The 123,968-nt window shown below is 43.5% G+C and overlaps 2 protein-coding genes across 7 annotated transcripts; both read left to right on the top strand.

Moving 5' to 3' along the window:
- Window positions 1-35,462: 35,462 nt before the first annotated feature.
- On the top strand, window positions 35,463-81,436 carry LOC120022833 (rho guanine nucleotide exchange factor 2-like). Its single transcript, XM_038966853.1, has 23 exons — window positions 35,463-35,768; window positions 40,282-40,444; window positions 42,269-42,336; window positions 47,381-47,444; window positions 47,743-47,875; window positions 51,042-51,151; window positions 51,487-51,630; window positions 51,986-52,236; window positions 54,287-54,412; window positions 55,332-55,449; window positions 55,731-55,807; window positions 56,103-56,274; window positions 58,099-58,175; window positions 58,385-58,557; window positions 58,637-58,704; window positions 59,842-60,036; window positions 63,893-63,991; window positions 64,095-64,144; window positions 68,978-69,019; window positions 70,448-70,498; window positions 71,490-71,825; window positions 74,310-74,481; window positions 81,243-81,436. The coding sequence occupies exons 1-23, from the start codon at window positions 35,706-35,708 to the stop codon at window positions 81,365-81,367; spliced, it is 2,877 nt and encodes a 958-aa protein (XP_038822781.1). The 5' UTR covers window positions 35,463-35,705; the 3' UTR covers window positions 81,368-81,436.
- Window positions 81,437-87,756: 6,320 nt separating this feature from the next.
- On the top strand, window positions 87,757-121,634 carry LOC120022823 (tropomyosin alpha-3 chain-like). Of its 6 annotated transcripts, none has more exons than XM_038966828.1 (9): window positions 87,757-87,994; window positions 89,555-89,680; window positions 100,813-100,946; window positions 102,228-102,345; window positions 102,773-102,843; window positions 104,306-104,381; window positions 108,682-108,744; window positions 109,535-109,604; window positions 110,357-111,243. In XM_038966828.1, exons 1-9 carry the CDS (start codon window positions 87,881-87,883, stop codon window positions 110,818-110,820), a joined length of 1,236 nt encoding a protein of 411 aa, XP_038822756.1. In that variant the 5' UTR covers window positions 87,757-87,880; the 3' UTR covers window positions 110,821-111,243. The 6 variants fall into 6 exon arrangements, with proteins under 6 accessions (XP_038822756.1, XP_038822760.1, XP_038822758.1 ...); XM_038966832.1 differs by lacking the exon at window positions 110,357-111,243 and adding an exon at window positions 109,809-109,891; XM_038966830.1 differs by lacking the exon at window positions 110,357-111,243 and adding an exon at window positions 120,192-121,634 and having other exon boundaries at window positions 87,760-87,994.
- The last annotated feature ends 2,334 nt before the right edge of the window (window positions 121,635-123,968 follow it).

Genomic DNA, 123,968 nt, shown 5'->3' with positions numbered 1-123,968 from the left:
TGTACCTGTCCCGCAGGTGTGATGTTCGGATGTACCGATCCTGTGCAGATGTTGTTACACGTGGTCTGCACTGCGAGGACGATCAGCTGTCCGTCCTGTCTCCCTGTAGCGCTGTCTTAGGCGTCTCACAGTACAGACATTGCAATTTATTGCCCTGGCCACATCTGCAGTCCTCATGCCTCCTTGCAGCATGCCTAAGGCACGTTCACGCAGATGAGCAGGGACCCTGGGCATCTTTCTTTTGGTGTTTTTCAGAGTCAGTAGAAAGGCCTCTTTAGTGTCCTAAGTTTTAATAACTGTGACCTTAATTGCCTACCGTCTGTAAGCTGTTAGTGTCGTAATAACTGTTCCACAGATGCATGTTCATTAACCTCTCTGGGATATGTGGGATGCGTCCCACCTGACCAAAATCCAGTGAAAATGCATAGCGCCAAATTCAAATAAATTACTATAAAAATTGAACTTTCATGAAATCACACATGCAAGACACCAAATTAAAGCTATACTTGTTGTGAATCCAACCAACATGTCAGATTTCAAAAAGGCTTTTCGGCGAAAGCAAACGATGCTATTATCTGAGGATAGCACCTCAGTAAACAAACAAAGACAATCCTATTTCGACCCTCCAGGCGCGACACAAAACGCAGAAAAAAAGATATAATTCATGCCTTACCTTTGACAAGCTTTTTCTGTTGGCACTCCAATATGCCCCATAAACATCACAAATGGTCCTTTTTGTTCGATTAATTCCGTTGATATATATCCAAAATGTCAATTTATTTGGCGCGTTTGATCCAGAAAAATACCGGTTCCAACTCGCACAACATGACTACAAAAGTTACCGGTAAGCTTTGTCCAAACATTTCAAACTACTTTTGTAGTACAACTTTAGGTATTTTTTTACGTAAATAATCGATAAAATTGAAGACGGGATGATCTGTGTTCAATACCGGAGGAAAACAAAGTGTAGCTAGCTTTCAGGTCACGCGCCTCTAACAAAGAGTACACTTCCCTCGAGCATCATTCTGAACAGTGCTACTTCTTCATTTCTCAAAGGAAAAACCTCAACCAATTTCTAAAGACTGTTGACATCCAGTGGAAGCGATAGGAACTGCAAGAAGGTCCCGTAGAAATCTGGATTCCCAATGAAAATTAATTGAAAAGAGTGACCTCAACAACAACAAAAAATCTGAATGGTTTGTCCTCGGAGTTTCACCTGCCAAATACATTCTGTTATACTCAGACATAATTCAAACAGTTTTAGAAACTTCAGAGTGTTTTCTATCCAGATATACTAATAATATGCATATATTAGCTTCTGGGCCTGAGTAGCAGGCAGTTTACTTTGGATACGCTTTTCATCCGGACGTGAAAATACTTCCACCTATCCCAGAGAAGTTTTAATTGTTTATGCTTGAACAAGCATGGGAAACAGTGTTTAAACCCTTTACAATGAAGATCTGTGAAGTTATTTTGATTTTTGTGAATTATCTTTGAAATCAAGGTCCTGAAAAAGGGAGGTTTCTTTTTTTGCTGAGTTTACTTGTCCTCTTGCTCAGTTGTGCACCGGGGCCTCCCACTCCTCTTTCTATTCTGGTTAGAGCCAGTTTGCGCTGTTCTGTGAAGGGAGTAGTACACAGCGTTGTACGATATCTTCAGTTTCTTAGCAATTTCTCGCATGGAATAGTCTTAATTTCTCAGAACAAGAATAGACTGACGAATGTCAGAAGAAAGTTCTTTGTTTCTGGCCATTTTGAGCCTGTAATCGAACCCACAAATGCTGATGCTCTAGATACTCAACTAGTCTAAAGAAGGCCAGTTTTATTGCTTCTTTATTCAGAACAACAGTTTTCAGCTGCGCTAACATAATTGCAAAAGTGTTTTCTAATGATCAATTAGCCTTTTTAAAATTATAAACTTGGATTAGCTAACACAACGTGCCATTGGAACACAGGAGTGATGGTTGCTGATAATGGGCCTCTGTACGCCTATGTAGATATTCCATAGAAAATAGGCTGTTTCCAGCTACAATGGTCATTTACAACATTAACAATGTCTACACTGTATTTCTGATCAATTTGCTGTCATTTTAATGGACATAATGTGATTTTCTTTCAAAACAAGAACAAAAGTGATCCCATACTTTTGAACGGTAGTGTATATGATGCAATTAGGATTGAGTACTGTAAAAAAAAATAAGCAAATACTCGAACAGTCAAAATATTTCAAATGCCCATCCCTAGTGTGGACCATGATAATTCCTCTGTTGTGGACACCTGAGGAATCTCTCGACCCGCTCCAATTATAGCCCCGTCGATGTGGATGGGGCATGCTCGGCCCTCTGTTTACTGTAGCACACGATCAGCTCCTTTGTCTTGCTGACGTTGAGGGAGAGGTTGTTGTCCTGGTACCACACTGATAGGGTCACTGACCTCCCTATAGGCTGTCACATCGGTGATCAGGCCAACTACCATGTCGTCATCAAACTTAATGATGCTGTTGGAGTTGTGTGCGACCACGCAGTCCTGGGTGAACAGGGAGGGGACTAAGCACACATCCCTGAGGGGCCCCATGTTGAGGGTTAGCGTGGGGGATGAGTTGTTGCCTACCCTCACCACCTGGGGGCAGCCCGTCAGGAAGTCCAGGATCCAGTTGCAGGTGGAGGTGTTCAGTCCCAGGGTCCTGAGCTTAGTGATGAGCTTGGAGGGCACTATGGTGTTGAACGCTGAACAGCTTTCTTACGTAGGTGTTCCTCTTGTCCAGGTGGGAGAGGGCAGTGTGGAGTGCAATAGAGATTTGCGTCATCTGGGTATCTGTTGGGGCGGTATGTGAATTGGAGTGAGTCCAGAGTGTCTGGGATGATGGTGTTGATGTGAGCCATGATCAGCCTTTCAAATCATTTCATGGCTACAGATGTGAGTGTTGCGGGTCGGTAGTCCGGATTAGTGTCCTGCTCCTTGAAAGCGGCAGCTCTAGCCTTAAACTCAGTGCTGATGTTGCCTGTAATCCAGGGCTTCGGGTTATGATATGTACGTACAGACACTGTGGGGACGATGTTGTCAATGCACTTATTAATGAAGCGGGTGATTCATCAATGTTATCGGATGAATCACGGAACATGTTCCAGTCTGTGCCTGCGAAAAAGTCCTGTAGTTTAGCATCCACTTAATCAGACCACTTCCGTATTGAGCTGGTACTTGCTTCCTTTTATGTTTTTCCTTGTAACCAGGAATTGGGAGGATAGTTTGTTTTATGGTCAGATTTGCCTAATGGAAGTTGGAAGGTGAGGGAAAGCTTTGTATGTGCATAATGCCCCAACAGGTTTGCTTCTGACATGTTAACAGCCAATCACTGCTAAGCATTACCTTTTATCCTCTGTAGTGGTTATCTGTATAATATTAGTCACTCATATCCACTTTTTTGTATTTTTATTGTCCTAGGGCCAGTCAAGGTGGAAGTTTGAATTGATCATGACATCCTTTGACCTGTGGGGGAGCAGTGAACGATTCTCCTCTGGAGTATGGACCCTGAGAAACCTGATCCACAGGGTACAACTGTCTGTCTTTTTCTGTGTCTGAAAATGATGTAGTGCACAGAGGGTTGGGCGACATTACTATAGCATGGTCTATTGATGATGATGATTGATAACCATCGTCGATGGTGACAGACGGTAGTTTAGCCTATTTGAACTTGACTAGTGCCCGCAGTTAAGAAGAAATGAGTCTCATCGCATTGCAGGGCAGCACACAGGTGATATTCAGAGTAATTTGCCTATTTGCTATAGTCTATTTCAATAGACTGAGTGGAGAATTCCACCAAAGCAACGCTAAATGTCCAGTCAGAAAATCTTGTTTCTCTCTGTCCGATGCATGGGGTTTAGGCTTGTTTAACGTAAACATTTTTTTTTGCCTATATTCCATTCACTCTCCGTTCATCATTTTATGCATGGCTTTCTTTCGATCAAACAATGAATGGAAGTTGTATCTGTTATTTCAATAGGCCCAAAATTTAAGGTAGCCAGGGGACTAATAATGAGAGAGAACAAACAATATCAATAGCCTATAGAAAATGACAATTTCTTTCTTAATAAGCTTATGTTAAAAACCACATGGCCAATAACATGTCCACATTCCTCCTATGGAGATTGACATCGCCCAACCCTAGTGAACAGTATGAGTTCTCACTGTATCCCCCTCTTACTTTAACCCCTCATCTAGATGCCGACCACCTCTCCCTCCTCCCTCCACGCCCACCCACCAGCTTTCCCGCCCTTTTCCTCTACCACACCACCCGCCCCCCCCTGTTCCCCGTACCCCTCCCCACCATGCTCTCCAGGCCCTGGGGTGAAGGGGATTGGAGGGTCCGGAGGGGTGACCCTGCGTTCTCCAGCCACTCGTCACCTCACCCACCTGGACCCCTGGAGGAGGCATAGCTGGGAGCCCGGGGCTGTGGTGACAGTGCAGCAGCAGGGGACGGAGCCCAGCGACAACCACAGGTAGGGGGTGCCCTAAACATACAATATATGGGAATCCTTATGTTTACATTTTAGCCATTTACAGTACAATCTTTCTTTACAATCTATTATACAGAAGAAATGGAAATGTTTTACTGTCACAGTACCCAGTCCTACCACATAACTACATTATAGTAAGTTAAAAGACACTCTTATCCACACCCACTTAAATCACATGTTGACACCCAAATCTACAGTCAAATCTATCAACATCCACTACAGACCCGGGTTCGATCCCATGTTGTGTCACAGCCGGCCATGATCGGGGGACTCATTTGGCGTACAATTGGCCCAGCGTCGTCCGGGTTAGGGGAGGGTTTGGTCGGCCGGGATTTCCTTGTCCCATCGCGCTTTAGCGACTCCTTGTGGCAGGCCGGGTGCCTGTAATCTGACTTTGGTTGCCAGCTGGACGGTGTTTCCTCCGACACATTGATGCGGCTGGCTTCCAAGTGAAGCAAGCAGTGTGTCAAGAAGCAGTGCGGCTAGGCAGGGTCTTTTCGGAGGATGCATGGCTCTCGACCTTCGCCTCTCCTGAGTCCGTAGGGGAGTTTCAGCGATGAGACAAGACTGTAACCACCAATTAGATATCACGAAAAAGGGGTTGGAAAAAAAATATATATCTATAATTCTATCAACATCATGATTTATTTGAAAGCCGTATTCACGTGAATTTCAAGCAGTCCCTCCAGTGATTGTTTTTGTGACATTTGAAGGTAGAAATGCTTGATTTTGCTGTATCAATTTGGACTTTTTCCATGGCAATATGCAATGATTGTATCAAAGGGGTTGGGAAAATGCATTGACGAGGGGGGAAATTTGTTGACGTGTGGCGATTCACTGGCTTGATTGAACCATATTATGCGGTGCAGTGATTGGTGGAAATTGCGAGCCCTCTTTTTGTACGATTGCGGAATCCTGGAGGGACTGCTCAATGCTCACTGATAGTTAACCCCCTACTCACTGTCTTTATTTCACGCTCTTTTATTCTCTCTTTCGCGAAAATCAAAAATGCTTTAATAACCTCTTTTTCACCTCATTTACCATGTGATTGACCTGACAATAGCACATTTCTGTGGGCGGTAGGTACAAGGTCAATCATTATGTGGCACAAACCTTGATGAAAGCTTGTTGATATGACTGGTAAAAACCGAAGGGTTGGTTAAACAGTGGTTTATCCAATAACGGCCCTGTCTTGGGAAGAGAATGAGCAGTGTTCAGTGTGTCCACAGTGTCCAGATTCACACACATATAAGCACATGCATTCAAACTCAAACTGGTACGGGCACCCTCCCTCTCTCTGACACACACACACTACCCTGAGAGTGGCCATTGTACTGGCACTGTCATCCTTGGACATCTCTCCCCCTCCTCTCAAACACACACACAGAACGACATGTCCAGTCAGACAGTGTTACAACCACAACACACACAGCTGTGTGGGACAGTCAGTCAGCCCTCATTGCCTTGATACGTACCAGGAGTTATGGAAACAACCTCTCATCTGCAACTATAGTGAGTGGTAACTAGTGAATGGGAGTGTGTATGTGTGTGGATACTTTCTTTACAGAAGAGGTAGAAGTGTAGGGGTCAAAGTTGGTTAGAAAAATGTTCCCTTTCTCTCTGATCCCTCTTCTCTCTACTTCTATTCTACTAATATTGATGCAGGGGATGTATTTTATTGGGAAGTGTTTGTATGTATTTATGGAGGATTGTGATATTTATATTTGTAAACTGACAATGCCTATCTAAGGGACAAATAAAGTTAAATTGAACTGATTCTTCCCTTAGTGTGAGTCTGGAGAACCTGGACCCGGAGGAGATGGAGAAGGTTCTGGGAGCGGCACTGGGCGTCCGGCGAGCGGGGAGGAACGCCATCACTCAGGAGGGCTCCTTGTCTTCCCTCAAGGAGGAGGAGGCAGGGTCCAACCCGCAGCACTACTCCGTATTGGAGGTGAGCCTGTGAATCAGCGAGCCCGGGTTGTGGGATTGGACTAGCAGGCTTTCATTCAGTCTGAATGAAGATGCATGTATTGAGAAAACCATAGAGACGTTCAATGCTATGAAAGTTGTGGAATGAGCTATGTTCCGGGTAGCCTCAGAGAATAATATTGACGTATACGCTGATTCGGTGAGAGAGTTTATAAGGAAGAGTATAGGATATGTTTTACCCACTGTGACTATATTAAAACCTACACTAACCAGAAACCATGGATAGATGGCAGCATTCGCGCAAAACTGAAAGCATGAACCACCGCATTTAACCATGGAAAGGTGACTGGGGATATGCCCAAATACAAACAGTGTAGTTATTCCCTCCAAGGCAATCAAACAAGCAAAATGTCAGTGTAGAGACAAAGTGGAATCGCAATTCAACGGCTCAGACATGACGTATCTGGCAGGGTCTACAGACAATCACGGACTACAAAAGGAAAACCAGCCATGTCACGGACACCGTCTTGCTTCCAGACAAACTAAACACCTTTGCCTGCTTTGAGGATAATACAGTGCCACCGACGCGGCCTGCTACCAAGGACGGTGGGCTCTCCTTCTCCGTGGCCAACGCGAGTAAGTCATTTAAACGTGTTAACCCTTGCAAGGCTGCTGGCCCAGACGGTATCCCTTGCCTTGTCTGCAGAGCATGCGCAGACCAGCTGACTGGTGTGTTTACGGACATATTCAGTCTCTCCCTATCCCAGTCTGCTGTCCCCACATGCTTCAAGATGGCCACCATTGTTCCTGTACCCAAGAATGCAAAGGTAACTGAACTTAATGACTATCGCCCCGTAGCACTCACTGTCATCATGAAGTGCTTTGAGAGACTAGTCAAGGATCATATCACCTTCACCGTACCTGTCACCCTAAACCCACTTCAATTTGCTTACCGCCCCAATAGGTCCACAGACAATGCAATCGCCATCACACTGCCCTATCCCACCTGGACAAGAGGAATACCTATGTAAGAATGCTGTTCATTGACACTAGCTCAGCATTCAACACCATAGTACCCTCCAAGCTCATCATTAAGCTTGAGGCCCTGGGTCTCAACTCCGCCCTGTGCAATTGGGTCCTGGACTTCCAGACAGGCTGCCTCCAGGTGGTGAAGGTAGGAAAAATCTCCACTTTGCTGATCCTCAACACTGGGGCCCCACAAGGGTGCGTGCTCAGCCCCCTCCTGTACTCCCTGTTCACCCATGACTGTGTGGCCATGCACGCCTCCAACTCAATCATCAAGTTTGCAGATGATACTACAGTAGTAGGCTTGATTACAAATAACAACGAAACAGCCTACAGGGAGGAGGTGAGGGCTCTGTGTGGTGACAGGAAAATAACCTCACTCAAAGATGACTGTCTACTTCAGGAAACAGCAGAGGGAGCACCCTCCTATCCACATCGACGGGACAGCGATGGAGAAGGTGGAAAGTTTTAGGTTTCTCAGCGTACACATCAACCTCGGGAAGCTGAAGAAATGTGGCTTGTCACCTAAAACCCTCACAAACCTTTAGATGCACAATTGAGAGCATCCTGTCGGGCTGTATCACCTCCTGGTATGGCAACTGCCCTGCCCACAACCGCAGGGCTCTCCAGAGGGTGGTGCGGTCTGCACAACTCCTCCCCGGGGGAAAACTACCTGCCCTCCAGGACACCTACAGCACCCGATGTCACAGGAAGGCCAAAAAGATAATCAAGGACAACCACCCGAGCCACTGCCTGTTCACCCCGCTACCATCCAGAAGGTGAGGTCAGTACAGGTGCATCAAAGCTGGGACCGAGAGACTGAAAAACAGCTTCTATCTCAAGGACATCAGACTGTTAAACAGCCATCACTAGCACAGAGAGGCTGCTGTCTACACACAGACTTGATATCATTGGCCACTTTAATAAATGGAACACTAGTCACTTTATTAATGCCACTTTAATTATGTTCACATATCTTGCATACTCATCTCATCTATACTGTATTCTATACTCTCTATTGCATCTTAGCCTATGCCGCTCTGTCATTGCTCATCCATATATTTAGATATTCTTATTCCATTCCATTCCTTTACTTAGATTTGTGTGTGTTAGGTATTTGTTGTGGAATTGTTAGATATTGCTGCACTGACGGAACTAGAAGCACAAGCATTTCGCTACACTCGCAATAACATCTGCTAACCATGTGTACGTGACCAATAAAATTTGATTTGATGTAGTGTAGTTAAGGTTCGTCAATGGTGAACATTGAGATGAATAGTAAGTAACGTCAATGCCGTCAATGTTAATTTAGCGTGATAAATAGTGCGTAAACACTATTTACTTAATAAAAAGGTGAGTAAATGCTGTTTACGTGCATTCAGCCTCCACTAAAACCCGAGTATAACTTCTTGTTGGGTCACAGGAGCAGTTCAATGCTAATCGCTAATTTTGTGTAATATGTACTTAATTAAAATAGGAACAGTCCAACCAGCTGCAGGGCTGCAGTGCGTCGGCCCCAACCCTCAGTGTGGTGCGTCGCCGCAACCCTCCCAGCACGGCCCCCCGACCACGCTCCAACTGCTACGGTAAGCCTACGCTACATGCCTGGATCGTGTTCATTTCGCACCAAACGAAGAAAATGTACTGAAACGGGGAGCGACTACCTGGAACTGTCCAATAAGAAACACCGATTTTTGTTTCCTGTTCCAAAATGTTTTCTGTTGTGTGCCTTAATGAACACAACCCGGGGTCAGACAAGTTCAAATGGTTGAAGGTGTCACATAGGCTGCCTGTGATCCTATTCTGTATCCCTACACCCTAAAGTGTACCCTCGTTTCTCCCAGATTTCGTACACCCGTCCATTCCTTTTAAATTCAGCACATGAAGAGGAGAGTTAGTGGAGAAGGGTAGAGAACTGGACTGCAGCCAAGGAATGTTACTTGAAGTTCTAAAGTAGATGGTTTAACTGTTTGCTGTGCAGAATGTATCCTTGTAGCCATCTCTAGATGTTAGTAAGTTGATAAACTCCTTATTCTTCCCAAACACTGCTCTGACTACAAAGCATCTTTCTTGCCTTTTTTATGCAGTCTGTATAGTATCTAGACACACGCACACTTTGTCAGTCTTTGTTTTGCTCTGAATCGGGCTCAAGTTGAACAGTACGTCAGTGTCAGTCAATAGCTGTGTGTGCGTGCATGCGTTTGTTAGATGGAGTGAAAGTACATGTGTTTGTGTGTAGATGCCCAGTCTCATTGTGCCTTCTTGTTTTGTTTACAATGGTTGGATCATTTTTGTACATTTCTATGTGGGTGTATTTAATTATCATAATTGGGTATTGTAATTTGCACTAAATGCATGCTTGTTTTTGTTTGTCAATGATTGTCAGTTTCTGCATTTATGTTTGTCAGGTTTTTACTCAGTATCTGAGTGTCTGTCTTTCACTGTTTGTGTACAGTATGTTTCTCAGTTGGTGTGTCTTTTTGTTTTTCAGTGCATGTGTATGCTTCAGTCTTTATTTCTTAAGGGTTTGTGTTTGTCAATGTGTGTCAGTGTTTCTCTGAGGGTTTTTGTGTGTGTGTGCCTCCATCTCTGTGTGTGTGTGCAGCAATGCGGAAGCGCTCTTCCTGTGTTTGTTCTGTCTGGGCTCTGGTCCTGTTATCCCCAGTACCAGCTTCATAGCAGAGCCTCCATTTCTACTGCTACCTCTCCCATCTCTCCTCTCTCGCTCTCTACTAGCCTCCTCCACTTCAATTCCTCCATTTTAACACACTGCTTGGATGACCAACTGCTTTACTGTCATTTCTTCTGTCATTCTCTCCCTATCTCGTCTAATCTGTGTTATCAAACTCAGTAGCCTATAGGCTACTATCTGTGTCTCTTTCACTCTCATAATAACTTACTATTTGTGCTTGGCTAGTTTATTCTTGGTTATAAATAGCAGTGAAGCCCTTGAATGAGCATCAGGTGAATTGGACATTTAAAAAATATATATATATTTTTATTTCTGCCTTATTCTTGTCATAGCTGTTATTGAGTTGTAAGCTGTGGAGAGTGTTTAGGAAGGTGTGAGTGTCTTCTGATCTGTGTGTTCCAGAGACTTTACCCTACGGTCAACTTGGAGGATCCACGCAGAGGTGAGTTGCCTTTCTCCCCGTTTTCCCTTTCATGCAAAGGAGGTTGCCATTTTGGATCTGTTTCCTTTAGCAAACAGCCATAACCATGCTAGACCTGTTTGTCTCTGGTACCGCAGTCTCAATTCTGGCTGTGTTTCCTGTTATCATGGAAGTCATGGTGCATTTTATAGTTGCATGTCCCATGTTGTTATTAAATGACCGTTCACAGTCAAAGCTAAAAGCGGCCTGCAGTGATAATATGCAATCTGGCACTCCTTTCTTTCTCTACCTCTCCATTTTTCTCACTTCCTCTCTCTTCTCTTTTATCATTCCCTTTACTGTCCTGCTCCTTCCTCTAATCATCTATCTAAATCTTTCATGTCTTCTGTTCCTCTTTCCTCTCTGTAATTCTTCCCTTTCTTGTCATCCTCGCGTCCTCTCTTACAAACTGTCATGTCGTCTCTCTCTTTTCTTTGTCAAACTTTCCTGTCCTTTTCCCTCTTCTCTTTAATGTTCTCCTCTCCCTCAGTGTGGATAGGAACCTGGGTCTTCTGCTCTGGGGGAGAGAGGGAAGCTGGACGAAGGTCACGAGAGACGAGGCCCAGGAGGAGGTGACAGGCGGCCCTTTTGTGCGCACCTTCAGTTTCCTACGCAAGATGGCCGGCAACCGCAAGGTAGGAGAGGCCTGCTTTCTGCAGTAGAGTAAATCATATTTTATTGACAGCGACGGGTATGAATGAAGGGCAGACTGATAGAGGAGAAACGGTGTAGAAGATTAGGATTTCATCCCTCGAAGACATGGGATTGCATGTGCCATATGCGGTGGCCTTAACCGACCGACCAACCCACAGAACACGAGATCTAAGACTCATTATATATCTAAGGTCTCTTCTCAATAGGGTAATATCATTATGACAACGACACTGTGTGGTGTTGCTGATCATATTGAATGGCGGCCAGAAAGATTTTACCTTTTGAACAAGGTGTGTTGACTCATGACTAAAATGGAATGGAGAGTAATAAACATGTCAAAGGTCTGCATATATTTTAGTTTTTTGCCTTTAGTCAATAGCTAGTGATAACGGAATCATTTTGTCTCCTAACTAGCCATAAGTTGTCATAACTCTCCTTTGACGATCTGAAGGATCAGGTTACAGTGGGTCTGCTCTACAGCGTGCTGGTTCTCGTAGAGGCGGAGAGCGGGAAGTCGGCTGTTTTATGGCGGTCATAAAACACGCTGCCTCTATGCTCGGTAGTGTTTGAGTTTGGAATGCAAACTGTGGAACACAGAGAGACCCTTGAACATCAAAAGTTTTGAATAATTAAACAATATTTATATTTTTGAGAATGTGGGAGTGGTCTGTGGACACTTAAGGGACAGTCATGACGAGTGTGTTTCATTTGATGATCTCATGAAGGACAGGAAACAGTCATTACTGTGTCTTTGGTTGTGTACACTTAATTATGGAGTTTACATCTAAATATTGTGAAACGTATATGATTAAACGTAGAACTATTTGAAAAGAGGTAATGTGATGTTAACCATCTAAATTATAAAATATGGGTTTTCATATAAAGTTAACCAAGTCAGTGGCCACGACCAAGTAAGCATAGATATTACGTCGGCGTCATGGACTGCACTTTTCTCAGTGAGTATAAAACCCACTCCTTGCGAAATTTACATTAGACTAGAAAACATGGAGCTGACGCTACATGTTGAAATGGTTAAGAACTACAACTCTATTGGCCCAGGAGACCAGACAGCGTGTAGTGTTGGCTACACGGCTGGAAATGGTTAAACTCTAAGACTATCGATCACTACAGAATAAGAACAAATCCTAGACGTAGAATTACTAGTCTGCAGCTGGAAATTACGTACATCTAGTACGAGAATACCGACAACCGCAGAAGCAACTATTCTATGCAACAACCATCTGTACGCCTGACATATCCATTACAACAGACACTATCCAGAGCCGCTGAGAAAGCCATAACCACGAAAGACATTGTGACTTCTGGGGAAGTTAACCAGAGACTCTCTGATGAACTGACTCTCCAGCAGACGGACCGGCGATTCCAACAGAAGACAACAACGACACAAGGGCGTAAATAAATACATTGCAATTCTTTTTGAATAAGCGGACATTCATGTGCAAAGAATTAGCATTTCAATTAATATAATTGTCAACTGTGTGTAGTGAATCCATTTTGTCTTTCCCGCTCTTTATCCGTCCCCACTCCTTTCCATTGTCTACCAAGCCGTCATAGCAGTTTAGCCCACTAGGGACTTATCGATGCATTGTGTTAGTAACCAATACCTGTATTGTTTTATGTATTTCAGTTAGTTAGTAAATAAATAATTTAGCCAATTTGTATATCGCTGATTCATTTTGGAGACCAGGGTTCGTGCAGATATCCAAGGGTTTGTGACATTCAGATGAGAATGACTAATCGATAAAATATGAAAATATCTGAAGAGTCAATTCGGGAAATAGAGACTATAAACATTTTCCCGTGGTGCCCCAACTTCCTAGTTAAAGTTTACATGATTAGTTTAATCACATAATAAGTACAGAGAATTGATTTGATAATACAACAGTCTTCACATGAATGAATAGTCAGACACAGCATTGTGATAACTGCATAATTTTGCCCATTATAGTAAACCTAAAGGCTTAGAGGCCTAGAGGGTTGTGTACAGTGCATTTGGAAAGTATTCAGACCCTGTGACTTTTTCCACATTTTATGTCACAGCTTTATTATAAAATGCATTAAATAGTTTTTTTTTACCCCATCAGTCTACACACACTACCCCAAAATGACAAAATGAAAATGGGGTTTTAGATTTCTTTGCAAATGTATTACAAATAAAAAGTTATTTACATAACTATTCAGACCCTTTGCTATGATACCCGAAATTGAGCTCAGGTGCATCCTGTTTCCATTGATCATCCTTGATGTTTCTACAACTTGATTGGAGTCCACCTGTTGTAAATTCAATTGATTGGACATGATTTGGAAAGACGCACACCTGTCTATGTAAGGTCCCGCAGTTGACAGTGCATGTCAGCCAAAAACCAAGCCATGAGGTTGAAGGAATTGTCCCCTAGAGCTCTGAGTCAGGATTGTGTCAAGGCACAAATCTGGGGAAGGGTACCACAAAATGCATTGAACACAGTGGCCTCCATCATTCTTAATGGAAGAAGTTTGGAACCACCAAGACTCTTCCTAGAGCTGGCCGCCTGGCCAAACTGAGCAATTGGAGAAGGGCCTTGGTCAGGGAGGTGACCAAGAACCCTATGGTTCCTCTGACAGAGCTCCAGAGTTCTTCTGTGGAGATGGGAGAACCTTCCAGAAGGACAACCATCTCTGCCACACTCCACCAATCAGGCCTTTATGGTAGAGTGGCCAGACGGAAGCCACTCCTCAGTAAAAGGCACATGACAGCCCACTTGGAGTTTGCCAAAAGACACCTAAAGGTCTCTTGCCAAAAGACACTCTCAGACCATAGGAAACAAGATTATCTGGTCTGATGAAACCAAGATTGAACTCTTTGGTCTGAATGCCACGCATTACGTCTGGAGGAAACCTGGCATCATCCCTACGGCGAAGCATGGTGGTGGATGTTTTTCAATGGCAGGCACTGGGACTAGGCAGGATCGAGGGAAAGATGACCGGAGCAAAGAACAGAGAGATCCTTGATGAAAACCTGCTGCAGAGAGCTCAGGACGTCAAACTGGGGCGAGAGTTCACCTTCCAACAGGACAACGACCTGCCAGAGCCTGGACTTGAACCCGATCTAACATCTCTGGAGAGACCTGAAAATTGCTGTGCTGCAACGCTCCCCATCCAACTGTTTAGAGGATCTGCAGAGAAGAATGGGAGAAACTCCCCAAATACAGGTGTGCCAAGCTTGTAGCTAAATACCCAAGAAGACTTGAGGCTGTAATCACTGGCAAAGGCACTTCAACAAAGTATTTATTTATTTTATTTAACCTTTATTTAACTAGGCAAGTCAGTTAAGAACAAATTCTTATTTACAAGACCTACCGGAGAACAGTGGGTTAGCTGCCTTGTTCAGGGGCAGAAAGACATTTTTTTTTTGTTATCTTGTCTGCTCAGGGATTCAATTCAGAAACCTTTCTGTTACTCTCCCAATGCTCTAACCACTAGGCTACCTGCTGCCCCCCAAAAAGTACTGAGTAAAAGGTCTGAATACTTATGTAAATGTGATATTTCAGTTTAATAAATTTGTAACAATTTCTAAAATACTGTTTTTGCTTATTATGGGGTATTGTGTGTAGATTTGAGGAAAAAAAAAAAAACTTTTTAAGGCTGTAACAAAATGTGGAAAAAGTCAAGGGGTCTGAATACTTTCCGACTGCGCTGTACTTATCACACAGGGTGGATACTTCTTGATTATTGCCTTCTGTTGGTTACAGTGGACTTTGTCCATGGTCTTTATATCTATGTAGTATACTGTGAAATGGACTGGTCATTCACTTGCAATGACTGACCGCTTACATCGAGTAATAACAAGACCAGCAAAACATTACAATGGAAAAAAATATATTTTTATGGATTGGCAAATCATTTCAAAGGTCTTGTTTATTACATATGTTAAATTTCCTGAAATATTACTTGTACTTGACTATGTACTATTGGGAGAGTGTTTGTAAGAGTTATGTCCAGCAGAGGGCAGAGTAAATAACTTTATTGCCTTGTGAGCTCAGTAAAGCTTAGTCAGCTTTTCTCTCCCTTCCTCACTGTCAACCTTCCTGCCACTACAACGCAACATGCATTGTCAGAATCTGGTTGAATTCTGTAACAACACAGAATAAAACGATTGATAAATGTCCCATGATGGTAGTTGACTGCCCGTTACTGTGTATCAACCATCATTTATTCACATTACTTCAGGCCTACTTTAATCAAATATTTCAGTTGATGTGTATATTACTTTTGTTTTACTTTGACTTTATTGCCTCATCTCAGAGCTGCTGTCTGACCAAATCACTATTTTTGTAGTTCTTCAAAGTAAATAAGACATACTTTTATGACTGCTGAATACCAACTATCAATCACTTAGATCAAGTATTTTCAGGTACAGATACCTCGAAGCAATAACTTTCTATCCCTCTAGATCAGTGGTTCCCTAACTTTTTATAGTCCCGTACCCCTTCGAACATTCAACCTCCAGCTAGCACCATGGTCAGCGCAATCTCAAATGTTCTTCTTTGCCATCATTGTAAGCCTGCCACACACACTATACGATACATTTATTACACATAAGAATGAGTGAGTTTTTGTCACAACCCGGTTCATGGGAAGTGACAAAGAGCTCTTAAAGGACCAGGGCACAAATAATAATCAATCATTTTTCTCTTTATTGAGCCATCTTACAAATAAATTTGTTAATAGAAAATTGTGAATAACTCACCACAGGTTAATGAGAAGGGTGTGCTTGAAAGGATGCACATAACTCTGCAATGTTGGGTTGTATTGGAAAGAGTCTTAAATCATTTTCCATGCTAGTGGGGCCGAGAATCCACTCTCACATAGGTACGTGGTTGCGAAGGGCATCAGTATCTTTTTAACAGCGCGATTTTCCAAGGCAGGATACTCTGAGCGTAGCCCAATCCAGAACTCTGGCAGTGGCTTCTGATTTGTATTTAATTTTCACAGTACCGCTTATTGCAATTTTGATGAGGCTCTTTTGTTCAGATATCGGTAAGTGGACTGGAGGCAGGGCATGAAAGGGATAACGACTCCAGCTGTTTCGGGAAAGTACCTGCGTAATTGCGCACCCAACTCACTCAGGTGCTTCGCTATATCACATTTTACATTGTCCGTAAGCTTGCGTTCATTGGCACACAAAAAATCATACAATGATGGAAAGGCCTGTATTGTCCTTGTTAATGCAGACCGAGAAGAGCTCCAACTTCTTAATCATCACATCAATTTTGTCCCGCACATTAAATATAGTTGCGGAGAGTCCCTGTAATCCTAGATTCAGATCATTCAGACGAGGAAAAAACATCACCCGGATAGGCCAGTCGTGTGAGAAACTTGTCATCATGCAAGCGGTCAGACAAGTGAAAATTATGGTCAGTAAAAACTTTAAGCTCGTCTCTCAATTAAAAAATATGTGTCAATACTTTGCCCCTTGATTACCAGCACACTTCTTTATGTTGTCAAAGCATTACATGGTCGCTACCCATATCATTGCATAGTGTAGAAAATACACGAGTATCAGGGGCCCTGCTTTAACAAAGTTTTAACCATTTTCACTGTAGTGTCAAACGTCTTTCAAGATGTCAGGCATTCCCTTGGCAGCTAGAGCCTCTCAGTGGATGCTGCAGTGTACCCAAGTGGCATCAGGAGCAACTTCTTGCACGTGCGTTACCACTCCACTATGTCTCCCTGTCATGGCTTTTGCGCCATCAGTACAGATACCAACACATCTCCACCACCAAAGTCCATTTGACGTCACAAAGCTGTCCAGTACTTTTAAAAATATCCTCTGCTGTTGTCCTGGTTTGCAGAAGAGGTTGTCTTCCTTAATTGACCCCCCCCCCCCCCCCCCCCCCGTCTGACTCATCCAGCTGTAACGCATAGAATTCACTGGCTTGTATGCAAAGCAGTAATTGTTTCAAAACATGTCCTGCCATGTCACTGTGTCGTGAAACAGTGTTGTTTGATAAAGGTATTGTCTGTATAGTTTTTTGGGGCCTTTTCCCCCCCTACGTTGTCCCAGCCATATCCGCAGCAGCAGGAAGAAATAAGCATGGGGCTTGCCTGTCCTAGCCACTCGGTAGCTCACCATATAAGACGCTTCTAGCCCCTTCTTATTAATGGTATCTGTTGCTGTTATGTCTTACTACTCGAAAGTCATCTTAATTCTTGCTCAAACTCATGTGGCTTATTTTTCAATTTGGCATGTTTGGTTTCTAAATGTCTGCGCAAGAGTGAAGGTTTCATCAAGTTGTAAGAGAGTACTTTTGCACATATTTTTTTTCGCCTTTATTTAACCAGGTAGGCCAGTGGAGAACAAGTTCTCATTTACAACTGCGACCTGGCCAAGATAAAGCATAGCAGTGCGACACAAACAACAACACAGAGTTACACATGGAATAAACAAACTACAGTCAATAACACAATAGAAAAAATCTATATACAGTGTGTGCAAATGAGGTAAGATTAGGGAGGTGAGGCAATAAATAGCCCGTAGTGGCAAAGTAATTACAATTTAAATGCTAAACACTGGAGCGATAGATGTGCAGAAGTTGAACGTGCAAGTAGAGATACTGGGGTGCAATGGAGCAACAAAAAAAATAACAATATGGGGATGAGGTAGTTGGATGGGCTATGTACAGGTGCAATGATCTGTGAGCTGCTCTGACAGCTGATGCTTTTGTGATGCGTTTGTGATGGAGATATGAGTCTCCAGCTTCAGTGATTTTTGCAGTTCGTTCCTGTCATTGGCAGCAGAGAACTGGAAGGAAAGACGGCCAAACAAGGAATTGGCTTTAGGGGTGACCAGTGAAATATACCTGCTGGAGCACGTGCTACGGGTGGGTGCTGATATGGTGACTAGTGAGCTGAGATAAGGCGGAGCTTTACCTAGCAAAGACTTATAGAAGACCTGGAGCCAGTGGGTTTGGCGACGAGTATGAAGCGAGGGCCAGCCAACGAGAGCGTACAGGTCGCAGTGGTGGGTAGTATATGGGGCTTTGGTGACAAAACGGATGGCACTGTGATAGACTGCATCCAATTTGCTGAGTAGAGTGTTGGAGGCTATTTTGTAAATGACATGGCCGAAGTCAAGGATCGGTAGGATAGTCAGTTTTACAAGGGTATGTTTGGCAGCATGAGTGAAAGATGCTTTGTTGCGAAATAGGAAGCCGATTCTAGATTTGATTTTGGATTGGATATGCTTAATATGAGTCTGGAAGGAGAGTTTACAGTCTAACCAGACACCTAGGTATTTAGAATATGTGGACAATTACAAGTCAGAACCTTCCAGAGTAGTGATGCTGGATGGGCGGGCAGGTGCGGGCAGCGATCGGTTGAATAGCATGCATTTAGTTTTACTTGCATTTAAGAGCTGTTGGAGGCCACGGAAAGAGAGTTGTATGGCATTGAAGCTCGTCTGGAGGTTAGTTAACAGTGTCCAAAGAAGGGCCAGAAGGGCCATATAACACACTGTGGCTGAGGAAAGGTACTATTCCCAATATAAGTGAACCCCAAATCAATGTAGTTCTCATCATATTTGCACCTCTTCGATGGTCCAACGTTCCTGTCTGTTCGGTGCTTTCCCGGGTAAGGGGGCAGTAGCTCTTCGGCTGCATCAGATTCACAACTGTCAGTGCCCATGCTAGTTGGGCTAACAACAAATGTAGAACTACTGATGCTAGCTTTGGATGTGCTCGTGGAAGCAGAACAACTTGTGTCGTCGACAGGTGTAGTACTGCTGGTAGTAGCAGTACTACCAGTAGAGCTGGTATGAGTCTCTATGGACTCGGTCCTTACTTTTTTTAACCATTGATCCATTTTTGAGCAAACGGAATGAGCAGCAGCTACGTTTGGCTACATACGGACCATTAGTGGAATTCTCGCGAGAGCATAACGGTTAATGTGATTGGATGTTAATTATTTGACCAGGTTACCTGTATTTGACGTTGTGTTGTTATTTCACTGAACACTAGATGGTTTAATTTTATTTTTGGCAGTGAAACGAGGCTACTCAGGCGAGGGGGGGAACCTCACCCAAATGTATAGCCCCATTGGAAAATATAAATGGACTGTTTGGAAATGTGAAGAATAAGAGAGAGAGAGAGAGAGAGAGAGAGAAAAAAATAAAAGTGAATCTCGGATAATGCTCTAGATAATGACAATGATCCAGCATAAACTGACTAGAAGCCATGAGAACATACCATGGCAACGCACCGTAACACATGTTCCATTGGAGTCTGGGTAAAAAAATCGAACTATGTCTCGACCCCGGAGAATGTTGTATGCACCATATTCTTTTTAAACAAAGTAGTCTATGAATACTATCCATGTCGGGGTCTAGATAAATAGGACTACTATATTGATATGGAGCCTAGCCAATGAACATTGTCTTCGGAGTTGTGATGGCTCTTTTTAATGGCTGGTTTCTGTCTGACATGCCTGGTTATCATGTTTGCTTACCCAGTCTGCATGTCTACAGGCTACAGCAGATGAGCCCTTTCTTCCAGGCTGATTCTGTATAACATTGTGATTATGTTAAAGACCGGTTCAAACCAGTCAAACAAACTGCCTGTATGTTTAAAAGACTGGTTCTTTCTTACAGATACATTTAGGTCAGGAATCAGGGGCCTGATCAGCTGAGCACTGAGACATGACATCACCACAAGCTTGTGATAGAAAACTGACAAGCCTGGAGGGACTTTTTTTAAATGGGGCCGACTGATTTTGACAGTATTATGAAGGAATAGGAACAGAAGTTCATAATGTGCAAGTGTGACTAAGTACATTTAATGTGTTCACATCGTAAATGAATGTGTGTACAGTATGTTTCTACTGCTTCAACTCTCATGACTTCCTGATTTCTATTAATATGGGCTTTGAAGATAACCTTAATGTTTTACTCCATCTGTCTGCTCCCTTAGTAGGGTAAGCTACAAACCAGACTAAAACTGAAATGAAACCTGCTGCCGCACAGATTTTCATTAAATATTCTAAAACTACAGAGGAGTCCTGTAAGCATGCTCTAATTAGCCGGCCTAGATAATTTCAAGTTAAAGCTAAGTTAGCCTAGAAAAAGCAGGTGAAACTAGTGACTTCATTATGACATCTTTCGTGACATGCTAGGCAGGTTGTGTAGAATGTTATCACTAAAAGTCACAATAGAGTGAATGTTCATTGCCATTTTTCTGGTTGTTGATGAAGTCCTGAAAAGGACTTTTCCCCGCTGGAAAATACGTTATTTTCTGGTAGTAAACTGGGTTTCCTGGTGAAGAAGTAGAAGTATACGTCATGTAGTCAGAAGGGCAGGACTTTCAGTCTGTCTGAAGCCTCTCTCATTGCCAAGGGGGTTTCCATTCCATCCATTCAATGGCAATGCCTCCTACAGCGGACAATCCCCTGTGGCCCATGTCGATTCCGGAAGCCTTCCACACTAAGCTTTGTCACCTCTGACCTCCACTTCAGTTGATCCTGAAGTGGCAGTAACGCCTAACAGTGCTTGAGACCTAGAGGTCCCACGAAAGTAAACTAATAAAGGCTTTATAGAGCATTCATGAAGTCTTTATAAGCATTACATAGCTATTGTTTGAAGACATTAAGATACTCATGGATCAGTCAAGCCACGCTTACCCTAGTTGCCGTTCCCTCAGTTGCAGTACAGTAGTTGAGTCTTTGTTTTCAATGTAAAATGTTTTGTAATGGAAAACCAAAATGTGTGTTTCTTATTGGACAAGTCCATGTAATCCCTCCTCGGTTTGATGCCTAATAAACACAACACTGTCTTTCCTGGAGGCCCCTAGCACTTCATCACACCCACTTTAGTACAGAAGTAGCCCCTAATGAAAAGCATTGGTAGCACGGGGGAGGGGGAGGACAGATGGTGTGTGTGTTTTTTCATAAGAGGCAGCCATCATCTGGGACATGCTAATCAAATCTGCTGATTACTTAAATTGAGTGTCTACTAATTAAGCCTCATTTGGAGTCAAATTGTGACCCATCAAATCAAATTGTATTTGTCACATACACATGGTTAGCAGATGTTAATGCGAGTGTAGCGAAATGCTTGTGCTTCTAGTTCCGACAATACAGTAATATCCAACGAGTAATCTAACCTAACAATTTCACAACAATTACCTTATACACACAAGTGTAAAGGAATGAATAAGAATATGTACACAAAAAAATATATGAATGAGTGATGGTATAGAACGGTATAGGCAAGATGCAGTATATGGTATAGAGTACAATATATACATATGAGATGAGTAATGTAGGGTATATAAACATATAAAAGTGGCATTGTTTAAAGTGGCTAGTGATACATTACATCAAGATGCAGTAGATGGTATGGAGTACAGTATATACATATGAGATGAGTAATGTATGGTATGTAAACATATAAAAGTGGCATTGTTTAAAGTGGCTAGTGATGCATTACATCAAGATGGTATAGAGTACAGTATATACATATGAGATGAGTAATGTAGGGTATGTAAACATGATATAAAGTGGCATTGGTTAAAGTGGCTAGTGATACATTTATTACATCAATTTGTCCATTATTAAAGTGGCTGTAGTTGAGTCAGTATGTTGGCAGCAGCCACTCAATGTTAGTGATGGCTGTTTAACAGTCTGATGGCCTTGAGATAGAAGCTGCTTTTCAGTCTCTCGGTCCCTGCTTTGAAGCACCTGTACTGACCTCGCCTTCTGGATGATAGCGGGGTGAACAGGCAGTGGCTCGGGTGGTTGTTGTCCTTGATGATCTTTTTGGCCTTCCTGTGACATCGGGTGCTGTAGGTGTCCTGGAGGGCAGGTAGTTTGCCCCCGGTGATGCGTTGTGCAGACCTCACTACCCTCTGGAGAGCCTTACGGTTATGGGCGGTGATACAGCCCAGGCGGTGATACAGCCCGACAGGATGCTCTCGATTGTGCATCTGTAAAAGTTTGAGTGTTTTTGGTGACAAGCCGAATTTCTTCAGCCACCTGAGGTTGAAGAGGCGCTGCTGTGCCTTCTTCACCACGCTGTCTGTGTGGGCGGACCATTTCAGTTTGTCCGTGATGTGTACGCCGTGGAACTTAACTTTCTACCATCTCCACTACTGTCCCGTCGATGTGGATAGGGGGGTGCTCCCTCTGCTGTTTCCTGAAGTCCACGATCATCTCCTTTGTTTTGTTGACGTTGAGTGTGAGGTTATTTTCCTGACACCACACTCCGAGGGCCCACACCTCCTCCCTGTAGTCTCGTTGTTGTTGGTAATCAAGCCTACCACTATAGTGTTGTCTGCAAACTTGATGATTGAGTTGGAGGCGTGCATGGCCACGCAGTCATGGGTGAACAGGGAGTACAGGAGAGGGCTGAGAACGCACCCTTGTGGGGCCCCAGTGTTGAGGATCAGCGGGTGGAGATGTTGTTACCTACCCTCACCACCTGGGGAACCTGGGGGGACTTGATGAGCAGGAACTGAATGGTCTCGCTGTGATTCCCTGACACACATAGGTTGATGGGAGAGAACCCTTTATCCAGGGTTACAGCACCCTGGCCTCCCCCCTGTCTGCCCTCACCTCTACCATAGGGTCTGTTCACGTGGTCCGACCTCTACCAAGGTTCTGTTCACATGGTCCACGGCCGCTGACCGGGCGTTCCGGGACCTTAAACACCGCTTCACCACGGCTCTGATCCTGGTTCATCCGTCATCCGGACCTTTCCCATCAGTTCGTGGTGGAGGCCGATGCTTCGGATGTCTGAGTGGGAGCTGTCCTGTCCTGTCCCAACGTTCTGCCCTTGACCTTAAGTTGCATCCCTGCACCGTCTTCTCCCACCGCCTCAATACCACGGAGAGGAATTACGATGTGGGAAATCGGGAGCTTCTCTCGGTGAAGATGGCATTGGAGGAATGGAGGCAGTGGCTCGAAGGGGCGGAATATCCATTCATTGTGTGTACCGACCACAAAAACCTGGAGTATCTCTGCACCACCAAGCACCTCAACTCCAGGCAGGCGAGATGGGCCCTGCTCTTTACCCGGTTCCACTTTTCCTCCTCCTACCGGCTGGGGTCCAAGAACGTGAAGTCGGGTGCCCTGTCTCACCGCTATAACCCCACGGTTACCACCTCGGAGCACGAGACCATCCTTCCCACCTCGTGCCTGGCGATGGCACTCAGCTGGGGTATCGGGCTCCCGGCAGACCCTGGCCTTAGTGCGACAACGCTTTTGTTGGCCTACCATGGTCCGGACGTCGTCACCTTTGTCGCCGCCTGCACGGTCTGTGCACGTAACAAGATCCCTCAAAGCTCCGGCTGGCTTCCTCCAACCTCTGCCTGTCCTTCATCGCCCCTGGTCTCTCATCTCCTTGGATTTTGTCACTGGTCTCCCCCCATCTGATGGCAACACCGCCATCCTGACCGTGGTGGATCGCTTTTCCAAGGCCTCCCACTTCATTCCTCTCAGCAAGTTACCCTCTGCCAAGGAGACGGCCCAGCTCATGCTGCAGCACGTCTTCCGGATCCATGGACTGCCCGAGGACATGGTCTCCGGCCGTGGCCCTCTGTTCTCGTCCCGGGTTCTGGAAGGCGTTCTGCACCCTCATTGGGTTGTCGGCCAGCCTGTCCTCCGGGTTCCACCCCCAGTCTAACGGCCAGTCGGAGCGAGCCAACCAGGACCTCAAGACCACTCTGCGCTGCCTGGTCTCTGCCAACCCCACCACCTGGAGCCAGCAGCTGGAGTGGGTGAAATACGCCTGCAACACCCTTCTCTGCTCTGCCACGGGCCTATCACCGTTTGAGTGTTCCCTGGGATATCAGCCCCCATTCTTTCCTGAGCAGGAAGAGGTCAGCATATCTTCTGCCCAGATGTTTGTCTGCCACTGTTATCGTACCTGGAGGAGAGCCCGGTCGGCCCTCCTCAAGACCACCTCCAGGTATTGATGACAAGCGGATCGCCATCGGACCCCGGCTCCCAGGTATCATCTCGGGCAGTAGGTATCGCTATTCAACCGGGATCTGCCACTCCGGGTGGAATCCTGCAAACTCTCCCCCCGGTTGATCTCCAAGATCATTTGCCCCTCTACTGTTCGTCTTCCGTTGCCCCGTACCCTTCGTGTACATCCCACCTTTCATGTGTCCAGTGTCAAACCCATTTCTCATAGCCCTTTGTCTCCTGTTTCCAGGCCGACCCCTCTCCCTCGGCTCATCGACTGCCAATCGGCGTATACGGTGAGGCGTCTCCTGAAGGTTCGGCCTCGGGGCAGTGGGTTCCAGTACCTGGTTGACTGGGAGGGTTATGGCCCAGAGGAGAGGTGTTGGGTCCCCGCCAGGGACATCCTGGACCCAGGCCTCATCACGGATTTCCAACGCCGACACCCCGGTCAGCCAGGTAGGACGCCAAGTGGCGCCCCTGGGGGGGGGGGGGGGGGGGGGGGTACTGTCACATCCTGAATTGTTTCACCGGTCTTTGTGATTGTCTACACCCCCCCTCCAGGTTTCGCCCATCTTCCCCATTATCCCCTGTGTATTTATACCTGTGTTCTCTGTCTGTCTGTTGCCAGTTTGTCTTGTTTGTCAAGTCCACCAGCGTTTTGTTTCTCAGCTCCTGCTTTTTCCCAGTCACTCTTTTCTTGGCCCTCCTGTTTTTGACCCTTGCCTGTCCTGACTCCGAACCCGCCTGCCTGACCACTCTGCCTGCCCCTGAGCCTGCCTACCGACCTGTACCTTTGCCCCACGCTGGATTTTTGACCTCTGCTTACACTGAGCCTGCCTGCTGTCCGGTATCGTTGCCTCACCTCTGGTTACTGACCCCTGCCTGCCTTGACCAGTCTGTTGCCTGCCCCTATTGTATCATTAAACTATTGTTTATTCAACGTTGTTTGCATCTGGGTCTTACCTTCATACCTGATAGCCTGCCCATACCATAACCCCACTGCCACCATGGGGCACTCTGTTCACGATGGGTATATCAGCAAACTACCATACATGTGAACTGAGGTTGTGAGGCCGGTTAGACGTACTGCCAAATTCTCTAAATCCACGTTGGAGGTGGTTTATGGTAGAGAAATTAACATTCAAATCTCTGGTGGATGTTCCTGCAGTCAGCATGCCAATTGCACACTCCCTCATGTTGGATTCTAGCTTGAAATATACTTATTCCTGTTACCAGACTAGAACTTACTGATTACTGTACATGTATATGGAATATATATGTTGGGGTCAATGGAGTGTGGGTAACAACTAGGTGTATGGAAAGTTACTGACTGAGATGAGGGAGTGCTGAAAGTTTACATTCTGTCAAACATGTTATTGTTAAATACCATGGCTCCTAAGGAGGGAGGCAAAAGGCAACAGTCTGGTTTCAGTCACGGATAAGGTAGGACAGGCATGGATTAGGGAGGAGTGAGGAATTCGGCCAGAAGTCAGGTCAGATGAAGTGAGAAGGAGCAGTCCTATTACACACACACACATACTTCCATGCCCACAAAGGTTCTACCATGAGGCAGGGCCATGACTACACCAGTGAGAGTAACCAATTAAGTTCCTGACTAGCAACAGAGATGTATTGGCTGTCTAGATGTACAAGGAAATGACTCCACCTAGAAGGAGGGTGTAAATATATGTGCTTGTGTAATCATGTCTTTGACTTTGCAGCTGTTTTACCCAGTGGGTGAATATACTTGGTTTGAACTTTTACAAGTTGTCCGTGAGTTTTTACTGTTTGTTCAGAACCTGACACCCAACTTGAGACATTTGTGGCATTGTGTTGTGGACAATACTGCACATTTTAGAGTGCCCTTTTATTGTCCCCAGCACAAGGTGCACTTGTGTAATGATCATGCTGTTTAATCAGCTTCTTGATATGCTACACCTGGCAGGTGGATGGATTATCTTGGCAAAGGAGAAATGCTCACTAACAGGGATGTAAACAAATTTGTGCACCAAATTTGAGAGAAATAATATTTTTGTGCCTATGGAACACTTTTATTTCAGCTCATGAAAAATGGGACCAACACTTTGCATGTTGCGTTTAGATTTTGGTTCAGTGTTGTATAGTTTTATCCCAAAATGTTTTTCTTTAAACTGTTTTACAACTTTTATGCAATTCACTGGTCCTCCCCTTCCTCCTCTGAGGCGCCTCCACTGGTGCATGTGTGTGTTTATGCATCCATGTGTTGTGTCCATAAGCCTGTGTTTGAGAGAGGGGAAAGTATTGTGTATGAATTCACTGTGTGGGTGTGGGGTGGGGGGGGGGGGTTACAATGTGGGTGTCATAGAATGAGTCAGTGCACCATCTACTCATGTTTTGTAGGTACAGTCGTCCACCCCTCTGCCCCCTCTCTCCTGTAGCCTCCCTCTCCTATGTTCTGTCATATTTCTGGATTGCAACGGAAAACAACTGAAGTCTAATTCAAACAAGCTACTCACAATATGAGTGCTCTCTCTACTGTTGCTACATAATCACACTATGAAATACAGTCTCTCTGTGCTGGGCTGAATGACAGGGTTTGTGGGTGAAGGCTCTCAGCACCTGGTCATTATCTCACCGGCGCAGGAGCATATCTGTGCATGGAGACACCTACGCGCTGCTGACTCAAAATACACGCACACACACATAAAATACACATGTACGTGCATTGGTTCTCACACACAGCCACCGACACTGACGCACACAGACATTTCTCCACAAAGCGGTGCGGCTCTGCAGTGGAGCGGTAACCCACGGCAACGCTCTGGTCTCAGGACGACCAAAATTCACCAGAGCTGTGGAGGGAGAGGACTGATAGAGGCAGCATAGTCAAACATGTCACTTTGTCTCTCTGTGTCTGCCACCGCCCATTAACAGGCCCTTCAAAATCAAGAGGACCCTTTCACTCCCACGCAGACTCCCTAAGATACAACCTTTTAAACGGCGACAGTACAGAGCCCGTGGGTGAGTGGTAACCCTCCCGTCTCTTGACACATGTATGGGTATGACCCCGGATACTGGGGATCAATCCATGCGTCCTCCAAGGGGCTGTTATATACAGTAGGACTTGTGAAACCAACAAGGGGCCCCTAGTAGAGACTGCTGTAGCCAATTGAAATGTCCTCAAGTCTAGAGGACTCTTCACTCCCTAAGATAAAGATGTAGCAGGGATACCCTGTTTTTCATCTACTTTCACCTACAGGCGATGTGAGTTTCTTGGAGCAGGGGCTTGGGGGAACTCCTTTAAAAAATAAAATCTGACCATAACAACCAAAGTATGACGTCTTCCTCTCATCATGAAAAAGACGTCTGTACTTGTTTGTAACAGAAACGAGTTGGTCTTCTCAATCACCAAACCAGTTTCCAAACAGAACGTTTTGTCATTAAGATGTCATGTGCGGCAGCGTAGATGGCAGCGTAGCCTAGTGGTTAGTGCGTTGGATTAGTAACCGAAAGGTTGCAAGATCGAATCCCCGAGCTGACAAGGTACAAATCTGTCGTTCTGCCCCTGAACAAGGCAGTTAACCCACTGTTCCTAGGCCGTCATTGAAAATAAAAATGTGTTCTTAACTGACTTGCCTAGTTAAATAAAGGTTATATAAAAATGTGCCAAATTTTGCACACCGAGATGGAAGTCATACGCATAGAGGGCAAGAGAAAGGTAGGGAGAGACTGAGAGAGGGAGTCAAATACACCAAGATGTTTCCGCCAACTTTTTGACTATTTTTCTTTATATCTGAAAGTTGTTGTCGGCAACAAAGCCTGTACTTTTATTTCCGCCAACCGACCTAGTCTTGATTGTGGTAAAGTTCAGCTTATGGCTTAGTATGAACGTAGCCATAATCCTGAGGCAGCATTGGCACGCTCTTTGCTCTTGATGGTTGCTACACTCTTAGAAAAAAAGGGTTTCAAAGGGGTTATTTGACTGTACCCATCGAAGAAGCCTTTTTGGTTCCATGTAGAACCCACTGTGGAAAGTGTTCAAGATAGAACCCACAAGGTTTCTACCTGGAACCAAAAAGTTTCTCGTGTGGATAGCCGAAGAACCCTTTTAGGTTCTAGATAGCGCCTTTTTTCTAAGAGTGTAGGCAGGGCCCTTTACTAGGCTGTTATCATCCTCTTGGCAGTTATAAACTTTGAGAGGCATGTCACTTTGTCCATCTCTTCGCATAGCCCTCCACTAAGCATGCACTTATTAACCACAACTGGATGGATCCATAAAGAATTACTATGGAAATGAATGTCACTGAATTATGAAAATATTGGAATAAAGTAGGCTAATGCAATTGAAGGCATGGATCATATTGTTTAATACTGAAACTTCCAAAGTCATCTAATCATTTATAATAGATTTTGAGTAATAGTTTACCCGTGTGTGGTCAACCAGATGATATTTTCAGCACTGTTTTGATTGGATGCAATGCATTTACAACTCATATAACAGGTCCATATGAATTGACAAGGCATTGATTATAGCATAGCCTATGTCTTCAGTTGTCTTGGCCTCATTAGAAGTAGTCCCTCTGTATAAATTGGTCATACATTTCTCCTCTTTTGCAAAGCTCTTCAGTTACTGTATTACATGTGAAATTTCTGTCATCTTATTTCATCACATTTGTGACTAAAAAGAATGGTGCTGGAGGAGATCCGCCTCTACCATCACTCCTATTGGCCAACGTGCAATCATTGGACAATAAAATGGATGAGCTCCTATCAAGACTATCGTACCAACGGGACATTAAAAACGGTAATATCTTATGTTTCACCGAGTCGTGGCTGAACGACGACATGGAAACATACAGCTGGCTGGGTTTTCGGTCCATCGGCAAGATGGAACCGCTGCCTCCGGTAAGACAAGGGTTAGCGGTCTGTGTCTATCTGTAAATAACAGCTGGTGCACGAAATCTAATATTAAGGAAGTCTTGAGGTTTTGCTAGCCTGAGGTAGAGTATCACATGACAAGCTGTAAGCCGCATTATGTACCAAGTTTTCATCTATATTTTTTGTAGCTGTCCATTTACCACCACAAACCAATGCTGACAAGTAAAATGCTAATCCAGAGGCAGCGCTCCTGGTGGCCGGGGACTTTAATGCGGGGAAACTTAAATCCATTTTACCTCATTTCTACCAGCATGTTACATGTGCACCAGAGGAAAAAAACTCTAGACCACCTTTACTCCACACACAGAGATGCGTACAAAACTCTCCCTCACCCTCCATTTGGAAAATCTGACCATGACTCTATCCTCCGGATTCCTGCGTACAAGCAAAAACTAAAGCAGGAAGCATCAGTGACTCGCTCTATAAGGAAGTGGTCAGAGGACGCAGATGCTAAGCTACAGGATTGTTTTGCTAGCACAGACTGGAATATGTTCTGGGATTCTTCCGATGGCATTGAGGAACACACCACATAAGTCACTGGCTTCATCAATAAGTGCATCGATGACGTCGTCACCACAGTGACCGTACGTACATACCCTAACCAGAAGCCACGGATTACAGGCAACATCCGCACTGAGCTAAAGGGTAGAGCTGACGCTTTCAAGGAGCGGGACTCTAACCCGGACACCTATAAGAAATCCCGCTATGCCCTCTGACAAGCCATCCAAACAGGCAAAGTGTCAATAAAGGAATACGATTGAATTATGCTACACCATCTCTGACGCTCGGCGGATGTTGCAGGGCTTACAAACTATTACGGACTACAAAGGGAAGTATAGCCGTGAGCTGCCCAGTGACACGAGCCTACCAGACGAGCTAAATCACTTCTAGGCTCGCTTCGAGGCAAGCAACACTGAAGCATGCATGAGAGCATCAGCTGTTCCGGATGACTGTGTGAGCACGCTCTCTGTAGCCGATGTGGGTAAGACCTTTAATCAGGTCAACATTCACAAGGCCGCAGGGCCAGACGGATTACCAGGACGTGTACTCCGAGCATGCGCTGACAGACTGTCAAGTGTCTTCAGTGACATTTTTCAACCTGTCCAAGATTTGGCATGGGTCCTCAGATCCTCAAAAAGTTCTACAGCTGCACCATCGAGAGCATCCTGACTGGTTACATCACCGCCTGGTATGACAACTGCTCGGCCTCCGACTGCAAGGCACTACAAAGGGAACGGCCCAGTACATCACTGGGGCCAAACTTACTGCCATCCAGGACCTCTATACCAGGCGGTGTCAGAGGAAGGCCCTAAAAATTGCCAAAGACTCCAGCCACCCTAGTCATAGACTTCTCTCTCTTCTACCGCACAGCAAGCGGTACCGGAGCGCCAAGTCTAGGTCCAAAAGGCTTCTTAACAGCTTCTAGCCATAAGACTCCTGTAACGGCAGTGTAAGTCGTCCTCCTCATCGGACGAGGAGAGGCGAGAAGGATCGGAGGACCAATGTACAGCGTGGTAAGTTTCCATGATTTAATAACACGAAAACTAGACAAGATACAAAACAACAAACATACTAACCGTCACAGTCCCGTGTGGCACAAACACTGACACAGGAAACAACCACCCACAAAATCCCAACACAAAACAAGCCACCTATATATGATTCTCAATCAGGGACAACGATTGACAGCTGCCTCTGATTGAGAACCATATTAGGCTGAACACAGAAACAGACAAACTAGACACACAACATAGAATGCCCACCCAGCTCACGTCCTGACCAACTCTAAAACAAGCAAAACACATAAGCACTATGGTCAGGACGTGACAGTACCCCCCCCCCCCCCCCCCCCCCCCCTGAGGTGCGGACTCCGAACGCACCCCTAAAACTCAAGGGGAGGGTCTGGGTGGGCATCTGTCCGCGGTGGCGGCTCCGGCGCAGGACGAGGACACCACTCCACCATTGTCTTTGTCCCCCTCCTTAGCGTCCTTTGAGTGGCGACCCTCGCCCCCGACCCTGGTCTAAGAACCTTCACAAAGGTCCCCCCTAGATTTAGGAGACAGCTCAGGACAGAGAGGTAGCTCAGGACAGAGAGGTAGCTCAGGACAGAGAGGTAGCTCAGGACAGAGAGGTAGCTCAGGACAGAGAGGTAGCTCAGGACAGAGAGGTAGCTCAGGACAGAGAGGTAGCTCAGGACAGAGGGGCAGCTCCGGACTGAGGGGCAGCTCCGGACTGAGGGGCAGCTCCGGACTGAGGGGCAGCTCCGGACTGAGGGGCAGCTCATGACTGGCTGGCGGCTCTGGCGGCTCCTGACTGGCTGGCGGCTCTGGCGGCTCCTGACTGGCTGGCGGCTCTGGCGGCTCCTGACTGGCTGGCGGCTCTGGCGGCTCCTGACTGGTTGGCGGCTCTGGCGGCTCCTGACTGGTTGGCGGCTCTGGCGGCTCCTGACTGGCTGGCGGCTCTGGCGGCTCCTGACTGGCTGGCGGCTCCTGACTGGCTGGCGGCTCCTGACTGACTGACGGCTCTGGCGGCTCCTGACTGACTGACGGCTCTGGCGGCTCCTGACTGACGGACGGCTCGGACGGCGCTGGGCAGACGGGCGGCTCGGACGGCGCTGGGCAGACGGGCGGCTCGGACGGCGCTGGGCAGACGGGCGGCTCGGACGGCGCTGGGCAGACGGGCGGCTCGGACGGCGCTGGGCAGACGGGCGGCTCGGACGGCGCTGGGCAGACGGACGGCTCGGACGGCGCTGGGCAGACGGGCGGCTCGGACGGCGCTGGGCAGACGGGCGGCTCGGACGGCGCTGGGCAGACGGACGGCTCGGACGGCGCTGGGCAGACGGACGGCTCGGACGGCGCTGGGCAGACGGACGGCTCGGACGGCGCTGGGCAGACGGACGGCTCGGACGGCGCTGGGCAGACGGACGGCTCGGACGGCGCTGGGCAGACGGACGGCTCGGACGGCGCTGGGCAGACGGACGGCTCGGACGGCGCTGGGCAGACGGACGGCTCGGACGGCGCTGGGCAGACGGACGGCTCGGACGGCGCTGGGCAGACGGACGGCTCGGACGGCGCTGGGCAGACGGACGGCTCGGACGGCGCTGGGCAGGCAGGCGGCTCGGACGGCGCTGGGCAGGCAAGCGGCTCAGACGGCGCTGGGCAGGCAAGCAGCTCAGACTGCGCTGGGCAGACGACCGACTCTGACCTGCTGAGGCGCACAGTAGGCCTGGTGCGTGGTGCCGGAACTGGTGGTACCGGACTGGAGACACGCACCTCAAGGCTAGTGCGGGGAGCAGGAACAGTGCGTACAGGGCTCTGGAGACGCACAGGAGGCTTAGTGCGTGGTGCCGGAACTGGAGGTACTGGGCTGGAGACACGCACCACAGGGAGAGTGCGTGGAGGAGGAACAGGGCTCTGGAGACGCACTGGAAGCCTGGTGCGTGGTGTAGGCACTGGTGGTACTGGGCTGGGGCGGGAAGGTGGCGCCGGATATACCGGACCGTGAAGGAGTACACGAGCTCGTGAGCACCGAGCCTGCCCAACCTTACCTGGTTGAATGGTCCCCGTAGCCCTGCCAGTGCGGCGAGGTGGAATAGCCCGCACTGGGCTATGCTGGCGAACCGGGGACACCATTTGTAAGGCTGGTGCTATGTACGCCGGCCCGAGGAGACGCACTGGAGACCAGATGCGTTGGGCCGGCTTCATGACACCCGGCTCGATGCCCAACCTAGCCCTACCAGTGCGGCGAGGTGGAATAGCCCGCACTGGGCTAAGCACGCGTACTGGGGACACCGTGCACTCCACCGCATAACACGGTGTCTGACCAGTACGACGCCCTCTCACTCCACGGTAAGCACGGGAAGTTGGCGCAGGTCTCCTACCTGACTTCGCCACACTCCACGTGTGCCCTCCCCCAATACATTTTTGGGTCTGACTCTCGGGCTTCCGTGCTAGCCGCGTACCTTCATAACGCCGGTTCCTCTCTCCGGTTGCCTCTGCTCTCCTAGCTGCCTCCAGCTGTTCCCATGGGAGGCGATCCTTTCCAGCCAGGATCTCCTCCCATGTGTAGCAACCCTTGCCGTCCAAAACGTCTTCCCATGTCCATGAGTCCTGGGTTTCTCTCCGCTGCTGCTGCTGCTGTCGCTGCCCTTTTCCACTCTGCTTGGTCCTTTGTTGGTGGGTGTTTCTGTAACGATAGTCTATATCGTCCTCCTCATCGGACGAGGAGAGGCGAGAATGATCGGACCAATATGCAGAGTGGTTTGTGCTCATGATGATTTATTAAAACTGAAACTGAACACTGAAATACAAAACAATAAACGAAGTGCAGAAAACCGAAACAGTACCGTGTGGTGAAAACACTAACACGGTAGACAAACACCCACAAAACACACGTGAAACCCCGGCTGCCTAAGTATGATTCTCAATCAGGGACAACGATTGACAGCTGCCTCTGATTTGAGAATCATACCAGGCCGAACACACAAAACCCCAACATAGAAAACAACACATAGACAACCCACCCAACTCACGCCCTGACCATACTAAATAAATACAAAACAAGGGAAAACAGGTCAGGAACGTGACAACTCCTGAACAGCTAACCAAATGGCTACCCCCACCCCCATTTTTACGCTGCTGATACTCAGTGTTTATTATCCATGCATAGTCACTTTACCTCTACCTACATGTACATATTATCTCAATTACCTCGACTAACATGTGTCCCCGCACATCTGTACCGGTACCCTCTGCATATTGCCTCGCTACTGTTATTTTATTGTTTCTCTCCTTCTTAATGTGTTTGAGTCAATCAGTTGTGTTGTGACATGGTAGGGGGGGTATACAAAAGATAGCCCTATTTTGTAAAAGACCAAGTCCATATTATGGCAAGAACAGGTCAAATAGCAAAGAGAAACAGCAGTCCATTATTACTTTAAGACATGAAGGTCAGTCAATTCGTAAAATTAAGAGCTTTGAAAGTTTCTTCAAGTGCAGTCGCAGAAACCATCAAGCGCTATGATGAAACTGGCTCTCATGAGGATCGCCACAGGAAAGGAAGACCCAGAGTTACCTTGGATGCAGAGGATAAGTTCATTAAGTGTTACCAGCCTCAGAAATTTGGTATTTTTTTGCAATGCTGTCATCAAGGCAAAGGGGGGCTACTTTGAAGAATCTAAAATATAACATGCATGTTGATTTGTTTAATAGTTTGTTGGTTGTGTTTTTTCATATTTTTGTATGTCTTCACTATTATTCTACAATGTAGAAAATAGTAAAAATAAAGAACCCTTAAATGAGTAGGTGTGTCAACTTTTGACTGGTACTGTATATGTATGTACAGTGCATTCGGAAAGTATTCAGACTTAGTATTCAGTAGTATTCAGACCTTTCCCTTTTTCCACATTTTGTTACATCACAGCCTTATTATAAAATGTATATAAAAATAAAAAAATGTCATCAATCTGCACCCATCATGACAAAGTGAAAACATGTTTTTTGACATTTTTGCAAATGTATAACTTTTTGTTGAAAATAGCTGTACAGCGACACTCCCCATCCAGCTTGAGACAATCTGCAGAGAAGAATGGGAGAAACTCCCCAAATACAGGTGTGCCAAGCTTGTAGCGTCATACCCAAGAAGTCTCGAGGCTATAATCACTGCCAACGGTTCTTCAAAAAAGTACTAAGGGTCTGAATTCTTATGTATATGTGATATTTCAGTTTATTTGTAATACATTTGCTAAAATGTCTAAAAACCTGTTTTTGCTTTATCATTATGGGGTATTGTGTGTAGATTAAGGGGGGGGGGACTAATCCATTTTAGAAGGCTGTGGCATTGTGTTGTGTGACAAAACCACACATTTTAAAGTGGCCTTTTATTGTCCCCAGCACAAGGTGCACCTGTGTAATGATAATGCTGTTTTAAAAATGTGCATGCCACACATATCAGGTGGATGGATTATAATGGCAAATTAGAAATGCCTACTAGCAGGGATGTAAACAAATTGTTCACCAAATTTGAGAGTAATAAGCTTTTTGTGTGTCTTATTTCAGCTCATGGGACCAACACTTTACATGTTGCGTTTATATTTTTGTTCATAATACCAGAATAGTACCAGAAAGAACTAAACACTTCTTGATTTACTTCCATCTATTTTCTCTCTGTGCTAGCAGTGAATGGTACCACAGAATTTAAAGATGGGCTGATTCTGAAACCAAGAAACCTCCTCTTGTAGGCGTAATTTTTTATCATATGAAGTGCAAAAAAACGACAGAATTTCCTGTATGAGAAAGCCGCCTCTTACGCAGCATCAGTGACATTGCCGTTGGACTAGGGACACAGAGAAGTTGAATGCGCTATTTTGTAAGGGTGTTACAGTTTGGCTACAACACAGACCTTTTACCCTAGCCATATAATCATATAACTGCTTTAGCGTTAACCTCCCAGGGAAGAACAAAACTGGCAGATATTCGAAGTTCCTGCTTGACAGCCACAAACGCTTTGCCTTTAAAAGGATTTATTTATCGTACTGGAGAGGAAGGGTCTCGATTCTCACCATGTCCAGAGTCGCGGATCTGTCGAAAATTCGACAAGAGAGAATGAGAGATATTAATTTACGGGTGAGTGGATGTATTTGGAGGCTTACTATTACTGATACCGTGTGCTACTGGCAAACTTCTGACAAAAGTGAAATGCGCAAAAAGTAAATGTTTCAAGGGCATCTGTACATATGATTAAAACTTGAAACTTGTGGATGTCATTTTAGAATTGGAGACATTATCTTATATTGTTTATATTGATAACGTTTAGATTGCGATCGTCATTGCAGGAGCACGTAGGCTATTTTTTAGGAAGTTTGCGCAATATGGAGATACTTTACAAAAACAAGCGGCGCGCTTGGCAATGATCCTGCCTTTATGGTGACAATTGGTCTGTGGAAGCCTATACTGTTCATCACCTTTTTCTGTTTGGTCATGATTCCCCAAAATACTCGAGACTAGTGGTCTGAGTTAGAGAAAGTTTTTTTAGAGATTTTTTTGCTGGGGGGGGGGGGGGTGTATTTGTGCATTTGTGCAGTTGTTTCCATATTTGCAGTTTTCCATGTAGGCTATATATAGACCTATGAGACACCCCAAAAATAAGTATATACCTTTAGTGTAATATTTCTGATTGGAAGAAGCATGTACCTGTACAGTATTTTGTTTTATTTCAGAATTACATGTAAACGTTATACACCATACATAGGCTACAACAACAAAACAACAGTGCATCATGCTATTACCATGCAAGCCTGCAATATTAAAATATGACATGTTGTGTGTACCATTTTGCCTCCCAATTAGACTGATTGTGTGTGTGTGCCTGTGCACATGCTTGCATGTGTGCTGGTTTCAGGGAGTGAGGACTGCATGTGCCCTTAGTTTTGTTAATGTAGTGATCTTGTATGTAAGGGAGGAGTACATGCAGCTTGTGTGTGTGTGTTTGACTATAGCATCGGTTGCCATAGAAATGACACTCTGTTGGTGTGATATTATCTGCTTTCTCTGGCACAGTGGATGGCGGATGGCTGAGAAAAACCTTGGCTTGCCAGCGCCATATGAATATCACTTTCCTATGGTGGGGGGCGTGTGTGCATGTGTGCATGTATGCATGTATGCTTATTGCACATTTATTAAATATAGTATGTATGCTTATTGCATATTTATTAAACATAGTATTGAGGCGAGTGCCAACAAATCTATGTGTCACTCACACACTACAACAAACTGGACAGTTAGAAGTGTTGCATGTTCAGCACATGCAGGAGACTATGCTTCGAGTCATTTTGCTGGTGTCCTCGGTTCATGTTACACATTCACTCCACTACACTAATCAGACCTGAGTTTACATAGTATTTGTTTTCTCTTAAATACTTGTAGTGTTTCACAGAGCCTGCCTGGAGTGCCATATGGGTGGTGTTTGCACTAAATGGGAGTATTCTTTTGATTTTTTTGCACCAGGCAAGGATAAATAAAGGTTGAGAAATACTGCCCTAGTATATCAAAGTCAATATTTTTACTGAAATGCTTATTACAACCCCCGCTGTTGATGTTTTTTAAAGCTTGGGTGCCCTTATTTGCTGTGGTAGTCCCCAGCACTCCTACACACCCTTGTAGTTCGAACCCTGATTAAAGCTGCAATATGTAACTTTTAGGGCGACCCGACCAAATTCACAGAGATTTATAGATCTGTCATTCTCATTGAAAGCCATTCTAAGAAGCTCTAGATCTCTTCTATGTTTCGTTTTTTGTATCTTTTACTTTCGGTTTTGTACACCAGCTGAAAAAGCAATATTCTTGGTTATGGAAAAGGTATTTGACAGCGGTTTCGATAGTACAATGATTCTCTACAAAATGACTGCTTGTTTTGTCACGTAAACTGAAATTAGACAAACTATTAGGAAATGGAGGAGTGATGTCTGCATTTCACACCTTTTTAAATAGTAACTTTCCAAGTACAATTAGTGACCAGAGTAAAAACCATCATCGTCACTGTGCTTCCTTATGTTATTATTTTGATCGGTATTGCTACCGGTATGTATGGTTGTGTTGAACTTAACCAAACGGAATAGGAATACTTCCTACAGTATAGGAGTGAGGTGGGAGGGAGCTATTGCAATCTATAGCACACATGGGAAACTGTGTAGGAGAATGTGTGTAGGCGTGAATGTGTTCGAACGAGAGGACCGAGGGAGAAGGACAAAGCTTGAGAGTTAGAAATAAAGAAAGAGTGAGAGAGGGGGATGGAGAGATATTGTGTGAGATACAGAGAGGGAGAGATGGAGGATACGACTTCCATAGAGAGCAATGACTCTGGTGCATTCCAGAGTTGTGTGTCAGGTTGGAGAGATACACACACACACACACACACACACACACACACACACACACACACACACACACACACACACACACACACACACACACTCACACACAGGCCAATATTAAACTGACACCCCGTTTTCTTCTTGTCCCTCTGTATGGTATGTCGATCAGGGAGACTAAATTTGAATCCACCTCAGGCTCTGCTTTGCCCAGCATCCCTCCAGAGGACAGAAACAAGGCTACAGGGCCACCTCAATCCACACAGCAGTCCTTAATCTGGAGCGAGCACACATACACACATTTGATGTCAATACACATACCAACACACAGAAAGCATGGAAATTCTAGGAAACACACTGTATAAGAGGTATGAAACTTTGTTGTGTGTGTTTGCTGTTGCTTTATCAGTGACTCAGTGAAGTAAACAGGTGGAAGACTATAAAATTAATCCCCCCTATAGACTCTGTCCATATTCCCATGTCTTTCTCAGTGTTATCGTCCTGACACCTTTTAATGACACCTTCTATATCTCTCTATCTCACCCCATCTATTCTTTCACTCCCTGATGTATTGCTCACTTTAGCGTCTAAGCCAGTTATACAGCACTAGGCTGTGTAAAATGTTAACTTTTGGACCTGTATAAGTAGTCCCGGATAGATTCAGAGAAGTGTTTCTCAACTCCTGTCCCCACAACCCACTTTTTTTCCCCCAGCCAAGCACAAACACACAATTCAACTTGATGTGACAAACAATCTACTCATTAAGTCTTGCTTTATCAACCACACAATTTATCAGGTGTGTTAGTGCTGTGTGGACTATGAGATGGTGGAAAACACCATGAAGGTCATTGTCTAGACATTTACCACTCAGAAATATTTATATTTTAATTATGACATGGCAAACTACAGTCAATCTGTCTAGCTTGGGTTCCTCTTTTATTGTAAAGTTCATGTGATCATCACAAGGCGTTCTCCAATTTGCTTCTCAATATCAGCGTTCTGTAGAAAAACAGCGGGAAAGAGAAAGAGACATAAGGCAATGTGAGTGAGAAGGTGTAGAAAGACAGTGAAAACACAGACATCTATTGTGTTGCATTCTAGGCCTATGTTGTGTAAAGTGCTGGGAGTCATCTCCTCTCTCTCTCTCTCTGTCTCTCTCATATTAATATCCTCTGCTGGTGATCGCTGTCAAAAAATTCTGACCGGTTTTGTAAATCCTCTTACTTTTATAGTGACATTTGGTTTTGAGACCTACCCACACATGCTGATCTCACACACAGAGAATCAAGTCTTTAACTCTCACCATTATCCTCAATTATTTCATACTGAAAACAGAAAAACTTTTGACCTCAAATGAAAAACTGCACAAATGCGGTTTTGTGGTGCCCTCCCTCTTTTGCCGCTGTTGCCCTAGTAACAGCTCACCCTGCCCACTTTAGCCCCGAAAGAGGAAGCCTTCCCTGTCTACTTCCTGAGCAGGATGTCAACATGGCAACAGACATAAGGCTGTCCCTCCCCTGACACACAGACAAAAAGACATTATTTGGCACAACTCTAAAAGAATGGAAAGACATTGTTAACCCTTCACTGCTACCGTATACCTGTTTCTGCTTGAACAAGCAATCCCAACACAGGAAAATGTACAGGTTCAATGTGGCGGCAACTGCTTTTAGTTCCCAAGAAGTCAGCAATTTATTTTGCATGAAGTTCTACTTCATCAGACTGGTTCCCAAAGACACTGAACATTGCTCATGCTTCTGTGACAGGAACACACTGGAGTTTTTAGTTAGAGGTAGTATCAGCTATTAAGTTAGTTGTCAGGGTTACTATGGCCTGCCTGGTCAAGGTAGCTATGGTTACAAGATGATTGTGGACATTGCATTAGGAAATCCTCATTAGTGATGGAACGTTTTAATGATGGAACATTACGATGATAACAATGGGGTGTGTGACGGATCCGGGGGGGGGGGACTCCCTCTTTAGCGTTTGTCATTCTCACATCTAATTTTGACACCTAAGAGGGCTACTGGTAACGCTTAGATTTTGCTTCCGTTTGCTATTGTCACAAGTTGTATGCTTTCCACAAACATGTTTCTTTAAGGTAATGATGGAATGTAAAAGGCCTCTTTTTAAAAGCAGAAGAGTAGGAGGATTAAGGGAAGTTCTGACACACGATTTAAACTCTTTAACCTGTCCACCTTATGTCAAAGGTGCCATTGTATGTCATCAGTGCATTCTGCTTCTCTCCTCCTTTTTTCATTTCCTCCCAGAATAAGGAGAAGGAGCGCATGAGGGAGAGGGAGAAGGAGGCGCGGGACAGGGAGGCGCGCTACAGCAATGGGCATCTCTTCACCTCCCTCACCGTGTCGGGGACCACCCTTTGTTCAGCATGCAACAAGAGCATCACTGCCAAGGAGGCCCTCAGCTGCCCCAGTGAGTATTACTAATGCCCCTACAAATACTACTACTACTACTACAAATGAATACAACTACTACCACACACACACCCTTAACTGTCCCAGTAAGCCTTGCCTACCCACCAGATCCTTCAGATACAGGCCTGAGCTACACAGCATGTGTACCTCAGCAAACCAAAAGAGCATCTCAAAAACGTACCACACCCTGTACCTCCCTAAAACCCTAAGACGATTTACAAAAATGCAGCATCATTTATCAGGACATACATTGTCATATCACTCTATAGTGGCAGAATATTGAGGCACTACCAAAGGGAACAATCTACGCTATTTATACCATTATACCATTACAAGCAAATCAACCTGTTAATCAACCTGTTAACTCTCCAAATAAGCTACAATACAGTAATGAACTACAATGTGACTATCAATTCCATTTAAAATAGTTACATTATGGACATTGATCTACATGCAGTCAGATAATGGGTGAGAGTTGGGGATGGTGAGCTTCTCACTCACTCAAAACACCTCTCCACTGCCATCCTCACAGCCAAATTGGCCTAGAAGGAGCTGCAGCCCAATGTGTTTTCATTACATTTGATTTAACTTAGAATAGATTGTGCTGGAATACATTTTGGTTTGTGTCTTATGCTAAGTATTTATTTTGAAATATTTACATTATAGGAATACATTTTCACACACAGTTCACACACAAATATACATATTAATTTATGCAAAACTTGCCACGGTGTGTGTCAGTCATGTGCACAGGCAAAACATTTCACACACAAATATAGACACGTGTCACACACACACATACACACCCTTTCCTGTTATGCCTATATACTTCACTTTTTCTGCTGGGTAGCATTTCTTCATTTCTCAACCAAACCTGATTCAGTTTTCCAGACAGAGAGGGTTGGTTACAGATAACAAACAGTTCCTGTGTTGTCAGGACTCCATGCCCCTGTACAGATAATAGCCCTGGTGTTCTGTCAGAACTGTGCACCCTGTGCTGGCCTGCACCAGACTCTGCTCTGATAGCCCATCTGTATCTGTGGCAGGCGGTAACCGCTAACATAGCCAGGCGCTAACTATGTACCTTGTAGGTTCTTCCTATTTTGAGGGGGAGTTAAAGGTTAAAGGTCACTGTCTCATGACGTTGTTCAAAGTCCTAATACTAAATTATGAAATATGCTAAATTTAGTTCAGGGTGAATACCATTAATGCTAGTACACTTACTCACCAGATTTAGTTTGGCTTGATTTCCCTGCACCAAATCAAACCGGTGAATAAGTAAAAGCAAATAAATTCAGTGTTCACTCAAACAATTGTCTTGTTATCTGTAACCAACCCTCTCTGTCTCTAAAAAAATGTTTTTACTGCAACAGGGAGTCAGGATTGCGTTCTTCAGTGTGTAAGCCTACAAATTTAAGTAGGCTTTATGTCTAGATTTGTATCAGAGAAGTGTTAAGGGCGGGCGGGGGAGGACCAGTGGAACTGGGTTAGAGGGTTCTGAAACACCCCTGGGTCTCTCCTCCCCTCCGCCAGTTGTGTCTAAACCCTAACTTCCTGTTCACAAACCCTGCACAGGAAGTGAAACGATGGCCACAAACGAAGCAGGTGGGACAGGGAAAGAGAAGTGGGAAGAGAGAGGGAGATCCTCACCATATATTAAAAGTTTCTCCGTATTCGATGAAGGTTGACATAAAATAGAGGAACAAATTGAGAGAGACAATAAGATACATATAGGGTAGGGGGGAAATTCAGAGAGAGAGAGAGAGAGAGAGAGAAAATGCTTGAAAGAGTGAGTCACGTGTGTGTTTTCTTTTTCTCACAGCCTGCAGTGTAACCATCCACAACCGCTGTCGAGACACGTTGCCAAACTGTGCCAAAATGAAACAGAGGGTAAGAGATAACAGAGGATTTATTTACAGGGTATTCGGAAAGTATTTTAGAATGCGTTACAGCCTTATTCTAAAACTGATTAAAAAATAAAAAATACCCCTCATAAATCTACACACAATACCCCATAATGATGAAGCAAAAACAGGTTATTAGAATATTTTTCTAATTTATTAAATATCGAAAAATGAAATCACATTTACATAAGTTTTCCTACGCTTTACTCAGTACTTTGTGGAAGCACCTTTGGCAGTGATTACAGCCTCGAATCTTTTTGGGTATGACACTACAAGCTTGGCACACCTGTATTTGGGGAGTTTCTCCTATTCTTTGCAGATCGTCTCAAGCTATGTCAGGTTGGATGGGGAGCATTGCTGCACAGCATACAATGATACTTTAGACGATTCTGTGCTTCCAACTTTGTGGCAACAGTTTAGGGAAGGCTCTTGTAACGTCTGGAGAGTGATGGGTGTGGAGTCAGACGCAGAGAGCAGAAGGTGGACGGGAAAACGCTTTTAATGTCCTTTCGTAAAGTAACCAGTTACAAACACGGGTGAAGCCCAAAACACAGGTGCAACAAACCCAAAACCATAGTTACTATTAATACCGGACAGCGAAAACCCAAAAGAACACAAACACCACATACGTCAAATAACAACAAGCCCGCACAAACACCAGCGAGCTAAACAAACTTAAATAACACCCATCCCAAAACCCCAACAAGGAACAGGTGAAAACAATTAGACAAAAACAAACGAAAAGGAAAAAGCGATCGGTGGCAGCTAGTAGACCGGCGACGACGACCGCTGAGCGCCACCCGAACAGGAAGGGGAGCCACCTTCGGTGGTATTCGTGAAAGCTCTTTTCTGTTTCAGCATGACAATGCCCCTGTGGACAAAGCGAGGTCCATACAGAAATGATTTGTCGAGATTGGTGTGGAAGAACTTGACTGGCCTGCACAGAACCCTGGCCTGAACCCCATTGAACACCTTTGGGATGAATTGAATCTGACTGCAAGCCAGGCCTAATCACCCAACATCAGTGTCCCATCTCACTAATGCTCTTGTGGCTAAATGGAAGCAAGTCCCCACAGCAATGTTCTCACATCTAGTGGAAAGCCTTCCCAGAAGAGTAGAGGCTGTTCTAGCAGCAAAGGGGGACCAACTCCATATTAATGCCCATGATTTTGGAATGAGATGTTCGACGAGCGGGTATCCACATACTTTTGGTCATGTAGTGCATATGTATACAGGTGAAGTCGGAAATGTACATACACCATAGCCAAATACATTTCAACTCAGTTTTTCACAATTCCTGACATTTAATCCTAGTAAATATTCCCTGTCTTAGGTCAGTTAGGATCTCCACTTTATTTTAAGAATGTGAAATGTCAGAATAATAGTAGAGAGAATGATTTATTTCAGCTTTTATTTCTTTCATCACATTCCCAGTGGGTCAGAAGTTTACATACACTCAATTAGTATTTGGTAGCATTGCCTTGAAATTGTTCAACTTGGGTCAAACGTTTTGGGTAGCCTTCCACAAGATTCCCACAATAAGTTGAGTGAATTTTTGCCCATTCCTCCTGACAGAGCTGGTGTAACTGAGTCAGGTTTGTAGGCCTCCTTGCTCGCACACGCTTTTTCAGTTCTGCCCACACATTTTCTATAGGATTGAGGTCAGGGCTTTGTGATGGCCACTCTAATACCTTGATTTTGTTGTTCTTAAGCCATTTTGCAACAACTTTGGAAGTATGATTGTGGTCATTGTCCATTTGGAAGACCCATTTGCGACCAAGCTTTAACTTCCTGACTGATGTCATGAGGTGTTGCTTCAATATAGCCACATAATTTTCCTCCCTCATGATGATGCCATCTATTTTGTGAAGTGCACCAGTCCCTCCTGCAGTAAAGCACCCCAACAACATGATGCTGCCACCTCCGTGCCTCACGGTTGGGATGGTGTTCTTCGGCTTGCAAGCCTCCCCCTTTTTCCTCCAAACATAACGATGGTCATTATGGCCAAACAGTTCTATTTTTGTTTCATCAGACCAGAGGACATTTCTCCAAAAAGTACAATCTTTGTCCCCATGTGCAGCTGCAAACCGTAGTCTGGCTTTTTTATGGCGATTTTGGAGCAGTGGCTTCTTCCTTGCTGAGCGGCCTTTCAGGTTATGTCGATATAGGACTTGTTTTACTGTGGATATAGATACATTTGTACCTGTTTCCTCCAGCATCTTCATAAGGTCCTTTTCTGTTGTTCTGGGATTGATTTGCACTTTTCGCACCAAAGTACGTTCATCTCTAGGACACAGAACGCGTCTCCTTCCTGAGCGGGATGACGGCTGCGTGGTCCCATGGTGTTTATACTTGCGTACTATTGTTTGTACAGATGAACGTGGTACCTTCAGGCGTTTGGAAATTGCTCCCAAGGTTGAACCAATGTTCACCAAGGTCTACAATGTTTTTTCTGAGGTCTTGGCTGATTTCTTTTGATTTTCCCATGATGTAAAGCAAAGAGGCACTGAGTTTGAAGGTCGACCTTGAAATACATCCACAGGTACACCTCCAGTTGACTCAAATGATGTCAATTAGCCTATCAGAAGCTTCTAAAGCTATGACATAATTTTCTGGAATTTTCCAGGCTGTTTAAATGCACAGTCAACTTAGTGTATGTAAACTTCTGACCCACTGAAATTGTGATGCAGTGAATTATAAGTGAAATAAACTCTGTAAGCAATTGTTGGAAAAATTACTTGTGTCATTGTCACGCCCTGGCCATAGAGAGGCTTTTATTCTCTATTTTGGTTAGGCCAGGGTGTGACTAGGGTGGGAATGCTAGTTTCTTTATTTCTATGTTTTCTGTTTCTATGTTTTGGCTGGGTATGTTTCTCAATCAGGGACAGCTGTCTATCGTTGTCTCTGATTGGGAATCATACTTAGGCAGCCTGTTTTTCCACCTTAGTTGTGGGTAGTTGCCTTTGTTAGTGGCCTGGATAGCCCTAGTAAGCTTCACGTTCATTTTTGTTGTTTCTTGTTTTTGTTGGCGACATTCATAATAAAAAATAAATATACGCTCACCATGCTGCACCTTGGTCCGGTCATTTCCCTGACGACGTTCGTGACAGAACTACCCACCACAAAAGGACCAAGCAGCGTGGTAAGGAGGACTGGACATGGGAGGACATCCTGAATGGGAAAGGATCCTGGACGTGGGAGGAGATCCTGGTGGGAAAGGATCGCCTGCCGTGGGAGCAGGTGGAAGCAGCGAGGAAGGCGGAGGCAGCGAGTAAAAGGGCCCAGGATTACACAGGGTCACGGCTGGCACGAAGGACCGGGAGGCCACTCCCCAAAAAAGTTTGGGGGGCACACGAGGAGATTGGCTGAGTCAGGTTGGAGACCTGAGCCAACTCCTCGTGCTCACCGTAGGGAGCGTGGTACTGGTCAGGCACCGTGTTATGCGGTGGAGCGCACGATGTCTCCAGTGCGCGTTCACAGCCCGGTGTGCTACATTCCAGCTCCCCGCATCGGCCGGGCTAGAGTTGGCATCCAGCCAGGACGGATGGTGCTGGCTCAGCGTATCTGGCCGCCAGTGCGTCACTACAGCCCAGGGTATCCTGCGCCGGCTCTGCGCACGGTGTCTCCAGTGCGTCTGCACAGCCCAGTGCGTCCTGTGCCAGTGCCCCGCCTTTGCCGTGCGAAGGTAACCATCCAACCAGGATGGGTTGTGCAGGCTCTACGCTCGAGACCTCCGGTGCGCCTCCACGGCCCAGTGTATCCGGTGCCTACTCCAAGAACCAAGCCTCCAGTATGTCTCCCCAGCCTGGTGAGTCCTGTGCCTACTCCCAGAACCAGGCCTCCTGTATGTCTCCCCAGCCTGGTGAGTCCTGTGCCTGCTCCCAGAACCAGGCCTCCTGTATGTCTTCCCAGCCTGGTAAGCCCTGTGGCAGCTCCACGCACCAGGCTGTCCATACGTCTCCTCACTCCAGTGATGATCCATGGCACGAAGCCTCCAGTGATGATCCATGGCATGAAGCCTCCAGCGATGATTCATGGTCTGGAGCCTCCAACGACGGCCTCCAGTCCGGAGCCTCCAGCTACGGCCTCCAGTCCGGCGCCTCCAGCGACGGTCCCCAGTCCGGAGCCGCCAGCGAGGGTCCCCAGTCCGGGGCCTTTAGCGAGGGTCCCCAGTCCGGGGCTTGCAACGAGGGTCCCCAGTCTGGGGCCTGCAGCGAGGGTCCCCAGTCCAGAGGCGCCACCAAAGTGGGGTGAGCCAGAGGTGGAGCGGGGTCTGCGTCCCGCACCGGAGCCGCCACCGAAGTAGATGCCCACCCGAACCCTCGTCTATAGAGTCAGGTTTTGCGGCCGGAGTCCGCACCTTTGGGGGGGGGGGTACTGTCACGCCCTGGACATAGAGAGGCTTTTATTCTCTATTTTGGTTAGGCTAGGGTGTGACTATGGTGGGCATTCTAGTTTCTTTATTTCTATGTTTTCTGTTTCTATGTTTTGGCCGGGTATGGTTCTCAATCAGGGACAGCTATCTATCGTTGTCTCTGATTGGGAATCATACTTAGGCAGCCTGTTTTTCCACCTTAGTTTTGGGTAGTTGCCTTTGTTAGTGGCCTGGATAGCCCTAGTAAGCTTCACGTTCATTTTTGTTCTTTCTTGTTTTTGTTGGCGACATTCATAATAAAAAATAAATATACGCTCACCACGCTGCACCTTGGTCCGGTCATTTCCCTGACGACGTTCGTGACAGTCATGCACAAAGTAGATGTCCTTACTGACTTGCCAAAACTATAGTTTGTTAACAAGAAATTTGTTGAGTAGTTGAAATTATTTATAATGACTCCAATAGACATTATAGACATAGACATTAGACATGATGGAGTATTATGGACACCAATAGACATTATGAAGTATTGTGTGTAGGCCAGTGACACACAATCTCCATGTAATCGTGGTGTGAATACGCTCTGAAGGTACTGTATACAAGCATGTAATAATATGTGGTATATGATATTGAACTGTACTCTATGTAACCACAGCAACAGAAGATGGCTCTCATGAGGAACAACTCAGCTCTGCAGAACGTGACCCTTCGTACCAAAAGTCAGTACATGCAAACGCGCACGTGCATGCTACGTGCTTTAAATTCTTTATTACATATGCAAAGGAAAATTTATTTTTCACTATTGGACTAGAATGTAATAACAATGTCAGTTTCGCAATTGAGCAAAAGTATCTGTAGTTTCACTTTTGAACTCTGAAATTGTATCTGTGGAGACTCCTTTTTCATTATAAGAGTTTCCCTTTTACAATATTCCACTATATTCCTCCTCCTCTTCTCCTTCCTCCTCTATTCCCTCCTCTTCTTCCTCCTACTCCAACTTTATCTGCTCCTCGTTAGCCCCCATGATGAGGGAACGCCCCAGCTCCGCCATACTCCACTCTGACAATCTCCGCCAATCGCTGCTGGGCTCGCGCCGCGGACGCTCCGGCCTTTCCCTCTCCAAGAGCGTCTCCACCAATAACATTGCAGGGTGAGCCCCGCTACTGCCTGCTCATTGGCCAAAGCACAAAAAGGGGGAGGTTACGAGGGAAACCACAGTCAAACTTATCATTGACATTAATAGTGACATCATGCCACATATACACTTTTCATAGTAGAAATGAAAGTCCCACTCAGTAATTAATATATATACAGTACCAGTCTAAAGTTTGGACACCTACTCATTCCAGGGTTTTTCCTTATTTTTACGATTTTCTACATTGTAGAATAATAGTGAAGACATCAAAACTATGAAATTACACATATGGAATCATGTCGTAAGCAAAAAAGTGTTAAACAAATGATGGTTTGGGATGAGTTGCATCACAGATTGAAGGAAAAGCAGCCAACAAGTGCTCAGCATATGTGGGAACTCCTTCAAGACTGTTGAAGGAGAATGCCAAGAGTGTACAAAGCTGTCATCAAGGCAAAGAGTGGATACTTTGAAGAATCTAAAATCTAAAATATATTTTGATTTGTTTAACACTTTTTTGGTTACTACATGATTCCATATATTTTTTTTCATAATTTTGATGACTTCACTATTATTCTACAATGTAGAAAATAGTAAAAATAAAAAATGTAACTTGAATGAGTAGGTGTGCCCAAACTTTTGACTGGAATTGTATACTCAATAAAAATATAAACGCAACATGTAAAGTGTTGGTCCCATGTTTAATATGCTGAAATAAAAGATCCCAGAAATGTTCCTTATGCACACAAAGCTTATTTCTCTCAAATGTTGTGCACAAATTTGTTTACGTCCCTGTTAGTGAACATTTCTCATTTGCCAAGATAATCCATCCACCTGACAGGTGTGGCTTATCAAGAAGCTGATTAAACAGTGCGATGATTACACAGGTGCATCTTGTGCTGGGGACAATTAAAGGCCACTCTAAAATGTGGAATTTTGTCACCCAACACAATGCCACAGATGTCTCAAGTTTTGAGGGAGCGTGCAATTGGCATGCTGACTGCAGGAATGTCCACCAGAGCTGTTGCCAGAGAATTGAATGTTAATTTGAGGAGTATTTCTGTCTGTAATAAAGCCCTTTTGTGGGGAAAAACTCATTCTGATTGGCTGGGCCTGGCTCCCCAGTGGGTGGGCCTATACCCTCTCAGGGCAACTCATGGCTGCGCCAATGTCCAGTCATGTGAAATCTATAGATTAGGGCCGAACAAATGTATTTCAATTGACTGATTTCCTTATAGGAACTGTAACTCAGTAAAATTGTAGAAATTGTTGCATGTTGCGTTTATATGTTTGTTCAGGGTGTGTGTGTGTGTGTGTGTGTGTGTGTGTGTGTGTGTGTGTGTGTGTGTGTGTGTGTGTGTGTGTGTGTGTGTGTGTGTGTATATGTATATATATATACACTGCTCAAAAAAATAAAGGGAACACTTAAACAACACAATGTAACTCCAAGTCAATCACACTTCTGTGAAATCAAACTGTCCACTTAGGAAGCAACACTGATTGACAATAAATTTCACATGCTGTTGTGCAAATGGAATAGACAACAGGTGGAAATTATAGGCAATTAGCAAGACACCCCCAATAAAGGAGTGGTTCTGCAGGTGGTGACCACAGACCACTTCTCAGTTCCTATGCTTCCTGGCTGATGTTTTGGTCACTTTTGAATGCTGGCGGTGCTTTCACTCTAGTGGTAGCATGAGACGGAGTCTACAACCCACACAAGTGGCTCAGGTAGTGCAGCTCATCCAGGATGGCACATCAATGCGAGCTGTGGCAAGAAGGTTTGCTGTGTCTGTCAGCGTAGTGTCCAGAGCATGGAGGCGCTACCAGGAGACAGGCCAGTACATCAGGAGACGTGGAGGAGGCCGTAGGAGGGCAACAACCCAGCAGCAGGACCGCTACCTCCGCCTTTGTGCAAGAAGGAGCAGGAGGAGCACTGCCAGAGCCCTGCAAAATGACCTCCAGCAGGCCACAAATGTGCATGTGTCTGCTCAAACGGTCAGAAACAGACTCCATGAGGGTGGTATGAGGGCCCGACGTCCACAGGTGGGGGTTGTGCTTACAGCCCAACACCGTGCAGGACGTTTGGCATTTGCCAGAGAACACCAAGATTGGCAAATTCGCCACTGGCGCCCTGTGCTCTTCACAGATGAAAGCAGGTTCACACTGAGCACATGTGACAGACGTGACAGTCTGGAGACGCCGTGGAGAACGTCTGCTGCCTGCAACATCCTCCAGCATGACCGGTTTGGCGGTGGGTCAGTCATGGTGTGGGGTGGCATTTCTTTGGGGGGCCACACAGCCCTCCATAGGCTCGCCAGAGGTAGCCTGACTGCCATTAGGTACCGAGATGAGATCCTCAGACCCCTTGTGAGACCATATGCTGGTGCGGTTGGCCCTGGGTTCCTCCTAATGCAAGACAATGCTAGACCTCATGTGGCTGGAGTGTGTCAGCAGTTCCTGGAAGAGGAAGGCATTGATGCTATGGACTGGCCCGCCCGTTCCCCAGACCTGAATCCAATTGAGCACATCTGGGACATCATGTCTCGCTCCATCCACCAACGCCACGTTGCACCACAGACTGTCCAGGAGTTGGCGGATGCTTTAGTCCAGGTCTGGGAGGAGATCCCTCAGGAGACCATCCGCCACCTCATCAGGAGCATGCCCAGGCATTGTAGGGAGGTCATACAGGCACGTGGAGGCCACACACACTACTGAGCCTCATTTTGACTTGTTTTAAGGACATTACATCAAAGTTGGATCAGCCTGTAGTGTGGTTTTCCACTTTAATTTTGAGTGTGACTCCAAATCCAGACCTCCATGGGTTGATAAATTTGATTTCCATTGATAATTTTTGTCTGATTTTGTTGTCAGCACATTCAACTATGTAAAGAAAAAAGTATTTAATAAGAATAGTTCATTCATTCAGATCTAGGATGTGTTATTTTAGTGTTCCCTTTATTTTTTTGAGCAGTGTATATTAATACTGTATTGATATCTCCGTTTGTACTTTTGTTATTTTCTGTGTACTCATACATATGTGGATGGTTTCTGTGTGCATGTTTGTGTTTACTGCATATGCATATGGCATGTGTATATTATACATGTTTATTGGTGCATGTGTATATGTGTATATTTGTGTTTTTGTCCTGGCGTGTGTGTCCTCGTCCATGCCTCTGTATAGGAACCTGAATGATGACTCTCCCTTGGGGCTGCGCAGGATCCTGTCCCAGTCCACAGACTCGCTCAACTTCAGGAACAGAGCCATGTCCATGGAGTCGCTCAACGACGAGGGTAAGACCCAGGGATGTGGTTGTGTATCTCCTGGGAATAAACGTGGTACATTTGTGCTATGTATTTGCTTCTGATCTTAAGCCGAGGCATACAGATTGTGTAGCTTATGCAAGTGTGGGTCTGGGACAAGGTTGTATCCATTACATAGGGAAAGCCTCAGGGATTTTGGGTAGAGGGTAAAAGGTATATTGGCAACTGTCATGTCATGATGTCCATGTCTACATTGAAAACGTTTATATGAAAAAAGGATGAATATATATTCATTGTCAGGAGAGATTTTAAGACATTTAGAGGCCATTTGTTGTTTACACTGGATGAATGTTTTCCTCTCTCAGGAGAAGTGTACTACGCCTCCATGCTGGAGGAAATGGAGATTGAGGGGCGGGATTTTGAGGCGGACTCATGGAGCATGGCGGTGGACTCGGGCTACCTGCAGACGCATCGCAAAGACATCATCAAGAGGCAGGACGTCATCTATGGTGAGAGTGGTGACATGCACTGTACGTCTTGAACCTCTTTCCCTTTGTGGTGAAAAGGTCATGGGCTGGGCGATGGAAAAAGTGGCAATTGCAGAGGCTGCTTGTTTCAGATCATGGCCACCATCCACTACTGTTGTGCCCTTGAGCAAGGCAATTAACCCCGACATAGCTCCAGAGGTGCAGCTGACCCTGTGCCTCCTCCCAAATGTTCATATGTGTGTGTTTCTGTCAGGTGATGTGTTTCTGTCAGGTGATGAACAGAGCAAAATATGAATTTCTTTCGCTAGATGGGCAATTCTATTTTATCCCTATGTTACATGATTGACTCTTTCTTTGCGTTTTTTGTCTTCTGCAGAGCTGATCCAGACAGAGCTGCACCACGTGCGGACGCTTCGCATTATGGAGCGAGTGTTCCGCCAGGGCATGCTGGAGGAGGTGCAGCTGGAGCCGGGCGTGGTGCACGCCATCTTCCCCTGCCTGGACCGCCTCACTGGCATCCATGTCCGCTTCTTGGCACAGCTGCTCACACGGCGCAACCACAGCCTGCAGACTGGCAGCACCTACAACTTCACTATCCATCAGCTGGGAGATGTGCTGCTGGAACAGGTACAGTAGGTAGACAGACATGGACCTTATACCAACTGCCTTATGTGATGTATACATTTACCATCCTATATCTATCCTACCCTGCCTTTCTAAGTGTCTTCGAAAGCCAAGTTAACAGACAAATCTTCGACCATTTCGAATCCCACCGTACCTTCTCCGCTATGCAATTTGGTTTCCGAGATGGGCAGCCATGCTCAAGGTCCTAAACGATATCATAACCGCCATCGATAAAAGACAATACTGTGCAGCCGTATTCATCAACCTGGCCAAGGCTTTTGACTCTGTCAATCACCACATTCTTATCGGCAGACTCAACAGCCTTGGTTTCTCAAATGACTGCCTTGCCTGGTTCACCAACTACTTCTCTGATAGAGTTCATTGTGTCAAATCGGAGGGCCTGTTGTCCGGACCTCTGGCAGTCTCTATGGTACTGCCACAGGGTTCAATTCTCGGGCCGACTCTCTTCTCTGTATACATCAATGATGTCGCTCTTGCTGCTGGTGATTTTCTGATTCACCTCTACGCAGACTACACCATTCTGTATACTTCTGGCCCTTCTTTGGACACTGCTAACTAACTACAAATACCTAGGTGTCTGGTTAGACTGTAAACTCTCCTTCCAGACCCACGTTAAGCATCTCCAATCCAAAATTAAATCTAGAATCGGCTTCCTATTTCGCAAACAAAGCATCCTTCACTCATGCTACCAAACATACCCTCGTAAAACTCATGCTGCCAAACATACCCTCGTGACTATCCTACCGATCCTCGACTTCGGCGATGTCATTTACAAAATAGCCTCCAACACTCTACTCAACAAATTGGATGCAGTCTATCACAGTGCCATCCGTTTTGTCACCAAAGCCCCATATACTACCCACCACTGCGACCTGTATGCTCTCGTTGGCTGGCCCTCGCTTCATATTCGTCGCCAAACCCACTGGCTCCAGGTCATCGGCAAGTTTTTGCTAGGTAAAGCCCCGCCTTATCTCAGTTCATTGGTCACCATAGCAGCACCCACCCGCAGCACATGCTCCAGCAGGTATATTTCACTGGTCTCCCCCAAAGCCAATTCCTCCTTTAACTGCCTTTCCTTCCAGTTCTCTGCTGCCAATGACTGGAACGAACTGCAAAAATCGCTGAAGCTGGAGACTCTTATCTCCCCCACTAACTTCAAGCACCAGCTATCAGAGCAGCTCACAGATCATTGCACCTGTACATAGCCCATCTGTAAATAGTCCATCCAACTACCTCATCCCCATACTGTATTTATTTATTTATTTTTGCTCCTTTGCACCCCAGTATCTCTACTTGCACATTCATCTTCTGCACATCTACCACTCCAGTGTTTAATTGCTATATCGAAATTACCTCGCCACTATAGCCTATTTTATTGCCTTACCTCTCTTATCTTACCTCATTTGCACACACTGTGCATACTTCCTTTTTTTCTACTGTATTATTGACTGTATGTTTGTTTATTCCATGTGTAACTCTGTGTTGTTGTATGTGTCGAACAGCTTTGCTTTATCTTGGCCAGGTTGCAGTTGTAAATGAGAACTTGTTCTCAACTTGCCTACCTGGTTAAATAAAGGTGAAATAAAAATAAATTAATAAAAAAATATATATATTTTTATTAAACCTTTATTTAACTAGGCAAGTCAGTTTTAAGAACAAATTGTTATTTACAATGACGGCCTAGGAACAGTGGGTTAACTGCCTTGTCCAGAACGACAGATTTTTACCTTGTCAGCTCGGGGATTCGATCTAGCAACCTTTCGGTTACTGGCCCAACGCTCTAACCACTAGGCTCACCCATCCTAATGGGTCATTCATTCTTTGTAGACTTGAGAAACTATCTGGCCTTGATGGTCATATGTAATCTTAACTACACTGTACAGCCAGAGGAGTATGGACCTCCCCTGGTTCCTATCGAGGTTTCTTCCTTCTAGGGAGTTGATCCTAGCCACTCTGCTTCTGATTGGACTTTGGTGTCTAGGCCAGGGTACTTTAAATATATTTGATTTGATTGACGGATTGTTTCTCTCAGTTCTCGGGCCAGTGTGCTGACGAGATGAGAAAGACCTACGCTGAGTTCTGCAGCCGCCACCTGAAGGCTGTCAAGCTGTACAAGGAGCTGCTGGCTAGAGACAAGAGGTTCCAGTACTTCATACGGGTAAGACAGAGGGAGAAGGGAAAAACAAGACGGATAGAATGAGTGGTGAGACTTAATGCAATTTTTTATTTCTAAAACAATGCTTTTTGGAATGCTTTGGAACTATTCACAGAATGTATTTCCTGTCAATAAAAAACCTTGAATTCAAATTGAAAGGGGAGGGGTGGGAGTAGAGTGAACGACAGAGGGAGAGCTTTTGTGTTTTCGTAATTTTTTATTAAACCCACATTTTTGTCACCGTTACAAAGGTCTTACTTGCGATGATCATAATATTTGGTTGTTTCACCTTCCTTAGCAGAGAGAGAGAGTGAGAGAGGGGGCACATAGAAATAAAAATAGGCCAATAGGAATGTGTGTGCACTTGTGTGTTAACTGATAATGAGTGTTCTGAACTGTGAGGAGTTGGAGTTGCATTACCGTTTACTTTGCTAACCTTGCCTTTTGTTACTGGCACCTATCCAATTAATCATTTATACAATATCATGTGTTATTTGATATTTTTCTATTGTAAATTGTATGTTTTATCTTTCGTTTAGATTTAAAGCTCTTCAAGCTAGTTTTGAAGTTGTATCATTCGTATCGAGTGACGTCTCCAGAATTTCGGTTAAAAATATGATTTGCTCTTGATTGCATTACAAAACACAGATATTTGTTTTTTTCCAACCATCTCTCTTGTGTTTGCCGCTTTTCCTGTCTCTTCTCAACTCTTTTTGTCTTGTTCATATTCATTTCTTCCCTTCTGCTATTTCGCTCGTATACCCTCTCTTTCACTCTCCTTCTCCTTTCTCTCTCACACGCTTTCCTGCTCTCTTTCACACTAACTCTATCTTTCTCTCTCTCCCTTCTGTCTCGTTCACCTTTCATCTCTCGTTCACCCTCTCATCTCTCTTTCACCCTCTCTTCCTCGCTCTCTGTTCAGCGGGTGTGTCGGGGTCACCTGTTGCGTCGCCATGGCGTCCAGGAGTGCATCCTGTTGGTCACTCAACGCATCACCAAGTACCCTGTCCTCATCCAGCGTATCCTTGACAACACCAAGGGTGAGAAAAAAACCCTGTTGATACGAAAGCAGGGTGATATATCAAAGTCATCCTCACTTTAGACTGAAATATATTGTTGGGGGCAAACAGTTACGTGGGGTGTAAAAAAATGTAGCCAAACTATGCCAGCTTTTTATATCATGAGGTGAGTTAGTTCCTCAGAACTAACTAAAAGCACAGGGTCTTTAAAGTCAATGACGGAGCATGGTAAAAATCAGCACTACTAATAATATGTCTATCCACCTTATATTCTCTCTCTCTCTCACCCACCCCCCTCCCAGACAATGAAGAGGAGGCCTCCTGTCTGACCCAGTCTCTGACCCAGATCAGGGAGCTACTCAGCTCAGTGGACCAGCAGGTGCTTTATTCATCCATTTATAGTTTGATTTACTCAAGTTATCACTGAGATCAATTCTGACATGAACCAGCACCTGTTAGTCAGACTGAAATAAAGGACGTCATTTTGACTTCCCACACTTTATCTATAAACCCGTCCTTTTACTATGAGAAATGTACAATTACACAGCGCAGAAAATGTATTGCACACTAACACTATTGTGAACCAGGGTTGTGTTCATTAGGGCACGGAAATGGGTGATTCTCAGTCCGTTTGCTTCCAATCAGTGCCTAATGAACATGACCCTGCTGTCCAGGTGATGGAGCTGGAGCGGACTCATCGGCTGCAGGAGATCCGGGCCAGGCTGGACCCACGGGTCGAGGCCAAGGTGAGGGACGGGGGCCTGTTCAGGGGAGGAGAGTTGCTCCGCAGGAGACTCATCCATGAGGGAACGCTGCTCTGGAAGACCGCTGGGTCCAGGCTCAAAGGTGTGTGTGTGTGTGTGTGTGAGTGGAAGGGTCTGTGTGTGTCAGTGGAGGCTGAGGACAGGGACTTTGTAATGACTTGAATGGAACAGTATCAAACACATGGTAACCAGCCTCCACTAGCTTAATTTGTCAAGTAAGTTTGTACAGTTCCTTCAGAAAGTATTCATACCTCTTGACTTATTCCACATTTTGTTGTGTTACAACCTGAATTCAAAATGGATTAAATATTTTTTTTTTCTCGCCCATCTACACACAATACCCCATAATGACAAAGTGAAAACATATTTTTTTAAATGTTTGCTAATTTATTGAAATTGAATACAGCAATATCTCATTTACATAAGTATTCACACCCCTGAGTCAATACTTTGTAGAAGTACCTTTGGCAGCGAATACAGCTGCGAGTCTTTCTGTGTAAGTCTCTAAGAGCTTTGCACACCTGGATTGTGCAACATTTGCCCATTTATTATTTTCAAAATTCTTCAAGCTCTGTCAAATTGGTTGTTGATCATTTCTAGACAACCATTGTCAGGTCTTGCCATATATTTTCAAGTAGATTTAAGTCAAAACTGTAACTCAGAACATTCACTGTCTTCTTGGTAAGCAACTCCAGTGAAGATTTGGCCTTGTGTTTTAGGTTATTGTCCTGCTGAAAGGTAAATTCATCTCCCAGACCGAACCAGGTTTTCCTCCATGATTTTTCCTGTGCTTAGCTCCGTTGTTTCATTTTTATACTGAAAAACTCCCCAGTCTTAATGATTACAAGCATACCCGTAACATGATGCAGCCACCACTATGCTTCAAAATATGGAAAGTGGTACTCAGTAATGTGTTGTATTGGATTTGCCTCAAACATAACACTTTGTATTCAGGACAAAAAGTTAATTTCTTTTCCACATTTTTTGCAGTATTACTTTATTGCCTTGTTGCAAACTAGATGCATGTTTTGCTATATTTTTTATTATGTACAGGCTTCTTTCTTTTCACTCTGTCAATTAGGTTAGTATTGTGGAGTAACTACAATGTTGTTGATCCATCCTCAGTTTTCCCCTATCACAGCCATTAAACTCTGTAACTGTGTAGCTGTTTAAAACATTGGCCTCATGGTGAAATCCCTAAGTGGTTTCCTTCCTCTCCGGCAACTGAGTTAGGAAGGACGCCTGTATCTTTATAGTGACTGGATGTATTGATACACCATCCAAAGTCTAATTACTAAATTCACCATGCTCAAAGGAAAATTCAGTGTCTGCTTTTCTTTCTTTTTTTTTACCCATCTACCATTAGGTGCCCTTCTTTGCGAGGCAATGGAAAACCTCCCTGGTATTTTTGGTTGAATCTGTACTTGAAATTAACTGCTTGACTGAGGGACCTTACAGATAATTGTATGTGTGGGGTAGTCACTCAAACATGTTAAACACTATTATTGTACACAGAGTGAGTCCATGCAACTTATGTGATTTGTTAAGCAAATGTTTACTCCTGAACTTATTTAGGCTTGCCATAACAAAGGGTTTGAATACTTATTGACTCAAGACATTTCAGCTTTTCATTTTTTTTGTTGAAAAACATAATTCCACTTTGACATAATGGGGTATTTATTGTGTGTAGACCAGTGAAAAAATATCTCAATTTAATCCATTTTAAATTCAGGCTATAACACAACAAAATTGGAAAAAAGTCAAGGGTTGTGAATACTTTCTGAAGGCACTGTAGGGGATGGAACTATCCCCAAAACGTGTTGCTTACTCATGTTTTAAAGGTTTTTCTTTTGTGTGTGTGTGTGTGTGTGTGTGCGCATGCGTGTGTGTGTGTGTGTGTGTTTAGATGTGCAGGTCCTGCTGATGACCGACATCCTAGTGTTCCTACAGGAAAAAGACCAGAGGTTCATCTTCCCTTGTCTAGTAAGCACACACACACACACACACACACACACACACACACACACACACACACACACACACACACACACACACACACACACACACACACACACACTGAGAAATACATAAAACAAAAAACACTTGAATATAGAGAGACTTGTTTCGTCACAATTGAATATACTATATGGAAGGTCAGGGAATATAGCAACACCCCTTCTTTCTCTTTTCAGGACAAGTCTCCGGTCCTCTCCCTGCAGAACCTCATGATTAGGGAGATAGCCAATCAGGAACGAGGGCTCTTCCTCATCAGTGACTCCTCCCCTCCGGAGATGTACGAGGTCCATGCTGCCTCAAAAGATGACAAGAACACCTGGATACGCATCATACAGCACACTGTCAGCAGGTATATACATAAACACACACACACACACAGAGGCACACAAAAACTGCTCATATACTCACTATCTTTTCTGTCTCTGCAGTTGTCCTTCCAGGGAAGAGTTCCCACTCATAGAGACTGAAGACAAGGCCCTTCTGAGACGACTGAAAGGTCAGCAATGAACACACACTCATACAGATCTATATGTAACGTAGGGATGGCAAGATTGCGCCGACATACACGGCGGCCCTATTTATTACTTTATTTGCTCAGGACGTTTATGGTATAATTTCCAATAAGAACTTCTGGACATTAGATCGCCTATAAAAATCACCACAAATTCGACTTCCCAGACCTGAACCCTTTGTTTCATATTCTGGATAATTTCTTGATTTCTTGTTTAGATTTTTTATTATTTGTGTATTTGTGTTGTATTCTACTGCACTGTTGGAACTAGTAACATAAGCGTTTTACTCTACCTGCTATAACACCTGCAGATCTGTGTACGTGGCCAATACACTTTGATTCGATCTGATGTAGGTATAAACACACTTGTTTGCACATAAGAACTCAGTTTCACTTCTTCTCTACATAACCCTCTGTCTATCTGTCTTCCTTTCTACCCTTCTCCATCGTTCTTTCTCTATCAACCCCTTTGACCATCTCCATTCCTTCCTTTCTCTATTTACACGTCTCCCTTTCAAGCTCTCTTATCTCTGTCTCTCTCCACCTCTCCCTTTCTCTCTCTCCCTTCCTCTTCACCCCCCCTCTATCTCTCCCTCTCTCTACATGGTGCCTACAGTACAACGTGCAATTCTCACTCTGTGTGTAGGAGGACAAGTGTGAAGCCTGCCTCCTACTCAATCCCAGTGGAGGAGCTCGTCAAACTCTATCTTTCCATCACAGCTTTTCTGTCTCTCAATTTCACTCTCTTGGACTCTCTCATCTTTCTTGCTCACTTGTATCTTTTATTCCCGTACTTTTTTTTCTCTCTCTCTTTGTCTCTCCCTCTTTTCTCTCTCCCTTCTTCCTTTTCTCAATCTCTCACTTATAGCCTACATCCAACTGAACAATGTGTGAATATGATTGCCCCCACTGTTAAGTCAAGAGGTCTTTAGGAAGAGCATCAAATCAGTATTTCCCTCTCTCCCCCTCCTCTTTCCCTCCCCCTCTCTTTCTCTCATTCCTTCCCGCTTTCTCTCGACTCTTTCCTTCTTTATCCCGAGTCCATCTCCTTCTTTCTCCCCCCCTCCATCCCCCCACCCTACCCTCCCATCTTTCTCTTTCCACTTTCATCTCTCCTTCCAGCGGACATCCAGCAGAAGGACCGGGAGGTGCTGGAGCTGCTCCAGGAGCGGGTCACCTTGTTCTCGGACCTGGCTGAGGTGACGGGGGGTCAGGAGGTCATGCTACCGGGGGGCCCCAACTCCCGGAACCTGTTCCGGGCCGAAACGCCCCATGCGCCACTCGGCGAGAGATTGCTCACTGATGCCATCGCAGAGGGTGAGGGGTTGGTGGAGGGAGTGGGGGGCAAGGAGAAGGGGTGGGAGCAGAGTGAGGGAGAGGGGGGCGATATAGAGTTAGGGCAAGGGAGAGCAAGAGTGGTAGAGCGCAAGAGAGTTGTTAAAGGACCAGTGCAGCAGTTTTTGATCTCAATATCAAATAATTTCTGGGTAACAATTTATTACCTAACAGTTTTCCATAAAAATTGTCAACATAAGTTGCTTTTTTAGCAAAAATAACTCATTATCAAGCAAAAGTTTTGCTAGGACTGTCTGGGAGTGGTCTGCGAATCTACCTAATTGAAGGGTCCAAATAGGAAGCATATGTAACCTGAAGACTAGCTGTTGTCAGAGAGGTTTGGAACTCTTTGTTATTGTTATCTTAACTTATATCGCCTGGTGATGTTACCAGGCAAGTCACAACTCCACCTATGCAAAACCTGATGTAAATTGTGTTTTCAACTAGCAACTATCAAGAAATAACACTGATCATATTTGTTCACACTTTTACAGTTTTAGTTTCATCAGCTGTTGTACAATATGATACAGAACACAGGGAAAACATAATTTTGAGTGCACTGGGCCTTTAAGAAGATTTAGAGAGGGTTAGACTGGAAGAGAGGAGAAACAGGAAAATATAGAGAGGGTGATAAGAGGGAGCGCGTTAAAGGGAGATGTTGAAACAGAGAGGAGAGCAAGACTAGAGAGGAAAATAAGCAGACAGGAGATAAAGATGGAGAAGCGCAAATAGCCTGTTTAAATGCAGAAACACAACTGCTACTGTGCTTCCACTTAACTGACTGCAACGATACTTCAAAGTTGAATTATGGCAGCTATGAAATGCCTTGGCATGTTTTCAGTTGTACTTGGCAATGCACTTAGTCTAAGCATCAACTGTCGCTATTCCTTTACTCACTATTCTACGGATGCATGTGCAATGTGTTGCCACAAAATGGCTGTCATGGTGGTGGTGAAGTTGCCAAACATGCCATACATTTTAGATGACTGACTTCAAAGTTTCCTTCATAGAAGGCCACTGGTTGGCTTACATTACAGTTTTACTTGACTTGGAACAGTCAAACAGACATTTGAATTGTGTACTGTCTGTACAATTAAAGATTAGAACTTCTTTTTCAAAGCCTTCGAGCTACATTTACATTTACACAAACAGCAAACTATCAACTCATCATCACCCAGACATTGATTGACGTGTACAGTTGTCCAGTTCCCTCCCTACATACAGTGAAGATGGCAATGTCTTCAATGGGTATCATGTGTATGTTTATGAATATCCAATGTTAAATTTGAAGTGGCTGTCAACCCCTAGGCTAATGTTGCTCTCATGGAATGTCATTCCTTGAGCACTATACCATAGAAAGTGCTAAATGCATGTGAAATGTCATGGGGTGCTTTCTTTCCATTGAGTCTGGATTCTGACAGTGTACATTTGTTTTAGCTTGCCCGCCCATATGGAAAACAATCATACAAATCAAATAAGAATCTTGTATGGCAGGAGAAGATTACTTAAAACATTTTCTTTTACAAATAATCTGGTAAAATGTTATGTTTTACCTTATATGTCAGTAGTGTACAGTTGATGTCGGAAGTTTACATACACTTAGTTTTGACTCATTAAAACTTGTTTTTCAACCACTCCACAAATGTCTTGTTAACTATAGTTTTGGCAAGTCAGTTAGGACATCTACTTTGTGCATGACACAAGTCATTTTTCCAACAATTGTTTACAGACAGATTATTTCACTTATAATTCACGGTATCACAATTCCAGTGGGTCAGAGGTTTACATACACTAAGTTGACTGTGCCTTTAAACAGCTTGGAAAATTCCCGAAAATGATGCCATGGCTTTAGAAGCTTCTGATAGGATAATTGACATAATTTGAGTCAATTGGAGGTGTACCTGTGGATGTATTTCAAGGCCTACTGTCAAACTCAGTGCCTCTTTGCTTGACATCATGGGAAAATCAAAAGAAATCAGCCAAGACCTCAGAGAAAAAATTGTAGACCTCCACAAGTCTGGTTCATCATTTGGAGCAATTTCCAAATGCCTGAAGGTAGCACGTTCATCTGTACAAACAATAGTACGCAAGTATAAACACCATGGGACCACGCAGCCGTCATACCACTCAGGAAGGAGACGCGTTCTGTGTCCTAGAGATGAACGTACTTTGGTGCGAAAAGTGCAAATCCATCCAATAACAACAGCAAAGAACCGTGTGAAGATGCTGGAGGATACAGGTACAAAAGTATCTATATCCACAGTAAAACTAGTCCTATATCGACAAAACCCGAAAGGCCACTCAGCAAGGAAGAAGCCACTGCTCCAAAACCGCCATAAAAAAGCCAAACTACGGTTTGCAACTGCACATGGGGAAAAGTATCGTACTTTTTGGAGAAATGTCCTCAGGTCTGATTAAACAAAAATAGAACTGTTTGGCCATAATGACCATCGTTATGTTTTGAGGAAAAAGGGGGAGGCTTGCAAGCCGAAGAACACCATCCCAACCGTGAAGCACGGGGGTGGCAGCATCATGTTGTTGTGGTGCTTTGCTGCAGGAGGGACTGGTGCACTTCACAAAATAGATGGCATCATGAGGAGGAAAATAATGTGGATATATTGAAGCAACATCTCAAGACATCAGTCAGGAAGTTAAAGCTTGGTTGCAAATGGGTCTTCCAAATGGACAATGACCCCAAGATACTTCCAAAGTTGTGGCAAAATAGCTTAAGGACAACAAAGTCAAGGTATTGGAGTGGCCATCACAAAGCCCTTTAAACAATTTAAAGGCAATGCTCCCAAATACTAATTGAGTGTCTGTAAACCTCGGACCCCATGGGACTGTGACAAAAAAAAGTTAAAGATGCAATAAATCATTCTCTACTCTTATTCTGACGCTTCATATTCTTAAAATAAAGTGGTGATCCTAACTGACCTAAGACAGGGAATTTTTACGAGGAATGTCAGGAATTGTGAAAATCTGAGTTTAAATGAATTTGGCTAAGGTGTATGTAAACTTCTGACTTCCGACTTATGTCAATAATTCTCAAACCTCTCCTTGTGGACCCCCAGCCGAATACATGATGTTGGTCATTTTCCCACATAGATATGGTATGACATATTTGAGACAAAATAAATGAATTAAACCGTATGAGTCATCAATTAATGTTATAAGAAAAGTGTATGTCTGATAATGTAACCTCTACAAAATAAATGCTTTCCTTATAGGTTTCACATTTTTTCTATAAGTCAACATATAAAAAACGATGGCAATTACTATCAGAAAAATACAATATTTGTAGATTCATTTTCAAGAATGAGTTTCCATGGTAAGATTCCAATAGGCTGGGCAGCACCTCCTACTGGACAGTTGATTTATCTAAAGGTATCCCTTTACTCTCCAATCCAGGATTTTAACCAAGCCCAGCCCTGCTTAGCTATGATATTTGTCACTGACTACTACCAATGTGCTATCGAGAGAATGATTGTTGAGATAAATATTTGACCAGATACTTATTATATTATTTGTTAGATTATTGTACAAATAATCTTCTTCTGCCATACAAGATTCTTATTTAAATGTTCATGATTTTTTTAAATTAATCTTGTTTCTGTATTTGCTGCCATATGTATTACTTAGAAGTTCCAGGTAGAACATCTTTCTATATCTTTTCCTTGTGGGCGGTGCCCCGGGTGGGCGTAGAGTTCACTTTACGAGCAATGGAATGGTCTAACATGTCAAAACTCGACCAACGCTGTGTCGTAGGTGAGTTAAATTGAATGCACCATACATTTTGTTAAGGCACTGATGATGTGTTGTCTGTCTTTGTGTCTCCCAGTGGATAGGCTGAGTGAGCTACTACTGGGCTCCACCTTTGAAATGCCTCTGGCCTGCAGTTTCAACGGTCACCCGAACCACACAGGGGCGCTAGTGATCAGTGAGTGACTCCTTTGTGCCATTGATTGACAAGTTGTATACTAGTCTAGACTCCATAGCACTGTGAGCAATGATCATTGAGTGACCGTTGTGTTTGTTTGTAGACGGTCAGGAGGTGGTTGTCAATGGAACGCACGGGTCCCCAGCAGCAAAGGTGAGGTCCTAAAAATAATAATAATAATATGGTCATTTACTTTGGTCGACCAGGCTTAGAACCAAGGTCTCCCATGCGCCACAAAGCCAAGCTAAAGTCATGCACTCAGCTACAGTAAAGCCAAGTCCTTAGCTCGGGAAGCTAACAGAAGTCTTCAGGACGCAGGCAAGATTGCTCATTGTGAGCATGGTTCATGTGTGGGAATCAAATCAAGGTGTAGACTAACAGTGAAATGCTTACTTATGGGCCCTTTCCAACTGTACAGAGAGAAAAACATTGAAATAATAGAACAATTATAACACGAGGAATAAATACAAAATGAGTAATGATAACTTGGCTATATACACGGGGAACCAGTACCGAGTCGATGTGCAGGGGTACGAGGTAATTGAAGTAGATATGTACAGTACCAGTCAAAAGTTGACCCAACACACCTCCAGGCTGTGTAAGGGCTATTTGACCAAGAAGGAGAGTGATGGATTGCTGCATCAGATGACCTGGCCTCCACAATCACCCGACCTCAACCAAATTGAGATGGTTTGGGATGAGTTGGACTGCAGTGTGAAGGAAAAGCAGCCAACAAGAGCTCAGCATATGTGGGAACTCCTTCAAGACTGTTGGAAAAGCATTCCAGGAGAAGCTGGTTTAAAGAATGCCAAGAGTGTGCAAAGCTGTCATCAAGGCAAAGCGTGCTACTTTGAAGAATCTAAAATATAGAATATATTTTGATTTGTTTAACACTTTTTTGGTTACTACATGATTCCATATGTGTTTTTTCATAGTTTTGATGTCTTCACTATTATTCTACAATGTAGAAAATAGTAAAAATAAAGAAAAACCCTTGAATGAGTAGGTATGTCCAAACTTTTGACTGTACTGTACATGTAGGTAGGGATAAAGTAACTAGGCAACAGGATAGATGAACAGTAGCAGCAGAGTATGTGAGTCAAAAGAGTTCATGCAAAAACGGTCAATGCAGATTGTCTGGGTAGCTATTCGTTAACTATTTAGCAGTCTTATGGCTTGAGGGTAGAAGGTGTTCAGGGTCCTGTTGGTTCCAGACATCGGTACCGCATGCCGTGCAGTAGCAGAAAGAACAGTCTATGACTTGGGTGGCTGGAGTCTTTGACCATTTTGGGCCTTCCTCTGACAACGCCTAGTATAGAGGTCCTGGATGGCACGGAGCTCGGCCCCAGTGATGTACTGGGCGTTACACACTACCCTTGCACCTTGCAGTGGGATGCCAAGCAGTTGCCATACTAGGCGGTGATGCAGCCAGTCAAGATGCTCTCAATGGTGCAGCTGTAGAACTTTTTGAGTGCCCATGCCGACTCTTTTCAAGAGACGTTGTTGTGCCCTACTCACATCTGTGTTGGTGTGTGTGGACCATGACGATTCCTTAGTGATGTGGATACCGAGGAACTTGAAGCTCTCAACCTGCTCCACTACAGCTCCATTGATGTGGATGTGGGAGTGCTCGCCCCTCCATTTCCTGTAGTCCATGATCAGCTCCTTTGTCTTGCTGACATTGAGGGAGAGGTTGTTTTCCTGGAACCACACTGCCAGGTGATCAGGTGTACTACCATCGTGTTGGCAGACTTAATGATGATATTGAGGTTATGCACGGCCACGCAGTTCTGGGTGAAGGTGAACAGGGAGTACATGAGGGGACTAAGCACACACCCCTGAGGGGCCCCTGTGTTGAGGGTCACTGTGACGGTGTTGTTACCTACCCTCACCACCTGGGGGGCGGCCCGTCAGGAAGTCCAGGATACAGTTGCAGAGGGAGGTGTTTAATCCCAGGGTCCTCTCGCCCTGCCGTCCAGGACAGCTGGTGCTCTCATGCATGGTTCGGGTTGCTAGCCTCGAAGCGAGCATAGAAGGTATTTAGCTCGTCTGGTAAGCTTGCATCACTGGACAGCGCACTCCTGGGTTTCCATTTGTAATCCGTGATAGTTTGCAAGCCTTGCCACATCCGACGAGCGTCAGAGCCGGTGTAGTAGGATTCAAACCAACAGCCCCTGTGTTGGTAGCACCATGCTTCAACTAACTGATCAAACGGAAATTTGATAGTGATAGTTATTTACTATATACTTTTCATTGACAGGGTTCAATTCCATATTACACTCTGGAGGTGCCCTAAATAGAAATAGGGGTTTGTACCATCGTTGATATTTGAAGAGGATGCCCGCAGTGATATTTAAGTGCTTATGAGGTTATGGCCCTGATTTGTCATACGAGTGGCACCACAGAGATAAATCAATCCAGTTATGAAGGTTAATTGTGCCAATAACATTGCAGACTGAAGTTCATGTTTAGCTTGCCATTTTACAGTGTCATGTCATCATCCAGCTTCTTTTAGTCTAAGATTGATTTATGTCTGGTGGCAACAGCCCCAGGTCTGTCATAAGACAAAATGGGTGTAGACAACATCCCTGCCTACATACTGGTCAACCCAAATAAACAAATATTGAAGATAGATTAGCAGTTCTAGTAATTTTTAATATAGGCTTATGATCACTTAAAGCTGGGTCATGTTCATTAGAGCAGTGGTTCCCAAATGTAAGGGTGCGAGGGGTCGACAGGGCGGGCAGGGAGTCAGTCATTGCAGACATTAGAGAGATACTATTTATAACATGTTAGAAATGTCCAGATCAACTAGTCCATGTCAGCTAACGTTTTTTGGCTAGGTTGTTTAGCATATTGATTTTATTGTAATGTTTGAGTAACCCATATCACATAAACACAAATAAGACATGGCAAAATGTATAGAATTGCAGGAAATAAACTTTAAACCAGCAAATTGTTATCTTTGCTAACAAGATGGGTGTGGACAGTTTGTGTCGTGAACTGTGGTTGTGCCCATAGAAATAGACGTGACGTGCGGGGGACCCTTTGAATTAGCAGTGAGACACCAATTTTGTATTGGTCACTTTGGTGCCAGTGAAATAAATGTAGCTGGTCATGTTAGTTTTTGGTTCACAATTAGCTTTTATTTTTATTAATATTTATTCAACCAGTAATCGGTATGCAACAATTGATATGCAGACCAGGTATTCAAAAGGTTTGGTCCGAAGTCTTGGTTGAATCTTTGCAATGCACAAATCAGTCATCATGCACTCGTCATGCACTTTCCCCAAAAACTTTCCAATTAAATTTTGACTGCAAAGTAGAGCTACCTGGCAGAATGATATCATGATGATTAGTATCAATCGTGGGGCATTTGTTTTGCAAACTCTGCCATCACATCAAAACTACATTATACATTGTACAGTACAAAAACACCGCTAGCCAAACACAACGGTCTCTTGATAGGTGCACAGTTGAATTAAAGGGAAACTACACCCTGGCAGAAATATATCATGATGATTTGTATCAATTGCTGGGCATTTGTTTTGCAAACTCTGCCATCACATGTAGCCATTGTACAATACAAAAACAAAGCTATCCAAACACAAGTCTCTTGCTAGGTGTGCAATTGAATGAAAGAGCAACTACACCCTCCAAATTATAATTGTTCCCAGACCTCAAAAGTGGTCTCCTGATGTGGTTTAAGCATTGTTGTAGACAAGTTTTTCTATTAAAAAATAAGTGTGATTTTGAGAATGAAAGTCGGGAAAAATCTAACCCGGGAAAACAGAATTTTCCAAAAGATAAAATAGATTTTATAGGGTCCAATAACTATAGAATGACTGTTCAAAATCGCTGACAATAACACCCTTTTTGAGATTGCGCAAAGGGTAGAGTTTTTTCTCCTCCAAACAATTAATGTAAAATGTAATTTTGTGAATGCAGGGTAGGTCATTATAGGCTATAGACTACTTACTCAGCCTGAAAATTAAATATAAAATGTAAATGATGTGCGCATCATCTGCTTTCCCGGGCCAGTATTCTTTTCATTCGGGCCAGTAGCTTTCAGTTGGCACTGGCCTGGTGTGCCACGGGCAAATTTGCCTTAATGTCAAGCCCTGCAACGGCATGCTACTTTAAAATATCATCATTAGCTTGGTTCTGTATGGAATGCGTGTACATTATGGAACACAGGTCAGGTCATCATTGGTGCGACCAAATCATGTGCTGGTGCCATCAACTGAAAAAGTTAGTCTAGAGCCCTGGCCCTAGTGAAAAAGTTTGTGAATCATTGCATTAGGGCATTTGCAATGGAAAACAAAAATTGTCCATGTAGTCCCTCCCTGTTTCAGTCCGATTTCTGTTTGGTGCCTAATGAATATGACCTTATGTTTGAAGTTTCAAGTGAAGGCGTCTGTTATTCATGAGTCTTCCACTCTGAGTTTTTATACCTTGACAGCTCTGTTTCAGACAGTGCCATGTATCCATGGCAACATACATTTTTCAAATCACCATTCTTCTCTGAAGCCTGTTTGACAACTCTATTCTGAAATGTCATTATAATTATAGGAATGTTTCACAATAAAATCATACTGGTTTCCTTAGAGAAATATTCATAAATTGCAAAAGTTGAAAAGTATTTTGTTAGAAAACATTTTTCACCTCCACCAAAGGAATGGAATTTCTATTGTGATATGAAGCAATGCTATACTACGGTCCATCAGTGAGTAATTTGCTTACTTTAATGGCATTTGAATCTCAATATACAGAAACAAAGTGACATGAGGATCATACAGATATTTTGCATAGTTTAAAGTATTATTATGTTTGCATGAAACACTTATCAGTTTAGCTCTGTGGCATTAATTGTTGTTTCTTTTATTACATTTTTCTTATACCAATTCATCTGATATTGCTTTGTGAATAAACAATTGTTTCGACATTTAAGTGTTGATTAAGATAATAATATTTCAAATTTCCCAGGACCGGAATGGGAATCAGGCTGGAGATAGGCCCTCAACTGAGGTACAGTGGTCAATGCACACTGAATCCACACTATCTTATAATGAACTACTCTCACTTTATCCATACATGTCTAACTAGTTAAAAGAGAACCCAGTGAAATATTTGGCTAGAGATGGCGAGAGGTTGTGTGTCTGTGTTGTGTAGATGTCTGCGTGTGCCTGTCTGTATAGCCTATGAGATAGAGCAAGGTGTTGGTACAAGGCATTCGGATAGTAGTCAGACCCCTTGACTTTTCCCACATTTTGTTACATTACATCCTTATTCTAAAATGTATTACATCCCCCCCCCCCCCCCATCAATCTACACACAATATCCCATAATGATAAAGCAAAAACAGGTTTTTAGAAATGTTTGCAAATGTATTAAAATAAAGAACTGATATCACATTTACAAAAGTATTCAGACCCTTTACTCTGTACTTTGTCGAAGCACCTTTGGCAGCGATTACAGCACACCTGTATTTGAAGAGCTTCTCCCATTCTTCTCTGCAGATCCTCTCAAGCTCTGTCAGGTAGGATGGGGACCGTTGCTGCACAGTTATTTTCAGGTCTCCAGAGATTTTTGATCGGGTTCAAATCCGGGCTCTGGCTGGGGCACTCAAGGACATTCAGAGACTTGGCTGTGTGCTTAGAGTCGTTGTCCTGTTGGAAGGTGAACCTTCGCCCCAGTCTGAGGTCCTGAGCGCTCTGGAGCAGGTTTTCAACAAGGATTTCTCTGTACTTTGCTCCGTTCATCTTTGCCTCGAACCTGACTAGTCTCCCAGTCCCTGAAGCTGAAAAACATCCCCACAGCATGATGCTGCCACCACCGTGCTTCACCGTAGGGATTGTGCCAGGTTTCCTCTAGACGTGACGCTTGGCATTCAGGCCAAGTTCAATGTTGGTTTCATCAGACCAGAGAATCTTGTTTTTCATGGTCTGAGAGTCTTTGGGTGCCTTTTGGCAAACTCCAAGCGGGCTATCATGTGCCTTTTACTGAGGATTGGCTTCCGTCTGGCCTCTTTACCATAAAGGCCTGATTGGTGGAGTGCTGCAATGATGGTTGTCCTTCTGGAATGTTCCCCCATCTCCAGAGAGGAACTCTGGAGCTCTGTCAGAGTGACCATTGTGTTCTTGATCACCTCCCTGACCAAGGCCCTTCCCCCCGACTGCTCAGTTTGGCCGGGTGGCCAGCTCTAGGAAGAGTCTTGGTGGTTCCAAAGTTCTTCTGTTTAAGAATGATGGAGGCCACTGTGTTCTTGGGGACCTTCAATGCTGCTTATATTATTTGGTACCCTTTCCCAGATCTGTGCCTCGACTTTAGAATAAGGCTGTAAGGTAACAAAATGTGGGAAAAGTCAAGGGGTCTGAATTCTTCCCGAAGGCACTGTATATGCTCTTAATGGCATTGACATATTTCTTGTGTGTACTGATGGTGTATGTTTTTCAGGAAGCGTATCAGAGGCTGGTCAACCTTAGTGCCTACCTTCATGCCCTCCAGGTCAGTGGATGTGTCTCTTTGTACCCAACCTGAGTCGAATACAACTGTCAAATATTTTCTAATACTTGACTGTATTTGAGATGCTCTTTATTTAGCCGAGTTTTCGGGACTATTTAATTGGTTTTAATGTGCTGAAGTTGTTGAGAGTATTTGACCCATATCTCCTATATATTTACTATGGAGGTTACAGTAGGACGTGCCATCTATCATGTAGAGTTAAGTTACAGTTTTGCAGTAGACCTGCTTAGGCTTTTGCTTGTTTTAATCAGCTTGAATAGTAATGTATTATTTTCCTTTCATGATCTCACAGTTGATAAAATATTTTCTATTGTGACATCTATAAATATATTCCTGTCTATAGCTTGCCCTCTATGTGCCTTCATTCCTGTGGATCAAACAAAAATAAAAGTTTATTGGTTGCGTACACAGATTTGCAGATGTTATTGCAGGTGCAATTGCTGCTCCAACAGTGCAGTAATATCTAGCAATAAAACAACTATACACATATTCCAGAAAATAAAAAAAAATAAGTTATAGGATGAGCCATGACTAGAATACAGTATATATATATATATATGCAGGGTAGCGTACTGGGCTGTAGCTGGCTAGAACAGTGACTAAGGTTCAGGGCAGGGTACTGGGCGGAGGCCAGCTAATGGTGACTCTTTAACAGTCTGATGGCCTGGAGATACTCCCGTCACATTTTTATTTTACCTTCATTTAACTAGGCAAGTCAATTAAGAACAAATTCTTATTTTCAATGACGGCCTAGGAACAGTGGGTTAACTGCCTTGTTCAGGGACAGAACGACCATTTTTTTCCCCCCTTGTCAGCTCGGGGATTCAATCTTGCAACCTTTCGGTTACTAGTCCAAAGCTCTAACCACTAGGCTACCCTGCCGCTCCAATGATATGGAGTCAGCAATGCTACCACTAGATCAGTCTCCTCATATCTCACTACATTCCCTTCTAACTTATTCTCCTTCTCCCAGGGCACCGTGATCAAGCAGGACTCCATCCTGGAGCTCTGCCTGCGCTCTGAAGGCCCACCAGTCGAAGCCCCGACCACACCCACCGGACGGGTCTGGCGCTCCCTATCACGTGACGCGGGCATGGCTGAGGCCAGCACGGGGGCGGCCATCGGGGAGCTGGCCCTGCTCCAGAGGCAGCACAGCCTCCTGCAGGAGGAGCTCAGTAGGCTGCGGGGTACCGAGGGCCGCCTGAGGGATAGCGAAAAGGCCCGCGCCCAGCTGGAGAGGCAGGTCCGCGACATGAAGGCCCACAGTGCCACCATGATGGACAGTGTGGGAACTGCAGGCTCAGAGCAGGTATGGGCAACTTTGATGGGGGTGGGGGGGCCACAAAAAATCTGATCTCATCATGAGGGGCTGCATTTGCTCGCGGGTCTGCGTACCCACATCCACCCCCCCCCCCCCCCCCCCCACACACACACATTGCGAGCAAAACATTTTAGTGACCCCCCTCTTGACAGTGGCGATGGGAAAAAATCAGTTAGAGTTCATTTGCTGCAATTCGACACATTTTGCCATGGGGCCGAGAGGAAAATAGGCTGTTTTACAGCTTATTCCTGCACTTCTACACATTTTTCCATAGGGTGGGAGAAATGTTTGCGGTTTTTAATATATCTGAGTGAGACTGACTAACAAAATCAATGGGGGGCCCCACAGCCCATTCGACCATGATAACAAGTTTACATAGCTGGGTGCTAAACTAACTTAGCAATCTAAAAAAAATGTAGCTGACACGGGCTAATTGACTGACTATCAGTGACTGACAACAGAAAAACTGCTGATGCACAACCAAATTTCTAAATTGCACCTTGTGTATTTTACTATTCCAACTCGCAATAGTAAGTTGAGACACCAACTCTGACACTGTGGGTAGTTGCACTTAGCTTAACTATAGGGGGTGCACTGATTTTTTACCAAGGTCATTGTTGTAGATGAGAATCTAATCATGGGATTATGCTCTCAATCATCTGAGTTGAGTAAATGCCTTCAGAAAGTATTCATACCCCTTGACTTATTCTACATTTTGTTGTGTTGTTGTGAATTCAAAATGGATCAAATAGATTATTTTTCTCACCAATTTTTTTCTCACCACACAATTGCCCATAATGACAAAGTTTAGCCAATTTATTGAAAATGAAATATCTAATTTACATAAGTATTCACACCCCTGAGTCAATAGAATCACCTTTGGCAATTATTACAGCTAAGTGTCTTTTTTTGGGTACGTTTCTAAGACCTTTGCACACCTGGATTGTACAATATTTGCACATTATTCTTTAAAAGATTATTCAATCTCTGTCAAGTTGGTTGTTGATCATTGCTAGACAGCCATTTTCAAGACTTGCCATAGATTTTCAAGATATATTTAAGTCTAAACTGTAACTCGGCGACACAGGAACATTCAATGTCATCTTGGTAAGCAACTCCAGTGTATATTTGGCCTTGTGTTTTAGGTTATTGTCCTGCTGAAAGGTGAAATTGTCTCCCAGTGTCTGTTGGAAAACAGGCTGAACCAGGTTTTCCTCTAGGATTTTGCCTAAAATTTGCTCTATTCCATTTATTTTTATCCTAAAGAACTCCCTAGCCCTTGCCGATGACAATCAATCAATCAATCAAATGTATTTATAAAGCCCTTTTTACATCAGCCGATGTCACAAAGTGCTATACAGAAGCCCAGCCTAAAACCCCAAACAGCAAGCAATTCAGATGTAGAAGCACGGTGGCTTGGAAAAACTCCCTAGAAAGGCAGGAACCTAGGAAGAAACCTAGAGAGGAACCAGGCTCTGAGGGGTGGCCAATCCTCTTCTGGCTGTGCTGGGTGGAGATTATAACAATACATGGCCAAGATGTTCAAACATTCACAGATGACCAGCAGGGTCAAATAATAATAATCACAAGCATACCCATAACATGATGCAGCCACCACCATGCCTGAAAATATGAAGGGTGGTACTCAAACATAATGCCAAACATAATGCTTTGTATTCAGGACATAAAGTTAATTTCTTTGCCACATTTTTTGCAATTTTACTTTAGTGTCATTTTGCAAACAGGATCCATGTTTTGGAATATTTTTTATTCTGTAGAGGCTTCCTTTTCACACTGTCATTTAGCTTAGTATTTTGGAGTAACTACAATGTTGGTGATCCATCCTCAGCCAATAAACTCTGTAACTGTTTTAAAGTCATCAATGGCCTCATAGTGAAATCCCTGAGCGGTTTCCTAACTGAGTTAGGAAGGACGCCTGTATCTATGTATTGATACACTATCCAAAGTGTAATTAATAACTTCACCATGCTCAAAGGGATATTGCTTTTTTTATCCATCTACCAATAGGTGCTCTTCTTTGCGAGGCATTGGAAAACCTCCCTGGTCTTTGTGGTTGAATCTGTGTTTGAAATTCACTGCTCGACTGAGAGACCTTACAGATAATTGTATGTGTGTTGTAGTCATTCAAAATCATGTTAAACACTATTATTTAGAACATTTTTTACTCCTGAACGTATTTAGGCATGCCATAGCAAAGGGGTTTAATACTTATTGAAAACATATCAAGTTTTCATTTTTTATTAATTTAGAACATTTTTATGGGGGTGTATAGTCCAGTGACACAAAATCTCATGTTTCATTCAGGCTGTAACACAACAAAATGTGGAAGAAGTCAAGGGGTCTGAATAGTTTTTGAAGGCTGTAGGTTATATATTAGCCAAATATAGAAAAAAAGTGTCAGTAGGTGTCACAATTGATCTGGTGTGTCGTTCCACTTGTCATCTTGCCTAGGCTCCACCCCTTCGCAGAGCAAGTGAAAACAACGCAGACACCCAATTGGCCAGCCAGGAGTCAATCGATCATTCGGAAGGGCATCATGATGGCAGTGACCTGGATGTGGAGGTGACGTCAGATGAGGAGGAGGAGGAGGCCAAAACATCACCGCGCTCGGAGAGTCCTCATGGTGTGTAAAGAGTCTTAGTAAACAACACATCCAAGTGTACAGTCGTGGCCAAAAGTTTTGAGAATGACACAAATATTAATTTCCACAAAGTTTGCTGCTTCAGTGTCTTTAGATATTTTTGTCAGATGTTACTATGGAATACTGAAGTATAATTACAAGCATTTCATAAGTGTTAAAGGCTTTTATTGACAATTACATGAAGTTGATGCAAAGAGTCAATATTTGCAGTGTTGACTCTTCTTTTTCAAGACCTCTGCAATCCGCCCTGGAATGCTGTCAATTAACTTCTGGGCCACATCCTTACTGATGGCAGCCCATTCTTGCATAATCAATGCTTGGAGTTTGTCAGAATTTGTGAGTTTTTGCTTGTCCACCCGCCTCTTGAGGATTGACCACAAGTTCTCAATGGGATTAAGGTCTGGGGAGTTTCCTGGCCATGGACCCAAAATATCGATGTTTTGCTCCCTGAGCCACTTAGTTATCACTTTTGCCTTATGGCAAGGTGCTCTGTCATGCTGGAAAAGGCATTGTTCATCACCAAACTGTTCCTGGATGGTTGGGAGAAGTTGCTCTCGGAGGATGTGTTGGTACCATTCTTTATTCATGGCTGTGTTCTTAGGCAAAATTGTGAGTGAGCCCACTCCCTTGGCTGAGAAGCAACCCCACACATGAATGGTCTCAGGATGCTTTACTGTTGGCATGACACAGGACTGATGGTAGCGCTCACCTTGTCTTCTCCGGACAAGCTTTTTTCCGGATGCCCCAAACAATCGGAAAGGGGATTCATCAGAGAAAATGACTTTACAGTCCTCAGCAGTCCAATCCCTGTACCTTTTGCAGAATATCAGTCTGTCCCTGATGTTTTTCCTGGAGAGAAGTGGCTTCTTTGCTGCCCTTCTTGACACCAGGCCATCCTCCAAAAGCCTTCGCCTCACAGTGTGTGCAGATGCACTCACACCTGCCTGCTGCCATTCCTGAGCAAGCTCTGTACTGGTGGTGCCCCGATCCCGCAGCTGAATCAACTTTAGGAGACGTCCTGGCACTTGCTGGACTTTCTTGGGTGCCCTGAAGCTTTCTTCACAACAATTGAACCGCTCTCCTTGAAGTTCTTGATGATCTGATAAATGGTTGATTTAGGTGCAATCTTACTGGCAGCAATATCCTTGCCTGTGAAGCCCTTTTTGTGCAAAGCAATGATGACGGCACGTGTTTCCTTGCAGGTAACCATGGTTGACAGAGGAAGAACAATGATTCCAAGCACCACCCTCCTTTTGAAGCTTCCAGTCTGTTATTCGAACTCAGTCAGCATGACAGAGTGATCTCCAGCCTTGTCCTCGTCAACACTCACATCTGTGTTAACGAGAGAATCACTGACATGATGTCAGCTGGTCTTTTTGTGGCAGGGCTGAAATGCAGTGGAAATGTTTTTGGGGGATTCAGTTCATTTGCATGGCAGAGAGGGAGTTTGCAATTAATTGCAATTCATCTGATCACTCTTCATAACATTCTGGAGTATATGCAAATTGCCATTATACAAACTGAGGCAGCAGACTTTGTGAAAATTAATATTTGTGTCATTCTCAACAATGAGTAGACAATGCACCAGAATATTAAAAGCCTTTTAAATGACTAAAACATCACCCATAATATTCTTTCTGATAAAAATGCTAAAAATTTGAGAAAAAGTCATTTTTCTCATGTCAAACTACCAGGAAGTCTGAAAAGACCGACCTGAGTGGGTGGGGAGCTAGTAGGCTGAGCTTACCTTGACTGGCGGTTCTTTGAAAACGCCTATGTCAAGCAACATTATCTCAAGCAAATTTGCTTCTACACAAAGCAACTCAAACAACATTGAAATTGCATGCAACATCCAATCCTGTCGTACATCTCATCATGGCTTCACAAATGATTTGTTTATTCAACTGTTTGGTTATTGTAAACAGCATCAATATAGACAAAATGTTGGCTGTATGATTTAGCTAGCTAGCCCAAATGGAATTGTCAGCGCTATTTATCAAGTTAGCTAACTAGTCGATTGGACAATGCCAAGAGTGTGCAACGCTGTCATCAAGGGAAATGGTGGCTATTTGAAGAATCTCAAATATAAAATATATTTTGATTTGTTTAACACTTTTTTAGTTACTACATGATTCCATATGTGTTTTTTCATAGTTTTGATGTCTTCACTATTATTCTACAATGTAGAAAATAGTAAAAATAAAGAAAACACCTTGAATGAGTAGGTGTTCTAAAACTTTGACCGGTAGTGTGTGTGTGTGTATATATATATATTATAGTAAATACTACAATATTTAATGTGCATATACCCTGCCCATTCCCCTCCCCCATTAAAGAAACGAATATCTATAAGTGGTTTTTATTTTTTTAAATGATGTGGGAGAGCAGGGAGCGTCGGTACCAACACAAGAGTAGCTAAATGAGATGCAGCTGATGCTCATGGAGAAGGAGATAGAGAGAGTAGAGATAGAGACTTAGAAACTGAGTGGAAAAAATACAAATTAGAGCTTGAGAAAAATAAATTACATTTGGAAATTAGGTTCCTTGAGCAACAACAGCAGAAGTTCATTGTAGCGCGAGCGGGAGCAATAATAAGAAATTGTACATTGAATAGGCCTATTTGTTTTACAATCATTTTAAGTGTAGTCTTTGCATTTGTAAATAGTGCCTGTAAGACTTTCAAGACTGAAGGAAGGAAAGGAAGATATGCTTTTTAATCGTTACAACGTATATATTTATTGATTGGTTATGCTGGTTATATAAGTTTCTACGTCTCTCATTTAACCTAGACCTATTGGCTACATTTGATCGATGATTTGATTCCGGACCAGTCGACCTTTGATGTTGTCTGGACTAGCAGGTTCCCTATGGTTTTCCTGTGCCCTGGCTCAGTCATGGGATGGGGCAGCCTCTTCTTCACGCAGCTATTCTGCAATACCACTGTGGCAGCGACAATGATGCAGGTCCTCTCTGGTGCAATTCTTATCTCTCCGTGTAGGCAGTGGAACCTAGTGAGAGCACAACGCAATAAAACTGTGTGGTAATGCAGTCATCTTATGTTATTTGGTGCATTTCATAGCCTAATGAAAAAGTAGGCTACTAACCTGTGCTTCAGCATCCCTATGCAGCACTCAATAAGGCACCTCGCCTCAGCATGAGCATTGTTGTACTCCCGCTCCTGGTATGTCCTGGGTGCCAACATTGGTGACATCAGCCACCTTTTTAGTGGATATCCACTGTCCCCCAGCAGGTTGCCACAAAGTCTAACCTCTACAAACTCCCGCTGGAGTGCGCTCTCTAGTAGGAGCCGCGCGTCATGGGTAGACCCAGGCCACCACGTCTGTAATCTTCATCCCCTCATTGCAGGCAAGCTGTACGTTGATGGAGTGAAATCCTTATCTGTTGACATATCTGATTCATGGTCAGAAGGGGTCTGTATCCTGACATGAGTCAGACTGGTATGACTGGTATCCCGTAGACTGTGGATCTGCTGACATTTATCATGTCCTCCACTGTTTTGAAATGCACCTTTGGCATAGAACTGAAGCGCAATCAGAGTTTGCAATGCCGGGGACAGCGCCGGTGAGAGCTCATTGATTATTTCAAACTGATCAAAACTGCTATAGTGGAACCTCACGATACACTCCCCGTCTGTATACATATCCAGCGTGTTGCTCCGATATATTATTATTCGTTCCCGTCTAAAGGCCCGCTGGTTGTGAAACCGATAGACAAAGACGCGCCATGCACCGTTATTGTAGTTTTTGAATTGTGTTTCTAAGAAGAATAGTGTTACCATGGAGAATATTCATGAATCTACACACTTTGGTGCGCTTCGCCTGCTAGCTACTAGGCGAAGAATCTACGCCAAGGCGTAGCTCATAAAGGGCTTACGCCCAGGTGGTGCAACAGGTATCATTTTTAGGTCCGGTGTAGAGCACATTTTACGTCGGGCGTAGTTACGACCCACTTACCACCAACTGGTGCAACCGGCCCCAGTAGACTAGCTACCTAGCTATGTAAACCACGCCCCTCTCCGAACACGCCTTCTGCGATGTTGGTTACAAGGCGGTACTTATTTCAATAAGGTAAGAGAATAAGACGTTACCATTAGTGTATTAATAAAGCCCTTAGTTATCCTGCCTCCATCCGACCGTCAACACTCCGATGCATTGTTCACCAGTTGGACGGCTGTTACGAGATCCATCTATTCTGACCGGAGCAGTTTGTTTGGTGGGTCAAAAAGTAACAGAATCTTGGTTACCACGAGAGTGATAAACCTGAAGCTGGGCTCGATATGGTGCTCAGCAACCCCACTTCCTTGACTTTCACATTTTCAACCTGTGTCAGCTACTGGGATATATCCTGGGAGGACTTAAGGATAACTTGTACAGTGGCTGGTTCAGCAGGCGTTTGTGTTTCCCCCTTGTAATGAACTCCAACAGTGGGCTTTCTTAAGTATTTGTAAAGGTTACAAATGTTTTAAAAAATCTCCGATGTCCTCCTCAGAGGACATGGCATGGACCACCACCAGATGAAGATGGTGGTTAAAGCAATGAACATAAGGTATGTCTCAACCCAATTTCTCCTGTAGAAGTTTCTGCACTCCCCCTTGCTTCCCCAACATCACAGAGGCTCTGTTGTAGACTTGACGGAGGATTTTGTCAGTTTCTGTGAGAGTGTTGGCATCACCTGCATCTGCAGTGGCTATGGTCAGAAGGCTCTTTTATTTCATAGTTTCCATTTACAAACCGAAGTACGATTGAAAAGTTTTCATAGCCCGTTGGGTCTCTCGTTCTGTCCACTTCCCCAACAATATGCTCTGTTACTAAGTTGCTCATTTGTTTTATTAAGTTGTTCTGGGCGTCGTGGCTCGTATAGGTTGCATTATGGGGAATGGTTGGTGCTACCTTATTTTATTTGTTTACTTTTACCCCTTTTTCTCCCCAATTTTGTGGTATCCAATTGGTAGTTACAGTCTTGTCTCATCCCTGCAACTCTTATACGGACTCGGGAGAGGCGAAGGTTGAGAGCCATGAGTCCTCCGAAACACAACCCAACCAGGCCGCACTGCTTCTTGACACAATGCCCGCTTAACCCGGAGGAAACACCGTACACCTGGCGACCGTGTCAGCGTGCATGCGCCCAGCCCGTCACAGGAGTTGCTAGAGCGCGATGGGACAAGGACAACCCTGTCGGCCAAACCCTCCCCTAACCCGGACGACGCTGGGCCAATTGTGAGCCGCCCCATGGGTCTCCCGGTCAAGGCCGGCTGCGACAGAGCCTGGACTCAAACCTGGATGTAAGTGGCTCTGGCCCGTGTGATTTAGCATTGCTAGCAGCTGCTGCTTAGCTGGGTGGTGGCAAGGAGGCTGGTGGCGGGACTGGGAGGGGGGCTCTGCTAGCTTCACCGTTGACAGAGACTAGGCTAGCCAAACTCTGTGGGCTAGCCACTGCATTGCCATGATCGCCAGCAACTGTAGCAGTGGTTTTGATGAGTGGATTTTCAACTGCACTTGTTGTAGGCTGGACAATAGAACGAGTCAAAATACCGAACGTTTGCAGAGCTTCTTCCGACTGGAGTGACGCTTAGAAGTCCATTTTGCCTAAATGGCACCAAAAAACGTATCCCTTTTTATTTTACCACCACAATCTGTTCTTAGGATGAAATTGAAAAATAACAACTTGTGTAGAAAGTAAACATCCGCACCTCGATGGTGCCAAGTGTGCTTCTGTCTGCATAACGAGGAAGTAGGGAAAAAATTGCATCTTTTGACTATTTCTGGTCTGGTGATCCATGACAGCAGAGTACGCTACCCAACCTTATGTAATTAGAAAGAGGAGATTATCCTGATTAGAATTGTGTCCAATTAGAAAAAATCTAAACGTACACATTGCGAGATATTTGGCAAAATAGACAGACATACCTATATTTCCCAATAGGAAACAACCTCAGAGTTCCATGAGTCATTTTTTGTTGTTTACATTTTAACTACCAACAACGTGGGCCAACAATAGCAAAGCAGGCATTGTGACGTAGAACAATAGACTGGGAATAGAATGTTCGGAAGGCGAGTTGGTGCCACGGTGCTAACTAATAGTAGCTGGCTGGTTGGAAATGCCCTAAAATAAGGCCTGTTTTTTCGTGATTACTTCAAACAGCAAAAAGCAGCAAAATACGAAATATAAAGAAATACACAATTCCCAACAGGGGATATCCCCCTGTAGTATAATTATATTGAGATGTGCTTTAGCAGAGATAGGCTTACCTCTTTCCTCTCCATAATGCTAATGCAAGCCCACACACAGTTTTATATAACACATCGATTTTGTGACGAGGCACAAATTGTCTCTTTCTGGAACACACACACCATTGCTGCCCTTCTCACCTCATGTTCTCTCTGTGTGTGCATGCGAACAACTCACATCCCTCTGCTTCTCTCAGTGTTTGGTGTGTGGGTGGAGATGTCTTTCCAGGGCTAGTGCTGAGCGCCATCATTCTACTCCCTGTTGAGAGAGAAAGAAGGGGAGAGAGAGAGATCCCAGTAAAGGAGTGCACTACACCAACGATTTCTAGCCCAACGAAACAAAAGACTATAGTACCCTCCAAGTTTGCATGAAAATAACCTATTTGTCACTATTCGAAAGAATCTGTCATTAACCACCATCTCTGGCATCATAATAAAGGCCATGGTGTTTGCTTTGATATACATTGTTTATATGCAAATTGTCTCTTTACTCAGATCTTCAGGACATTCCAGAGGAGAGCGAAGCCACAGCAGAACCACCACGAGAGCCTGACGTGTCACACTGCTCCCCTACTCTCAAAAATAAGCCAAAGAGAACAACAGAACTGAACTTGAAATAGTCTTCCTCTTTTTACACTTAAAAGGAAGTATCATATTATATTAATTTTCAAATATATATATATATTTGTTTCGTGGCTTTTGCTTTACAGTACACGACCAGCGGCAATATGTGACTACGCTATTCTTTTGTGTTTCTCGCTTGGGATTATTTGGATTTATACTGCTCCCTTTTGGAATCGATGCTAGACTAATGAGGACCTATTAAAGTGGCGTGAATAACAGGAAGGGAGTTATGCAATGATGATTTTCCAAAGAAGAATATGTAGGAAATGGACAGCAAATATAAAAGCAGTGAATGGATAACCAAACCTGATGGGTTTTGTCTAAGTGAATGGGACACTGCATTAATGATGGTTGGGTAGCTGCTTCTTTGCATTAGGATGTTGGATGTGGATGTGAATATATATAGCAGCTTGTGCTGAGACACATGGATATGCACAAACACACACCACAGACACACCACAGACACAAACGGTCATACATGCTCTCACACACACATATTTGAGTCCATTTCCATAATTAGGATGATCTAATTCTCAACGCTGTTTATGATGCTGATGATTTGTTTATTTATTCTTCCTTCCTTATTTAAGCAGGTAAGTTAAGACCTCTCATGACACAGGCCAAACATTAGAGTGACTGTATAAGAATGAGGTAGCACTGTATTTCTCTCCCCTAATTACCATGTTTTTACTTAGAAACCACATGGCAACAGCATAATGACAATTATTATTCCAAAATAACTTACTTACTTATCCACTGATTTGTGGTTCATTTCCTGCAGGGATCACATACGTATACTTTAAATGCTCAAAGTAATGTAACTCGCTTCGTGGCACATACACTACCGTACAAAAGTTTGGGGTCACTTAGAAATGTCCTTGTTTTTGAAAGATTTTTTTTTTTTTGTCCATTTTTAAAATAACATCAAATTGATCAGAAATACAATGTAGACATTGTTAATGTTGTAAATGACTATTGTAGCTGGAAATGTCAGATTTTTTAATGGAATATCTACATAGGCGTACAGAGGCCCATTATCAGCAACTATCACTCCTGTGTTCCAATGGCACATTGTGTTAGCTAATCCAAGTTTATCATTTTAAAAGGCTAATTGACCACTAGAAAACCCTTTTGCAATTATGTTAGCACAGCTGAAAACTGTTGTTCTGCTTAAAGAAGCAATACAACTGGCCTTCTTTAGACTAGTTGAGTATCTGGAGCATCAGCATTTGTGTGTTCAATTACAGGCTCAAAATGGCCAGAAACAAATAACTTTCTTCTGAAACTCGTCAGTCTATTCTTGTTCTGAGAAATGAAGGCTATTCCATGCGAGAAATTGCTAAGAAACGGAAGATCTTGTACAACGCTGTGTACTACTCCCTTCACAGAACAGTGCAAACTGGCAAGAGCAGAATAGAAAGAGGAGTGGGAGGCCCCGGTGCACAACTGAGCAAGAGGACAAGTACATTAGAGTGTCTAGTTTGTGAAACAGACGCCTCACAAGTCCTCAACTGGCAGCTTCATTAAATAGTACCTCCAAAACACCAGTGTCAACGTCAACAGTGAAGAGGCGACTCTGGGATGCTGGCCTTCTAGGCAGAGTTACAAAGAAAAAGCCATATCTCAGACTGGCATCCCTGTGGAACGCTTTCGACACCTTGCAGAGTTCACCCCTCAACGAATTGAGGCTGTTCTGAGGGCAAAACTCAATATTAGGAAGGTGTTCCTAATGATTTGTGCACTCTGTGTATATTACTTGGGGATTCTTCGTCACAAATACCAGAAAGTGACAATTGTTAATAATTAATTTCAAGTAATTACCAGAAAGAATTATGCTATTACCATGTAGTTACTAAGTAAATACCTGGCAATAAGGGAGCATAAAATAAAGTTTTACCTAAATGGACAAAAAACCTAATCCCTATATGGTAGACTATATAAAAGAAGCAGTCAAAAAAACAGACATTGGAAGATGGAACTAAGACAATACGCCATGTAATCCATTTTGAGATGCATTGAGAGATAGGGGAAATCAACAACTTTTTGCCAACATCGGATTATAAAATGGAGTCTTCTCTATTAAGGACTAAACCAATGACATTGGGGACTGTTTTTGAACAACGGACAGCCGAGCAACCGTTATATTTGCCTTTAAATTCTTTTGAAACTCAAATGCTTTATTTGAGACTTTCTTTATTCTTGTAATTTCTTGTCATCTTAATTTGACTCATGTACCATATTTTGCTGGCTTGCATAGTGTGTATCAATCTGGCTAAAAATGACATGGGCAATGATTTGGTGTCTGTCTTTATTTGACGAGGAAACTGTACTATATTCAATTTATGTTTATAGAAGCCCATACTAAAGATATGAATGTCAAATCCAAATGTTGCCTTTCAAGTTGTTATCAAAGTTATATTGTCATATTTATGTATCAATGGCATATATCCACTCGTTTTGACAAGTTCTGTGCTGGTGTAAAAAGGGTCTTCTTGATTTGTGCTCTTATTACAGATAGTTAGGATTATCTAGGTCCACCTCACTTGAGCCCTCTGTCAAAACAACAGGTGGTGTAGTAATGAAGACTTATTTCCACAATTTATCATGGTCCTGACACAAACTGTTATTATGATAGGTTTGTTGGCATTATGCCTATCCTAATTGGAATTAATGCCTAGGTAAACCTAACAAAGGTTTGTAACAGTTGTCATAAGCGGTCATGACTGTTTATGACATATGTATGTCATTATTATGACGGTGTTAGGTAGACCTTGTGATAAAAAAGGTTCAAAGGAAGTGTTACCAACAGTTGCTCTTACCTGAAGCATTACCACTGCATTCTGGTAATCGAATCTAGCTCTGCTATAAACTGGCACATTGTACAGACAATGTGGCTACCAAAGCTCATATCAGACTATGACGATCCCCGTAGTACGTCAATCCAATTCGGTGGTAAAACGCAGCTGTCTTTTGGAGGGCCTTAGCTCATGTATCCCACTGTCTCACACTCTATATCTATCTAATTTAGGCTGACACCACTTCCCCAAATACCTCCCCCTAAACCCCTCACGGTGACTTGATGCCTCTACCGAAACAGGTCAAATCTATCAAACCCCAACACACTTAACTCTCTCACCTTCTTCACCATCTCTCTTTTCCCTTTACTCTTTTTAACTTCCTCTCTCTATGCCATTTTTAAAAATGAATTCCACCGCCCATCTGTGTCCATCTCTCTTACTCTCTTTTCCACTACCTCTCTTTTTCTCTCTCACTCTATGGCTCCATCCAGAAACAGCCCTTAGTCCCTACCCACCTGTCCAATTGTCTCATCTCCATGAGGAGTTGTTTACGGACAGGTTCTATCTCACTCTCTTAGCCATCTCTTCGTTTCTCTTTCTCCCTCCCCCTTCCTTCCTTCCACAGTCTAAACCTGGACACTGTTGACCACATGACTTGTATTCTCTCCCTTCTCTAAACCTCTTACTCTTGTCCACTACCTCTCTCTTTCTTTCTAGCTATATATACAGTATATCTCACTCCCTTCTCCATCTCTTTTTGTTTCTCTCTATCCCTCCCTCCCTAATGCTGGGGACAATGTCAGCCAAGTAACATGTATAAATATCCCCATTGGGGGACATAGTTGGCATAGTGGGCGCCTCTCTATGGCCCGCCTGCACCCCATTCATCATTGGAATTGACCAACATTGGGGATGCCATGGCACTGTAAGCCCCGACAAGCTCTGGTGGTCTGGGAGAGAAGCAGGGGGAGTGGTGTTACCGGGAAGCTGTACTGTGGCCCCTTCTTCAAGCTATCTCCCTCTCTTTCCCTTTCTCCATGTCTCTCTCTCTTTATTTTTCTCTCGCGCTTAAATAATTGCCAGATTATGGTATTCTTAACGTTTTAGGTAGGTCACAGTACAACCAAACTGGCTTAAATTGTTCTTACATTTAACAACTGTGGTAACTATTAGAAGAGTACATGAAACCTTGGATTTGACCTCCAGAACTAAGGCCTGGATTCAATCAGATCAAGCGCTAACTGGCGATAGCCGACACTCGCATAGCTTATGTTCTGGCGGGGTGTCAGAGCTGTAACTTCATTGGAGCTGTCAAATCGTTGAGCAGCTGCTCTTGATCATTGTCACGAAGCCACACCCATCCCACTCACGTTAGAAGTTCAGAACGAGAAAGTGTAGGCTATATAGAAATAACAAGGTTCAAATTGAAAATCATTAAACAAAATAATGAGGATTTCTATCAGCCTAATCGAGGTGTAGGTTACATCTCACATTCCTGTGTTCGAACTTGTAAACAAGGCTGCATGGGATTTATTTTAATGCGAGTCCGTGCAGCCAATGGCAATGTCTGCTTTAGGTATAATGTTGGGAGCTGTTTGTGGATTTGACAGCTCGCAGTTCCGGCACCATCAAAACATCAGCTATGCGGATGTCGGCTAAAGTGGATCTGATTGAATCGGATCTTAAGTGTTGTTGACTTTTGTACCTTGCTCTAACCCCTTTAACCTAACATTAGCTAACCTTAACTAACCTAACGTAAACTTGCTAGGCGTCTCTCTTTCAGTCACTCTGTATCTTTGTCAAGTTGATGTTTAAGAGAATTGGAGTTTGCAGTAGTGGTGTCAGGCACATGAGCAGGTGTTGCTGTTGTAAAAGAGTTATGAAGTAGTATAAGTTTATGATCTCTTAATATTTACTATGCCATGATTCTTTGGCGTAAGCTGTTGAGATGTGCTTTCTCCTTGTTAGCATGTTTAGCATTTCAGGTCCAAATGATCGCAAATTGTCTCAAATTAATTGTCTACCTCAAAGTTACTTTTTAAGATGATTTGGACATGAAATGCAAAACATGCTTATATCGTGGACATTGACTTGTATTGGTATTTGGACAAAAATGCACAAAAGTTAGTGTTTGGAGACAGCGGCTAGTAAAAACTAAAGGATAGATTGCTGCCTTACCTTGTCAATAGACTCCTTATAGGGTAAGGAACCCAATATGTAATTTTGTAGTTTGGATGATTAATAAGGAAAATTACTACTGTTGTTTTGTTGCCAAGGTTGTCATTTCAAACCCTGAAGCTAATATTTTCAACATTTAAGTGGTGCCCAAAGCTATGGTATGGGGGATTCCTGATTTATTATGGTAGTGCTCACTCCCCACACTACCCTGCACTCCTAGACCCCTCTGTAATTTGAACCCTGTGTGTGTGTGCGGTGTGCATGTGTTGAGGACAGAAATAGAACTGTCTCTTTTGTTTTATGACAGCATCTGCCTAATCCTCTATGCCCTGCTCATTGTCCTTCTCTCTCTCTCCCACCACCTTTGTTTTTATTACTAAAAGCCCACCACCTTTGTTTTTATTACTAAAAGCCCACCACCTTTGTTTTTATTACTAAAAGCCCACCACCTTTGTTTTTATTACTAAAAGCCCACCACCTTTGTTTTTATTACTAAAAGCCCACCACCTTTGTTTTATTACTAAAAGCCCACCACCTTTGTTTTTATTACTAAAAGCCCACCACCTTTGTTTTTATTACGAAAAGCCCACCACCTTTGTTTTTATTACGAAAAGCCCACCACCTTTGTTTTTATTACGAAAAGCCCACCACCTTTGTTTTTATTACTAAAAGCCCACCACCTTTGTTTTTATTACTAAAAGCCCACCACCTTTGTTTTTATTACTAAAAGCCCACCACCTTTGTTTTTATTACTAAAAGCCCACCACCTTTGTTTTTATTACTAAAAGCCCACCACCTTTGTTTTTATTACTAAAAGCCCACCACCTTTGTTTTTATTACTAAAAGCCCACCACCTTTGTTTTTATTACTAAAAGCCCACCACCTTTGTTTTTATTACTAAAAGCCCACCACCTTTGTTTTTATTACTAAAAGCCCACCACCTTTGTTTTTATTACTAAAAGCCCACCACCTTTGTTTTTATTACTAAAAGCCCACCACCTTTGTTTTTATTACGAAAAGCCCACACAGCAGGAAACATACAATATATGTCAATTATGGCAAAGAATATGACAGCTGACACAGGAAGACAGAAGGAAATGGATGCGAACAGGCTTTCTATCTGCCGGTAGAAGTTGTCCGTATGCACAGATCTAGAATCAGCATGTGTTCCCCAAACCTGACCTTAACCATTAGGGGGAACAACGCAACATCAAGGTAAGCTCATCCTACTTTGCTTTATTATAGAGAGGAAGGCTCAGTAGATACATTTAAAGAACTGACCTTTAAAGGATTGAGTTGGGTGGAGCCAGTAGGCTAGAATGGGAGGGGCATGTTTGTGGGTGTGGTCATCTACTCTTTGGGATATATATGTTCTCTTTCTATCCCAGAGTTTGGTCTCTCTTCTGCTCTTTCTCCCTCCCTCCTTCTCTCTCTGTCTCTCCTATTCCACTGACTTGACAGGACCGTCCCGCACCCTTTATCCTTCTTTTCCCTCCTTTTCTCGGTCAAAAAGCCCAAAAGACCTTCATAAAAATGGAGGCAGTCAAGAAGAAGATGCTTATGTTGAAGCTGGATAAGGAGAACGCTCTGGACGCGGCAGAACAGGCCGATACCGACAAGAAGGCAGCCGAGGAGAGGAGCAAGCAGGTGGGCCAACCACATCACAGAGAGTGGGGGGATCCTCTATCATGGATGGGGACATGGGCACCTTGGGTAGTCAAATAGGCAACTGTAGGTTACTACTACCCCAGGGAGCAAAACTGGTTGCAATGATGTCATTCTGTCATTTTTCTACGTCATGGTCAGGTTGTATAGCTATTGTACGGACTTTAAGGACTTTTCAGATGTATTTTTTAGTGACCACAAAAAGATGTGTGGGTGTGTCACACATGGCATCCTCGTCCCTATATATTGAACCTATTTTGACCAGGGCCCTGATTTGAATTGTCTGTACAACTGGAAATCCAATTAACCACCAAAAATGTCGTCATGATGGGGGGTGGAAGTCTCGAAAGGTGAAATGGATTATAGGTTTCCATAATGTTGCTGTGTGATTGGAAATGGTCTGCTTAGATACAACTCCTAGGCCGGTCATCGTTAAACGATAGAGTTAGAAAGTAATTGGTCAAATAGATGTGACATTTTTTACCGATATTGTAATATAATGGTTAGTGAAGGAATCATCTCACCTGCTTTTCTAGATGTGTTTGTAACAGATTTATTATATTTTCTTTATTTTTTAAAATATACAATTTTGAAGGGTTTTGTTTTACATTCATTTTATTCTTCTTGAAAATAAGGTAACAAGTTCATGACATTACTATAAATACTAGAGGTTAGAATATGGTTAAGAATAGGACAGAGTTGACAAGACTTAACAACTGAGTCCAAAGTGACCTCTGTCCCCCAAAAAATGACAACTGGAAAATTCTAAACCATGCCAAGACAACTTGAGAGAAACGTTAGACCGTATTTCTCTCATTAGCGAGGCCAGACAAGCTGTCAGTCAAGGCTGGATGGTTTAGCTAGTGATCTCTCCACAGAGAAATTGCGAAGGGCAAGACACTAGGATGGAATACGATGGTGGATCCTTTCACTGAGTGATTGTTAGGGGATGTTACCATCCAGAGCGAGTATTTATATCTAGATGTCATTGAAGTGGAACCATGGCAGGCATGTCCACCAGGCTTTAGGTTACTTGTGACAAGAGGACAGGTGAGGTGGCTGCAGACATGGGTTCAAATAGTATTTGTTTTCTTTCAAATACTTTTCTAGCTTTCCTGGCACAATGGAGCCAATGGAATAGTCCCAAAAGTGTCAAACCGGTCCATTTGCCACTCCACAAAGGCTCAAGTGCAAAAATTATTTGAAAGAAGACAAATACTATTTGAACCCAGGCCTGGGTGACAGTCAAGATGCCTTGATGAATGGAGATGGACAAGGCTATGAGGCTATCAGTTAATGAATACTATTTTCACACTATTAAGCCGAGCTTAACTGTGCTGGCCTGGTTATGTATCCGCCGTAGTTGCTGGAACAGTGCTGGAAAGGTCAAGGTGAAAAGAAAATCCGCACAGTATGATTCAGGTCCACACCATAGTGTGAAAAGAGTGTACAAATCTCACCCACCCTTTCTCCATCTCTCTTTCCTCTTCTTGCCCTCCCTCCCTCTCTACTTCCTTCTCTCACTCTTGCTCTCTCTCTCAGCATGAGGATGAGTTGCTGCAGATGCAGAAGAAGCTGAAGGGGACTGAGGATGAACTGGACAAATACTCTGAGGCCTTGAAGGATGCCCAGGAGAAGTTGGAGGTTGCGGACAAGAAGGCCGCAGATGTAAGTGTGTTGTGTTCTTCCAAGGTCTTACAGGTCTAGTATCAGATTACCCAACCCCATTTCCTAACCTCAAGTATTAGGAGGACGATAAAATACAGTAGCTGACCCTTGACCAGTGGTTAGGTGCAACATCTACCAACTTGTGTTAGCTCCAAGAACTGATGCCTTGGCTATTTGTTACGTTACATGGTCTTGAGTAGCAGGGATGATCCTTGTTTGACACCAGGCCGGTCACATTGGTGCCATGGCCTGGATGCTGGGGTTGCTTTGGAAACGATGCGAAGATTGAAGAGGTGGTGGAATTGGTCCAATGATCATCATCAACAGCAGAGGGTGTAGAATAGGTCTAGCTAGATGCCTTAGAAAGTCCCAAAGTTATAATAGGTTAGAGATAATAGCTTTGAACCCGGAGCGATGCAGGTTCTGTGCAGGAGACCAATTAAGGATTTACCAAGCTTGAAGGTACCAGAAGCCTCATACCTGCTCATATTACATAGTGTATGACAAAGCAAACACACTTGTGCTATGAAAACACAATCTGCTCTTACAGGGTTAGACAAGTTTAAACCACAGGAGGTTAAACCTGGTGCCTGGTGTCTCCCTTAGCTCCCATTCCTTTCATTGGCTCTGATCACCCATCTACTGCTACTGCTGTTTCATCTCCATATTCTGACCATGATATCATCCAATCGAGCTATGACTATCCCACCAACCATGCTACCATTTTAGGGACAATAAACATCGATATTCTTACTAGAGTAGCATTCGTCAAGTCTGGTCTTGGGGACCCACAGGGTGTGCAGGATTTTGTTCCAGCCCAGCGCTAACACACCTGATTTAACTAATCAATAAGCCATTGAGTTGAATCAGGAGTGTTGGTGCTGGGCTAAAACAAAAGCTTGCAGACCCTGTGGGTCCAAAGGAACAGGAATGACGTACACTGGAAATAGTTGCTGTTATGGTACTAGCGATAGAAACACAAGACACTAACCAACTCCAAAGACTTTTTGAGCAACAGATAATATAACCATTCAGACTTTCTGAACAACACATGACATTTGGATTCACGAGCCATAGTGACTTTACCCATACATTGCCAAAAAAGGCCTGCTTTAGTTTGGCCAAGGAGTATGTGAAAACCACAGGGCCATGCCTGTTTCTGGGATGATAATTTAGTGACAGTTTGACTGACACTTTTAGTCCCCTTTGTTGGCAGTTCATTTCGAGCAGTAACCCGCTGGAGTTAAGGGTTAACTCTTGTGCTAGGAAGCTAAGATACAATTCAAAGGTGTGGTTTTCATGCGCATTTTGGATTGTGCACACAGGCTTTACTATCTGAACGCTCCCCAAAGAATGGAATAGAATATAATAGACCCTTATTGTCCATTTGCACAGATGTTATTTTTGCTGTGACAGTACCCAACCTACACAGCAGGCTGGGAGCAGCACAGGGTCAGCAACAGAGCAGAACCCCAGGAGTAGATTGGGGTTTAGGGGCTTTGCTCAAGGGCACAGTAACTGTAGATGGCATGTGTGTTATTGATGCCTGCAATTCTCCAGTTGCCAGCTCACTTTTTCAAGTCAGCACTGGGATTCGAACCCGCAAACCTCCTGTTACCGACCCGTCTCTCTAACATTGAGGCTACCGCGGCTAAGACTATACTTGGGTTGCCACTCTCTATTCTTGGGTTGGCAATCTCATCCTAGTCCCCTCCCTCTTTGTATTTCTTGACTCTTCTTGTGGTTTAGGTATCTTTTTCTCCAACAATTTAGTTCTCAGTAATTCTCTATTTCTCTCTCTCTCTCTGTATTTCCTCTAGTTGACTGTAATGAAGTACTTTTCTCCTGACTTTAGATATAGAACAAACAGCAGCTGTCATCACAGTCGTTTCTCTCAATAGAGAGAATGCATGGAGTGACCATGTTGAAATACCAGAGGGGCTTAGGTTTGTGTGCGTGTGTGTGTGTTTTACAGTAAATAGGTATTGTGTGGTGCCTTGGAGTGATGATTACCCAATGATTTGTATGGTTTATAACAAACCAAGGTCATTACGGGTGTTATGTGCTCTTGTGTGGTCTGTCTGCCCTACACTGTCTGGACAGTTATGTGGTAAAATCATGTGTTTTTCATCTTTGCGAGCTTCAAGTCCGTATTGTGTGTGTGTGTGTGTGTGTGTGTGTGTGTGTGTGTGTGTGTGTGTGTGTGTGTGTGTGTGTGTGTGTGTGTGTGTGTGTGTGTGTGTGTGTGTGTGTGTGTGTGTGTGTGTGTGTGTGTGTGTGTGTGTGTGTGCCTGTGAAGACACCTTTCTTTGAATACACCTCTCTGTCTTGTCCTTGTGCATATGTGTGAATTCAAGGTATATTCGTATGAAAGGGGACCAGAGACCTATGTAAAATAATCTCTTCTCATGAGCCATCCTATATGAGGAGTGTATAGGGGATACAAAGGCCATGACCACAAGGTTATTTCCATTGAGGGGGCGAGGTGGGGTTTAGTGGTCTGAAAGGGGGACAGAATGGGGCATAACAGAAATACCAGAGGAGGGGGATGTACAGCTGGCTCATAGAAGCCAATGGGACAGACTTACTAAACAAACAAAAAAACATTCAACTTTATATACAGGATACACTCCCCTCCGTATGTATCTGGACAATGAAGCTCCATTTTTTCATTTGTCTCTATACTCCAGCATTTTGATTTGAGTTCAAATGTTTCCTATGAGGCGACAGTACACAATGTCACCTTTTATTTTAGAGAACTTTCATACATTTGCCGTTTAGAAATGAAAGCACTTTATATATCTAGTCCCCCCATTTGAATAAGTGTTTGGACAAATTTCACTCATAGTGTATTAAAGTAGTCAAAAGTGTAGTATTTGGACCCATATTCCTAGCACGCAATGACTACATCAAGCTTGTGAAACTTGTTGGATGCATTTGCAGTTTGTTTTGGTTGTGTTTCGGATTACAGTATGTTTTGCCCAAAAAGGAACTGAATGGTAAATTTGATTGTAAACAAGAATTGAAGATGTTTCTGAACACTTCTACATTAATGTGGATGCTACCTTGATTACAGTTAATCATGAGTAATGATGATCATGCCCCCAAATTCATGAATAAAGATCATACCCCCCCCAAAAATGCTAACTTCCCCTTCTTGGTAATGGTGAGAGGTTAGCATTTTTGTTGTAGCGTCTGAACGGGATCTCACTTATCATTATTCATGATTAAATCATGATTTTTCTTAATCATGGAATTATCAGGATTAATTTAGGTGTTCAGAAACATCTTATCTACTCAATTAGAAAGAAAATGACTCCATTCACCATTCAGTTACTATTGGGCAAAACATAACCCAAAACAAACTGCAAATGCTTACAACAAGTTTGTAGTCACAAAACTTGATGTAGTCATTGTGTGCAAGAAACATGGGACCAAATTCTATACTTTTGACCGCTTTGATACATAAGTGAATTTATCCAAATACCTATGACTTCACAAGTGTGGGACCAGATACATAAAGTGCTTCATTTTTAAAACGGTAAAACAGATATGCATGAAAAAACCCTCAAATAAAACATTCTGTACTGTCGCTTCATAAAACATTTGATCTCAAATCTGAAATTCTGGAGAATAGAGTTAAATTCAACATTTTAGCTTCACTGTCCAAATACATACGGAGGGGAGTGTACTTTTGCCTGGTTACCCAAACTCCTTGCTCCAGCCAAACGGTACGCCACACCCACTAACGTTAGTTTCTTCTCCGCAATGAGTTTGGATCTGAGTACCTCCCCAGCCCTACACCGAATGCGAACACATTTGGGGCCATCTCATTGGTCCAGAAACCGATGGCTTGGGCCAGAGTAAGAACATCAGTTGGAAAGTGGCGGTTTGAAAATTTGTCATTGGCTTTGATACTCTGGTTGGTTATAGAATATCCAATCGCTGAAAACTTTGTTTTGTACAACACTCCTTGTGCCCTATCACCAGAAATGACTTCAATGATGTCATCCTCAGACTAAAGTACTGTATGTAGCGAACGACAAAGCAGAGGAAGAATTTAGTGTGAGTGGTCAGGTTAAGTGTACTTTACCCTTTTATCCAATTACTTATCTTCTTAATTAATATGGATTTACCTTTAAGGTCTACCTTATACCTTTCTTAATAACATGTATTTCTATATTATATGGACCCCCACTTTCTTTCCCCTCTACCTGGGTATGTCCTAAATATCTCCCCCAGAATAATATAATTGTTCCATAGAGAGAACTAGATTAGTGTGAAGCGATAGTGCCAAAGAGATTAGTGAAGGGCATTTGTCCCTAAAGTGTAACCAGATCTCTCCAAATGTTGCTCTGCTCTCTCTTTCTGTGTGTGTGTGTGGTCCTTTTGAGTGTGCAATGTGTGTATGTCAGTGGAGGCTGCTGAGGGTAGGACAGCTGATAATAATGACTCGAATGGAGTCAATGGAATGGTATCGAACACATCAAAGATGTGGTTTCCATGAGGTTGATACCACTCCATTGACTCCATTCCAGCCATTATTATGAGCCGTCCTCCCCTCAGCGGCCTCTATTGGTGTGTGTGTGTCCTTTCCAGTGTCATTAAGTCTCAGAGGAGTCAGAGTTCTAAGTCGTTGGGATAAACCTTTCCTTGACCTACGTGGCCCGTCTGCCTCTCTCCACATGCTTGTGATTAGTGTCATAATAAGACATGCTAAAGGACAGTTTTATGACTGCCTGAGTATGCCTAGCTCCTTACGCACTAAATCACAGGCACACAGTTTTCAGCAAGAGGGTAAAGAGCAACTCAATCTTCACACATTAAGGAGCTCTCAAATCTCCGCTTCTTCAGCAGCGCTACTTAACCAGAGGCTAATGGCTAAAACAAATTCAACTCCTGCTGAAGGCAAAGGGTGTTTCTCAAAATGCATACTACCGTGCTCCAAGTACGCAAATTGGAGCACGGGAGGGTCGGAGTATGAGTCCAAATCAAAGTATGGTAAATGGAGCACAGAGGGCACTTCTCAAATTAATTTAGACATTTTTACCTGCCAACATACCATAGATTGCGAGCCCATAATAAGGCAATAGGGCTAACTGGATAGCTACTACTGTTATCTAGCCAGATAGCCACGAATAATTGTTAGCTAAGTACCCACGAAGAATTGACATCTATCTTGCATAATATTCGTTTTAGGTCAATTTTGCCTGTTAAACTATTTGGTTAGCTACATTATTACGATTCACATATAGTTTGCTGATAGTTATGAAGAAAAATTGTTGCTTTGTGTATATCTTGTTAAGTCTCTATTTTGATTGTCCTGGCTGGAAGATGGTTCAGTAAATGGGTAAGTCCCAAGTCCATAGTAAGTCAATAGGGCTAACTGGATAGCTAGCTAGCCACAAAGAATTGGTGGCTACCCATGAAAAATGTACATATACCTTGCATAACATTAGTTTTAGGTAATTTTTTCCTGTTATACTAACTTGTTAGCCACATTATTACGATTCACATATAGCTAGCTGATAATTATGAAGTAAAACGTTTGCTTTGTGTATATATTGTTGCCTTTGTCCTGGCTGGAAGAAGGTTCAGTGATTGGGGAGGTGAAGCATGAGGTAATACAGTAGGGCGAGTGCTTCTCAAATGTAATGTTTTATACAATGGGTGGGTTTAATCCTGAATGCTGATTGGTTAAAACCGCAATCCAGCCCGTGTCTATTCCACAAATGACCACCGGCTAAATCTATGTTTAAAATGCATATTTACTCTATTACATCTGACTGCGCAATCCACTGTCTCATCAGCACAGCCAGGCAATTTATAAACTTGATCTCCACTATAAAAAGCATAGATATTCATCTCACATTTCTTTTTAGACTCTTTTATTTTTCAACAGCGGAGTTTTGTATAAACGTTGCTGTCTCTCTCCGACATTTGCAACATTGTTTCAAATTCTACAGCTGTCCCATAGTAATGAATGTGTCAGGATGAGACAGACAGGTAGGCAGCTTTTCTCAGCCAGTCGAAATCATGAATCAGCATAATTTGTATGGATATATACAAAGAACTATCAATAGAAAACAGGTCAAACAAAACTAAGTGCAGCTAGTTTGAAGTCTTTCCAGCTTCAGTTTGAAGTGATCGTGTTAGCTTTGTTGTTGGCTAGCTCCTCTGAACAACAGTGTCCTGGCGAGAGAGCACATTCTATATGCCAGGTGATCAGGCAATATGGCAATGGAACATTTAGAACGAACGACCTGGGTTGCATCCAAAAGACTGAACGACTGGGTCTCTGGCACCTGAACCGATAGAACGAATGACCAGCCGGCTTGGGTTGCAACCCTAGAGGACTATATCTTGTGGAAGGATGAAATAGTATGAATAAATTCATCAAAATAACGTTCTCAATTAAAATATGTCAATCATTATTTGAATATGTTGGTAACCCGTTGTATAAAAGTGATAATGCCCTCGAAGTCGGTGTTTGGAGGATATATTGGCACGGTTTGCCGGCCCTCGACAACACCCGTACCAATATGTCCTCCAAACACGGGCTTCTCTGGCATGATCACTTAATTATGCATTCTCCACACTCTCGGCCGCACAAGAACCTACTCAAGAGAATGCACTTGGAGCATGACAATGTGGAGCACGTTAGTATGCATATTGAGAAACACCCATTGTTTAGCATCCAGCTCCTACTAAACGCTAACACATTTTAGCATGTAGGCTACCACTACACCCTATTTCAGTATTATAACTCCTGCTAACAGTTTACAGATTTTTGCATAACTTATGCTAACTAATAATCCCTTGCTAAGTGCTAACTGACCATTTTAACATAGAAGTAGCAAAAATGTGGCTTCAGAAGAGCCCAGCGATTTTCCGCAGTATTGCAGTCAAACTGCGTTTTGGCACACATATTTTTTGCCCTTTTTCGGCCAAAGCACATCATTCTTCACATCATTTACATTTTATGTCTTAATTTCAGTCATTACATAAAATCCTGAAATAGCCAAGATGTAGCCAAATTTGTTAACAAACGTCTAATTCGACCTACTTATACAATTATAAATTGATCATCTGGGCATAGCAATGCAGAATCAATGCGCAGCGACAGAAACTCAAAGTCTATAGTTTGCTCACAGTGCCAAACGTTGTCTGGAGCGACACTTGGCGGTAACAACTGGAAGTGGACAATCAAGCCACTTACTGAAACCATTCACGAGGGAACAACAAACGTTCATTAGGCACCAAACAGAAGAAATCAAGGAGGGGGCTACCTGGATTTGACCAATAAGAAACGCTTATTTTATTTTTCTGTTGCAATATCTTTTCAGGCGTGTGCCCTAATAAACACAATCCTGGTATTGACGGTGGATTGAGGGAGGAAGGGAGGGCCAGGAAATTATGACTACAGCAGGATTTCTCAATACTCTGCATCTCAAGGCCTGTTTGAAACATAGTCGCCTTCACAGCTGTGTTTATTCACTGAAACGAAAGAGTTCAATTCCATTCGAAATACTTATTTCAGGCATAATTTAAATATCTAGACTTGCTGCACAGGCTTGGCTAGGTGTGGCAAAAAATGTAACCAATATTTTCATAGAAAAATAATATTTATTGTATTTTAACGCATCGTTAAACCAACATTTTACAAGACAAAACGAATGTTATTGTTTTATATCACACTGAATTCACATAAATGGTTCACAAGTAGTGACTTGATGTGTCTGTGTGTTCTGGTGCATGTCTCGGCATCCTCCAGGTGTTGTGAAACATGAAGGAATTAAGAAACCGTCATATTCTGTGTCTGGAGGGCTTTGAAACAGGCTTCAGGTACGATGTGATGACAAGCAAAAAATGTACACATACCAAGCACATACTGTAGTCACACACGATGAACAAGTAGGCATACAATACAAAATAACCTGTAGATAGAAGGCACACGTACAACGTTCACACACGTGTACTACATCGTGATGTAGAGATTACATTCTCATGCAGGTGAAAATTGCATTCCACTTAAATTAGACTCTAGACAGGGTATAGATACAGTGTGACATAGCAGCTTATAGACATAATGATGGCTATGTCAAACGTTCACACCATACACGAACAGACACAAACAAATACCAAATCAATTTAGATAAAATACTGGGGAAATAATCATACACGCACACTACCTGCAGCCTAGGTTGGTGTCTGTTAATAAAAGCTGAAGTTTCCCAAATATACCCCCATATATGGACTTTCTCATATGCTACCCCGGGAGTGGCTTGGAATGCGAGTGATTTTATCAATTGTACGTCACTTTACCTGATCAGGACACGTATAACAAGGAGTGCCTTCCTGTCGAAGAGACATCGTGCTCAATGCGCTGACACGGGATCATTTTTGCTTTTCGTCTTGGGACCAACTAGTTTTAGGGGCAGACTCTGGATCAGCATTCCAGTCAATTGTCTACACTAGACTGGGTGTGGCGCAAGACGGAAGTGGGTTGAAAAGGAAAGAGAAGGGGAAACGAGCCGGCATAGTGATTTGGAGACAGGGGAGGGAGAGACTGGACCGCACATCTATTGTCAAGGCCATTTTTTATTCGTTTGTTTGAATGAGATTAAGTTAGAACCGCGCGCAATAGAAAGAAATCCCCCCCATTTTCGAAAGCGGAAGCCAATGAATTAGGTTTGCTTACTTGCCACGTCTGTAGAAAAAAAATCTTAGCTGATTATAGCAGCAGGAGAACTATCTAAACCATCTAACACAGGGTTAGGCTAATTTGATAACATTTTACGAAAGTAGGTTAGACCTGTCAAATTTTAGTGCGTTATTGAGTCACTGCTGTTAGGAGGAAGAACGTATTTTCACGCCACTAATCTACTACAATCAACGTTTTCCCGTCTTGGTGGGGCGTTGTTTCTTTTTTTTTTTCATTTCAGGACAACTCGAGCTGAAGTCGAAGTTCTAAGAAACGTTTTAGAGAAGGAAAAAAACTAACTAGGCTTAGCCTACGCTCGCAAACAAGACAATGTCTGGAAACAACAGCATCGACGCGGTTAAGCGAAAGATTAAAGTTTTACAGCAACAGGCAGATGAAGCCGAAGAAAGAGCAGAAATTCTTCAGAGACAGGTCGAGGTGGACAAAACATCAAGAGAACAGGTAAAAAGGATATTCCGTAATCAACATTCGTTTAGGCATTTCGACAAGATGTGCACGTCGATAGGTCTACATTCGATCTACGAAGTGCGTTGATGGTGCACTTTAAAAAGAAACAATGTAGCCTGCCACTGGGACTGGGTCGTGATTCATGCATTTACACCTCCGCCCTACAAGGAGCCCATTGACATGGGATTTGCCAATTCGATATAGGTACGACCGGAAGTTACTTTTCGTAGCAGGTTAGGATGGACAGTGGTAACCAACATTCTTCTGTTACTTTACCCAGCTAGGGATGGATGTGGAGGGGATGACTAAATGCTAAACAAAAATGTATAGAAAATAAACCATAATACTTTTATTTCCTAATTTATTTAAATAAAATGCACGTATTTTGTCTTTTAAAAACCAAACTACGTTTGCAAGTGGTATCCGTAACGGTTACAAAAACGTGACTGATACAAGTCTGAGGTAGAGCTTTTTAATTTTTCTCCAATTTATGCTTTGGCCACGAGTATAGGATGAGTCAACAACATTATTTGGTTGTGAGTTAACGGAATATGAACATTTAAGTGAGATTTTCACTGGACAGGTACTTTAACAGAAGGATACCGAGGGGATTTGATTTAATGCCCAGGGTGAACCGGGCTAGTGTTGATTGCATTAGTTTTGTAATCAGTTTGCCTTCTGGATGTGAGCAAAGTGCCCGTTTTTGCCGATGGAAAAGTCTGTTCAAAACGAAAGTGATGTAATTATTAAGCACTTGTAGTAATGAGTTGGATTCTGTGTTTTCACATGCAAAAGTAATTCCTTTTGATAAAAACGCTTTACCTGCCTCCCCAACGAAAACTAGAACATTCTAATATTTATTTTGTGGAAAATAGGTGCACCATACTGCCTATTTGACAACATCACCGTTTGATTTGAGAAGGGCGCTCCGCCTGCCACGCGTTGGCCCGATGACGTGATGGGCCATTGCCCGGTTCAACCTGGGTTAGCGTAATAGAATTCCTTCACTTACAAAAGGCAGCTGTAGGAGGAATGGATTGTGGTCATTGGAGTTAATTGCCATATTTTCTGCGCTTAATCGATATAACGAATGACCTGTTAACTACACCTTCCTACAATGTTCCACAGTTCATGCTTGATAGAGAAATTATGTGTTGAGCTCACGGGGAAAAAACAAACTAAATGGAATTACTATAATTGAACTTGTTGGTCAATTAGTTATTTAAAAAAGCAAAAATAAACCAGAATTTCAGCATATCTCCCAGCACTAATTAAACTCTGATTGCAATGAACGTTCTTCTGGACCATTGAGAAGGAAATTGTGACCCCATGCATTTCACCACCTCACATTACACAGAAAGCATGGTAGGTGTACAGCTAAAGAGTAGAGGGAGGCCTTTAGCTTGATATGGCTAGTCTTTAATGTGTGTCCATGTCTCTCCCCTCTTTCTCATCTGTCCATCTATGGCCATCTCTTTTCTCCTGTCATCTGTCTGTATACCTGGGTACACTGGCAAATTGTTATAGCCAGTCTAGTGACCTCTATTCAATGAAGGTTAACCATGAAAACTAACAGGAAATTGGTAGGAGGACATTTATGCGGATTGTCTTTCCCCCACAATATATTTTCATTGGAGAATACAAGGTAACAGATATTGTATGGTTGCAATGTTGTGCTACACTGAACATGACCCATGTACTGGATGGCAGTGTTGAGAAAATCAGTGAATGAATGAATGGCCATCTGACTGGAACATTGTCTAGCCTCATACATCGGTGGACGAGGTGTGATATGATGCAATGATAAGTGCTTTGAGCTCTAGAAAAAGCACTATATAAATCCTATATGATGGCATATACAAACAATTATGTACTGTATGTTCTAAGCAGGGTTGGGGTAAATTCCGTTTAAATTTGGGTAGTATACTGACATTTAGCCCAACTCTCCCCCCTGATACAGGCTGAGGCTGAGGTTGCTTCCCTGAACCGGCGTATCCAGCTGGTTGAGGAGGAGTTGGACAGGGCCCAGGAGCGACTGGCCACTGCTCTGCAGAAACTGGAGGAGGCAGAGAAGGCTGCGGACGAAAGTGAGAGGTCAGTGGGACACATTAACGAAAAGAGGCCCACACACTGTAATGCTCCAAACACCACTGTTTAAGGAATACTTCTCCAGAGTCAGATTAACTCGTGGATACCATTTTATGTCTATGTCCAGTATGAAGAAAGTTAGTGCTAGCGCAATGACTGGAAGTCTGTGTGTCTGCTAGCATGCTTCAACATGTATTTAGTCTTGCCCACATTATGTACAACCAGGGCTTTCTCTAAGGCAACAAAGTCCGATTTGTATCTCTAACATAGCCTGGTCAACTGTTGGGAATGGCTTACGCAAGTGTCGTCTGCATTCATTTACAGACACTTGTGCATGTGTGAAATAGGACAAGAATAAGCACACACTAAATTATTTATTATTATAATAAAATGCCCTATGCTGCAATGGAAGCATAACTTTTTAACATTGGCTCTGTGAAGTAAGACAACATATTGAGAAAAGGGGTCTTGGCCTCGGTTGTTATGGTCTTAACCTTGTCAGTTTATCATCGTTGTTGGTCTGGAAGTGAAAGCACATAGCAACGATGGCACAGACAAAAGGGGAAACCCAGACACATCACAGGGGGGGCAAATCTGTTTAAAACTTGCCCCTGAAATATGGTGATAAGTCCAGTGGCGGGAAGTGGGACAATATGGAGCTACATGAAACTTGGCCGACAATTTTTTTCATTGAAATATCGTTTTCTGTACCCTAAACTAAAATACGTTACGAACAGATTGAAATACGTAAAAAAAATGTTAGGAGTGCAAGGGTGAATTGAGTTATTGCACACGTGCACTTCAGACTCTTCCCCAACAGAAATATGTGAATACTTGCTTAAACTCGCCAATAGGATTTCACTAGCTCTTGCTTGGCTCCTCCCACCTTGCTTGTTCTGCCCGTTGTGCTTGATTTGCTCCCATTGTAAATGACGCCGATGATAAATCTTAGGTTAGTTACCAGTATCTTTGACGATTGTGTGTTTGATTTCGCTATCTCTCCACATGAGTCATTATTGGCCCAGCCAATAATGTTAATTGATTGGATGTGTGTTTTCTTTGACGCACCGTTGAGTTTCTCCCTCCATTGTCCCTCCCAGACTGAAATGTAGTGTCACATGCTGCTGACAGTGTGAAATATTAACAGTGTGTGTTTAGTTTGACAAATATCCAAAGTCTAAAATCCAGTATTGGCGTATTACCACAAAATGGTAGGCTCTCACGTTAGGATAGGCCAAATGAATCCCTACACGATACAATACGTATGTGTGCCTGTGTTGGTTCCAGGGGCATGAAGGTGATTGAGAACCGAGCCCTGAAGGATGAGGAGAAGATGGAGCTACAGGAGATCCAGCTGAAAGAGGCCAAGCACATTGCTGAGGAGGCTGATCGCAAGTACGAGGAGGTGAGCATATCACACACGGCAGAGTTCTCAGAATGAACAGAACTGCCTGCTGTGCCTGAACTAGTCTTGGATAGTTGCGCAACATTTCTGGGAAAAGGTCATGTTAGGTAATACAATACGTGTGTTAAAATTGGTACGATCATGTACACACACGCCATGCTGCTTCAGTACTACCTCATAAGCACACACGGATACAATGAGGTAACGTCCTCATCGAGACACAGAAGTGGATGAGGTTATCACATACCTTTCCTCTCACGCAAGGCTGTAAGCTCACTAGTACAGTTTTGTTCTATGTACACAATTTATATCCAAAATGGGCGTCTCTCCCCACACATACATCACCTGTACACCATCTGCGCCAATCTTGCGAGCAATTGTTTCTGTCTGCAACTGGCACGAAATAGTCCTGTGTGTGTGTCTACAGGTGGCTCGTAAGCTGCTGATCATCGAGGGGGATCACGAGCGCACAGAGGAGAGGGCAGAGCTTGCTGAGGCGTGAGTTGCCACATGATTGAACTGCACAATAGTAACACACACACACACGCAGAACTACGCTGGTGGTACGTTAACACCTGTTCCACACGGCCAAAGATTATTCTGTCAAATGATTTAGATATACTGACGTTGTCCCTCTAAGGAATGTACACACACCTACTACACAGAATACTATTTAACATGTACTGCATTGTAGCACTGTTGTCCTAAACATACTGTTGTCACACAACTACTACTCATGCAGACATGCATTGTGAATTTTCACATAGATTATATTTGAACTATATTTAAACAATTCCCTGTCTACATCGTAATTATACCAGGCCAGAGTCAAATGCATTGTTAGAGGTTCAAGCGGAAAAGCTGGGCCACACAATGTCATGCAGTGCCATGCCAATTGGCCACATTGGCGCTATAACAAGTTATGGGAGATGCAAACATTTAAAGGTCACGCCCCTCACCCCGTTTGAGCTAGTGTGGGTAGCATCTCAAACATATTGACCAATAAACATTCAAGTGGGCTTGACCTGGCACATAAATGCATATATTGTAAAGCAGATGTGATTATTTGTATTGTAACAACTTGACACATGTTCATAACACTGTCAAGACTCAACATATGCAAGCACGTTCAAATCGGCCACACATATAACGGGAACATATTTATTGCTCTTGATCTGATGAAATTTGGCACATGCTCAGGGATTTGAGTCTAGCTAACCTGCCGAGAATGGTTATCTTTGGCCGCATGGCGGCACTGTTGGACTGGAAAAAAACATTCATGCAAGTTTATTGCCTTGTTTGAGCGAGAGTCTTGGAAAACATAGCGTTTTGAAGATGTGCGTCCATAGATGCTATATACCAAATTTGGTGCCAGCGATTCTGGAGAAGACATTTTGAACTAGTCAACATTATTACAAATTGTCCAAGATGCATCAAAAGCAGAGTGCATGATCTGTTTGATTTTGAGTTCTGATATTTGATAAGCATTGTAAGGAGTACAGATGTTGCAAATCGTATTGTGATCTGTCCAATTTGTCCTGATGATGGTGCTGTGGGGCCATAGCTTGAACCCTGCCATGGCAGCTTGAAGCTATATTAAAATAAAATTACTGCCTAGTTTGCACTTTTGGGACTTTTCCATTGGTTTCATTTTATCAGACCAACAAAATCAAACACAGCTCAAGTTTTTGAAAGCGTATGATCCGGTTCTGTGTTATACCTTTCCCACCGCCGGTATCATCCCAAACCGGCCCCATCCTCACTGTTCCCACAGCCATGAGAATAAACGAGAGTGTTTGCATAACAATGGTTCTGTATCCTAATGAAAAATTGATCTCCCTCTGTCTCTGTGCATGTTTCTGGGGGTCCGACCTAAATTCCACGCATGACCCCCCCACCCCCCATAATCCCCCGCTCCGCATGTTTATGCGTGATTCCGCCCCCCTCCCTGCACTAACAGCAAAGCCAGGGCCCTGGAGGAGGAGCTGAGGGGTTTCGACCAATCTTTGAAGTCCCTGCAGGCCTCTGAAGACCAGGTAGAGAGTGTGTTTGTGTGTGTCTGTGGTGTGAATATGTATGGTGCAAATGCCTAAACTTCAGTGTGGGTGGAAACACGCTTTGGTGGTAACTTCACTGCCTTATGTTTGAAAATACATTTTACCAAGACAAATATGATTATTCATGTTCTGAATCATTCAGTGGGGTCTTTCTCCAATAAGTCATATTTCTTAACCTAATACATCTGATAATAAGCACCAAGCTCTGTTGATATAGCTTGTATGTTTCTCATAACTTTTGAGGATTCTACATTTTGTGGTTGTCTTCAAAGTTGTTTCTGCAGGTCACAATAAGCAAAACTAGCATGACACGAGCTGAATTAAATGTACTAATCTTTGAAAATATAAAGCTTGGTATACACTCAGTGCTCCTTTGACATTTCAGAGATATGCTTGTTTTTTGTGAAATCTTCTAAAAAGAACAGGAATTTATGACTATGAAAAGCAAAAACTAAAATATAAAAATACTACATGTCATGTCTCACTCTATCGATCTTACCACTGTTTTTTTTTGTCCTGTGGATTTGAGAAGGATGACAAGCTCAATGGCAAAGGGAACCTGTCAGGTAGCCAGTAGGTTAATTCTTGCACAGAATCCAGCCTAGCTCACGCAATGCTATTTTCCTTATTTTTGTACTTGTTTTCCCCCCTCTGGCCTCTATTTAGTCACCCTAAATCTGGTCATCCTATAAGGGTAAAAACTCCAATAATTTATAATAGAGACCATTGGTTTTCTTAGAGGATTATTAACATATATTTACCCATTGGTCAAAATATAATTTTTTGATTGGACACCCTACTGTGTATGTGTGTTTGGTGAATATGCCTATTCTTCATTTTTACATTTACATTTAAGTCATTTAGCAGACGCTCTTATCCAGAGCGACTTACAAATTGGTGCATTCACCTTATGATATCCAGTGGAACAACCACTTTACAATAGTGCATCTAACTCTTTAAGGGGGGGGGGGGGGGTTAGAAGGATTACTTTATCCTATCCTAGGTATTCCTTGAAGAGGTGGGGTTTCAGGTGTCTCCGGAAGGTGGGGATTGACTCCGCTGACCTGGCGTCGTGAGGGAGTTTGTTCCACCATTGGGGTGCCAGAGCAGCGAACAGTTTTGACTGGGCTGAGCGGGAACTGTACTTCCTCAGAGGTAGGGAGGCAAGCAGGCCAGAGATGGATGAACGCAGTGCCCTTGTTTGGGTGTAGGGCCTGATCAGAGCCTGAAGGTACGGAGGTGCCGTTCCCCTCACAGCTCCGTAGGCAAGCACCATGGTCTTGTAGCGGATGCGAGCTTCAACTGGAAGCCAGTGGAGAGAGCGGAGGAGCGGGGTGACGTGGGAGAACTTGGGAAGGTTGAACACCAGACGGGCTGCGGCGTTCTGGATGAGTTGTAGGGGTTTAATGGCACAGGCAGGGAGCCCAGCCAACAGCGAGTTGCAGTAATCCAGACGGGAGATGACAAGTGCCTGGATTAGGACCTGCGCCGCTTCCTGTGTGAGGCAGGGTCGTACTCTGCGAATGTTGTAGAGCATGAACCTACAGGAACGGGTCACCGCCTTGATGTTGGTTGAGAACGACAGGGTGTTGTCCAGGATCACGCCAAGGTTCTTAGCACTCTGGGAGGAGAACACAATGGAGTTGTCAACCGTGATGGCGAGATCATGGAACGGGCAGTCCTTCCCCGGGAGGAAGAGCAGCTCCGTCTTGCCGAGGTTCAGCTTGAGGTGGTGATCCGTCATCCACACTGATATGTCTGCCAGACATGCAGAGATGCGATTCGCCACCTGGTTATCAGATGGGGGAAAGGAGAAGATTAATTGTGTGTCGTCTGCATAGCAATGATAGGAGAGACCATGTGAGGATATGACAGAGCCTTCATGGTGTGTAAGATGTATGAGTGTGTTCATGCTCAACTGACTAGATGTGCTTTAGTGTAATCTACCATTGGTAGAACATCAGGCTCGAGATTTATGGATAGTGTTGGAACTATTTATCTCAATAGCTGGACAGGGAAAGTGATTCGTGCGTGCGAGGAGGAGAAAGAAGTAATCAGACTCGTAGCCTCCGGACAAACAGGTGGTCTTCATTGGATGACTCCAGGACTTGCCAACTTCAACCTTGCCTTCTCTTTCCTTATTTTGTCAGTCTCTACCTTGCCTCCCTTTCCCTTCCCTACTCTTTTCTCAACCTGTTTGCATGAAATCCAGTGTGTATTAAGTGACATCCTACTGCTCTAAAGTCGATGAGAGAGTTCAGGGTCATGTTTAGTAGGATTGAAACTGGGTGAAATGGGAGATGCCATCTCGACTCATCCAGTAAGAAACACTTTAGTTTTCTGTTGCAAAACGTTTTGCTAAGGTGTGCCCTACTGAACACAACTCAGAATTGACTCATGAGAACTCGAGCATGCACTACTCACTTTTTTATGCCCTCATAAGGACCTCCAGCCTAAAGCATGCCATTCTAATGACCGCGAACATTACTCGTATAGCTCATCTTTCGCTAGGGATGTTGCTTAAACTGATTTCCTGTTGTGACATGTGGTCTTACTTTAATATGGAGATATGCTAGTGTCAAGGGTCTGTGGTTAGCCTCATGCCTTTTCTCTGTCATAAGGCGCTCATTCTTTGTGTTCCCTAACTACTGTATCTGTGCCACACCGCCAACTCTATTTCTGTCTTCTCTCGCAATCAATTATCTTAAACCATATTGCCAATGTTTTCACACTGCTGCTCTTTCCTTCCTTTTTACACTGCTCCACCCTCTGCCCTCGTCACCCTCTGTGCCATCTCTCCTTGTTCTCTTGAAACAAACTCAATGGCGACCTCCCCTCAAATCCAGTAAATGTGCTGAACTGGAGGAGGAGCTGAAAAACGTCACCAATAACCTTAAGTCCCTGGAGGCCCAGGCGGAGAAGGTGTGTGTTGGTATTTTACCTGGTTGTGAACCTCAGATTAAACCAGCATGTTACCTGTGTGTGGGCATGTTTTTTGTGACTGTAGAAGCGATTTTAGTAAGTAATGTGTTGACAAATGTCTTTGCACGTGTTGCAGTTGATATATAATACTGTATCTGTGTGAGCAGCATGTGCATTTGAGTGCAGCTGCTGTATTCACCCTACACAAGGTTCTGTATTGACTCTGCCTTGAACAACATTGGCAGTGTGTACTACTTATCCATATACCCCAGGCAGTTAACCTTGGGTTAATTGGTCTGTGTAGTTAATTGCCCTTTGGCATTTACCTCCATTCTAGGCTTGAATACCCCCTACCTCAAGACATCCGTTCTTGTCATCAGTGCCCTTTACAGCCTATGTTTGTCATTTCTAGAAAGGTCACACTTGCATGAGGCATAGAGTTAATTTAATCTCCATCTTTCTAATTGGACCAAAGGCCTGCATGGACAAACACACCCATACTAAGTTTAGGGCTTGGTCTAATATAACATATAGATCAAATGTAATGTTACTCTTATGTTGAAGAGGCAATGCGGCCATAATGAATTGTTCCTTTGCACCCCCTTTGTAATCGTTATCTTCCAATGACCCAGCAGTGGCATACAATTGAACACTTCTTCCAGGTCTGTGGTCATTAAGCACCAACCAGAAGAAAATACTGAAACAGGAGACTACCGGGACTTGTTTTTGGTTGCAAAACATTTGAAGAAGTGTTCCATTGTGTGACTTAATGAGCACAACCCAGGTTTATGATTGTTCCCTCTACGTTCTTGCATATGCAAGTCCAGCTGTGCTCAGAGCAGATGCACAGTAAACATCCCTACAAGTAAAGCTGTTTCAGTGGAATAAAGGTTAAATAAATAAGTGGTATTCTACTTCCATCTTTTATGGACTGGAGTGTTCTGGTATTCCTCTTATGTTTTACCAGTGGCCTGTCCTATGGGGAAAAATATTCAGAACTTTGGCAAAATAAATGTTTTCCATAGAAATGCTTCAATTTAATGTATTACGTGGGTTTTTTATTGCATTATCCATTTTATTTCGGTTTGCAGTCAGTGATTGGGCAATCGACACTGCAGTCCAACCGTGAATTGCAATCTCAGCATGCAAATCACACGCGCTATTGACTTCACAGGGGTTGTCCTTGATATTCGTCTAATTATTGAACTAAATTGGCATGCATTATAATGGCATGTTAAGAATCCTGTTGCAGCATCGATAAACTGGTCTTTGACATGAGATTGAGGTGATGTGTTTTATGTTTTTGTCAGTGTGCTCTACATGCACTTTAAACTGACAATCCTATCTTCTATTACAGTACTCCCAGAAGGAGGACAAGTATGAGGAAGAGATTAAGATCCTGACTGACAAGCTCAAAGAGGTAAGTGGATAACCTGTAGAGCAGGTATCATCACTAGATTCACACGCGGGCTGATATTCTGATTATTATTTTGGGAGTGAATGGTCAGGGGGGCGGAAACATTATTACAAATTGGTAATTGACCGCAAGAAGCCCAAAAGGATATAAATCCTGACTAAAACAATAATTTCAAACCTTGCGTATGTTTGTATACAATCACATACTGTATATCTCTATACGTGGGAATACTTTGGAACAGATTTCAAAAACAAAAATTGCTTGGCACTGATTTGCTGCGGTTTTTAATCTTATGTCCAGCATTAAAATAAAATCTTGACCCTCGGGTCACCAGTTGGGGAACCCTGACGTAGAGAATGGGGGGGGGGGGAGCCTCCTTAATTCGGTTGATATAATTGCACATGGTTGACACTTTCACAAGCAAAAATCAGGGAAGTCCATCTAAGTACATGCGTTGTCGGTCTATGACGTCCCCTTAAAGTATCTAGTGTGGCTTCTCATGGCGATGGGCGGGGGGGGAGAATTCATAATGTTCAATTCCTCAAGGAGATTTGTTTGATAGTAGTTAATGGATCGGAGGTGGGTATTTTTTGTTTCCGGTCTATTATTTGTCTGGATGTCTCGTTTGTAGTTTGTCTTGTGCATTGCATTTGTTTGGTCTAGTCACTTTTTTTTTTTTTTTTTTTTGAAAGTGATTTTAGTTTGGTTCGATTCCTTTTGTAGTCCCAAGTTAACATATTTAGTCTAGGTCGTCTAGTATCTTGATTGAATGCTTTGTTTTGACTTCTCTTAGGCTGAGACTCGTGCTGAGTTTGCTGAGAGGTCTGTGGCCAAGCTGGAAAAGACCATTGATGATCTGGAAGGTAGGATCCAGCCACTTTGCCTTAACTCCTGTATTTCCCACTGCACTGTCTACAGGAAAAGTCCTGTTCTGGCTTAATCATACTATTAGCATACATCATCACTTTCCCTTTGGCTGCTATTTCTTTCCCTCACTCTCCTTTCTTTATACACATCTTCCTATTCTTAAAAAAAATGTATCCCTTCACTCTTTGGCCTCTGAACAGATGAGCTATACGCACAGAAACTGAAGTATAAGGCCATTAGTGAGGAGTTGGACCACGCCCTCAATGACATGACTTCCATGTAAATACAGGCTTACTGTGTGTGTGTGTGTGGTTGTCGTGCAGGGACTGGGGGGTTTGACTGCAAATCTAATATTCTCCTAACACTGCACGGAAGTCAGGTGTCCAGGAAAAACATTAACACGTCACCTAACATCGCATATCATTTGTTCAAATTTTTTAAAGCGCTGGCAGACCGTGACAAACTACGTCATGCAAAAAGCAAAACTTGAGTAATGCTACAAAACCTGTCAACCAAGACTGTATTTATACAAAAATATTTTTGGGGGGACCTAATAAGTGTGGTGTGACATTAAAGGGTGGTTCATGAAGTCTAATAGCCGAATAACTGAATGCTTGCAATTTTGCCTATCAACAATACACTAAACGTCTACAAGAAAATACTTTGTGATACCCAATGGCTACTAATCGTAACAATGTAATGATTCTCAGAATCTGTAGTGACGGTTTCTCAACCCCTCTGTTTTCAGATAAATGTCGGGAAGCTCACTCCTGTTGTGGTTTCAAGAATTTTCTCAGTCCTTCTGAACATCCATCTCGGCTGTGCAGTTCTCGCTCTCCCTCCTGTCAATATTCACTCATTCCTTACTTGGTTAAATCTGTTCCCTTTTTGTACTGTTCACTCTATTGTCCTGTTTCTTTTGCCCCACTGACTCTCATTACTCATTGTGACCCTCATCTTTCCCTCCCTCCATCCCCTCACCTCTTTCCCTCTCCTTTTGGGCAACAGTCATTGTATCTTTGGGTCACTGTATGCACTGCGCTCAAGCCTGTAGTTGTTGTATTGCTATTTCCTCTTTTCTCCATCTTGCCTTCACCCTGTTCTCTACTTTGTCTACACTCTGTACATGTGATTCTCTATAAACATTTAACAAAGGGAGGAGGAAAAACCTGTCCACGACTACTTTCTTTATTCTCTCTTGGCCTGTGCTAGCTAGGGTAGCTTCAAAGTGACAACAAACACAATTGTTTCTGGTTCTCTTACCATGTGCACATAGTTTTTCCACAAGTAGTCTTGGTAGAAATTGTACATTTTATTTGATTTAATGAGCAGAGGTGATGGTGCCTCCACGTTGGGGTTTAGCATCATGCTAGCACTAGAATTGAGACCATGTTTAAGGGAAAAGCAGAAGGCTTCATTGAAGATGTGCCATCTGTATTTTGGTCATTTACTCATCTAGTGCCACTCGCAACAAGTTCATTCAAACGAGGTCAAGTAATGGGTAGGTTTTGTTCACATGTACAACGAGATGTGTCACAATGGTGCACTTCAGCAATTTACAATACAGAGCTCATTAGCATTGCAGCTTATGGGAGATTAGTGTGATTAGAGTCATTAATAAAGTTATTTCAATGTGAATATTGTCCCTTTTAGTGTCTGTTTTAGAGTGCCCCCCCCAGTTTTCTGAATTCATTGTTGGACATAAGACTGCAAAAACACCAGGAAATCAGCTGCAAATGATTTTAATTTTGGAAATATGTTCCCAACTATTCCCACACAGAGACGTGATCATAAACAACAAATGTATAATTCATTGGATTTTTATAGCACTTTTCTACCAACTGAGGTACTTTACATAGTAAGGGGAAATGTGTAGCACCCACCAGTGTTGCATGGCAAGGTTTTTGTGCTCAACACACATAAGCTATCAGGTGGAGAGGTGAGGAGTGATGTTAGCCAATTAGGAATGAGGGGGATGATTAGGTGGTCTTGATGGAATTTTGCCAGGTTGGAAATGTAGCCGTGACACCGGGGTGAACACACTACTCTTACAATGAGTACCGGGGGGGGGTTTAATGTCCCATCCAAAAGACAGCACCCTATGCAGGCCAATGTACCCAAATATATATATAATCAAGGTTTGAAATGATTGTTTTAGTTACATGAACTCAGCAAAAAAAGAAACAGCCCATTTTCAGGACCCTGTCTTTCAAAGACAATTTGGAAAAATCCAAATAACTTCACAGATCTTCATTGTAAAGAGTTTAACCACTGTTTCCCATGCTTGTTCAATGAACATGCACCTGTGGAGCTGTCGTTAAGACACTAACAGCGTACAGACGGTAGGCAATGAAGGTCACAGTTATAAACTTAGGACACTAAAGAGGCCTTTCTATTGACTTTATAAAACACCAAAATAAAGATGCCCATGGTCCCTGCTCATCTGCGTGAATGCGCCTTAGGCATGCTGCAAGAAGGCATGAGGACTGCAGATGTGGCCAGGGCAATAAATTGCAATATCCATACTGTGAGACGCCTAAGACGGCGCTACAGGGAGACAGGACTAACAGCTGATCGTCCTCGCAGTGGCAGACCACGTGTAAAATCTGCACAGGATCGGTACATCTGAACATCACACCTGCGGGACAGGTACAGGATGGCAACAACTGCCTGAGTTACACCAGGAATGCACAATCCCTCCAGTGCTCAGACCGTCTGCAATAGGCTGGGAGAGGCTGGACTGAGGGCTTGTAGGCCTGTTGTAAGGCAGGTCCTCACCGGACATCCCCGCAACAGCGTCACCTACGGGCACAAACCCACCGTCGTTGGACCAGACAGGACTGGCAAAAAGGGCTCTTCACTGACGTGTTTTGGTTGGTTTTGTCTCACCAGGGGTGATGGTCGGATTCGCATTTATCGTCGAATGAATGAGCGTTACACCGAGGCCTGTACTCTGGAGCGGGATCGATTTGGAGGTGGAGGGTCCGTCATGGTCTGGGGCGGTGTGTCACAGCATCATCGGACTGCGCTTGTTGTCATTGCAGGCAATCTCAACGCTGTGCGTTACAGGGAAGACATCCTCCTACCTCATGTGGTACACTTCCTGCAGGCTCATCCTGACATGACCCTGCAGCATAACAATGCCACCTGCCATACTGATCGTTCTGTGCGTGATTTCCTGCAAGACATGAATGTCAGTGTTCTGCCATGGCCAGCGAAGAGCCCGGATCTCAATCCCGTTGAGCACATCTGGGATCTGTTGGATCGGAGGGTGAGGGCTAGGGCCATTCCCCCCAGAAATGTCCGAGAACTTGTAAGTGCCTTGGTGGAAGAGTGGGGTAACATCTCACAGCAAGAACTGGCAAATCTGGTGCAGTCCATGAGGAGGAGATGCACTGCAGTACTAAATGCATCTGTTGGCCGCACCAGATACTGACTTACTTTTGATTGAACCCCCCCCCCCCCCTTTGTTCAGACATATTATTTAATTTCTGTTAGTTACATGTCTGTGGAACTTGTTCAGTTTGTCTGTTGTTGAATCTTATGGTCATACAAATATTTACATGTTAAGTTTGCTGAAAGTAAATGCAGTTGACAGTGAGGACGTTTCTTTTTTTTGCTGAGTTTATTTCCATGGCGGATTCAGGGCCGCAATTTATGGAAGATGCCAAAACTTGAGAGATTGCGAAGTCAAAAATAGGCTAGTTTCCATCTGTGGCAAAGTGTTCTCTAAAACAATGCTGTCCCGCAGGTGTGATGTTCGGATGTACCGCTCCTGTGCTGGTGTTACACGTGGTCTGGCACTGTGACGACGATCAGCTGTCCGTCCTGTAGCGCGGTCTTAGGCGTCTCACAGTATGGACATTGTTTTTATTGCCCTGGCCACATCTGCAGTCATGTCTCCTTGCAGCATGCCTAAGGCATGTTCACGCAGATGAGCAGGGACCCTGGGCATCTTTATCTTGGTGTTTTTCAGAGTCAGTAAAAAGGCCTCTTTAGTGTCCTAAGTTTTAATAACTGTGGCCTTAATTGCGTACCGTCTGTTAGCTGTTAGTGTTTTAATGACCGTTCCACAGGTGCATGTTCATTAATTGTTTATGGTTAGTTGAACAAGCATGGGCAACAGTGTTTAAACCCTTTTACAATGAGTTGGTTGTTTTTATGAATTTTCTTTAAAAGACAGTGTCCTGAAAAAGGGACGTTTCTTTTTTTGCTGAGTTTAGTTGCAAAGAGTGTGACGAGGATCTGGTAATATGGCTGACTATTAAAAGATGGCTTATCTGTTTTTCTACTTTGTACTGGACACCGTGCAACCTTTTGGTAGGTAGGCTGCAGCCAGGCTTCAGCTGCAATACAGCAAAGTCAAGCAAGGTAGTTGTCACTGGGGAAGTGAAATGATAGGATTCAATGACTTTGCTGACAATCATTCACGCCGCAAATGACCTGTAACGATGTTCCTAGAATTTTATTTAGCTGCTGCCTTTTCATTATCTGGATAGACACTTGTGGTTTCTTGCTAACGTTACACCAATTAAAGCAGTGGAGCGTGTAGTGAAGTATAACTTGTGGTCAAAACCAAACTTGGAGTGACTGGGGGAGCGGTTTGGCAAAATGCTATCTTGTCACGCAATTGTACCATTTTTATAAAATGGTCATATCTATTTTGTTTTTATACCGACTAGCTCAAATAAGTGAACATTGACAAATTATCCATTGGATTATGATAATTTTCTGGTAAAAATGTAAGTTTGCGTATTTGAATTTGCTCAGGTGGACAATGCTCATCTCAGTCGCGAAAAGGAGTAATTTTCCAGCCATTTCTGGTTTTCAATTAACAATGGCATGCTGGCATGTGGTAATGTTCTAGGCTGAACATATTTACAGTGCCGTGAAGTATTTGCTCCGTTCTGATTTTCTCTATTTTTGATATGGAATTTTAGCAGATCTACAAGCAAAACCTAATATTAGATGAAGAACCTGAGTTTACAAATAACAAGTTCATTAACAATGTTATGCAACACCCAATTTTCCTGTGTAAAAAAGTAATTGCCCCCTTAAACTTCAACTGATTGGTCTAATTGTAGACTTTGCACCGCTGCTGTATCAGCAATGTAAAATTAGGTTTGCCTCAATTGGTATACATCCTTTTTTGACAATTTAAAAACATTCACTAAGTTTCATAGTATGAGAATGTAATAGAAATAACAGTAGGCTACATCAATACTATAGCAGTGGGCCTACCTGTATGAAAAACCACTATATAAACGAAACTGTAGACTTGCTAAATCATAATTGCTTTTTAGAAACTATTACACATTCAAACCAGATGAACGGAAAGGCAGTTGCAGATGATCTGCCTTGTATTATCTTTTGAGGCAGAAGATGCTTCTCAAAGTTGAGAAGCACACTGCTGTAAGACACCAGCAAATCCCAATACAGATATTTTTAGTCAGATACTGTATATAATGACACGATTATCTTGTCTCCGCTCCAACAATGGGAGTGGTTGTCCCAAAGGCCCTGCAAAGTACAGTCAGCTAGCCAACTACTTTTAATTGTGATTAATGAACAAGGTTAATGTATTTACTGCAGGTTGCAGAAATTCTACTTTTGATGTAATGAGAAATATGGGTGTCATATAGGCCAAAAGTCAATACATTTCTGTCAGGAGAGACTGCATGCTGCTTATTCTGCTTCCACGCTAACATCTATTTACGTCTCTGGTATAGCAGGTAAAATTACGGCGTTCACATCCTGTTCACGGTTTGCGCATGCGTAATCCCGGTGTAGCTCCTCTATAACCCCCCTGAAAAATCGTATTTATGATTAGTAGCCTACTGAGGCATGGAATGCAGTAGTTCAAAAATGTCAACCATGTCCTTTGTGTATAACATGAAGTTTTGTAGGCTACACCAGACAAGGGCGATCGTCGCTGATCAAGGGGGAAGCTTCAGCGGAGCACTGAGCAGCAGCTACATAAAATTGAATTATGTAGATTTAAAAAACTTTAATCAAATTTGTATTGTATTTTAAGTGAATTTACTTCAACTTAAGGATGTAGTGGTTGAAGAAAAAAACATTACTCCAGGAGACTGCTCTCTCCACTTTTCTCAGGGATTCTATTGTAGGACGTGTTCGACTGGGCACAACATTGTGAAATATTTATATCGAAACTATGTAGAACAAACATGCCTCCGAATAGGGGTCAGCTCTGTCTTTTTGTCTTTCTGCAACGTTCCACAACGTTTGCTTTAAGAGCCAAACACACCCTACACAAACAGAGCGACTGAGCGTCGTATGCTGTCCTTTCCAAAATTGTAGACATAGGGACTTGACTCAACCGTTGGTGACTTACATTTGGACTCGAGCACAGGGGATTTTGGACTCGATTCAGACCGAAGGTTTAGTGACTAATTCACTGGGCCGCTTGTCAGAGGAAGAAGTGATCATCTTTGTTGTGAGTGGCAGGGGGAGGGGCTTGGTGTGTGTAAATGGGAAGGCGCACACCACTGAAGCAGCGAGGGAAACAAGGCCATAAAGACACTAGAATAAGTGTACATAAACACTAATAAAACATGTGTATAGTTAATTTTTGTGATACAGGCATTTGGGGTATCGTGCTGAAACATACATAAATATTGCCCAGTCCTAGTATTCCTCCAGATAGTGACCACTTAATGTATTAGGCCTTGTCTCAGTCCCTAGTGCAGAGTTTCCCAAACTCTGTCCTGGGGACCCCAGGTGGTGCATGTTTTGGTTGTTGCCTTAGCACTACACAGCTGAATCAAAGCTTGATGCAGTGTTCATTTCTGTCTACAAAAATAGTGACTCAAATATTCGTCAAACACCTATTTTTCACTTGCAATTGACGAGACTAACTGTCTAAATAGACCAAGAATCCTTTAATTTCAGTTGACTAAACCAATACAAGACAAAATTCTCTGACTAAAACATAGTGGACTGGATTGAGAGCTTTTCAAATATTAGCTGCACAGATGCACAGCGCAATTCTGTTCAGCAGTGGGAAGGACGAGTCATACACATTGTGCAGGCGACTCGCTTGCTTCACCTTAGCTAACCAGTCACCACTAGCCTTCTAGTTAGCGATCATTTGCCTGGATATGAAACACTGCTTTACAAAATTAAAAACAATGGCAGCATTGAGTTTAATAGTAAAACAGTCTATTTTTCTCTCCCTTGAATAGGCTGTAGAAAAGTAGGCGGTCTTTTAAATTTGTAGTCTTGTTCAACCCGCCCACTTTTCCCACTGCATTTCATATACAGGTTCTGTAGCCAAGTCTCCCTCTTTTCCTACGAGAATACGGCTTGATTCTATTTCGAAAGGCTTGACCCGTTATACTGGTGCAATGTTTTTCTTTCTATTGTGCAGGCCACATTCATAACAATGTTGCATTCATAAAAGGCATATCGTGGCCTGCTCTAGAACTAGGCTACTTCCGTACCGAACCGTTAAACATTTGACTACACCTTGTTCAGTGAGATTACCTCATTAGCTAGCTATACCTAACGCCCTGGGGCGCGTTCAGCAGGACAGAACGTTCAGATAGAAATATGCTATGTAGAACAAACATGCCTCTCTGGCATGTTGAATAAGGAATAATGTTGGCGCTCTTCATGGAATTTCTATCTGCAAAGTATAAGAACGTTTTTCAACAGAGCGTGGCCCTGGTAACATTACCAGTAGCCTATATGGAAACATTACGTTGACACAAAGGAGAAGGGATAGCAAACAATTGGACTAAATTCCTCTTGCCAGTACGCTATAGGCCGGGGCTCTCCAACCCTGTTCCTGGAGAGCTACACTCTTGTAGGTTTCACTCCAACTCAAGTTGTAACTAACCTTATTCAGCTTATCAACCAGCTAATTCTTAGAATCAGGTGCGCTAGATAACGTACAGGACTGTAGCTCTCCAGGAACAGGGTTGGAGAGTCCTGCTATAGGCTGACTGGGTAAATCACTTTATTTTGAGTTAATATGGAACCAGTCACTCAGTCTTGAGCACTTGGACCAGGACTCGTGCCCTGGGCAAAATAGTCATTACCCCTCGTTCTACTTTTGGAAATCAATGTGGCTGCGGCGTCTGTAGAACGTTGATAACAATGGCAATGACGCAACAGATACTACTTTGAGGCACCATCTGGCGATTGTGCCGCTCTCCCCCCTGTCTGTTTTGTATGTAATGTGCAGTATCTATGTAGGCTCAATTAGGAATTTACATGGCCAGATAATTTAATATAATATTCTTATGTTTGTATTCTCTTCCCAACAGCATAAATGACAATGTTATGCAGCAAAAATGTGGTAGGACAAGGCTGTGTGTAATTTGTTTACTATAGGTTAATGAGTCAATACAAATTGTGACTAAAATGAAAGGGCATTTAGTTAAACAGTGGGCCATTTTAGAAATCATTTTTATAACTAGACTAAATCATTATTCAAATTACAAATGTGACTAAGACTAGACAACCCCCCCCCCCCCCCCCCCCCCCCCAAAAAAAAGAGTGCAAAAATGAACACTAGCTTGATGATTAGTCGATTATTTAAATAATCTGTATAGTGCTAGGGCAAAAGACTAAACGTGCACCACTTGGTGTCCAAAGGACAGTTTGGGGAAACGCTGCCCTAGTGGCTAACTCAGTAAGTCTGCCCTCCTGTGGCCATCTTTTCATCTTCCAACTACTCCATCCTCAGGTAAATATGACCTTTTCTGCACTCTTTGCTTATTTGGTATTTTATTTAGTAGTATTATTCTGTTAACTATGCTCCAGTACTTTGCCATCTCACATCCACTTGACTGTCTACACTTTATAGCAGTGTTGCTCAATATGTATCCTGGGGACCCACTGTGAATGCTGTGTTTTTGAGACTTCTTACATGCTGACCACACCTCTTGCGTTGTGTGCGCAGGCGTTGAATAACATGCATGTGTACATTTATTTTGCAATCATTGCACCCACACCGCTTGCGCGCGCCAATGAGCGTCTGCGTTGCCAGGTGCTAAAATAGAAGTTGTTTCTATTTGTGGCGCAGTCCTGCCTCTCCCATCTCATTGGATTTTAGAAGCAGACACCCACGTGCCATCTCCTCATTGGTTTTACCCATGTGGGTGATTGAAACACGAACCGAGGTCGGTCGTCCTCATGGTAATACTATTAGATGCCAATTGCCGTATAAGTCCAAAGAAAAAGTCTGAAAAGAGGAGAGATGACTAGAAACAATTCGGTTGACCGGTTTATGTGTGGATTAATTGTCAGAGTAGAGGACCTAAAATAACTAAACGTTTACATCCCAGGACAAATTAGCTAGCAACTGCAAGCTAGCTAGCAAAATTGCCACAAATGTTTAATGCTTTTCGACCTGTCCCAAACTAATATAATTGGTTGAGTTTGTTTTGATATTTCAACCTGCGTGTCGTGATCGCGTTTGATGTGGGGGGACAAAATCAATTTGCGCACACCCGCGACCGGCTCAGGTACGGTGTTGGGCTGTGTTTACACATGCAGCCCAAATTCTGATATTTTTAGAACTAATTGGTATTTTTCAGATCAGCTTTGAAAAATATTTGATGTGTAAAGATGTGATATGTCAAAAGACCAATTAGTGGAAAAAATACCAGTTGGGCTGTTTGAATAAACACAGCCTTCGTCTATCTGCTTGGTACATGAAAGCAAGTTAAGTCACTGAAGAGGGTTGCAAAGCTACTGGTAATTTACCAAAGTTACTGTTATCTAAAGTAAATTTGCCAATAATTACAACCTATGGTAATTTTGGAAGTATATGCTTGACCATTTTATTTTTTTCAAATACTCTTTTATATAGTATTCCTTTTATCTGTCTGTTGTCCATTTTAGTTTCGTGTGAATAGACCATATGGTTCAAGATAATGGCCTAATTAATCAAAAATATTATTATTTCAATTAACTCTAACTCTTCGAACTATAAAAAAGTCAACTGCCAGCAGTTTGGCATCAACATTTACAACATGCTGAAACCCTCATATTTAACATAAATGGTGTTCACTTAGTTGATGGTTTAAATTTAGGATAATGTTGTACAGCTTCATCATTCTGTTTTGTATTTAAATTGATTATTTTATATGTGAAAAGGCCAGAGGCCCAGAGAATTAGACAACTGCGATAATCTGAAGTACTCAAAGGCAACTAGATATCATCTGATATCCCCCCCAAAAACAGGAAAGTTACCAATTTACTGGTTAACTTTGAAAGTTTCCAGTAATATACTGTCCCTTTGCAACCCTACCTCTGAAGATTTCCCATTTTTAGACATGTCCAGTTATATTGTTTTAGGGTAAAACTACTCAACCTCAGTCATATTGGGCTACGTCATAATCACAATAAGAAACCATCAGGACGGTTAGCAAACTGGCTTAATTATTGGGGGTAAAGCCAGTTATAAGCTCTCAACGGCTGGTTATGGCAGTGTTCTTTAGCCCTTATGACAGAGACCTCCATTAAAATGGAACCTAGGGATGTTTGGCGTGTTCTCCTGTTAATCCAGATGAAGTGTAAATATGAACCTTTCTCTCTCTCTCCCTCTCCAGAGAGACTGGCCAATGCCAAGGAGGAGAACCTCAAGATCCATGCCACCCTGGACCAGACTTTGCAGGACCTCAACAGCTTCTAAGAACCCCCAGATGGACTCCCAAAAACCATCTTCCTCCACTTATCCCTTTGCCGACCTTTGCTTTCCGCCTCTCTCTCGTTCAGTCTCTCATTTCTCCCTGCTCTGCTGTAGTGGAGGGTAGGAAAAATCCCCACTGGAGGGTGCCAAAACAACTATTTACAATGACACCTTTATTCTCAACAGCATTGATTGTTCTTGTTAAACTTTAGGTGTTCTCCAATGTGACATCTTGCGGAAGCTCTTGCCTTTATCCATTGGAATGGTGTTTAATAGGGGAACTCTGTCGTACTTGTGTGGTCTATTATTCTATCTTCTCCTTGCTTGTGTGGTCGATTATTCTAACTTCTCCTTGTTTGAATGGGGCTAGCATGACTGCCTTTAAGGATTTATTGCCAAGTAAACAAGAACATGGTTAGGCCACTCATCCATTATAGCCCATTAGAAAAAGGGGGAAACTGAGCATTTTTTTTTTTTTACCAGCCATTTACTACATGATACTATTTACTCCTGTCCTGCTGTTGTATACTCTGGCCTGGTTCTATTTTGTTTGCTAGCACCTTCCCCTAACTCCTAAACCCTGAATGTTCACACATCTGAAAGGGGTAAACAAGATGGAGTAAGCTCCACTTGGCCTATCAGAGGGATGGGTCATTTCCACATAGCTTAGGCCTATGCAGTCCTTTCTGACTAGTTAACACCAAAAAGGGTTAGTGGATAGGGTACAGAATGTAACTGGCTTTCTGTCCTCCTATATCGCTCCTTTTGCCTACTTTACACCAATACGGTTTGGGACCAAAACCACATTGGGTGGTGGTTTTCCTATTCCTTAGGTATTTGTTTGTGTGCCTGATATTTTGTTTTATCCCACTTATAGCCACTATCACAAGACAATGCTGCACTTGTATGACTTTAATTATTTGGCTGCGTTTACATAGGCAGCCCAATTCTGTTTTTTCACTAATTGGTCTTTTGACCAATCATAGCAGATCTTTTCATATTAGCTCTTTTCTAAGCTGATCTGATTGGTCAAAATACAAATTAGTGTGAAAAATATTAGATTTGGCCTGCCTGTATTAACATAGCCTTTTAAGTTTGACAGGTTTATGGTGAAGTACTTGGGTTAAAAAAATCAATGGCTATCACCTTGCCAGTACCATGCCAATTATAGAAAATGGGTGGGGGATCTGATCAGTGTGATGCGAAACTATACATTTTTAGTAGGGGATTAAACTAAAACACCAAAAATTAACTCAATGTTTTAACTGGAAACTCACTGTGTATAACCACTTTGTTTGTCTTGTTCCATTGTAATGACTTTTTGATGTTGAATAAAGACCATGATTTTTACTGCCATACAAAACTATCGTCTAACTAGAAGTTAGTTTCTCCTCTAGAGTGCAATTCGTTGCTGTGTAGACTTTTTGATTGCATTGACCCATCCCTGGTTTGAGTGCCAGACAACTTTTGATTTGTTTAATAGACCATTTAATATAACTCATACCAAGAGATGCATACATACATAACAATTAACACAAGTAAAATGTTTCTTTCATGTTACACACAACTAATCACTATCATACAGTAATGTTAAGCTAACTTAGAGGAATAGTCATCTTCAGTGATTATTTTCAAAACTAATGGTTTTAGTCGTTCTTGATGAGCTACATGTCTTTATACTGTATATCATGTTGGTTTTCAGCCATTATGAATTAAATCTGTTGACTGACATTTCTATGTTCAGACCTTACTATGCTATTGAGTTGAGGGATTGTATGAATGTCTGTCTTTATGTCATGTGCCATTGTGTCATGTTTTGGTACCACTACCTGTATGTGTCCACTCAGTTCATGTCGAGGGTGTGCCTTGCATGTGTTTGTGTGGGACCGCTTCGTCCTGGCTCTGAATGTTTCTTCCTTGCTGTAACGAGGCACGTCGTTGTCAGTTTTCAAAGGAAGCCTCAGCTGGCGTCGCCTATATAGGCATGGCAGCTTATGATTGGCACGCATCATTACAATGACGTTGCACAAGTCTGGCTTCTTAATGACTTACCAGTCGGGGCGATCCAATGGCTGGGCATCACTTGGGGGCAGAACCGAAGGACATCAGTCAAGTGACTGGTTCTAGGCACTTTACCATGAATCCTAACTTGAGATCGTAGGTGCATATGTACAGTACCAGTCAAAAGTTTGGACACACCTCGTTCAAGGGTAGTTCTTCATTTTCTCCATTGTAAAATAAAGACATCACTGAAATAACGCATGGAATCCAGTAGTAACCAAAAAAGTGTTGAAATCGATATTTTATATTCAAAGAAGCCAACCTTTGCTTTTACGATAGCTTTACACTTTGGCATTTTCTCAACCAGCTTCACCTGGAATGCTTTTCCAACAGTCTTGAAGGTGTTCTCACATATGCTGAGCACTTGTTGCCAGCTTTTCCTTTACTCTGCGGTCCAACTCATCCCAAACCATCAATTGGGTTGAGGTTGGGTGATTGTGGAGGCCAGGTCATCTGAAACAGCACTCCATCACTCTCCTTGGTCAAATAGCCCTTACACAGCCTGGAGGTCTGTTTTGGGTCATTGTCCTGTTGAAAAACAAATGATTGTCCCACTAAGCGCAAACCAGATGGGATGATGTATCGCTGCAGAATGCTGTGATAGCCATGCTGGTTAAGTGTGCCTTGAATTCTAAATAAATCTCTGACAGTGTCACCAGCAAAGCACTATCACACCACCTCCATGCTTCACTCTGTGTCTCACAAAGACACGGCGGTTGGAACCAAAAATCTCAAGTTTGGACTCATCAGACCAAAGGACAGATTTCCACCGGTCTAATGTCCATAGTGTGACAATCGTGGATTACAAGAAGAAAACCAGCCCCATCGCAGACATCGACGTCTTGCTCACAAATTCAATTTCTTTGAGGACAGTACAGTGCTACCGATATGGCCCACTACCAAATACTGTGGAATCTCTTCCGTGACCGACGTGAGTAAAACATTTAAACATGTTAACCCTCGCAGGGCTGCCGGCACAGACGGCATCCCTAGCCGCGTCCTTAGAGAATGCGCAGACCAGCTGGTTGGTGTGTGTACAGACATTAAATCAATCCCTATCCCAGTCTGCTGTCTACACTTTTCAAGATGGCCACCATTGTTCCTGTTTCCAAGAAAGCAAAGGTTATTTTATTTGAAGGTAACGGAATTAAATTATCTCCCCGTAGCACTCACTTTTGTCATCATGAAGTGCTTTGAGAGACTAGTCAAGGATCATGTCACCTCCACCCTAACTGTTAATTTGCTTACCACCCCAATAGGTCCACAGACGATGCAATCGCCATCACACTGCCCTATCCCATCTGGACAAGAGGAATACCTATGTAAGAGTGCTGTTCATTGACTACAGCTCAGCATTCAACATCATAGTGCCCTCCAAACTCATTAAGCTTGAGACCCTGGGTCTCGACCCCGCCCTGTGCAACTTGGTCTTGGACTTCCTGACGGGCCACCTCCAGGTGGTGAAGGTAGGAAACACCCACAAGGGTGCGTTCTCAGACCTCTCCTGTACTCCCTGTTCACCCATGACTGCGTGGCCATGCACGCCTCTAACTCAATCAAGTTTGCAGACGACACTACAGTGGTAGGCTTGATTACCAACAACGGCGAGACTACAGGGAGGAGGTGAGGGCCCTCG

This window comes from Salvelinus namaycush, chromosome 27 (assembly GCF_016432855.1).
Source record: "Salvelinus namaycush isolate Seneca chromosome 27, SaNama_1.0, whole genome shotgun sequence".
NCBI lineage: Eukaryota > Metazoa > Chordata > Actinopteri > Salmoniformes > Salmonidae > Salvelinus > Salvelinus namaycush.
Note: the sequence above shows the minus strand (reverse complement) of the source record. Positions and strands in the feature narration are given on the sequence as shown.

Excerpts from the sequence above, each read along its gene's own strand:
- LOC120022833 (XM_038966853.1), top strand. The coding sequence starts at position 35,706 with ATGTCCAGAGTCGCGGATCTGTCGAAAATTCGACAAGAGAGAATGAGA. Across the intron at positions 52,237-54,286 it reads GAGATGTGCTGCTGGAACAG|TTCTCGGGCCAGTGTGCTGA; the intron begins GTACAGTAGGTA and ends TGTTTCTCTCAG. Across the intron at positions 74,482-81,242 it reads GCGCTCGGAGAGTCCTCATG|ATCTTCAGGACATTCCAGAG; the intron begins GTGTGTAAAGAG and ends CTCTTTACTCAG.
- LOC120022823 (XM_038966828.1), top strand. The coding sequence starts at position 87,881 with ATGGAGGCAGTCAAGAAGAAGATGCTTATGTTGAAGCTGGATAAGGAG. Across the intron at positions 89,681-100,812 it reads CGGACAAGAAGGCCGCAGAT|GCTGAGGCTGAGGTTGCTTC; the intron begins GTAAGTGTGTTG and ends CCCCTGATACAG. Across the intron at positions 102,346-102,772 it reads CTGATCGCAAGTACGAGGAG|GTGGCTCGTAAGCTGCTGAT; the intron begins GTGAGCATATCA and ends GTGTGTCTACAG.